The sequence below is a fragment of the Bombina bombina genome, chromosome 3 (genome assembly GCF_027579735.1).
Source record: "Bombina bombina isolate aBomBom1 chromosome 3, aBomBom1.pri, whole genome shotgun sequence".
Lineage (NCBI taxonomy): Eukaryota > Metazoa > Chordata > Amphibia > Anura > Bombinatoridae > Bombina > Bombina bombina.
In genome coordinates this window covers 626188940-626333118 of record NC_069501.1, presented here as the reverse complement: position 1 = coordinate 626333118, position 144179 = coordinate 626188940, and the positions used below count along the sequence as shown (strand labels likewise).

General features: G+C 37.5%; 1 protein-coding gene across 1 annotated transcript; it reads right to left on the bottom strand.

Moving 5' to 3' along the window:
- Positions 1–45020: 45020 nt before the first annotated feature.
- On the bottom strand, positions 45021–125123 carry LOC128651846 (ornithine decarboxylase-like). The gene is made up of 9 exons (XM_053704830.1): positions 125083–125123; positions 115046–115203; positions 91364–91537; positions 91103–91275; positions 68915–69049; positions 67189–67354; positions 62000–62141; positions 53116–53228; positions 45021–46387 (listed from the first exon to the last, which is right to left on the bottom strand). Exons 1-9 carry the CDS (start codon positions 125120–125122, stop codon positions 46103–46105), a joined length of 1386 nt encoding a protein of 461 aa, XP_053560805.1. The 5' UTR covers position 125123; the 3' UTR covers positions 45021–46102.
- Positions 125124–144179: the final 19056 nt, after the last annotated feature.

Below are 144179 nucleotides of genomic sequence, written 5' to 3'. Positions count from 1 at the left end.
GCCAATAGAACATATGGGGAGTGTAAATTACTGCAAGTTTGCGGTAATTTAAACATCACGCCACATGTAATATGGATTTGAGCGCAAAAAAACACGATAGCGCTACACTTGTAATCTGGCCCAAAGTAGGGGGATATTTAAGGGGTTATTTTAGCTTCTTCCTTTTTTTAAATTAAACAGTATTTATTTTTTCAACTAAAGACATATGTCAGCCTGCTGAATTCTTCATATACACTTATGATAATGATAATGTCACTAAGATCTAGTTATAAGAGAACAAAGTAGATTAGTACAACATTTCAATGTTTTTTATAGTAGGTTTGTAACTTTGTGCTTGTCAGTTCAATAAAGCTAGTAGAGTTGGTAGAAACTAGCCAACATACAATATGCACATAGTGTGTAATTATATATATATATATATATATATATATATATATATATATATATATATATATATATATACCTGTATATATACAGTATATATATATATATATATATATATATATATATATATATATATATATATATATATATATATAAAAATATATATATATATATATACTGTATATATACACATCTATTCTTGGGATATTTGAGAAGTAATTCTTATTTAATTATCCACAGTTTTAGAATACCTTGTCATTTTTATTGACCGATTGTATCTGTTAAGTGCTTTGGCAAATCAGTGTGTATTCTTGGCCACAAAAAAAACAAAACAAAAAAACATAAAATGTAATACTAAACCGAGCTAAACAAGCTTATAGTAAAAATATGAAAACATAATATGCAATATGAGGACTGCACACCAAAAATCGACAGCAAGTGCATCTTTATTCACATAAAATAGCAGTACAATAGAGAAGTTTTTATGTTATACAAAATAAATTAACAAGGACAACAACAAATAACAGGAAACCCTGCCTCTCATACCTAATTAATAATTTAAAGGGACACTGAACCCACATTTTTTCTTCCATGATTCAGATAGATAGCATGCAATTTTAAGCAACTTTCTAATTTACTCCTATTATCAATTTTTCTTCATTCTCTTGCTTTCTTTATTTGAAAAGCAAGAATGTAAGTTTAGAAGCCGGACCATTTTTTGTTCACAACCTGGGTTGTGCTTGCTGATTGGTGGCTAAATACACCCACCATTAAACAAGTGCTGTCCAGGGTCTGAACCAAACATTGTCTGGCTCCTTAGCTTAGATGCCTTCTTTTTCAAATAAACGGCTAGATTACGAACGGATCAAAGTTACTAGATCTCGGGTGTTTGAAAAAAAAAAAAGGCACACAAATCCATTTTACATTGACTTACATAGACATACATGAACATACACTCATCTAGCTACATCTAACTACAAATATTATCACATACATACACAAATCGATACATACAAACAATATACAGCACATTACCTACACAAAACATATTTTTATTATGAAATTAACACGATTTAGCTGCTTTTTCACACAAGAACATGACGTCACTCATTTTACGCTCAATACAAGTGTTGGATTTTATTTCTCGGGAAATTTTTCTCGCCAATTGACTTCTATGGGGAAGATGTGCTCGTGCACGCGACCGGCAGATTTACCTAACGCACGCAAAATGCGTAGACTTGAAAACTCGTAATACCAGCGTTACAATTGTGGCACTAACTCATTCTTTCTTGCTTTAGTCCCGCTATGACAAATAGATCAAGTAATTACTATTTCCCTATGGAGTTATGGCTTTTACTTGTGTGAACATCACTACAACATCAAATTCTTAAAGGAAATTACATTACATCAACTACAAATCACCATCACCAATACGAAATCGGTTTTAAAAATTACATCATATTTAAATGGACAGAAAATTATTTTTTACATTTCATTATTCACAAACAGTAGCCAATTGTAAACACGGCTCATTTACATCTATTATATTAACATTTCATTTATTCAACTCATATGCTTGGATGAGCAGCATATCTACATAGGCATTGACTCATACGTGTGCATTAATATTCAAGCAAAAAAACAACATAGAAACAATGAACACATTTACATCATACAACTACATTGGAAGGTTGGTTAACATTGGATTCTCTCTTGTAATCACAAAACATCAATTATGGATTTAGTGTCCCTTTAACATCAAGATTCACTCATAATATACCATTAGGAATTACGTACAATAATAACATATCATTAGAACAGATTACAGCTGTCACTTTTTTGGAAGGAACAACAATGCTATACTGCTTTATATAAATCAGCATATGTGGGAGAGAAACACAATACATACGTATATGTACATAACACGCATCACAACAACAAAGCACACATTTATCTTTTTAATCAGCACGTAAGAAGAATGTTGCAAACTACAACAACAGAACGAAGATTTGCAAACTAGACAGGCAGGTTGCTAATATGATGACGTCATTATAAGCTTTAACCATACAGATTACAGCATTGGGACTGTACCGCCCCCTTTCAGAAGTTTCTCACTCAATACTACAATATTACATATTCGTAAACAAGAGGGTTAGAAGAGCTTCCTTATTATAGCGATTTCAATGGGACGTGTACAATATTGACATTTTGCAAATCACTTATTTATAGAATATTATAGATGTCAGCCGGAAGATCTTCATTATTATTGCGATTACAATGGGACACGTAAAATATTGACATCTCGCCAATCACTTATATATAGAATATTATAGATGTCAGCAGTTAGTTTATCGTTTAGAAACAATATTGCATCAACATTGATTGATCAGATTCTATGCCATGTCTATGCAACACCTAAAAAAACACCTAAAAAAACGCCCACTTTGAAAGCATTCGCACTGCTCACTTACAATCAAGTGTATACAATCAGCAATCATTACGAACACGATACCATTGGACATATTGCACTATAAATTCCCCAAACAACATGGCCAAAGCGTCCCTTGTGATCGACATTGTATCAAATCGCTTTTGTGTTTTTGCATACCTTGTTACTCCTTGTGTGTTTGCTCTGCTGTTTGGCTTTGTGCTGCTTAGCTTGGCAAATATGGATGATCCACAGTTGATGCTGGTGCTGTTGCACGAGTTGTGTTAAACCGAATCAGGTGGACTCAGCGTCTCCAAGAAACACAAAGGGCTCGTCTGGTTAGAGGTCCTCCTGTTCACAGGGTGAGGCCCACCTTGGATAACATGAGCAACTTCGAGGTTTATAACAAGTATAGGCTCAATTGTGAAACAGCTCATTAGCCTTTACAATGTACTTAAACCTCATATGGAGCCACGTAGACGTATGCGGACTGCAATCCCTGGCATGACCAAGATGCTAAGTTGCATACACGTCCTGGCCTCCGGAAGTTTTCAATCCGGAGAGGGGTACATGCATGGGCTGTCTCAGGGTACCTTCTCTGTGGTTTTTAACAACTTTCTTGACGCCATGGTACGAGTCAGTAAGCATTACATAGGATTCCCTCAAAATGATGGCGATTTGTGGCGCCTGAAGAGGGAATTCTATGCAATAGCTCGAATGCCCAATGTCTTGGGAGCAATAGATTGCACCCACATTGCGCTGCGTGCTCCTGAAGATGACCTGCCCTTCCGAAATCGCAAACACTTCCATAGTATCAACATGCAGTTTGTTTGTGACGCACAAATGCGGATTATGCAGGTGTGCACGAATTTTGGCGGGGCTTGTCATGATGCCCGCATACTCAGACAGTCGTCCCTGTGGCGGCAGTTTGAGGGCAGACAGTTTCCCCATGGGTGGCTCGTTGGTGAGTACTTGTGCACAACATGGTTAATTAGTTAGACAATTGCCACTATAATCTTCAAAAACAGTTGTGTTTGTGTAATGTGCAAAATGTACAGCTCTAGGATGCGCTTTGACCATGTAATTGTCTCTTTTAGCAAATGTCTAGTTTTAGCTCCAAACAGATATGTAGCATGTCCTAGCTTAAATGGGCAGTTCTAGGATGCTATTTAACCATTTCTGTCTCTTTTAGCAAATGTCTCGTTTATGCAAAATACGCATATGTAGCATGTCCTAGCTTAAATGTGCAGCTATAGGATGCAATTTAACCATTTAATTGTCTTTCAGCAAATGTCTAGTTTTAGCTCCAAACAGATATGTAGCATGTCCTAGCTTAAATGGGCAGCTCTAGGATGCAATTTAACCATTTCTGTCTCTTTTAGCAAATGGCTCGTTTAGGCGAAATATGCATATGTAGCATGTCCTAGCTTAAATGTACAGCTTTAGGATGTGCTTTAACCATGTAATTGTCTCTTTCAGCAAATGTCTAATTTTAGCTCCAAACAGATATGTAGCATGTCCTAGCTTAAATGGGCAGCTCTAGGATGCGCTTTAACCATGTAATTGTCTATTTCAGCAAATGTATAGTTTTAGCTCCAAACAGATATGTAGCATGTCCTAGCTTAAATGGGCAGCTCTAGGATGCAATTTAACCATTTCTGTCTCTTTTAGCAAATGTCTCATTTATGCAAAATACGCATATTTAGCATGTCCTAGCTTAAATGTGCAGCTATAGGATGCAATTTAACCATTTAATTGTCTGTCAGCAAATGTCTAGTTTTAGCTCCAAACAGATATGTAGCATGTCCTAGCTTAAATGGGCAGCTTTAGGATGTGCTTTAACCATGTAATTGTCTCTTTCAGCAATTGTCTAGTTTTAGCTCCAAACATATATGTAGCATGTCCTAGCTTAAATGGGCAGCTTTAGGATGTGCTTTAACCATGTAATTGTCTCTTTCAGCAAATGTCTAGTTTTAGCTCCAAACAGATATGTAGCATGTCCTAGCTTAAATGGGCAGCTCTAGGATGCAATTTAACCATTTCTGTCTCTTTTAGCAAATGTCTAGTTTATGCGACATAAGCATATGTAGCATGTCCTAGCTTAAATGTGCAGCTCTAGGATGCGCTTTAACCATGTAATTGTCTCTTTCAGCAAATGTCTAGTTTTAGCTCCAAACAGATATGTAGCATGTCCTAGCTTAAATGGGCAGCTCTATGATGCAATTTAACCATTTCTGTCTCTTTTAGCAAATGTCTAGTTTATGCGACATACGCATATGTAGCATGTCCTAGCTTAAATGTGCAGCTTTAGGATGTGCTTTAACCATGTAATTGTCTCTTTCAGCAAATGTCTAGTTTTAGCTCCAAACAGATATGTAGCATGTCCTAGCTTAAATGGGCAGCGCTAGGATGCGCATTAACCATGTAATTGTCTCTTTCAGCAAATGTATAGTTTTAGCTCAAAACAGATATGTAGCATGTCCTAGCTTAAATGTGCAGATATAGGATGCGCTTCAACCATGTTATTGTCTTTCAGCAAATGTCTATTTTAGACGATTTTCGTGTACACAAATGAATTATATTTTAATATAATATTTTTAACGATATTTTTAATATTTGACATTTTGTTATGTTCATTATTTATAGGTGATTCGGGTTACATGAGCCGACCTTGGCTCATTACGCCTATACGTAACCCAACAGACGAGGCCCAGGAGCGCTATAATCGGGTGCACAAGCAGACTAGGGCTGTAGTGGAGAGGATGTTTGGGCTCCTCAAAATGCGGTTTCGATGCCTAGACAGGTCTGGAGGATACAGCCCTAGTAAGGTGGCAAAGATCGTTATAGCCTGCAGCGTCCTGCATAACATTGCTCAGCGGGCTGGGATGCTGCTGGCCATCCAGGCGCCCCGAGACCTCCTCCAAGATGAGGAGGATGATCCTGTTCTAGAGGGGCCATTCCGGGACAAGGGGCTCAATGTCAGAGAAAAGATCATCAACCGCAACTTCAGATGGTAAATACTAGTTATATAGGTTATATAGGAGCATTGCGAATATGTGTGAATTTTAGGGAAATGAGAAGTAGAGAATTGTGCAAACATGTTAGGATTGTTCAACAAATGATTAAAAATTAAATTTTTATATTTTTATTATCATAGGTAATTTAGACATCAGATGATTCTGGCATTGGCTCCTGTAATTTTGTCACCTGATTTTCAAAGACAACATCAGATGGTAAGTATACACTATGGGGGGTAGTTATCAAGCCGTCTACTTTTCTGCCTTCGCCGGCCCAATACGCCCGCCTAAGCTCGCCTACCTTCGCCGCCGCGGACCTTGAATACGTTCGCCTAAGTTATCAAATAAAGCTGTCAAAAAGCCGCGGGGCGATGAGCAGCGGACTGTGAGAGTTATCACTCATCCGATCTCGCTGCTCTTCGGCTTTTTCCCAGCTTTATTGCTAGCCTGTCACTAAGCACTCACACTAAACTACACTGTTCTATCCCTATACCGGCGCCCCCGGAGCCTCCCGCAACTCAATAAAGTTACTAACCCCTAAACCGCCACTCCTAGACCCCGCCACAACTCTTATAAATGTATTAACCCCTAAACCGCCGCTCCTAGACCCTGCCGCAACTCTGATAAATGTATTAACCCCTAAACCGCCGCTCCCGGACAGCGCTGCCACCTACAGTATACCTAGTAACCACTATCCTGCCCCCCCTATACCGTCGCCCTCTATAATAAAATTACTAACCCCTATCCTGCTGATCCCGCACCTCGCCGCAACTAAATAAATAGTTTAACCCCTAAACCGCCGCTCCCTGAACCCGCCGCAACCTATATTAAACCTTTTAACCCCTATCCTGCCCCCCCTACACCGTCGTCACCTATAATAAATTTATTAACCCCTATCCTGCCCCCCACTACACCGCCGCCACTGTAATAAAATTATTAACCCCTAAACCTAAGTCTAACCCTAACGCCCCCCTAACTTAAATATTAATTAAATAAATCTAAATAATATTTCTATTATTAACTAAATTAATCCTATTTAAAACTAAATACTTACCTTTAAAATAAACCCTAATATAGCTACAATATAAATAATAATTATATTGTAGCTATCTTAGGATTTATTTTTATTTTACAGGCAACTTTCAATTTATTTTAACTAGGTACAATAGCTATTAAATAGTTATTAACTATTTAATAGCTTACCTAGCTAAAATAAACTGAAATTTACCTGTAAAATAAATCCTAACCTAAGTTACAATTACACCTAACACTACACTATACTTTAATAAATTATTCCTATTTAAAACTAAATACTTACCTGTAAAATAAACCCTAATATAGCTACAATATAAATAATAATTATATTGTAGCTATCTTAGGATTTATATTTATTTTACAGGTAACTTTGTATTTATTTTAGCTAGTTAGAATAGTTATTAAATAGTTATTAACTATTTAATAACTACCTAGCTAAAAGAAATACAAAATTACCTGTAAAATAAATCCTAACCTAAGTTACAATTAAACCTAATACTACACTATCATTAAAAATTAATTAAATAAACTACCTACAAATAACTACAATTAAATACAATTACATAAACTAACTAAAGTACAAAAAATAAAAAAAGCTAAGTTACAAAAAATAAAAAAATAAGTTACAAACATTTTAAAAATATTACAACAATTTTAAGCTACTTACACCTAATCTAAGCCCCCTAATAAAATAACAAACCCCCCCAAAATAAAAAAATGCCCTACCCTATTCTAAATTAAATAAAGTTCAAAGCTCTTTTACCTTACCAGCCCTTAAAAGGGCCATTTGTGGGGGCATGCCCCAAAAAGTTCAGCTCTTTTGCCTGTAAAAGAAAAATACAACCCCCCCCAACATTAAAACCCACCACCCACATACCCCTAATCTAACCCAAACCCCCCTTACAAAAACCTAACACTAATCCCTTGAAGATCATCCTACCTTGAGTCGTCTTCACTCAGCCGAGCAGCGATGGAACCGAAGTGGACATCCGGAGCGGAAGAAGTTAATCCTCCAAGCGGCGCTGAAGAAATCTTCCATCCGATGAAGTCATCATCCAGGCGGCGCTGAAGAAGTCTTCGATCCGGGCGATGTCATCTTCCAAGAGGCGCTGAAGAGGTCTTCTATCCGGGCGATGTCATCTTCCAAGCCGGGTCTTGAATCTTCCTCCCGCCGACGCGGAACATCCTTCTTCACCGACGGACTACGACAAATGAAGGCTCCTTTAAGGGACGTCATCCAAGATGGCGTCCCCTCAATTCCGATTGGCTGATAGGATTCTATCAGCCAATCGGAATTAAGGTAGGAAAAATCTGATTGGCTGATGAAATCAGCCAATCAGATTCAAGTTCAATCCGATTGGCTTATCCAATCAGCCAATCAGATTGAGCTCGCATTCTATTGGCTGATTGGAACAGCCAGTAGAATGCGAGCTCAATCTGATTGGCTGATTGGATCAGCCAATCGGATTGAACTTGAATCTGATTGGCTGATTCCATCAGCCAATCAGATTTTTCCTACCTTAATTCCGATTGGCTGATAGAATCCTATCAGCCAATCGGAATTGAGGGGACGCCATCTTGGATGACGTCCCTTAAAGGAGCCTTCATTCGTCGTAGTCCGTCGGTGAAGAAGGATGTTCCGCGTCGGCGGGAGGAAGATTCAAGACCCGGCTTGGAAGATGACATCGCCCGGATAGAAGACCTCTTCAGCGCCTCTTGGAAGATGACATCGCCCGGATCGAAGACTTCTTCAGCGCCGCCTGGATGATGACTTTATCGGATGGAAGATTTCTTCAGCGCCGCTTGGAGGATTAACTTCTTCCGCTCCGGATGTCCACTTCGGTTCCATCGCTGCTCGGCTGAGTGAAGACGACTCAAGGTAGGATGATCTTCAGGGGATTAGTGTTAGGTTTTTGTAAGGGGGGTTTGGGTTAGATTAGGGGTATGTGGGTGGTGGGTTTTAATGTTGGGGGGGCTGTATTTTTCTTTAACAGGCAAAAGAGCTGAACTTTTTGGGGCATGCCCCCACAAATGGCCCTTTTAAGGGCTGGTAAGGTAAAAGAACTTTGAACTTTATTTAATTTAGAATAGGGTAGGGCATGTTTTTTTATTTTTGGGGGGTTTGTTATTTTATTAGGGGGCTTAGATTAGGTGTAAGTAGCTTAAAATTGTTGTAATATTTTTAAAATGTTTGTAACTTATTTTTTTATTTTTTGTAACTTAGCTTTTTTTATTTTTTGTACTTTAGTTAGTTTATGTAATTGTATTTAATTGTAGTTATTTGTAGGTAGTTTATTTAATTAATTTAATGATAGTGTAGTATTAGGTTTAATTGTAACTTAGGTTAGGATTTATTTTACAGGTAATTTTGTATTTCTTTTAGCTAGGTAGTTATTAAATAGTTAATAACTATTTAATAACTATTCTAACTAGCTAAAATAAATACAAAGTTACCTGTAAAATAAATATAAATCCTAAGATAGCTACAATATAATTATTATTTATATTGTAGCTATATTAGGGTTTATTTTACAGGTAAGTATTTAGTTTTAAATAGGAATAATTTATTAAAGTATAGTGTAGTGTTAGGTGTAATTGTAACTTAGGTTAGGATTTATTTTACAGATAAATTTCAGTTTATTTTAGCTAGGTAAGCTATTAAATAGTTAATAACTATTTAATAGCTATTGTACCTAGTTAAAATAAATTGAAAGTTGCCTGTAAAATAAAAATAAATCCTAAGATAGCTACAATATAATTATTATTTATATTGTAGCTATATTAGGGTTTATTTTAAAGGTAAGTATTTAGTTTTAAATAGGATTAATTTAGTTAATAATAGAAATATTATTTAGATTTATTTAATTAATATTTAAGTTAGGGGGGGGTTAGGGTTAGACTTAGGTTTAGGGGTTAATAAATTTATTACAGTGGCGGCGGTGTAGTGGGGGCAGGATAGGGGTTAATAAATTTATTATAGGTGGCGACGGTGTAGGGGGGGCAGATTAGGGGTTAATAAGTTTAATATAGGTTGCAGTGGGTTCAGGGAGCGGCGGTTTAGGGGTTAATACATTTATTATAGTTGCGGTGGGCTCCGGGAGCGGCGGTTTAGGGGTCAATATGTATAGAGTAGCTTGCGGTGGGCTCCGGGAGCGGCGGTTTAGGGGGTAATAACTTTATTTAGTTGCGGCGGTGTAGGGGGGACAGATTAGGGGTGTTTAGACTCGGGGTACATGTTAGGGTGTTAGGTGTAGACAGCTCCCATAGAAATCAATGGGATGTCTGGCAGCAGCGAACTTGTACTTTCGCTATGGTCAGACTCCCATTGATTCCTATGGGATCCGCCGCCTCCAGGGGTGGCGGATTGAAAACCAGGTACGCTGGGCCGTAAAAGTGCCGAGTGTACCTGCTAGTCATTTGATAACTAGCAAAAGTAGTGAGATTGTGCCGCATTTGTGTGCGGAACATCTGGAGTGACGTAAGAATCGATCTGTGTCGGACTGAGTCCGGCGGATCGAAGTTTACGTCACAAAATTCTACTTTTGCCGGTCTCGAGCCTTTGATAACTAAGGCGAATCAGCCTCGCCACAAATACGCTGCGGAATTCCAGCGTATTTGAGGTTGACGGCTTGATAACTAGGCCCCATTGTATGAACTGGGGAGGGGGGTTTGCACAATGATACATCATATGGCATACAATGTTAAATATAGTATTTAGTTTACACATTACTAGATTTTTAGATAATCAGAAAGGGATACTCTAGCAATACTATGTGATTCTAATTCATACATCAGTATTTAGGTCTGCACAAGGTATGACTCAGCTTCACACTTGATTGATAGAACATAAAACAATCTGATACACACGCTTAGTAAGGTATTGATAAAAATAGTTTCAGAAATGTTTGGGGGGGGATGCAGAACCAAGTCACACATTTTTATTAATGATTTTATTTACACTTAATCTCCCATTAGGGAGATGACTTCATCTACAGACTGAAAGTGAAGAATTTCAGACTGAAATTGAAGAATCCCATACTGAAAGTGAAGAATCCCATACTGAAAGTGAAGAATCCCATACTGAAAGTGAAGAATTCCATACTGAAAGTGAAGAATACCAATGTGATCATGTCTGTGGCATTGTCTTTCAACTGTGCTGACTTTGAAAAACATACTAACACACATTCAAATGGTAAGTGGCAACAAATCTCTGTAATAAGACTGGGGATGCAGGATGTATCTTATGGGAGACACTTATGGTTCATATTTTTTATAATTTTTAGATGGTATTTCCCAATCCTCTATTTTGAAAATGATGAATATGACACCTAATGAATATAAACTGATATTTCAAAGACCATACATCCAGGTTAGTTTGCACAATGCATGCTATGTACAAATCATAGGAGGAAGAATATTCAAAGAATTCAGAATATATACATGTCCTATTTTAGAATATGTTTATTTTATATACATTACCCCTACTTTGTGCTAGAGAGGACTCAGATTCTGACCAATCAGACAAAGGGATACATTTTATAGTTGACATTTAGGTATATTATTATTTTAATGGACATGAAATATTACATTCAATTATGTCCCTCATACAATCGAATAATTTTATATTTTCAAAATTTGATATGCATTATTTTGTCTAATTGTAAATGCTAATATGTGTAATTAAAATATTGATTAGACATTTTTATGTGATTATTTGCAAGTTATGGAGAGATATAGATTTAAAGTCTGAACCTGTTTTTAATATTAAGACAAACAATACATTTTAGAGCATAGACAGAAGATGAATTTTCAATTATTAGATTTAAGGAATATTTTAAGACATGTGTTCATTAAATAACCTAAATGACTAATGTTTTTAATATGTCTTTTCTTTCTTTTTCAGATTTTCATTTTTGATCAATTCCAAAATCTTTTTTATTTTTTTATTTTTAAATAAATATATTTACATACACTATTTTTCCTTTTTATTTTATTTAAATACATATTATTTGAGACATCTATATCACAGTAAGATAAGAAATACATCCATCTAATATTCTTACATGTAAACAAAATATTAATCACATGACTATTAAAGTATCTATTTTTCAAGCACATGCCTGATATCAAATAGACTCATTTAAATTAATTTATATAATGTAAAAATATCAACACAGCTTAAGCAGATAATGTTAAAGTCAAGTATATTACAAAATTTAACGTGGAGTTAGATACAGCCATCTATGATTTGATTGTGTGATTTATAGATGTTAAAATCATAAAATGTTTCTGACGAGGATATGTAGTATAGATTATACATAACAACTTTGATCATTTCACTTTTAAGAAATGAAAGTGTTGAAACTACACTGTCACTTTAATGTAAGAAGTTAATGTTATATTTACATTCTAATCTCTATAATCTTTCTTAGGTATCCAAAAACATTATTAAAATAAAAATAGGTTATTATGCTTTAATTATTAGCAAGGTAATATATTTGAAGTTATCTTTAAATAAAACGTAAGTTAATTTCACATTTCTACCAAGCTAGTTATTGTTTGCCATATTGATGACTTTTCACTCTAGTGGAGTCATTTGAAGGGTCAGTTAACTACAGATATATCAAAATAGAATTTCTAACAATTATACTCTTTACCTGTTGGATATATATTGCATATCTATAGGTATTTCCATTGCCCTTTATTTTAGTTTATTTATCCAATGTTAACTCCACATATTCATAATGGTTTTGTCCTTAAAGGGACATTAAAAATAACATTTTATTTCATGATTCAGACAGAGAATACAATTTTAAACAACATTCAAATGTAACTCTATTATCTAATTATATTCATTCTTTAGATAACCTTTGTTAAAGAAATAGCAATGCACATGGGTTAGCCAATTACACAAGGCATCTATGTGCAGCCATCAATCAGCAGCACCTGAGCCTATCTAGATATGCTTTTCAGGAAAGAATATCAAGATATAAAAGCTAATGAGATACTATAAATAAATTTTAAACATTGTATTATCCATCTAAATCAGGAAAGTAAATATTCTTGTTTAATGTCCCTTTGAGGTAAAACTGTATAAATACAGCCATTGTAAGATATTTCATTCCCAGTGGGGCATACAAAACATAAGGCAATACAAATATGCTTTATTCTCATGTTATCATAAGTTTGAAAAAAACGAGATGCATAGGTTTATAATCAGCAAAGCATTACTGGGAAATATCTACTTATTTGTGGGTGGGCAACAATGCATATTTACAATGTTTATACAGATGTCTTTAGATAAATTTAAAGCTTGCATATTAGCTAATTAAATGGACATTAATTCAAAAGGTATATATATATTTTTAAACATTAAATTGTACTTATATTATCTAATTTCCTTCATTATTTTGATAGACTTTCCTTTACAACCATATCTAGATATGCTCATGTGACAAGACCAATCCCGCCACTGTGCATTGGAGGAGCCTGGTTGCCCGCCTGCTGCCTTTAGACTATGGCCCCATGTTGAAATGCTTGATATTCCCCTGCAAAGACACGAAAGCCGGGTCATTCGGTACTTGCCCTATTTGAACAGTGATACCCCAGAGAGCTATGCCATGGATCCCATTTGTATAACGAAAGACTATGTGAAAGACTTTGGCTCCATGGCAATTGAACTGTATTTTCTGAGACAGGTTTCCTGGCATCAGCTATTGTTTACTGTAATTAGGTTTAGGTGATACGCTTTCACCTTGTTTAATCACCTCCAGAGTCCAGACTGCTAGGTGCCAGGAAGGAATCCATTGTTTCTTGTGTTTGATTGTTTATTTGTTTACGTAATGTGTTTTTATTGTATCCTGCAAAAGGGCGTCTTTCCTCTATCCATGGAGGTAATTGGATTTCTTCCCAATTATCTCCAGGATGGAGAGGAGGGGAGCGTTTATGCCTGAGTCACTGTGATTGGCTAATGTACTATACTTGTCCCAATCTCCCATCTGGTCCCCTAGGGGAGTGTCCACCAGGTGGGAGACCTGAATAAATACCAGGCATGTAGCCCTCAATAAAAGAGATTCCTGTTTTACCCTCAAGACGGAGCTTGGTCTCGCGTTTGGGGGGGAATTGCTACTTTGAATTAATCGTTTGCCTGTTCCAGGAGAGAAGGATTGCGTGTATTTTCCCCATTCGGGGAATTAACTGGGTTCATGTGTTGCTGTTCCCGTATTCAGGGCATCTTTCATCTGGTATTAACCCTCGATATCCGGGTTATACCATAACAATTGGTGGCAAGCGGCGGGATCATTCCCACAGCCAGAAGGACAGCTACAGGAGACACCATTCTGTGGATTTACAAGTTGGGGGCAACGCATGTCCCAGTACAGCGACCCTAAAAGCAACAGAAAGGAACCAGCAGTGTTATACGAGGAGGAGGACCTGGATGGCCGGGATGCATTAAGGAAAGGCATCTGGTACCAGGCCCTGGATAATGTACAATACCAGCGGGGTGAGAGTCTCCCCAGTGAAGAGCAGTGGTTGCAGAAGCAAGTGGCCCTGCGGATGCCCTTCCTGGGAGAGCAGTCCCTGGTGGAATGGGTGAAGGAACTAGAGCACCGGGTATGGCAGGAGCTATGGCTGGAGGATGCCTACCAGGTGCTCTGGTGGTATATGGCACAGTATATACCCTGGACAGCCGAGCATGACAAGCCAGAGGGAGAGGAGTTTGATGGTCCTGGCTTGTTATGGAGTCCTTTGCAGAGCCTGACTTCGGGAGCCCTGCGCAGACCAAACTTCAGGACATTTTCTACGAGAGGGAGGCTAGGCATGACTGGGACGACCCCCATGAGGTAGAGCAAGACCTGGCTCACCTAGCAACCCTGGAGTGGGAACTGGAGCAGGACTACCAAGATCTCTTCCACTCCATTGGGAAGGCTCAGCAGGACAGCAAGGTGACAGACCCAGATCCAGGCCCATTCAGCTTGGAAGATATTGTGGAGATTTACTGGGAAGGACCCCAGGTGGCCGGTGGAGATGGGACTGAGGTCTCTCCACCGGTCCTGCTGGGAATTGGGAGCCCAGTCTCTATTCCCCAGCGGCAGGCTGAGTTACAGGGGGAAGAGAAAGTTGGTCCTGTCCCCCATCAGCAGAGTGATATGCAGGGAATTGGGAGCCCAGTCTCCATTCCCCAGCAGCAGGCTGAGTTACAGGGGGCAGAGACAGTCGGTCCTGTACCCCAGCAGCAGAGTGACTTACTGGGAGAGGAGAGCCTTGTCCTCCCTCCCCAGAGGCAGAGTGTCCAGCAGGGAATAGAGAGCCCAGTCTTCTTTCCCCAGCAGCAGAACACTGTTTTGGGAGCGGAGACAGTCGGTCTTCCTCCCCAGTGGCTGGAAGTATGTATGGGAGAGGAGCTTGTTACCCCCTCTCCCCAGTGGCAGCTTAACGCACCAGTGGGAGACAGTAAGCCCCACAACCGTGCAGATGGGACCGTGGTCTCTGCACTTACAGCACAGGGGGTAGGGACAGTCGGTCCTGTCCCCCACCATTAGGGCTGTTTAGCCAAAGGGGAGACAGTTGGTCTCCCCCCCACAGCAGCATGGAGCTTTGTCCAAAGGGGAGACGATCGGTCTCCCCCTCCAGCAGCACAGCTATGTATCCAAAGGGGAGACAGTCGGTCTCCCCCTCCAGCAACCAGGCTCCCACCAGGCTACTTCCGTGGTAGTGCTGGCACCAGGGCAGAGTACAGCTGGTCTCTGCCCACCTTGCAACCCACCAATTCAGCGTACCAGTGTAATATACCTATTAGTTTCTAGTATATAGATATACACTGTTGTCAATGATTTGTGTGTTTGCTATTTTATACAACATTTCACTTAATGTTCAAAGTGAGAGGCAACAGATTAATAGCAAGTTGATACAGAAAGGTAGGAGTTGTGAATGTGCACAAAGTTAGCGAACAGTTAATTTGTGCAGGACTCTGGAATTAATGCTAACAGTTCCTTGATATGGAGTATGTGAATCAAAAATTAATCTGCTCTAAGTATGTCCTTTTAAGTTATAGCAGGCACCAATTTATACTCTGAATAAACACAGGATAGAGAGATTATGCTCCTATTATCTCCACAGATTTTAATTTAGGCAGATCGTTATATGTTACTCAAAATCTTTAATTTATATACAATGCAGTTAGACAGTCTCATAAACTTATGCAGAGATAAATATAACGATTGGTTATGATACTTGCGGTTACATCTGCCGAGGCGGAGCCGTTCCCTTTAGATTTGCTTCTTTTAGATGTTTTGAAACAAAGGGGAATATCGTACCTGTTCTCTAACAGTCAAGCGTGTGATGTTGTCGGTTTTACCGTTTGCAGAGAGCTGCTAAGGCCTTAGCGCCTGTCTTCCAGCGGAGGTGAGAGGAGACTGAGCATGTCGGCTCACAATGACGTCACTTCAGGCAGCGTTAGTGAAAGCAGGCAGCGTTACTAAGCTGAGAAATGCGAGCTGATGTTGGAGAAGATTTGGAGGTATACTTAGGCAGAAAGATTCCTTTCAAATGAAAAGTTGGTTTGTAGATTTCCTCAAGATGTAACAAGTAATAAAGATGAAATTCTTTAGAGAATAGAGGTTCAATAAACTTTAGCATCAGAGGACCTGAAATCATTAAATCCCTGACAAACGTTTATAATCAAGCAAGGCAGCATGGGAAAGGTATTCCCTTTATTGAGGTAAATGGAGGTGGAGTTCTCAGGTTAAAGAGACAGTGAATCATGACAGGTCATGACAACCAGTCCCCCACACAGCTGTGGTGAGGCACCTGGACATGGACAAGTTTTTCCCGTACTCAGGTGTAGTAACCATTTATTGTGGGTGGGCTGTACTACTAATTGTGTTTTATGGGTGGGTTGCTGGACTAACCAGGGCACTGACCGGCAGGTTTGGAAAAGGGGAGAGATGTGACGAGACCAATCCCGCCACTGTGCATTGGAGGAGCCTGGTTGCCCGCCTGCTGCCTTTAGACTATGGCCCCATGTTGAAACGCTTGATTTTCCCCTGCAAAGACACAAAAACCGTGTCATTCGGTACTTGCCCTATTTGAACAGTGATACCCCAGATAGCTATGCCATGGAGCCCATTTGTATAACGAAAGATTATGTGAAAGACTTTGGCTCCATGGCAATTGAACTGTATTTTCTGAGACAGGTTTCCTGGCATCAGCTATTGTTTACTGCTATTGTTTGTAATAATTACAAATCTTATTTCATTTGCATGCTCCATCAAAATGATGTAATTCCTAACTTTGGTTCACTATCTCTTTAATGCAACATTGATGTGTGTCCTTGAGCACCAGTAACATATGTTATAATATTTGATTTTAACATGTACACAACATATTATGTTTTACAGAGATTGCTGTAACAATATGTGAGATAGAGGAGGAAGTGGCTCCCTCGGAGTCTGATGGTGCATCAAATATATATAACATGTATCTAACATGTATTATTGTTTACAAATCATACTCTTGACGAAAAATAAAGTCTACAGCTTTGTCCCTTTAAAATATATTCTTCCATTATTTTTTAAAATACCCTACTGCCCCCCTTTATATATCATGCAGCATGAACATATGTTTTTTATTTTTATTAAATTTATGTATGATTTGTAAATAATGACAGACATCATGATCTCACATGCATATTCCATGGAAACCCCCAATAAGCATCTTCTGATTGTACAGACATTTCTATTCATCTGAGTGCATAGATGCAGACCATATCATTATGTCATTATTGTTTATAACTTCAAAACCACTTCTAAGTATACATCAAACATAATCATATTGAAATTAATTAATTTAATTTCATGATGTATGATATGTAAATGTTTTTTCACAATTCTTATGTGTAGACTGTCCATTTCAATCAAACAAACATTAATATTCCTCAGAAATAAAGCATGTATTTCAGAATGTGTCTAGTAATATTGGGATTACATATAAAAAAAAGAAAAATTAAGATCAGATATAGAAGATTATATTCTTAATATTTAATATGAACTGTAGTATCTATTGTGTATATATTCAGAATAGTAATTGTTTGAAGCATCAAGCTTCAAATTAGTCAATTTAAGATTACAAAGGCAATCACCTAAATAGATATGTAAATCAGGGTTTACCTGGTTTCAAAGGCTATGTGTAGTGGCCATTTAAATTTGATCATATTACAAACTCCCATATTATTCAATTGTTGTATTTTCAAAAACAAACCCACGGACATGTGTCTAAAAGAACTCTATTGCATTTCAATCTCAAATGCATACATGCATACAAAAATATTGTCCAAAAGATAAATATATTATCAAATCATAAATATTAGCACATAATGTTGACTTTGAAAAATATGATTTGTAATGTATTTATGAAATGTTACAGGAAAAATAACACTGAACATTTAGAGTTTAAAGGATCAATTGAATCTTCTTATTAACTATATTTGATTCAAATCAATCAATAACTTAAAACATAGTCATTATTGTGACTTTGTCTAAATATTTTAGGAGAACAAGAATCCTGACTTTAAATAATGTTGATTCCTGATTTCTTTCAAGATAATAATATATTTTCATATCATATATATATATATATTTTTGTTATATACTTCAGATGGACCTTCCACTTATGGGCATCAGCCTCCCACCCCTCCCCAGCCAGAACCCACTTCCGGCCCTCCCCAGCGAGAACCCACTCCCACCCCTCCCAAGCCAGAACCCACTCCCGCCCCTACCCAGCCAGAACCCACTCGCGCCCCTCCCCAGCCAGAACACACTCCCGGCCCTCCACAGCCAGAACCCACACCCGGCCCTTCCTACTCCTGTCTTGTCCCTCTCAAAAAAGAGTCCTTGCCCCCCCTCGCCATTCTCCCCATTTTGCCACCCGTCCAGCTCCCCCACCTGCACAGTCACCAACTGCCCAGGCCACTGACTCGCCCCATCCCTCCCGCCATCCCTCCCCCTCAAGACTTTTACCCCAATCCCCACCTTCATTGGCCTGGGTGTCGGATTGTCCTTCCCAGCCACCGATGTAAATATCATTACAAATCCACATTATAACATACTTTCTTAAAGGGACATTATACTGATTTAATTATACATAAATTGAATTTGAATTGAAAATGTTTTTTATAAACATCTTCTTTATTTGATTAATGTAAATGTTTCCGATCTTCATTTTGTTAAATCAACATCTTCATTTTCTAATATCTAAATGATATTGACTAGATGTTGGATATCTATTATGTATATTTGCCAATATATTTTAGTTGGTATAACTGCCATTTTCACAGCGTGTCATAAACCAATGAAATATATTTTTCAAGATTGATAGGATTTTGATTTGTCTTAATATCTTAATGGTTTATCGCTGAAGAACATATTTAATGTGTCAATCTTATATCTAGCATATTTAATTATACTGATTTTTATTGTAATTATTACAATGTCTCTTGGCTCTATTTTTATTATGTTCTGTAATTATTAGTAATTTTTATTTTTGAATTTTGTTTAGGTTGTGACTCAGCATGGTTAACGCTAAAGGCTCTAGCACGCATAGAGCAGACCATGCTGAGTAACACTCAGTTGCTGGGAAGGATCCATGACACCATGCATCTCCAGCTGTGGCTTATTAGCTTGCTTATAGAACGCACAACGCATGAAGCCGCAGCTGGAAATGCACCGGACGATGATGGTGATGCTGATGCCCCATAAGTGGAGGATCCGGAGATGGCCCGAGGGAGCACTACTAACTCCTCCATCCACATGTTGTTCTATGTTTGTTGTTATTTGTTGCCATTTAGCCTTTTTTTGCTTTGTTGTTGTGCCTGTTGCACTATTTCACCTTCTCAGATGGCTCCAATGGGGCTGTGTTGGCCCTTGTCAACTCCCTCCAAGGATTGTGATGCACTATTTCACCTTGTCAGATGTCTCCAATGGGGCTGTGTTGGCCTTTGTTTGCCCTTGTCAACTCCCTCCAAGGACTGTGATGCACTATGGGACCTTGCCAGATGGCTCTAATGGGACCTTGCCAGATGGCTCTAATGGGGCTTTGTTTGCCCTTGTCAACTCCCTCCAAGGACTGTGATGCACTATGGGACCTTGCCAGATGGCTCTAATGGGGCTGTGTTTGCCCTTGTCAACTCCCTCCAAGGACTGTGATGCACTATTTCACCTTGTCAGATGTCTCCAATGGGGCTGTGTTGGCCTTTGTTTGCCCTTGTCAACTCCCTCCAAGGACTGTAATGCACTATGGCACCTTGTCAGATGGCTCCAATGGGGCTGTGTTGGCCTTTGTTTGCCCTTGTCAACTCCCTCCAAGGACCGTGATGCACTATTTCACCTTGTCAGATGTCTCCAATGGGGCTGTGTTGGCCTTTGTTTGCCCTTGTCAACTCCCTCCAAGGACTATGATGCACTATGGCACCTTGTTAGATGGCTCCAATGGGGTTGTTTTGGCCCTTGTCAACTCCCTCCAAGGAATGTGATGCACTATGGCACCTTGTCAGATGGCTCCAATAGGGCTGTGTTTGCCCTTGTCAACTCCCTCCAAGGACTGTGATACACTATTTCACCTTGTCAGATGTCTCCAATGGTGCTGTGTTGGCCTTTGTTTGCCCTTGTCAGCTCCCTCTAAGGACTGTGATGCACTATGGCACCTTGTTAGATGGCTCCAATGGGGCTGTGTTGGCCCTTGTCAACTCCCTCCAAGGACTGTGATGCACTATTTCACCTTGTCAGATGTCTCCAATGGGGCTGTGTTGGCCTTTGTTTGCCCTTGTCAACTCCCTCCAAGGACTGTGATGCACTATGGCACCTTGTTAGATGGCTCCAATGGGGCTGTGTTAGCCCTTGTCAACACCCTCCAAGAACTGTGATGCACTATGGCACCTTGTCAGATGGCTCCAATGGGGCTGTGTTGGCCCTTGTTAACTCCCTCCAAGGACTGTGATGCACTATGGCACCTTGTCAGATGGCTCCAAATGGGGCTGTGTTGGTCCTTGTCAACTCCCTCCAAGGACTGTGATGCACTATGGCACCTTGTCAGATGGCTCCAATGGTGCTGTGTTGGTCTTTGTTTGCCCTTGTCAACTCCCTCCAAGGACTGTGATGCACTATGGGACCTTGTCAGATGGCTCCAATGGGGTTGTTTTGGCCCTTGTCAACTCCCTCCAAGGAATGTGATGCACTATGGCACCTTGTCAGATGGATCCAATGGGGCTGTATTTGCCCTTGTCAACTACCTCCAAGGACTGTGATGCACTATTTCACCTTGTCAGATGTCTCCAATGGGGCTGTGTTGGCCTTTGTTTGCCCTTGTCAACTCCCTCCAAGGACTGTGATGCACTTTTTCACCTTGTCAGATGGCTCCAATGGGGCTGTGTTGGCCTTTGTTTGCCCTTGTCAACTCCCTGCAAGGACTGTGATGCACTATGGGACCTTGTCAGATGGCTCCAATGGGGTTGTTTTGGCCCTTGTCAACTCCCTCCAAGGAATGTGATGCACTATAGCACCTTGTCAGATGGATCCAATGGGGCTATATTTGCCCTTGTCAACTACCTCCAAGGACTGTGATGCACTATGGCACCTTGTTAGATGGCTCCAATGGGGCTGTGTTGGCCCTTGTCAACTCCCTCCAAGGACTGTGTTGCACTATGGCACCTTGTCAGATGACTCCAATGAGGCTGATTTATCAATATGATATTTTTGTAACGTTATCTTATTTCTTTATGTTTTATGACATCATAATAAAATAAATGTTATTAATATATTATTTGTCTTCTTTATTCATGTCATTTATTAAAATCTATACTTTATGTGGTTAATCCTTAAAGGGACATGAAACCAAAAAATGGCCTTTCATGATTCAGATATATAATACAATTTTCAAGAAATATAATATTTACATCTCTTATTTAATTTGCTTCATTTTCTTGATATACTTTGCAGAAAGGTTTATCTTTGCAAGATAATGAGTAGCAGAGAACTGATGTTCTAGATGTTGATTGTTAGTTGTATATATATACTGTATATATATTAGTTGTTGTTGGCTCATCCATGTTTTCATTTATAAACTATTTGTGAATTGATGCACCTTTAACAAATTATCCCAAGATTATTAAACTGAGATAATCAATGTAAATTATGAATTTGATAGAAATAGTATCCTCTCTGTGAACCCTGAACTTAATTGTTTGTATTTCATGTCCCTTTAAGTGATGCTGACTACAATTCTTAAGGAATGGATATGCATTTCTAATGTATTTTTTTCCTTTTTAGACATATAATATGTTTAAAACAGACTATTATTTGAATTTTTAGACATATAATATGTTTAAAACAGACTATTATTTGAATGTTGACAGCACAGCAATTTCACTTATATCTTATTGTAGTAGTCTAACAAAAGAAATCACTGTGTGTAATGCGCATATTTTAGATGATTAATATCTTTCTCTTATTATTGTTTCTCTTTAATTATCCAATGATATATTGCTATAGGTAGGCTGACCATATTTCAACTTGAGTAAGTGACACATATGATAAATACATGTGTCATTATTCTTATTCCAAATAAATCTTTAAACATACCTGAAAACATCCCTGACATATGTATTTCTCATGTGTCCCTTTTTAAAGTGTAAAGATGGACACCATAGCTATAGGTAACATACAATGTATAACCAATCCCGATTTTCATAATGTATCTCGTAGCATTATATTTCTCATTTAAATCTCATTTAAATTTCTCATTTGATCCTATAGGTTTGAAACCATATACAGTGGGGGAAAAAAGTATTTAGTCAGCCACCAATTGTGCAAGTTCTCCCACTTAAGAAGATGAGAGAGGCCTGTAATTTTCATCATAGGTATACCTCAACTATGAGAGACAAAATGTGGAAACAAATCCAGACAATCACATTGTCTGATTTGCAAAGAATTTATTTGCAAATTATGGTGGAAATAAGTATTTGGTCACCTACAAACAAGCAAGATTTCTGGCTCTCACAGACCTGTATCTTCTTCTTTAAGAGGCTCCTCTGTCCTCCACTCATTACCTGTATTAATGGCACCTGTTTGAAATTGTTATCAGTATAAAAGACACCTGTCCACAACCTCAAACAGTCATACTCCAAACTCCACTGTCGAAGGACAACAGAAATAAAATTGTAGACCTGCACCAGGCTGGGAAGACTGAATCTGCAATAAACAAGCAGCTTGATGTGAAGAAATCAACTGTGGGAGCAATAATTAGAAAATGGAAGACATATAAGACCACTGATAATCTCCCTTGATCTGGGGCTCCACACAAGATCTCACCCCGTGGGGTCAAAATGATCACAAGAACGGTGAGCAAACATCCCAGAACCACACGGGGGGACCTAGTGAATGACCTGCAGAGAGCTGGGACCAACGTAACAAAGGCTATCATCAGTAACACACTACGCCGCCAGGGACTCAGATCCTGCAGTGCCAGACGTGTCCCCCTGCTTAAGCCAGTACATGTCCGGGCCCGTCTGAAGTATGCTAGAGAGCATTTGGATTATCCAGAAGTGGATTGGGAGGATATCATATGGTCAAATGAAACCAAAGTAGAACTGTTTGGTAGAAACACAACTTGTCGTGTTTGGAGGAGAGAGAACACCATACCTACTGTGATGCATGGGGGTGGCAACATCATGGTTTGGGGCTGTTTCTCTGCAAAGGGAACAGGATGACTGATCCGTGTACATGAAAGAATGAATGGGGCCATGTATCGTGAGATTTTGAGTGCAAACCTCCTTCCATCAGCAAGGGCATTGAAGATGAAACGTTGCTGGGTCTTTCAGCATGACAATGATCCCAAACACACCGCCCGGGCAACGAAGGAGTGGCTTCGTAAGAAGCATTTCAAGGTCCTGGAGTGGCCTAGCCAGTCTCCAGATCACAACCCCATAGAAAACCTTTGAAGGGAGTTGAAAGTCCGTGTTGCCTAGCGACAGCCCCAAAACATCACTGCTCTAGAGGAGATCTGCATGCAGGAATGGGCCAACATACCAGCAACAGTGTGTGACAACCTTGTGAAGACTTATAGAAAATGTTTGACCTCTGTCATTGCCAACAAAGGATATATAACAAAGTATTGAGATGAACTTTTGATATTGACCAAATACTTATTTTCCACCATAATTTGCAAATAAATTCTTTCCAAATCAGACAATGTGATTGTCTGGATTTGTTTCCACATTTTGTCTCTCATAGTTAAGGTATACCTATGATGAAAATTACAGGCCTCTCTCATCTTCTTAAGTGGGAGAACTTGCACAATTGGTGGCTGACTAAATACTTTTTTTTCCCCACTGTAAGTGTGGTGATGTACAGATTATATACAAAATCCACAAAATTGATTGGTTATATTTTAAACAAGCAAATCATTACTTACAGCTAATGATAAAGATGGTACCGGATTTAAGCCATAGGCATTTTTTGCTGGATTGCCCTAAACGAAAAAAGGGCATAATAGCACTGATTTATGCCAATCTTCAAAATATGAAGGAAGTCAAATTAGAATGTATAAGGATAGATGGAACAAGTTCTCCTCGTTACTCAGCTTAGAATCCAAGATAGAAAAGAGCTTTAGGGAATCCCACTTTAGGCTAATACATTTCGACTATATTACGCCTAGAAGAGCACAAAAATGGAACCCCCAGATAGAAAATGTATGTAAGAAGTGTAAAGAATCTGATCCAGATATCATCCATCTATTAGCAAGTTGTCCAAAAGTGAGACAAATGTGGGGCAAGGTAGAATTCTTATGCTCTATAATTTTGGGGGTAAAGATCAAAATATCTGCAGAAAATATACTCTTTCTAAACAGAGAGCTGGAATGGGGGCCTAGATATAAATTCATTCAATGGGGAATATTGGTGGCTAGATCAATGATCTTTACAAATAACATCCCTTCAATTAATTTAATAAAAGAACGTTTGGCTAGACAAGCCTTGTTGGAGGCTTGGGATACTAAGCTATATAAACATATGGGATCAAAAAACTATAGGAAAAATTGGGGGGATTTGGGCGAGTATTTGGGGGTAGAATTTCTACAGAAAATTAATCAAATTATCCCTAAAGGGGACATTGATATGGGGGGAGAGAGAAGTGGACGATGAAAATCCCCTTTTTTTTTTTTTTCGTGTGTGAGTGGAGATGAGGAATGTGTGGGTATGAACTATGGGTATTTAAATAAAGGTCAGAATTAATAATATGTTAAAATGCTCTAATTAGTTAGTGCGCACACTATTAGAAGTTAAAGCTGAGCTAGGATTGACTCTCCTTTATAATGGAAGAAAGTGAACTATATCTTTTATTACTTCGGCTAAGATAGAGCAGAGCTTACTTGGTATGGATCACATATAAAATAAATATCTTCTTGGACTCTTTGCAAATATCTGCTTAAATTTTGAGGGGCTGATAAGCCCAAAATGGATTAGTCGAGATTCTTTTCTCTCTGCTGGAAATGTCATGTTATATTTCTTTTTTGTCTGTTTCTTTTTCTACTTTACAAATTGAACTGAATTATATTAACGGCTAGATTTAGAGTTGGGCGGTAGCCGTCAAAACCAGCGTTAGAGGCTCCTAACGCTGGTTTTTACCGCCCTCTGGTATTTGGAGTCAGTCAGGAAAGGGTCTAACGCTCACTTTGCAGCCGCGACTTTTCCATACCGCAGATCCCCCTACGCCATTTGCGTATCCTATCTTTTCAATGGGATCTTTCTAACGCCGGTATTTAGAGTCGTGGCTGAAGTGAGCGTTAGAAATCTAACGACAAAACTCCAGCCGCAGAAAAAAAAGAGGAGTTAAGAGCTTTCTGGGCTAACGCCGGTTTATAAAGCTCTTAACTACTGTGCTCTAAAGTACACTAACACCCATAAACTACCCCTAAACCGAGGCCCCCCCACACCGTCGCCACTCTATTAAATTTTTTTAACCCCTAATCTGCCGCTCTGTACACCGCCGCCAGCTACATTATCCCTATGTACCCCTAATCTGCTGCCCCTAACATCGCCGACAACTACATAATATTTATTAACCCCTAATCTGCCCCCCCAACGTCGCCGCTACCTTACCTACACTTATTAACCCCTAATCTGCCGACCGCACCGCACCGCTACTATAATAAATGTATTAACCCCTAATCCGCCTCACTCCCGCCTCAATAACCCTATAATAAATAGTATTAACCCCTAATCTGCCCTCCCTAACATCGCCGACACCTAACTTCAAACATTAACCCCTAATCTGCCGACCGGAGCTCACCGCTATTCTAATAAATTTTTTAACCCCTAAAGCTAAGTCTAACCCTAACACTAACACCCCCCTAAATTAAATATAATTTTTATCTAACGAAATAAATTAACACTTATTAAATAAATTAATCCTATTTAAAACTAAATACTTACCTGTAAAATAAACCCTAATATAGCTACAATATAAATTATAATTATATTGTAGCTATTTTAGGATTAATATTTATTTTACATGCAACTTTGTATTTATTTTATCCAGGTACAATAGCTATTAAATATTTAATAACTATTTAATAGTTACCTAGTTAAAATAATTACAAAATTACCTGTAAAATAAATCCTAACCTAAGTTACAATTAAACCTAACACTACACTATCAATAAATTAATTAAATAAAATACCTACAATTATCTACAATTAAACCTAACACTACACTATCAATAAATTAATTAAATAAAATACCTACAAATAACTACAATTAAATAAACTAACTAAAGTACAAAAAATAAAAAAGAACTAAGTTAAAAAAAATAAAAAAATATTTACAAACATTAGAAAAATATTACAACAATTTTAAACTAATTACACCTACTCTAAGCCCCCTAATAAAATAACAAAGACCCCCAAAATAAAAAAATGCCCTACCCTATTTTAAATTAAAAAAGTTCAAAGCTCTTTTACCTTACCAGCCCTGAAAAGGGCCATTTGCGGGGAATGCCCCAAATAATTCAGCTCTTTTGCCTGTAAAAAAAACATACAATACCCCCCCCAACATTACAACCCACCACCCACATACTCCTAATCTAACCCAAACCCCCCTTAAATAAACCTAACACTAAGCCCCTGAAGATCTTCCTACCTTATCTTCACCATGCCAGGTTCACCGATCCGTCCTCGGAAGTCTTGATCCAAGCCTCCGAAGTGTTGATCCAAGCCCAAGCGGGGGGCTGAAGAGTGACGTCCATCCTCCGGCTGAAGTCTTGATCCAAGCGGGCAGAAGAGGACATCCGGACCGGCAAACATCTTCTTCCAAGCCGCATCTTCTATGTTCTTCAATCCGATGACGACCGGCAGATCTTCAAGACCTCCAGCGCGGATCCATCCATCTTCACCGACGACTTCCCGACGAATGACGGTTCCTTTAAGGGACGTCATCCAAGATGGCGTCACTCGAATTCCGATTGGCTGCGCCTTTGATTGGATGACGAATTTACGCAATCTCGGATGCGCCATGTTGCTTAAGACGTCACATGCCAAGGTGTTAAATCCATCTGATTGGATTACGTTGTCCCGCAATATTTGATTTTGCACGTAACCCACGTTTGCGAATGAGAAGACAAGTTTAAAACCATGATTTTCTTGGATTATGGATTGTGTAAATCATGTACATTGTTGAACCATAGCTGATAAAGAACACAAAAATCTCTTTTGATGACTGTCTCGTTGAAGAAACGAATGAAGGCAATATGTTTTTCAGGCATAATATATTTTGAGGCAAGTGCAAATCCATGAATATACTCCATCTTGTTTAATATGTTTGTCAACAATACTTTCCTTTTTATAAATAATTACTGTGTTGTGTTGAATTTTCTACATATCTAATTCCTAAAGATGCTCTTTTGTGTTTGAATAAAGTAATCAATATGCATTGACCTTTATAATATGATACTTATTCTAGATGTTATGTCCTGATCTTTTTTTCTTAAAGGGACATTATACACTCATTTTTTCTTTGCATATATGTTTTGTAGATGATCTATTTATATAGCCCATAAAGTTTTTTTTTTTTAAAAATGTATAGTTTTGCTTATTTTTAAATAACATTGCTCTGATTTTCAGACTCCTAACCAAGCCCCAAAGTTTGATGTGAATACCGTCAGCTACCTTCTCCAGCTTGCTCCTGTTTGTGTAAAGAATCTTTTCATATGCAAAAGAAGGGCGAGAGGGGAGTGTCTTATTTCCCACTTGCAATGGGCTTTCCAGCTAACTTTTCAACATAGCTAAACTGAGAGTTTCTAAGTAAGTCTTTAAACTGTTTTATCATAGATTTTTATATCAGTATCTGGGCATCTTGTTCTTTTTAGTAGTGTCTATTACATGCAGTTATATGAAAATGAGTGTATACTGTCCCTTTAATGTAAATGCTCAGTATTGTGTCATGTATGACTTCCACTTTGTTAATCTCCAAATATATTACTGTGAGCATATATTTCTAATGTAACTCTTAAAAGGACATGAAACCAGATTCATTCTAAATGAAATGTCTTTCTTAAATAATTCAAACACTATAATGTATCTTTAAGAAAATAGACTTTATTTAACACATCAATAGAAAACAAACTCTCGCTCACTAACTCACTATCTCACACTAACATTACCTAACTCTCACAATAACACTAACTCACTCTCTCACACTAACATTACCTAACTCTCACAATAACACTAACTCACTCTCTCACACTAACACTAATGGGCCTATTTATCAAAGGTCTTGCAGACCTGATCCAACAGTGTTGATCAGGTCCGCAAGACCTTGGTGAATGCAGAGAGCAATACGATCTCCGTATTCAGCATTGTGCCAGCAGCTCTCAAGAGCTGCTGGTGCAACGCCGCCCCCTTCAGACTCGCGGCCTATCGGCCGTCAGCAGGGAGGTGTCAATCAACCCGATCTTACTCGATCGGGTTGAATTGTGGCGATTCCTGTCCGCCTCATCAGAGCAAGCGGACAGGGTTATGGAGAAGTGGTCTTTAGACCGCTGCTTCATAACTGGTGTTTCTGGCGAGTCTGAAGACCCGCCAGAAACACGGGCCCACAAGCTCCCTTCGGAGCTTGATAAATGGGCCACTAACTCTCACAATAAAACTAACTCACTAAATCTCTCTCCTCTCTAATGTCACAAAACCCTCCAGCAACACAGTCAAAGAAGCCATGCTTGTAGCGTGCTTATATACCCTATGTAAATGTTTAATGATGTACCGGTTTGCCAAAGTATGTTCAGGTGTTCTTTGTTTGTATTTAGTATGTGTGCAGTGAGTATTAGGTGTGTGAATTTGCGCATGCTCATATTGAGTTAGTATTTGTGTAATGTGTATAATGCGATGATGTCATAGTGATCGTTTTGCATAACATTGTCCAAAAGTAGTATCTGTAAATTTAAATGGTGATTTGTGATGGTCTCGTATTTGTGAAGTGGTGTAAATGTTTATTTGTACTAATGTTCCGTAATCGTCAATGCGAATGTTTTGTTTGTGTGTGAGTGTGCAATTCTTTTTTCGTGTTGTTTTATTCCATGTTGCAAGATCGGAATGTATTTATGTATTCCTCGTTTAGTGTAAATGTTGTGCATTATTTTATTTTTCTGATTGTGAATGTGTAATGTGTATGTGCTATGTTGCGTGAGCGATTGTTGTTTGTACATTTGATGTGTGTTTTTGTTGTGCATTATGTGGTAAACGTAATATGAGCAGTGTGTATTTTTCGCGAGATCGAGTGTGAGCTGAAAAATCTGTGCTTAGTTCATTTATCATTGATCTCTATGGGAGAATGTTTAACGTGCCCGTAATTACGCTTATTAAATGAACGAGGTAATCGTGTTACCGCGACGCATTACGAGGTTGTTTTCAGACTCGTAATACCTACGTTATAAAAAGATACGCAATGGAAATAACGTACAAGTAACTACCGCACCCCTCATAACACAAAACTCGTAATCTAGCCGAAAGATAGCAAGAGAAAGAAGAAAAATTGATAATAGGAGTAAATTAGAAAGTTGCTTAACATTGCATACTCTATCTGAATTATGAATAAAAAAATGTGGGATAAGTATCCCTTTAAAGACGCACTTGCATTGCACTTTTGATGTGCAGTCCTCATATTACGTGTTATGTTTTCATATTTTTTTACTAAAAGCTTGATTCGCTTGTGGGATTCAGGTGAGAATTTCAGCACCCATATTGAGCTCGATTACAAGTGAAGCGCTATTTAATTTTGCTATACAGACGCTTTTTGCATGTGTCGGGTTGCGCTCATATTATAAGATGAACGAAAAAAGTTTGCGTGTGAGCATAAACCCAACAAGCGCAAAAAAAAATGCGTTAAAAAAATGGACTGTGAAAATTTTAAAAAAGTAACACCCATAGACACACGCGCTAACCCGACTGCATATATTCAAGGGCACTAAACCCGACATGAAATATTAAGATTTCACATTCCAATGTTCTTCACATAGCAGACTATGTTCTATTTACTCTTAAATACATATTTCTATATATATCTGTTTATACCTCTTCCTATAAATCTATTCTTATAGATAAATAGGTATGGATAAGTATTTTACATGAACAGTAACAAACACAAGAATTGGATTCCAGCCTCTGTTTAAAAAGCCCTTTATTCTTTCATTACAGGGTCCATAGGAACAAACAGCTACAATGTTTCAGGCCTACTATAAGCCATTAGCCATGTATGTTAAAGTGAAAGTAAACATTTCTGCACCTCTATGCCGCAAAGCAAAATACAGCTCAAAATAAGTTGAGTTTAATTCATTATTTTGTAAAATATTCTATATTTATCACATAATTGTACCTTTCAATACGCATCACTATATCGCTGTTCCTCCGCCTGCCTCCAAAAAAAAACTTATTCTGAGATGACGAATATCGTATTAACTATTTTTATTGGTCCCTCAGTGGCATCTGAAAATGTTCACTCTACGGCCCCACCTAAAAATTGCGCATGCGTGTCTCTTTGAATTCACTCTGTGTATAGAAGCGCGTTCCTGAGACACGCATGCGCATTGACCTCAACAGGGAAACAGCACATTACTTAGCCGCAGTGGCACTAAGCACCCGTGCGCAATAAATTTTACTTTATGGGAGTGCGCATGGATGAACACGTAAGAGCGGGTGGGACCGCTTTTACGTGTAACATACAAAAGCAGGAAATAAACGGGGAGGGCGGAGGAAGATACGAGACGGTATAAGAGATGAAAGTATAAATATAAAAAATAAGAACGAATTACAAAAAAAAACAACTTAGCGACTAAATATATTGGTATAATTGGAATCCATGGCATTAATACTGTTGGTTACAATTTTCTTTCATTTTAATGACACACAGGTTTGAGCCTTTTGTAAATTTTACCTGTTACAGAAAAAAATCAACCTGCAATATTATATCGCCATCTTGTGGTCCAAATTTAATATGACGTATACATTGTTTTGTAGGAAACTTACATACAATATTGTTAAAAATAAAAATTTCTGTACACACAGCATAAAACATATATTTAAACAAATATTAAAGATGGAAGTATAGCACATATATATATACCTTATCAATATACCAGTCCTACTAAATAAACAAAGTCCAATCAAAGTCCCTGTTTAAATCTCTAGGGTTAGGGATTCCAGCTTATGAATCATGAGCATTTCCCTAGTTTTTAATCAATTATTCCTATCACCCTCTCTTCTCAGGTCAGGTATTTTTCCAATAAATTGGAATCTTAAAGGGACAGTAAAGTCTAAAATAAACTTTCATGTTTCAAATAGGGCATGTAATTTTAAACAACTTTCTAATTGTTTTTTTTTTTTGTATTCTTAGTTGAAAGCTACACCTAGAAGGTTCATATGCTAATTTCTTAGACCTTGAAGGCTGCTTCTAATCTGAATGCATGTTGACAGTTTTTCACCACTAGAGGACGTTAGTTCATGTGTTTCATAAAGATAACATTGAGCTCACGCACGTGAAATTACTTATGAGTGAGCACTGATTGGCAAAAATACAAGTCTGTCAAAAGAACTGAAATAAGAGGGAAGTTTGCAGAGGCTTAGATACAAGGTAATCACAGAGTTAAAATGTGTATTATTATAACTATGTTGGTTATGCAAAACTGGGGAATGGGTAATAAAGGGATTATCTATCTTTTTAAACAACAGAAATTCTGGTGTTGACAGTCCCTTTAATTGACTAATGTTTTGACCTGCAAAGAGGAAGTGAGAGGAAACTGGGGCCTTTTTATCTTTCAGTCTAATATTTGATTTGTGCTCTGTAATGCTTTTTCTGATCTCCCCAGATGTTTCTCCTATGTAAATTAACCCACATAGGCCCTTAATTAGAAAGATAACATATGTGGAGCTACACATCAGGTACTTAGGTATTTTGAACTTTGCTTCCTTTGTTGGGTGATATAATAATTCTCCCTTAATCATAGAACTACAGTTACTGCAGCTAAGACAAGGGTAACATCCAGTATTTCCAAACACAATAGTTTGTTGAATTATGTTCTTTTTTCACTACCAATGAAATAACTAATAAAAGCATCAATTGAGGGATTACAATGCTGCAGTGTATGCCATTTTTTTGGCAATATCAACACTATTTTATAACTCAACTTATTATATTGAACAATAATAAATAATCTTTCTTTGCTTCGTCTCATTGTTTGATTGTTTGTAACATTTATTTATTTATTCGTAACCTCAGTAAGTTGTTCCATAACCAGTTCTTTTGGATACCCCATGGCTAAAAATGTTTTAGACATTTCCTGAAATCTTACATCTATCCTTATTAGTTACTATGCATCTCACTCGCATAAACTGACTTATGGTATAGAATACCATTTTCTTTGTACACAAATTTTAAAAAATTGGATACCAGATTCACTTGCAATTAAGGTAAAATGTAGATCTCATAAAGCTTAATTTAAGTCCTGTACAAACATCATGAGTCTTCTAATGTTGCCCAACCACATACCAAACACGTTGTCTATAAACCTTTACCAGGAGGCACCATAGATTTGAAACAATATATGAGGATAAACAAAATGTTACTCAGACTTCCGGTGGGCGGCGACCCAAGATGGCCACGGATTCTTGAAGCTCTGTTCAGCTTTGGGCAAAATGTGGCTAAATATCTCGCCATCCGCATATACCTTGGCAACTTTTGTGCCTGGGAACCCCCCTGGATTAAGGTACACCACCCCTTGACCACCGAGAAGCAGATTAAGGCTGAAAAGGCCGTTTGGCGCTGTGGCGGGCGTTCCGCGGCCACGCTGCACACTATTTTATCTTATTTCAGCGGCATATTGACCTCCCTCCTGATCCTTTACAATGGATATGCCCTCCGCTAAAGAAACAGGCCCTGACAGCTATATACTGGCTGAAATAAGCGCCATATTCTTGCCTAGGTTGGACAGACTTCTAACGTCCTGCTTGAACCTATGCACAGAGGTTAAGATGCCGGAACAACTTTCCAGACTGCAGAAACCTGTATCCAGTCATCATGTCCTTACCTCACAGATTATGGCAAGCACTGTTGCATCCTGCTTCAGGGGTGCAGACGACGGCCTCATGGACTCAGCTCCATTGCAGCGTGATGGGGTGGTGACAATGACAGAGCTTGAAGCAGCTCCCATATGTCTGAACTTGTTGGAGCCCGGTGCGGATTTCATTCTCTCCCCAGTGCCAGCTCCAGATATAGATCCGGGACTCAGATCGGAAGTGAGAGCCATTTACTTAGCCTTTAACCCTCAGAGATCTTTCTCAGCATACAAGCTGAGGCGGCATTGAACCATGCTGAAATTAACAGCCTATCTACAGGTCCTTCCATAAAGTCTGCAACAGCCACACTCGTTATTACTGCAGTGGATCAGGATACTGGGACACAACAGGACATCAATATGTGGAGACCTTATTGTCGCTGTTCTTCTGGGACATACTATACTCCTCTGAGGTATCATTATTACCGGTTCTTGACCCGAGCTGGAATTGGCTGACTTGTTTGTCCAGATTCACTCTCCCCCCATCATAATATGACCTCCTTTTGATTACCGGATGCCTATTGAAGCTTGGCTTGTACACTCTGCAAGTATAGGTATATCACTTATTTAAACTCTGAAGTTTCAAACTCTTAAGACTCCATACTATAAGAAACCGGGACTGATACTCATTTTAATGTAATAAAATCTGTCACAAACCTGCTACTGTGGATAGATTAGTGGAATATTTTTTAGGTTATATAGGTACCTTCTTTGTGGTTTTATTTTTAACTGGTTATTTAGCTACTCCTGTTTGCCTACAGTCATCACCCCTTCTTTAGTATTTTATTATTATTTCCACCTTTGGCACTGGGTATCGCACTCTTTTGGATGGGGCATTGGGTAGTGTGATTTACATTGCACCGTATTTCAGAAGTTAAATCTGATATTTTATGCAAGCAAAACTAACATGCTACAAATTGTACACCTCTTGCATGGGTCACCACTGGTAACTAAATACATGTATTCATTAACAGAGTATTTATAGCTGAAACTGTAACTGATACTAACGATCTCCATATACTTACTACAGTGCACTACAATTCCCTCTTATACAAAGAATGTATGTTTGTAAAAGAAAACTGTTATTTGACCTGTTATTTTTTTTTTCTCTGAAGTTCTTGTTGTTTTGTGTGTTTTTATTGTGTTTGTTTACTTGTTATTTTGCTTGTTTATAAGAAAAAATTATGAGAAGCACCGGACTACTACTATCTTCAAGACAGTTGTTCTGATTAACACTGAGGATTTGTTACGTACTCATTACTGACCACTCTGTGTATTTGAGGACCTCTTGTGGTCACTAACGGTATTGCTTCTTTATCATACCAGCACAATTTTGAAATTCTGCTAGGCCAGGAGATACATAATATTAGCTATCTCAACTGAAGGAAAAACTGTCTTTTAGTTAACTCTCCTATGCTATAATCCTCACAGGCTTCATTGATATGGTGTATGAATGCAGCCCATGCCTTATATATTTGCATTCTTAATAGCTTCATCTTGAATTTATCTGAAAGCCTAGTAGAACTGAGACACTGTCGACTCTCTCTGTGGTATTACACCCACTCATCCATCATAACCTTATATCACCGTATTTGCTTTGTTGAGAATTCTTATAATATCAGACAGCATCACCATGCCTAAAGCACATGCCATGTCAATTGTGGTATTCTGCAGGTCCTTGCTTTTTCAACTGTAACCTGGCAAGCCTGAAACACAAAATCTTGCTCCTGAGAAAAATATATTTCTAGCTGAAATACCTTTTGAAAATGTTCGTGGATACTGTTGTTTCCCAATGGGGTAGGTTGTATAAGCTCTATGTTAAGAGTCTATGCTAGTCCGTATCTTGATGTATTATGGTACACTGTTAACATAATGATGTATGCGAACCATTTTTGTAACCCTGTGTTTTCTCAATAAAAAGAATTAAAAAACAAACAAACAAAATGTTACTCAAAGTTGTTCATGAAAATCACTATTGGTATTAAAGAGCCATGAAACCCAAATATTGAAACACTTGAAAGTGATGCAGCATAGCTGCAAAAAGCTCACTAGAAAATATCACCTAAACATCTCTATGTAAAACAGAAGGATATTTTACCTCAAAATGTCTTAAGTATTCAAACCCCATTGTGAAGGACTTTAATTAGCAAATCAGTATGCCTGTCCCGGGACCTGCAAGGGAGCGTGCTTCATGCACACTCATGTTATTTCCCTATTCAGTTTAAGGAAGTTTACTGTAAAATATATAGATATTGTCTATGGACTATTTTGAATATTTTACAGTATGTTTACTAGCTTTTAATGATTTTTATTACTTTTTTTTAATGTTTTATATGTAATATTTCAATAACGCGCCTTAAGAATAATGTTTTCATGTGCATTAACCCGCTAAATTTTTCTAATAATTCTATTTGAATTATGCAATATTTGAATTGGAAAAATTTGAATCAATATATTTGTAATAGTATGTCTAATGCTTTCTTTAAATTTAATATCCAAATTATGCAATATTCCAAATAGAAAAATTAATATATTTGTATCTATTATGTATCAATTTACTAAATTCCCTACCACATGAACTATTGAACTTCTGGATTGTGTTTGTTAAATTGAATGTAACATTCAACATTTTGAATGTGGATATTTGATCTAATTGTGAATATTCGAAAATTATTATTATTATCGGTTATTTGTAGAGCGCCAACAGATTCCGCAGCGCTAAGAGAAATTGAAAGTAATATTCAAAAATCGTAAAAAACATTTGATTACCGACATTTGTCCATCCCTAATCATAATATGGTGGCGAATGTGAGTACAACACTAAATGGCCAGTATACACCATGAGAATTTTATATTAAAGGGACACTGAACCCAAATGTTTTCTTTTATGATTCAGATAGAGCATGCAATTTTAAACAACTTACTAATTTACTCCTATTATCAATTTTTCTTCATTCTCTTGCTTTCTTTATTTGAAAAATAAGGCATCTAAGCTATTTTTTGGTTCAGAACAATGGAAAGCACTTGTTTATTGGTAGGTGAATTTACCCACCAATTAGCAAGAACAACACAGTGTGTTCACCAAAAATGGGCCGGCATCTAAACTTACATTCTTGCATTTCAAATAAAGATACCAAGAGAATGAAAAGAATTTGATAATAGTAGTAAATTAGAAAGTTGCTTAAAATTGCATGCTCTATCTGAATCACGATAGAAAAAATGTGGGTTCAGTGTCCCTTTAAATATTTAGTTATGCATAATGATACACTGGTAAACAAAATTAGAGGTAACATTGAAGGGGGGACAAAATACATATGTTGGTTCTTATAATGGAACACTATTTGAACATTACTATTTGAACATTTCTTTAAACAGCCCTTGACATATGTATTTTTCATAAGTCTCCTCCCTTGAAGCGGCAATATGACAACCCTAGTTATTTGTCAAAGTTAGGCTCGTGAAACCTACTATGTGCTCTTTCAGTTTTCAAGACTGGAAAACCCACAGTTTTCAGACTTAAATTACAAGAAAATGGTGCAAAATAAATAAATAAAGTTTAATACCAAGATGTTTTACTATACTTACTTAAAGGGACATTATACGCTTGTATTTTCTTTGCATAAATGTTTTGTAGATGATCTATTTTTTATAGCCCATAAAGGGTTTTTTTTTTTTTTAAATGGATAGTTTTGCTAATTTTTAAATAACATTGCTCTTATTTTCAGATTCCTAACCAAGCCCCAAAGATTGCTTCTTTTTGTGTAAAGGGTCTTTTCATATGCAAAGGAAGGGGGAGTGTCTGTTATTTCCCACTTGCAGTGGGTGTTTTAGTAACCTTTTAAACAGAGCTAAACTGGAAGCTTCTACGTAAGTTTTTAAACAGTTTTATGTGCAGTTATATAACATTTGGTGTATACTGTCCCTTTAATTATTTTGTATTACTATCTCAAAAGTGTTTACTGTTCCTTTAATGAGTTCCCAATGCTTCTTACACCAGCTACATAGTATTACATGCATAGGAAATTATTTTTAATTTTTAATTTAGGTTTTGCAATAGAAATAACTGGTTATGATCAGTAAAACCACCAACCACAATGAAAAGTTAAAGGGGCAGTCTAGTCAAAATTAAACTTTTATGATTCAGATAGGGCATGCAACTTTCCAATTTACTTTTATCATTAAATTTGCTTTGTTCCCTTGGTGGCATTTTTTAAAAGCTAAACCTAGGTAGGCTCAAACTGATTTCTAAACCGTTGAAAACCGCCTCTTAGCTCAGAGCATTTTGAAAGTTTTTCACAGTTAGACAGTACTAGTTCATGTGTGTCATATAGATAACATTGTGCTCACCCCCGGGGAGTTATTTAGGAGTCTGCACTGATTGGTTAAACTGAATATCCATCAAAAGCACTGAGATAAGGGGGCACTCTGCAGAGGCTTAGATACAAGGTAATCACAGAGGTAAAGCAAACATAAATATAACTGTGTTTGTTATGCAAAACTGCAGGAACAGGTAATAAAGGAATTATCTATCTTTGTAAACAATAACAATTAGACTAAAAAAAGTAGACTGTTCTTTTAAGTAATTATGCTTTGACCTTTTACTGAGAGAGACAGATAAGATTAGTATGTTTGTTCTTCCTGTGGACTCAGCCCACTTGAACGGACATGTTCTTGAGTACATTGAGTGGTGATTTAAATTAAAAGATAAACCTAAACAAGGTATTTCCCATACATGAAATACTATGGAGCTGGTATAACCAGTCATTGGAAATACATTTTCTTGTACAGTATCATATTAAAGATGTTTAAATGGTATAATTCAACGTGAGAATTTTCCCTGTATGCACTTATTGATTCTGCTAATCTTCTCTGCAGATGCTGTAGAGCATTGTTTCTCAGCCGGGGTCTTCAAGTACCCCCAACAGGCCAGGTTTTAATTATAGCTGAACCGGTGCACAGCTAAAATAATCAGTTTATGGGTGAGAGCAGGTAAGTAACCATGGTTACTGATCAGCTGATTACTTCACCTGTGCACTGGTTCAGTTATAATGAAAACCTGGCTTGTTGGGGGTACATGAGGACAGTGGTTGAGAAACACTGCTGTAGAGGACATTTCCCTATGTTAATCATTGGGCTGTTAGACACATACACAGTATATTGGAGCAGTCACTATATACCTACACTATTTCTTAAAAGATCATTTAGGTTCTCAGTAAAGTATTCCATCTGACCAAGGTGCCATATCTAAAGTGCATTATGTCACACAAGGAGGTTTGATGGCCCTTCAGGGTCACAGGGGCTTTCTAAAAGGAATGACAAAAGAAAAGGGCAGAATGGAATGCACATAGATTTTAATGGAGGGAAAATTAGCAGTGGCATGGAGACAACACTGCAAGGCATATAACAGAAGTATAGTATCAGGTCCTAAGTGTGATATTATGTTGGATTATAGCCGTGTTCTAAGGAATAATTATGGTGTGAATGACAAAATGAAATACCTATAGACTTAAATAGGATTATAAAAGTGGAATAGTATGTATAGGATATTCCCTTACCCTTTCCTCCCCCCTCTTTCCCCTACTCCCTTAATCATAATTGCTTTATTTTATATGTACACTAACCTAAATTAGAAAATGTGGGTTCCATATTAGTACTATACTGTATTTTTTTATCTAAACCAAACTAATGTATGTACTGTATTATGTATTATTGTTAACGTTTATTAACCCAATAAAAATATTTAAACAAAAAAAAAAGTGGCATGAAAATAAAAGCATTGGGCATATCATATCAATAGTAAGTGCAGTTCTACACAAATACAGCGACCTATAGGTGACATTAAGTGGGGATGTAGCCATGTTATGGAATGACATGGGTGAATGAAATAATGAATCTCCTATAGAATTTAATGCAACAGAGGTATTCAGACAGAAAGCTAAGACATCTCGCATAAATCTTTTACCACTAAGTGCAGTGACATGTTCTAACAGTAAGATTAAGTGGAATTATAGCTATGTTCCATTGAATAGCAAGGGTGAATGCCCATTGATTATGTGGTGGGTTAGTAAACCCATAGATATATCAAATAGATTGCTTGTACAGTTGCTCTCTAGTTACAGTAGCATGTTCTAAGACATTAATAGGTATTACAGTTGTGTTCTGTATAATAACAAGGATAAATTACAGAATGGGATGCCTGTAGACTTAAATGGTATTAAAAATTGAAAGTGCTATAGAAGCAAACCACAAGGCATACCATATACTGTAGTTATTTGACACATGTACAGCCCAAGTGCAATAGCAGGTTATACAAGTGAGATTAAGTGGGATTATTGTTTTGTTTGTGAAAATAATAGAGTGAATGACAGAAGGGAATGTGTGAATAGTTTAAATGGAAGGAATATCATTAAATGAATTTGTATCTGTATTTTTAGAGTAAAAGCACAAAGATTATGTGACATATCAGGGTTCGTTCAGCAAGTCATTTTTTTCTATCATATCAACTTCTATAGGAATATTATTATGTAACTTTAACCCTAGTTATTGTACAGCAGAACACAACATTGGGGTCTATTTAACAAGAGAAGAGCGGACATGATTCGCTGTAGCCAATCGTCCGCCCGACCTCGTTAATGCCGACAGCATACGCTGTCGGCATTTAACATTGCACAAGTATTTCTAGTGAAATGCTTGTGCAATGCCACCCCCTTCTCATCGGCTGCTTGTTAAATTTACCCCTATGATTCCATTTAGAGCACTTCTTTTTCTTTATGCATACTGTATGATTCTACTTAATCTCCCTTAAAAACCACTGCTGTGTATGGGAAGTACCTGTATTTATAAATTATTTGCTATATCTCTGGATTGTGTCTTCATTTGTAATAATGTTCCTACTAAAAGTAATAATGTCAGGCAGTAAAATAATAGTAATTTACTATTTGCTTTCAACTTGTAATAGGCTTACTTCCAGGCGGGCACAAAAGCTTACTTCTGGTGGCGTTAACGAGGGAGCAGGAGTGCAAAATACCGCTCCACTCGTAATCTAGCCCATAAAGGGCTATTAAACGGTAAAAGCTTGCTAGACATAATAATGTATTTAAAGCAAAGATTAGCCTTAGAATAATATGTAGCTGTATTTTTTTACCATTAAATTAGTTGTTTAAATATTAATGATAAAAGTGAAAAAGTTTATTTTTTTCTATTTTTTAATTTTTATTAAAGTGTACAAAGCAGATAGAAAGTGACATATTTGAGATGTAATACATATCAGCAGTTTCTGTCAAGTAAGCAATTAAAGTAACGTTAAGAACCAACCGGTCAAGTCTTAAAGCAATTTAAATAAGCTAAAATGGCACAAGATATGAATGTCTCCATAACAACTCTATTTGTAAGTCATGGCTGTGGAGCAAATAGAAAGAAAAAAATTTAAAGAGGTGGGAACTAGTACAAAAATTGAAAAGGGAGGTGGAAGGTGGAGAGATGTGTATGAAGGGGATGAGGGAGAGACAAGGCAAAAGATCCCACGTTAAACACTCCCAAGAAAATCTTCCTCTTGTCACACAGTGCTGATTAGTTATCAGTTCCTGCATTTTGGTGGGATGTAAAAGTAGATTCCAATACCTTTCTGCTGGGTTCCTAGTGGAATTTGATATCATAAGATAAATTTAGATTTTTTTTTTGTAGTAATCCTCAAGTGTAATATTCCTCAAGTGTTAAAGTGTCCTCCATGTGATCTATCCACCTCCTAATAGTAGGAGTGAGTTGTGACTTCCGTAGCCTAGCTATGAGAGATCTAGCAAAATTTAATACAAGTTGAGCAAGTATAAGGCAATGTTTACTGGGGAATCTAGGTAATAAATTTAATAGTGATAGGGTTGGGTCAAGGTTTATTTTTATACTTGGTCCTAGTAGAATATTAAGATAGTTTTCTGTATAGGACCAAAAGGGTTTAAGTTTTGGACATTCCCACCAAATATGAAGTAGAGACCCCTTCATTTCACAACCCCTCCAGCACAAGTCAGAGGAATTAGGAAAAATGCTTTTAGTGGTGCGGGGGTAAGGAACCAATGTGTTAAAATTTTATAATTGATTTCTAAAAACTTTGTAGATAAGGAAGATTTCCTAGAGTTTCCTAATATATGTTTCCATTCTGGTTCGCTAAGCTCCTACCTACGTCTCTATTCCATCTCACAACATAGTCAGGATATTTTAGGTTCTGAGCATCTAGTAAAAACTTTCTAGCCCAAGACATAGTATGGCAAATTGGTGACTCCAGTAAGTAAAATTTCTCAAAAGGGGTCAAAGGTCTGGTCAGTGATAAAATCAGTGATACTTGAGTTATTTGGTAAATACAACCCCTAGGATACCATGAAGAGCCTGTCTTTAAGTTTGCAATCTGTGGGTAATTTGACTATAGGATCTGTATATCTCAATTTCCAATTATTGAAATTGTATAACGTAAACTCTATGCCCCTGTGTAATTCTGCATTAGGTGACACAGGTGATAGGGGAGTCCTCAACGTATTGATTTTCGGAAAGCTATGAGTGAGAGAGTTCTATAGGTTACATTTGTTTTGATACAATGGATAAGCATGTATCCATGGCATTCAACTTTGTTTTGCAATCCAACATAAGCCCCCTGGTGAAGGGGACTTCAGTATGTGTGAGTCAATAGTCATGATTTCACAGGTCCGTGATGGGGGTCAATCATGGATTCTTTGTAGGCAAACTGAGGAATAGTACGTTTCTAAGTTAAGTAAACCCAGCCCTCCATCTCCCAGGGTTTAATACATTGTTGCTTTATTAACCATGGGTTTCATTTTCCGCCATACATATGAATTTAGTAGAGATTGGGTATGGGTAATAAAACTGGTGGGAAGGCGAATTGGGGCTGCCTGAATCACGTAGAATAGTCTGGGTAGAACATTCATATTTGAGATCTGTAACCATCCCGGCCATGAAAATGGTCGATCTTTCCAAGATTTGGAGGTCTTTTTGGATTTCCCCTATTAATTGAGTGAAATTTAGCTTGAAAAGAGTTTTAGGATTTGGGTTTAGGTAAATTCCTAGGTATTTGAGTGCTTTGTTCTGGGGTTTATATGGGCATAATTTCAACAATTATTAACTGCAAAGTTTAAATATTTTCCAAACTTTCTAAACCATTTTAATACTTCAGGCACAGAGGTGTGCAGAGAAGTCAAGGTGAGGAGAATAACAAAGGATGCAGGAAGTTTTTTTTAACTTTTAACTATTTCTGAATCGTGCATCCTTTGTTATTTATACTGTGGCCGTTTTTTGGAAATGCATAGGCGAGTCCTGTCAGCTGGTCCTGTACAGAACTATCAGAGTTAGAGAAGGGAGTAAGGGAGTGTGACGAAGCCGGTGCACCACGGAGGATGCAGACGGAAGAATCAGTTTGGGATCCTTTGCCTGGAAGCTAATAGGTGAGTAGCTTGAAAGAGGGGCTAGGGACAGAACTTGGTTGCACAACACTACATATAGTTTGCTCTGTTTTGTCTAAACTATTCCTCGGACCGAGCAGTACATCACTCCTGGCAGTTGTATCCCCGCCTACGTACAGGCACCACTGATTATGTGCACCTATTTGGTGATCAGACTCTGGAGTTAACTAAGAGATATAGACTGATACACAGTTTAACGTATTATGGTGACCGAGCCCTCCTCCCTTGTCTACTTCCTGCTTGTGCGCTTCAGCGCACATCACTGATGTAAACATTTTCCTCACTGTTTCCAGTATATAACACATAAGTACCTGATTTTTACCTATGTATGGACTGTGATTTTAGGGTTGCCACCTCAGCCATGTTTTCCTGGACACTTATGAGTTACACATGCTGCAGGGTGTGCAGGGAAGAACATGTATTGTGTTTCTGGACAACATTATTCATATTCCTCCCTGCACACCCTGCAGCATGTGTAACTTATAAGTGTTCTGTATTTTAAGGGACAGGTGGCAACCCTATGTGATTTTGACATTAGATTCCTTGAGAGGTCTGTACATTTGATTTACATATATTATCTCATACATTTCCTGCTGCAGTCCAGAAGTGCACAGAGTCTTTTTTACTAAAGGTGAGGAGAATGTCATCAACATAAAGAAATATTTTGTATTCATTAGGTCCAATATGAAGACCAAATATGTGTGGGTTTTGCCTAATTCTTTGAGCTAGTACCTACATGCTAATAGTGAACAGCAGCGGGGATAGTGGACAGCCCTATCGCGTTCCGTTCCATACGGGGAAACTATCGGATGGCATACTATTGGTTTTTACTTTTTGCTGTAGGGGCATGGAATAGACTTTTAATACAGTGAAGCATAGCCTTCCCTAGGCCAATGTTTTGAAGAGCTGCATATAGGATGTTCCAATTAAGGTGATCAAATGCCTTTTTGGTATCAGTAGAGATAATAAAGTACTCTAGATTCTATAAGTAATGGGTACAGCTATGTTTGAAATAGTTTTCTATTTATCTCTGTCTTTTGTGGAACACAATAAGGGAAATGTATATTAACCAGGCAATAAAGTAAAGTTTTTGTAACTTAGCAAGACCCTGTGGAAACCCACTCAATGTTATTTGTATAGTTTATTTTATTACCTGTTTTATATCTGTCCCTGATTGTTTCGGCAGGACAGTGAGACATGGCGCAGTCCATTACTTTACAGAAACTCCAGGGTATAAATCCCCCCCACATTTTTTAGAGTTATATTACAGGAAAAGGGGATAAAATAAGTAATAAAAGAATATTACAAAGTTTTTTAATTACACATAATTAAACATTTTATATTACAATCTCATAATGTTTAATATTCCTTTAACAAAGACTAATGAATAGATGGGTGAATTCTGTGTAGTGTCTCAAGGCTCCAACAGTTTAAAGGACCACTCAATGCAGTATAATTAAATAATTAACAAGTACATAATAAAAAGACAATGCAATAGCAGTTACTCGGAATAAAGACCCCCTGTATCATGTGACAGAAATTAGCGGATCACAGGCTGGCATACATATACCCTGTGAGCTTGTGCACATGCTCAGTAGTAATTGGTGCCTCAGAAAGTGTGAATATAAAAAGACTGTGCGAAATTTGATAATGGAAGTAAATTGGAAAGTGTCTTAAAACAGCATGCTCTTTCTGAATCATACAAGTTTATTTTGAGTTGAGTGTCCCTTTAATAGCAGATTCTTTCATCCATCTACAGACCCTATCAGTGATTGCTTTTCCAAATTTCAAGCTAATACAAGTAAACCATTTCTTCAATAGTTTTTTTCCAAAATGAACATAGGAAGGGGTGGGGAGGTAGGTCTTGAAGATACTATAAATTCACATGTAAAATATAGTAGTCTTTTTTTTTCTAAGTTAACTGTCCAATGAAATTCAGTGAAATTGAATAATTGATAAATACACAATAAAATAAAAATGCAGTAACACTTACTTTATATTTGAAATTTATCATAAAACTTTATTTTTTACTTTATTGGCCGTTATGTGTTTAAAAAAAGATGTCTACTTAAAAATTCATTGTTTTTAATGTACTAAAAAGGGTTTATATTTCATGCAATAAACAGATAAGATTATACAGAAATGTGTGTTATCCTTTTAGAAAAACATATGCAAAGAAAATAAATAAAAAAAGCAGTACAATTCCAGATACAAACTATAAAAACAATTACATTTTTTGTGATTAACTTATGATTGATCTTGTGATATTCCTTTAGTAGAAACCCCCCAATAGCAAATTAAAATAATTAAAGGGATACTAAACCCACATTTTTTCTTTCATGATTCAGATAGAGCAGGCAATTTTAAGCAATGTTCTAATTTACTTCTATGATCAATTTTTCTTTGTTCTCTTGCTATTTTTATTTGAAAAAGAAGGCATTTAAGCTTAGGAGCCAGAAAATTTTTGGTTTAGACCCTGGACAGCACCTGTTTAATGGTGGGTGCATTTAGCCACCAATCAGCAAGCACATTAGCACAACCCAGGTTGTGAACCAAAAATGGGCCGGCTTCTAAACTTACATTCTTGCTTTCCCGATAAAGATAGCAAGAGAATGAAGACAAATTGATAATATGGGTAAAATAGAAAGTTGCTTAAAATTGCATGCTATCTATCTGAATCATGAAAGAAAAAAATTTGGGTTCAGTGTCCCTTTAAAAAACACAGACGCATATTATACAAATACAAACTAAAAATGGCAGTTTTTGTTTTGGCACTGCAAATGTTAAAAACGTAATGTATATCTAATATCTGAATTATCCATTTTTATTATTCATAAGTAGTTAGGACAATTAATGCATCTTGTTACTGACATATATCTTTGGAAAATAAAGGATATCCACAAGGATGTGATATCCATATAACGGCTTTAGTATCTCATTTTATTATCCAAATATGTCAGGAGATTCTTAAAAATGAACTCTCCATGAATAATTGTATACAAAATTTGAAGATAGAAAAAGTAGGCACATTTATATAATAAAATAAAAATACTGATCAGTAATCATATACAATTGTTAGAATACAGGGCATCTGATGTTGTCACAATAATAGCAAAGAAATAATTAAGCAATTAGCATGTTATTCGGTTAGTGAGCAGGAGGCTAAATGACTCCCTCAGCCTCTGATGTTCCAGTAGTTGCCATAAATCCTTTGTGATCACAGCGTAAACAGGCGGTGGAATGAATCCATTGAAATGAGTGCTAAAGCATATCGAATAGGCCCCTATGTTCTGGAATATGAGCCAGTCTTCAACCTCCAACTCCGGGAGATCCACTTCATTCATCACCTCATCTGTTTCTGCACAACACGGACCCCACAGGATGCTGGAGAAGAATGGCTGGGCACGGTCAATATCCTATGGAGGAAGACAATTTTAGGATAATCCTGTGCATTGAGGCATTTAAAAAAAAAAAAAAGTTAGCGCTGGGTAATTTATTTGTATATGAATATGTTTTGGAATCCAATTTATACTTCTATATTATTGAACTGTAATCTGTACATTAAAGGGACATTAAACACTGAGATGGTAATATAAAATGATAAATCGAATATATAAAAAAATGTTTGCCATATACTTTTATTTTGTCCCCCATTCCTGTAATTCCATTCTGAAATTGTGAGTTTTTCCATTGGCTGCACATTCTAGTGACCTGTTTATAACTGTCTCTAATTGGCAACAGCAGAGGAGGTAACCTAAGTTACAACACGGCAGCTCCCATTCTTTTATAGACACTTAGGGGTAGATTTACCAAGCAGTGGATGCTGCTATCTACCCCTGTACTTTCCGGCTCGCGGAAAATGTAAGTTAAGAAGCAGAGGTCATAAGACCGCTGCTCCTTAACTCATCCTCCACCTCTGAGGTGGTGGACAGCAATCACCCCGATCGGATAGGATCGGATAGGATCAAGTTGATTGACACCCCTGCTAGCGGCCGCGAATGTGCAGGGGTGGCATTGCACAAGCATTTCATTGGTAATTCTACCCCAATAGCTTTACACTTATTTCGTCAATATTTAAGCAGTTAATGAAACTCTAAAAAATACATCTACATGTCATTCTCAGACTAATCTTTTCTTTGCATTTATTTAGTGTTTAACGGCCCTTAAATATATTTTTCCAGTCATGAAAGAAATAAAGATAAGATTCCTTATCTGTAGGAAACATTGCTCTAGAATGCAGTAGTTGTTGTGCATTAATTTTACTGTGAAGAGATGGTTCTAGAACCAGTTGCGTCACTAGGGGGGTGCGGGAGGTGCGGGCCTCACCCAGGTGACACCCTCCAGGGGGTGACACCACCAACATTTTTTAAATTTTATTGAAATTCAAAGAAATACAATGTAGAGATGCATATATTTTTTTATTAGAGGGGCCAGCATTTGTGAACATTAGTGGGATTGGGGAAGTTATAGACACTTAATTTTTTTGCCCCTTGAGCCAGCGCTGCAATTTCCACAAATAGTATTCCCAGCTGCTTTTGCTTGTTTGTACTTTGCTCCTCCTTAGCCCAATTTCACAATGAATGTTGTGGGCGTGCCGTGGGGCTTGCAAAGTTGCGCTGCTAGCCTAAACCTGCCTGCATATCTGTGCTCACTGCTCAATGACGTGTGGAGCAGTGGAGTCACTCACTGCTGTGATGTCTCTCTAAACGGGAACTGGGAAATTATGAGGGGGATGCCTGGCACCTGACCGCATGACTGTCTGACACTGTCTCTAAAGTGAAGGAGCTACGTATGATGCCCACCAGACCGGTACGGTTACGGAACACTAAGTGCACACTGAAGAGGTAGGAGGGGAAGGCGGACAGGGGTCTGGGGGTGGGCAGAGAGCAGAGGTGCTTGGCTATAAGAAGCGGTAGGCACGCGGCCCGGGGCTGTGCACTGACAGACTTGGAACAGAGTCAGAGAGCAGAATTTTCATAGTTTGCGCGCCTAAACCTTTTCTTTAGTGATTTATTTTTAAAATGCTCCATTTATCTTTCATTTGATGCTCTGCTGAGCCAGGGAGCAGCTCTAGGCATGAGCTTTATAATTAATGCAGTGCAGTTTACATATTTTGTGTTTGTGTGTGTGTATGAGTTGTTGTGTGTGTGTGTGTCCGAGTGTTTCTGTGTGTGTGTCTGAGTGTTTTTGTGTGTGTCTGAGTGTTTTGTGTGTGTGTATGTTTTTGTGTGTGTGTTTCCGAGTGTTAGTGTGTGCATCTGAGTGTGTTTTTAAATGTGTCTGACTGTTTGTATGTGTGTGTGCCTGTGTTTTTTGTGTTTGTGTGTGTCTGCTTTCTGGGGGGGGGGGGTGACACCATAACTTACCGCACCGGGTGACACCAACCCTAGTGACGCCACTGTCTAGAACATAACATTTTGGGGAGCTAGCAGATAACCTCAGAGTTAAATATCAGGGCTGCAAGGGGTACTAGTGGGAACCTTATTTTTGTACTACTTATTCCTACATGTATATTTTTAAACCCCCTGTTCCTTCTCTCCTTATATTGTGTAGATTACTAGTCATATAAAGACACACCAGGTGAGGGCAGCTGGTACCTTTTGCGGTATGTGCTACATAATAAAGAGTGGGGCACAATTAACCCTGGGAGGATAACTATAGAGGAAGAACATTTTAGTGTTTTTCCTTCTTTTTATACTTTTTCTCAGCCTCTGTTTCTGGTGATTAAAACAATTAGGAAAAAGCTCTTCCACTGTGAATATAGTTACACACAATGGGGCATATGTATCAAGCTCTGTATGGAGCTTGATGCAGGCTCGCCAGAAACAGCAGTTATGAAGCAGCGGTCACAAAGACCGCTGCTCCATAACCTGTCCGCCTGCTCTAAGCAGGCGGACAGACATCGCCGGAAATCAACCCGATCGAGTATGATCGGGTTGATTGACAGCTCCCTGCTGGCGGCCCATTGGCTGCGAGTCAGCAGGGGGCGGCGTTGCACCAGCAGCTCTTGTGAGCTGCTGGTGCAATGCTGAATATGGCGAGCGTATTGCTCGCCGTATTCAGCGAGGTCTGGCGGACCTGATCCGCAGTGACGGATCAGGTCCGCCAGACCTTAATAACTATGGGCCTTTAGATCAATTTATAACCTATTTGTTTCTCGCACAGAATAAAAACCCTGAGCTACTGGAGCAGAGGATTATGGGTAAGGAAATGCAAATAAGCTATATATGCTTCACTTTTTTGCATTCAAATATCCATTTTAAATATGGATACCCACATACCAGTACAGAAGGGCATATAATCATCCAATGTGTGTCATTAGTTTTGATAAACATAATAATCATATGCCTAGATTATGAGTTTTTGTCGGTAAGGTTGTGCGGGGCTAACAAGCCTTTTTTTCTTACCGCTCACTTAAGCCAACGCTGGTATTACAAGTTCTCTTCAAGCCAGCATTAGCCTCAGAAAAGTGAGCGTTGAGCAAAATTTAGCTCCACATCTACTGTAATACCAGTGTTGCTTACGGTAGTGGTAAACTGGCAAAACGTGCTTGTGCACGATTTCCCCATAGGAAACAATGGGGCTGAGCTGGCTGAAAAAAAATCTAACACCTGCAAAAAAGCAGCGTTCACCTCCTAACGCAGCCCCATTGTTTCCTATGGGGAAATTAATTTTATGTCAGCACCTAACACCCTAACATGAACCCCGAGTTTAAACACCCCTAATCTTACACTTATTAACCCCTAATCTGACGCCCCCTGCTATCGCTGACACCTACATTATATTATTAATCCCTAATCTGCCGCTCCGGACACCGCCGCCACCTACATTATACTTATGAACCCCTAATCTACTGCCCCCAACATCGCCGACACCTACATTATAGTTATTAACCCCTAATCTGCCCCCCCCACGTCGCCGCAACTATATTAAATTTATTAACCCCTAATCTGCCGCCACCAATGTCGCCACCACTATAATACATTTATTAACCCCTAAACCTAAGTCTAACCCTAACACCCCCCTAAATTAAATATAATTTAAATACATCTAAATAAATTTACTACAATTAAATAAATTATTCCTATTTAAAACTAAATACTTATAAAATAAACCCTAAGCTAGCTACAATATAACTAATAGTTACATTGTAGCTATCTTAGGATTTACATTTATTTTACAGGCAACTTTGTATTTATTTTAACTAGGTACAATAGTTATTAAATAGTTATTAACTATTTAATAACTTCCTAGTTAAGATAAAGACAAATTTATCTGTAAAATAAACCCTAACCTAAGTTACAATTACACCTAACACTACACTATCATTAAACTAATTACCTAAACTACCTACAATTAAATTAAATAAACTAAATTACAAAACAAAAAACACTAAATTACAGAAAATAAAAAAAGAATTACAAGAATTTTAAATTAATTACACCTAATCTAATCCCCCTAATAAAATAAAAAAGCCCCCCAAAATAATAAAATTCCCTACCCTATACTAAATTACAAATAGCCCTTAAAAGGGCCTTTTGCGGGGCATTGCCCCAAAGTAATCAGCTCTTTCACCTGTAAAAAAAAAATACAATACCCCCCAACATTAAAACCCACCACCCACACACCCAACCCTACTCTAAAACCCACCCAATCCCCCCTTAAAAAAACCTAACACTACCCCCTTGAAGATCACCCTACCTTGAGACGTCTTCACCCAGCCGGGCACAAGTGGTTCTGCCGGTCTGGATGTCCTCTTCTGGCCGGATAGGATGAAGACTTCGGACCCTCTGGAGGACCACTTGTGCCCGGCTGGGTGAAGACGTCTCAAGGTAGGGTGATCTTCAAGGAGGTAGTGTTAGGTTTTTTTAAGGGGGGATTGGGTGGGTTTTAGAGTAGGGTTGGGTGTGTGGGTGGTGGGTTTTAATGTTGGGGTGGGGGTATTGTATTTTTTTTTTTACAGGTGAAAGAGCTGATTACTTTGGGGCAATGCCCCGCAAAAGGCCCTTTTAAGGGCTATTTGTAATTTAGTATAGGGTATGGAATTTTATTATTCTGGGGGGCTTTTATATTGTGTTAGGGGGATTAGATTAGGTGTAATTAGTTTAAAATTCTTGTAATTCTTTTTTTATTTTCTGTAATTTAGTGTTTGCTTTTTTTCTTCGTTTATTTAATTTAATTGTAATTAATTGTAGGTAGTTTAGGTAATTAGTTTAATGATAGTGTAGTGTTAGGTGTAATTGTAACTTAGGTTAGGGTTTATTTTACAGGTACTTTTGTACTTATTTTAGCTAGGTAGTTATTAAATAGTTAATAACTATTTAATAACTATTGTACCTAGTTAAAATAAATACAAACTTGCCTGTAAAATAAAAATAAACCCTAAGATGGCTACAATGTAATTATTAATTATATTGTAGCTATCTTAGGGTTTATTTTATAGGTAAGTATTTAGTTTTAAATAGGATAAATTTATTTAATTGTAGTAATTTAATTTCGTTTTATTTAAATTATATTTAAGTTAGGGGGGTTAGGGTTAGATTTAGATTTAGGGGTTTATAACTTTAATATAGTAGCAGCGACGTTGGGGTCGGCAGATTAGGGGTGAATAAATGTAGGTAGGTGTCGGCAATGTTAGGGACGGCAGATTAGGGTTTAATAAAATTGAACTACTGTTTGCGAAGCGGGAGTGCGGCGGTTTAGGGGTTAATTTATTTATTAAAGTGGCGGCGATGTCCAGTCGGCAGATTAGGGGTTAAACATTGTAGTTAAGTGTTTCCGGTGTGGGCTTGGTTTAGGGGTTAATAGGTAGTTTTTGGGTGTTAGTGTACTTTTTAGCACTTTAGTTAAGAGTTTTATGTTACGGCGTTAGCCCATAAAACTCTTAACTATTGACTTTTATATGCGGTAGGAGTCTTGCCAGGAGAGGGTCTACCGCACACTTTTTCAGGCGATAATAATACCGGCGTTAGGCAAATCCAATTAGAAAGATAGGATACGCAATTAATGTAAGGGGATTTGCGGTAAGCTAAAATTGCGGAAAATAAGTGAGCAGTACACCCTCTCCTGCCTGACTCGTAATACCAGCGGGCGTTAAAAAGCAGCGTTGGGACCCCTCAATGCTGCTTTTTAAGGCTAACGCAAGACTCGTAATCTAGCCGATAGTTTGTGAGTCAGCAACATATTAAATAACTCTAAATAAATCAACAATTTTGATCTAGAGGTTAAGGAATGAATAAGAAGATATGGGGTTTGTTTGGGTGGGGGGTTGTTTATAGCTGTATATACAGTGAGTGACAGCTGGAAGCTTATTTTGGAGGGGAATGATTTTTGCATATGTATGGGTGTAGTCATTAAGATGCACTTCAAATGTGAGTTTTCATAAAGCTCTTGAAAATATCAAATGCAACATAAACTTTTATATAAATCACTTTGAGAAATGATCATTGTGGGTAAAGTATCCTTTAAGGAACCTATTGTAACATCTTTGTTACTGTCAGCAAAGAAGGGTTAAAAAAATCACTGTCTTATGTGTTACTGGCATGTGCGTTTTAAAACACTGCCCTGGGTATGTTAGTTGCAGCCACTGGGGTAAAAACTATGCTTTGTGCTTCTTGTTTTTTTACTGGTAACCCAAGGCCGTGTGCTACTGGAAACCAAGGGGAGTTAAATAACTTCTGTGTGTTTATGTTACTGGCAGCCAAAATCATTAGTTGTATGGTGGGATCAAATATAGAACTTTAGTGCCATTGTGTGACCCCCGCCTTACACCCATGCTCAGTTGCCCAGTATTTTTTGTATTTTTTTTTAGAACAGCTGGCAACCCTAGCAGTGGAATTTTGTTGCAGTGTGAGGAGCATTTATAGGAAGTCACCTTGGTATGTCATCTTGAGTCCTGGACTCTCAGAATTGATCAGAATGCATCTCCTCAGTTTACAATTTTTGAAAATATTAAACATATATAGAGCACTATAACAATAATAAGAGCTGCTGCAACATTCTGAACTTCAAATACAGATAATGATTTCTATTCTTCCTCTGTAACCTCTCAGAGGATACAAATCCTTATTATGACATCTCGGTCCCAGGTATATTATTATTATTACTGTCTTACTAACTATATCACATTGCAGAAATCACTTACTTTTTCTGGTATGGGAGTCAGTTTCACAGGCATTAAATATTTTTCCAAGAAGGACCCAAAAACTCCATCATTTAGATGATAAGCAAACCTCCTTCTATCTTTTTCATTTACTCCTGTGGAAAATGATATGTTATTATAGCAAATATGTTTATCACTCTGCACAACTGTACATGAGGCTCAAAGGCATGTTTTGGCCTAGACTAACTAGAACGGCACCTAGAACACAAGGATATAGAAGGGGGCAGCACATGCTGAGTCTAACTCTATGGCATGATGCTTATATGCACTTTAAATGTTTTATTTGTTAAATATGTTTTATCCAGGGGTCAAGTCCTACAAAAAAAGTGTGGCAACTCACTAAGACTTCCACCCCCCACAATTAATATTATATCTATACACTAGACATGTGCATGGCGAAAAAATTCGGTTCAGTTCGGTTCGGATCAATTCGTTTTTTTCGAATTTCGGTTCGGATTAGTTTCGGATTTATTCGGATTCGAATAAATTAGGCTGGATTCAATTCGATTCGGTTCGGAAATTCGGAATTTCGGTAAGTGTTAGGTGGGATGTGCTGTGTATTAGACTAGTATTATGTAGTGTATATTAGGTGTAACCCATAGCAGAGTGATATAACCTAATATACTGTACAATACTAGTGTAATCCATGGCCATCCAAATCTACCGAATAAATCCGAATTAATTTGGATTTATTCAGTAGATTCGGCACTATTTTAATTCGGAAATTCGAATCGATCCGAATCCCGAATTTACAGAATTCGGCCGAATTTCCGAATCAATCCGAAAACGAATCGCACATTTCTAATATACACTTTGGTTAATGAAAGCAAATTAAATCTAATGAAAGGTTGAATAGTTGCCTTTGGGCCTGAGAATCCTCCTCTGTCACAGAGTCGCACCCACTTAAGGTGCAATAGTCCTATTTCTGCTGAGGGGAGCTAAATAACCCCAGAGCAAGCCACACAGAATGTAAGCACCATGTGTTACACACACTGGGGGCTAATAACACGACAGTCTTACATTTTCCGTATTGTAGGAATTGTTTATGCCCATTACTAGTGGATCTCACCATCCCTCTAACCAGATAGTGCTCCAGCTCCTCCCACCAGGAGCAGCACTGTTTACTGAAGTGTTTCTGTTCCCTGTCCAGAGGGAACTTAGTTCCTCTTGCAAATATAGTGCAGGAACTCCGTTCCCATGCGTTCCTGCTTGACTTGACCCCTGGTTTTATCTATCTATCTATCTATCTATCTATCTATCTATCTATCTATCTATCTATCTATGTATCTGTTTCTATCAGAGTATCTATCTATCTATCTATCTATCTATCTATCTATCTATCTATCTATCTATCTATCTGCTTGAGTATCTTTAGTAAAACCTCTCCACTTCGATTTACATAAAGGAATTAGAGGGATCTACAGGGAAAATAATAAATGTTCTAATTTAGCAGATCATTTTATTATTGCACAATTGCCGGACTATATCTATGTGTGCAACCACTGCATTGGGGTTAAATACATAAGTAAAGACATGGCAGGTCAATCAAACACATAGTTAAACAGTCATTGTAAAGTAAACATTCCATGTTATAAATCATTAGACAATATACTGTCTTTATTACTGGTTCTATATAGCTATGTGGTTAACTCCTGCAAAGACAAAGAAGGTAATTTAATCAGGAGTGAATATTACACAACCCTACCAATCACTGACTGTGTGCTGATTAGAAGTTGCAAGGTTTGTTACTTTGAGAAGGACTTTACCTATGTATTTAAAAACATACAGCTAGATTACGAGTTGTGCGTTCGTGTTAACGCTGAAAAAATGGCCATTTCAGCGTTAAAACAGCACTGCAGCCATTACAAGTCTTGTCGGTATAGCTGTACCGCAAGCCTTTCAGCCTGTAATGCAACGTCAGTCCCGCACGCGTAAAAATTACGTTTTTTTCATGGGACTTCCATAGCGCTGCCATTACAAGTTTTGCGGTAAGGCTAAAAAGCTTGCGTTGCAGCCTATACCAACAAGATTTGTTTCGCAATCTGAGAGCAGTAGTTAAGAGTTTTATGCAACAAAACTGTTACATAAAACTCATAACTAAACTGCTACAAAGTACACTAACACCCATAAACTACCTATTAACCCTTAAACCAAGGCCCTCCCGCATCGCAAATACTATAATAAAGTTATTAACCCCTAATCTGCCGCTCCTGGCATCGACACCACTAATAAAATTTATTAACCCCTATTCCTCCGCTCCCCGACATCGTCGCCACTATAATAAAGTTATTAACCCCTAAACCGCTGCCCTCCAGCATCGCAAACACAGTGTGCCTAGAAGAATATAGCTGCACCTCACTGACGAGGCCCACAATAGGCCGAAATGTACGTCTGGGGTTTTGCTGTTTCTCTCGTTCAGAGAGGGATTGCTTGGTATTTCGGGGGTGTACAGTTAAGTCAGGATCAGACTGAACAGCCAATAGAATTTCAGAAGCTCTCATCCTATTGGCTGTTTTGAACAGCCAATAGGATTTGAGTAGCTCTCATCCTATTGGCTGATTTGAATTTCCAAAATCTATCTACCTGTCAACCGCCAACCCCCACCGCAATAACTAATAAAATATATTAACCCCTAATCCGCCATTAACCCACATAGCAATATGCCTAATAAATGAATAAACCTCTAATCCGCCATTCACCCACATCGCCTAATAAAACTATTAACCCCATATCCGCCATTAACCCACAACGCAATAAACCTAATAAAACTATTAAACCCCTAATCCACCAAACCCACACAACGCAATAATCCTAATAAATCTATTAACCCCTAATCTGTTCAAATCAGCCAACAGAATTTCAGTAGCTCTCATCCTATTGGCTGATTTGAATTTGAAGAATCAAATCAGTCAATAGGAATGCAAGGGACGCCATATTTAAACGCGTACCTTGAATTCACTATTCAGTTTACAGCGGCGATCGTACAAAGAGGATCCTCCATGTTACATGGCTCCGCGGTTGCCGGTCCTACTCCGCGCTCATCTCTGCTCCGCGCCGGCTTGGTCCTGGATGAAGAAGGAAGATGTCCCCCTTGAAAGAAGATGTCAGCCGCTTGGAAGAAGACTTCACCGCCTGGAACAGGACCTTCTCTGCCATACTTTAGGAACGGTGAGTACCTATTTGGGGGGTTAGACTTAGGCTTTTTTTATTTTTTGGGGTTTTTTTTTTTTTAGATGAGGGATTAATTGGGCACTCTTAAAATAGCTGAATGCCCTTTTAAGGGCAGTAAAAGAGCTGAATGCCATTTTAAGGGCAATGCCCATACAAATGCCCCTTTAGGGGCAATGGGTAGTTTAGGATTTTTTAGTGTTAGGTTTTATATTTTGGTGGGTTTGGTGGGTGGGGGGGGGTTTACTGTTAGAGGGGGGACTTAGTATTTTTTAAGGAAAAGAGCTGTTTTACTTAGGGCAATGCCCTACAAAAGGCCCTTTTAAGGGCTATTGGTAGTTTAGTATTAGATTAGGGGTTGTTTTTATTTTGGGGGGCTTTTTATTTTCATAGGGATTAGGTTTAATTTTTTAATTTTTGATAATTTGGTTTATTATTTTATGTAATGTTAGACATTTTTATTTTTTGTAATCTTAGATTAATTTAATCTTAGTTTTTTTTTTTTTAAGTAATATTAGCTTTTTTATTTAGGAAATTGGGGTTAATTTAGGGGGCTTAGTAATTTAATTTGTTATTTGCATTGTGGGGGTTTGGCGGATTAGGGGTTAATAGTTTTATTAGGATTATTGCGTTGTGTAGGTTTGGCGGATTAGGGGTTAATAGATTTATAAGGTTTGTTGCGATGTGGGTTAATGGCGGATTAGGTGTTAATAGTTTTAATAGATACTTTGAGATGTGGGTTAATGGCAGATTAGGGGTTAACAGTTTTAATAGGGACTTTGCGATGTGGGTGAATGGCGGATTAGGGGTTAATACATTAATTAGGTAGTTTGCGATGTTGGGGTTGGCGAATTTAGGGGTTAATACTTTTATTAGGTAGTTTGCGATGTTGGGGTTGGCAGATTTAGGGGTTGATACTTTTATTAAGTACATCGCAATGTGTGTGAATGGCGGATTAGGGGTTAATAGTTTAATTAGGCATATTGCGTTGTGGGGGTGTTGTCGGTTTCGTGGTTAATACTTTTATTATTAGTTCCGATGTGGTTTTGATGGTGGATATAGGGGTTTTACGTGTCGGGTTTATTTTTGGGAGGCGGGTTAGATTATGGGAGATTTTACATTTTTTTTTATTTTCTTAGGCGCCGGCAGTTTCTAAAGTGCCGTAAGTCACTGGCGACTCTAGAAATTTGTATTTACACTCATTTCTGGACATCACTAGTTTATCCGACTTACAGCACTTTATGAACTGCAGGCGGGGTTTATGTGATACCCCGATGTGCAAAGTGAAATTACGGGCGGCGCGGGTTGCAGCAGTTGCGCTGAAGCTTGCGCCGCATATGTAATCTCGCCCTAGGAGAGTGCTCCCAATCAATCCACTCTACATAAGAAACTTGCAAGGAAATGTGAATCACCTGGCTCACAAAAAAATTCGCGGGGAGGCTCAAATCCACTGAACTAGTGATCGGAATTGCCTTACTAGCCGTATTGGACTCTACCAACTGCCATGAAACGCTGTGTGTTTATTCAGCTTCCAAACTCTCCCAACAAGGATGATGTCATCAGGCTGTGCCGACCAAGGTCCAATGCAGTCAATGACGGTGATAGTTCAGCAGGTCTGGCTAAGGATACCATCCCCATCTTTAAAACTTCAACACTTTATTGAATACAGATTAAAAAGGAAGCCAGGAGGCTCACATACAAAAAGGAGTGAAGTACATGAACCAGCTTACGTGCTTCGGCCAGAAGGACGTAGTCATATTTTGAATGCTTGCTAAATCCCTCTCCACATAGATTTCTATGGAGTACGATACAAAACCCTGTTCTGGCTTTCGCTCAAATGCTAACCCAAAGGTGTACTAAGCCAAGTGTGCTACAGCTGAAGCGGTTAAGAAATAGTTTCAAATAGCAATGTTCAATTGTATGTGTGTATATATACAGTACTGTGCAAAAGTCTTAGGCCACCACCTGCTTGTTGTTTTAGCAAAGTTTTAATGACCATCCATATTTATTTTTCGGTCTCTTTATTAAGATACAAACAGAAAATACAGGAAATATGTACACAAAATATAAATAAACACAATTTTCAGAACAAAATGGCTTCTTCAGGCAAAGTCAGTATTTAGTGTGACCTCCCTTGGCACTAAGCACATCTTGACCTCTTTTGGGGAGACCGTCCTGAAGTTTTCTGAAGTAATCTTCTGGTATATTATACCAGGCTTCTTTCAGCACTTAACAACTAGATTCACTAATTGTATAAAGAAATACAACTGAGTTTATAGTAAAGAATTCCACATCAATTAAATGAATCTTAACTCTCAAAAAAAAAATATTCGTCATATAGTGTAGAGACGTATCCTAATTGTATTAAAAAGTTCCATTATCATTCATACTTTACAGTTTTTATTAGATTAAACTAGGAACCAACATTCATACTGTAGCACAGGCAAGTGAATTTAAAACACTAAAACCTTGTTTAAGGATAATCACCGGTTTGGCTCAAAATAGTCAAAAAATGATAAGTATGAGCCCACTTGTATAGTAACTAAACGTAGACTAAGCCCTTATAATCCGAGGGCTGGATTACTTTTAACCATTAACAGTTAATCTGGTGGGCACCATACATAATTATATATTATTTGAGCGATATAAGTATACGTTTTTAAACAGAGGCTAGCAATTTAAAAACAACAAACAGGAGAGACCCCAGCAGGAGTAGCCGTGTCTCTCCTGTTTGTTGTTTTTAAATTGCTAGCCTCTGTTTAAAAACGTATACTTATATCGCTCAAATAATATATAATTATGTATGGTGCCCACCAGATTAACTGTTAATGGTTAAAAGTAATCCAGCCCTCGGATTATAAGGGCTTAGTCTACGTTTAGTTACTATACAAGTGGGCTCATACTTATCATTTTTTGACTATTTTGAGCCAAACCGGTAATTATCCTTAAACAAGGTTTTAGTGTTTTTAATTCACTTGCCTGTGCTACAGTATGAATGTTGGTTCCTAGTTTAATCTAATAAAAACTGTAAAGTATGAATGATAATGGAATTTTTTAATACAATTAGGATAAGTCTCTACACTATATGACGAATATATTTTTTTTGAGAGTTAATATTCATTTAATTGATGTGGAATTCTTTACTATAAACTCAGTTGTATTTCTTTATACAATTAGTGAATCTAGTTGTTCTGTTCTAATTTAGAATCCACACCAGATGTTGGCTCTAGCGAATAAATATAATTAAGGGATTATTTAAAATCCGAAGGTATAATTATTGTGTTATATACATTAGAACAATATCTGTTACTAATTAACTCTACAAAGATCCCTAACCCTATATGTTCTAAAGTTCTTTCAGCACTTCCCAGACTTCTTCTTTAGATTTAGGGTTTTTTTCTTTTCTTTTTCTATCCAGGTGGTCCCATACTGCCTCTATAATATACAGATCTGAACTCTGTGGAGGTTAGTCCATGACTGTCAGTGTTTTATCAGCTGTTTTTCTCTCCAAATACAGTATGATTTAACTGCATTAGCAGTGTGCTTGGGATCGTTATCCTGCTGACAAATAAAACCATTCCCAATCAGGCGCTCCCTAGAAGGAATGGAATGATGGATTAAAACCTGTCTGTACTTTTCAGCATTCATGATACCATCAATTTGGACAATATCACCAACAGCACTGGCAAAAATGCAGCCCCAAACCAGGACAGACCCTCCACCATATTTCACTGAAGGCCACAAGCACTCATTTTTCCATCTCTCTCTAACTCTTCTTCTCACATATTGGGGCCGAATTATCACGCTCCGAATGGAGCTTGATGCCCCTGTTTCCGTGCAAACCTTCAGGCTTGCCGGAAACAGCAGTTATGAAGAAGTGGTCTAAAGAACGCTGCTCCATAACTTGTCCGCTGCCTCTGAGGCTGTGGTCTTCAATCCGCCTGATCCTATACAATCAGGCTGATTGACACCCCCTGTTAGAGGTCAATTGGCCGCGAATCTGCAGAGGGCGGCATTGCACAAGCAGTTCACAAGAACTGCTTGGTAATGATAAATGCTGACAGTGTATGCTGTAGGCATTTATCGATGTGCGGCGGACATGATACGCTACATCGTATCATGTCCACTCGCACTTTGATAAATTGACCCCATAGTCTTTGGCATTTTGAATGGAATGATGTGATTGAAAGTTGGTCTTACTAGCAAGCTTCCAATGAATTAAACTCATACCACATGTGTATGTAATGCTCAAGCATGTCTTGCACAAACCTGGTGTAATAGACATTATAGCAGTCATTTTGACATAAAATACTAGGACAAATACAGGTGTTAGCAATGACATTAATAAGGGTTCCATTCCATTTAGGTTTACGAGAGCCAGGTTCCCCCTATTGCTCAAGTGTAAGGGAGGTCACACTAAATACTTACCACTTTAGCCTATAAAAGCATTTTTTTCCTGTATTTTCTGGTTGTAGTCTAATAAAAAGACTGAGAAATAATTATATATGGTCATTATACCATTGCTAAAACAACAAATCTAATGGTGGCCTAAGACTTTTGAACAGTACTGTGTATATATATATATATATATATATATATATATATATATATATATATATATATATATATATATATATATGCAGCACAATAACTTGTTAGCTTATTCTATAGCGACTTACTACCAGGGAACAGCCTCTTTTAGTCCAATAATGCTTTCCACAGAGAAGAACTTTCCTGAAGTAAAGCAGTCTGATTCCACCTGACAAGGTCAGTCCAGCCTTGAAATACCAAGTAATCCCTCTCTGAGCAAGGAAAACAACAACACAAGACGATCATGTCAGCCTTCATTGGGCTTTTTCATTGAGGTGCAGCTATATTCCTCTAAGCACATTGGGCCCATCACGATTAGGGAGACTTCCACAGGGTCAAAATACAAATACATACAGAAAGAAAAGCTAGCTCCTAGTCATTCATTGCTGCTCCTTGGTCTACTTGGTTATGCTTTTCAAAATAGGATACCAAGAGAACAAAACAAATTTGATCATAGAAGTAAATTGGAAAGTGGTTTTAAATTGCACGCTCTATCTGAATCATGAAAGTTTAATTTGGACTTTACTGTCCAATTAAAGGGATATGAAACCCCACATTTTTGTTTTGTGATTCAGACAGAGCATGCAATTAAAAAAAAAAAGTTTCCAATTTACCTCTATCATCAAATTTGCTTCATTCCCATGATATTCTGTGTTGAAGAGATACCTAGGTAGGCATCTGTAGCACTACATGGCAGGAAATAGTGCTGCCATCTAGTGCTCTTGGAAATGAATAACATTCTTGAAAAACTGCTGCCAAATAGTGACCCGGAAATGGGCTGGCTCCTAAGCATATGTCTCTGCTTTTCAACAAAAGATTACAAGAAAATGAAAAAAAAATGATAATAGACGTAAATGAGAAAGTTGTTTAAAATTTGCATGCTCTATCTGAATCATGAAAGAAAAAATGTGGGTTTCATGTCCCTTTAACTTCTTCACCTTGAATATAGTTGTAAGAATACAGCTCTATACTCCCTAAATAAAAAAGGACCAACCCTACAATATGCATCTTTATTCTGTTTTGTAAACTGAAAAATGCATAATGCTGCTATTACAATGCACAGCTGTAAGTGATGATGGATGCTCAATCAATGCCGCCTTTTACTCACCTTTCAGCTCCTTCTTTGTAATAATATTGATTGCTTCTGTAAAAGCTGATGCCACATAGTATCTCCCAGGTTCTGCAATGATTTCAAAACCCTCATCACATGGAAAATAGTGATCCAGAGATTCCATAATTACTTCTGCAAACTGATGACAATTATGTAGTTGTATCAATAGGAGGTTTACATTACAAATATGAAATCTAATTATCTATAAAAAAAATACACTTTACTTATTTTTCTTTCTTTCTGTTTCTTCTTTTTTTTCAATTTTCCATTGATTATTTGTGTTTTGATTTTTTTTTAGTTTTTTTGGGGGGTGAATGCAGATTGATTAAAGATTATGATTTAATATTATTTATGATATTTCTTTTTTTATTCATGGTTTTCATTAAGTTGAGTTAAAGGTATATAATACAAAGCTGACAAGAAAATGTCACCTGGGCATCTCTATGTATAAAGGGAAGATATTTTACCTCAACATTTCTTTAGCTCGCCAGAGTAAGTGCACTGTGAACAGTTAGAGCTGCTGCAAAGCTGCAAGTTAAAAAAACAACAACAAAAAACACAATAGCCAATCAGCATCAGTAGTCCTGAGGTCTTGCATTGCTTTGCAGTGATCTCATGAGGTTTCACAGTAAAGTTCCTTAAAGGGACATTAAACACTTTGAGATGGTAATATAAAATGATAAAGAAGCTATTCCCAGGTGGTAACTGGACCTTAGAACAAGCCACTGAGCTACACCTCACTGACGAGGCCCAAAGGAGGCTGAAGCGATCCTCTGGAGTTGCCAATTTCCTTATTCAGAGGAGAATTGCCTGGTATTTCGGGGAGGACTGACCTTGTTAGGCAGAATCAGACTGATATACTTCAGGAAATATTTCCTCTATGAAAAGCACAATTGGGCAATAAGAAGCTACTCCCAGGTGATAAATGGACCGTAGAACAAGCCACTGAGCTGTTGTTCATTCCTGGCTGACTGCTTCTCTTTCTGTTTGTATTTATAATATGATAAATTTATTTATATATATAAACTCTGCAATATACTTTAATTATTTATTTTGTCTCATTTTCCTGTAATTCCTTTCTGAAATTGTCAGCTTTTCAGCTCCTGATGGAGATGGATGTCCAAAATCAGTTACATTCCATACAGCCACTGGCTGCACACTCTAGTGACCGATTTATACTGTAACTGTCCCTTACTGGCCACAGCAGAGAAGGTAACCTAAATTATAACATGGCAGCTCCCAATGTTTTATAGACACTAGTACTTTACATTTGTTTTTATCAATATTAAACAGCTAATTAAACATGACTGTGTCTGCACATGCTAGATACACACTCCCTTGGAAGTCCTGGGACTAAAGTCTCTTTACAGTGGGGTGTACATACTTGGGAAAATTTAACGTAAATATCTTCCTATTTTCATAGAGATGTTCAGGTGATATTTTCTAGTCATCTTTTTTACAGCTATGCTGCATCACCTTCAAGTGCTTCAGCATTTGGGTATCATGGCCCTTTAAGAGGAAAATGTTAAGAGAATACACAGACCTCACAGAGATCTTTCAGCTATGCCCATGAAACACCCCTAGTCAGCCCAGTATCAAAGCTTCCAACTCATTTAACAATATGAAAAACAATTTGTTTTGAGTTTCATATTATAAGTATGAATTTTAAATTTGTTTGACATTTGCAGTGTACAGTATTTTATTACAATGTCTACAGTGTGCATTAAATAGCTATTTTTCTTTGTACTTTCAATAATAATTTATTTTTTTCCATTAAATACATTTTTTACAGAACTATTTTGTTATGAATTTCAATACGATTTAACAATGCGATTTTTTACTGCTTGTTTTTACTTATTTTTAAAACATTTCATATGATTACGATTGTAATTCCACCAGGGGCTTCATAGCACTGGCAAAATATCTTACAGAATCTTGCAAGCCCAGAGATCAATGGATAATATGCACCTAGATTACGAGTTTTGCGTTAACAGGGGTGCGGTGCTAACAAGCAGTTTTCCCTCACCGCTCACTTACAGACAGTGCTGGTATTACGGGTTTTTACAAACCCGGCATTAGCCGCAGAAAAGTGAGCGGAGAGCAAAATTTTGCTCCACATCTCAGCTCAATACCAGCGCTGCTTACGGTAGCGGTGAGCTGGCAAAACGTGCTTGTGCACGATTTTCCCATAGGAATCAATGGGGGAGAAAAAACCTAACACCTGCAAAAAAGCAGCGTTCAGCAATTAATGCAGCCCCATTGATTCCTATGGGGAAATACATTTATGTCTACACCTAACACCCTAACATGAACCCCGCGTCTAAACACCCCTAATCTTACACTTATTAACCCCTAATCTGCCACCCCCGACATTGCCAACACCTACATTATATTATTAACCCCTAATCTGCCGCTCCGGACACCGCCACCACCTACATTATACTTATGAACCCCTAATCTGCTGCCCCCAACATCGCAGACACCTACATTATATTTATTAACCCCTAATCTGCCACCCCCAATGTCGCCGCAACCTAACTACATTTATTAACCCCTAATCTGATGCCCACAACGTCACCGCCACTATATTAAAGTTCTTAACCCCTAAACCTAAGTCTAACCCTAACCCTAACACCCCCTAATTTAAATATAATTTAAATCAATCTAAATAAAATAACTACAATTAACTAAATTATTCCTATTTAAAACTAAATACTTGCCTATAAAATAAACCCTAAGATAGCTACAATATAACTAATAGTTACATTGTAGCTAGTTTAGGGTTTATTTTTATTTTACAGGCAACTTTGTATTCATTTTAACTAGGTAGAATAGTTATTAAATAGTTATTAACTATTTAATAGCTACCTAGTTAAAATAAAGTCAAATTTACCTGTAAAATAAAACCTTACACTACACTATAATTAAATAAATTACCTAAACTAAATACAATTAAATACAATTAAATACAATTATCTAAAGTATGAAAAAAACACTAAATTACAGAAAATAATAAAATAATTACAAGTTTTTTAAACTAATTACACCTAATCTAATCCCCCTAATAAAATAAAAAAAAAACAAAATAATAAAAAGCCCTACCCTATACTAAATTACAAATAGCCCTTAAAAGGACGGGGCATTACCCCAAAGTAATCAGCTCTTTTACCTGTAAAAAAAAGTACAATACCCCCCAACATTAAAACCCACCACCCACACACCCAACCCTACTCTAAAACCCACCCAATACCCCATTAATAAAACCTAACATTAACCCCTTGAAGATCACCCTACCTTGAGAAGTCTTCACCCAACCGGGCCGAAGTCCTCAACGAAGCCGGGCGAAGTGGTCCTCCAGACGGGCAGAAGTCTTCATCCAAGCCGGGCAGAAGTGGTCCTCCAGGCGGGCAGAAGTCTTCATCCAGGCGGCATCTTCTATCTTCATCCATCCGGCGCAGAGCGGCTCCATCTTCAAGACATCCGACGCGGAGCATCCTCTTCAAACGACGTCCAACTGAAGAATGAAGGTTCCTTTAAATGACGTCATCCAAGATGGCGTCCCTTCAATTCCGCTTGGCTGATAGAATTCTATCAGCCAATCGGAATTAAGGTAGAAAAAATCCTATTGGCTGATGCAATCAGCCAATAGGATTGAGCTTGCATTCTATTCAATCCAATCAGCCAATAGAATGCCAGCTCAATCCTATTCAATCCTATTGGATCAGCCAATAGGATTGAACTTCAATGCTGCCTGGATGAAGACTTCTGCCCGTCTGGAGGACCACTTTGCCCGGTTTCGTTGAGGACTTTGGCCCGGTTGGGTGAAGACTTCTCAAGGTAGGGTGATCTTCAAGGGGTTAGTGTTAGGTTTTATTAAGAGGGGAATTGGGTGGGTTTTAGAGTACGGTTGGGTGTGTGGGTGGTGGGTTTTAATGTTGGGGGGAATATAGTACCTTTTTAAGAGGTAAAAGAGCTGATTACTTTGGGGCAATGCCCCGCAAAAGGCCCTTTTAAGGGCTATTTGTAAATTAGTATAGGGTAGGGCTTTTTTATTTTGGGGGGCTTTTTTATTTTATTAGGGGGATTAGATTAGGTGCAATTAGTTTAAAAAATGTGTAATTATTTAATTATTTTCTGTAATTTAGTGTTTGTTTTTTTCCGTACTTTAGATAATTGTATTTAATTGTATTTAGTTTAGGGAATTAATTTAATTATAGTGTAGTGTTAGGTGTAATTGTAACTTAGGTTAGGTTTTATTTTACAGGTAAATTTGACTTTATTTTAACTAGGTAGCTATTAAATAGTTAATAACTATTTAATAACTATTGTACCTAGTTAAAATAAATACAAAGTTGCCTGTAAAATAAAAATAAATCCTAAGCTAGCTACAATGTAACTATTAGTTATATTGTAGCTATCTTAGGGTTTATTTTATAGGTAAGTATTTAGTTTTAAATAGGAATAATTTAGTTAATTGTAGTTATTTTATTTAGATTTATTCAAATTATATTTAAGTTAGGGGGGTTAGGTTAGACTTAGATTTAGGGGTTAATACATTTAATATAGTTGCAGCGACGTTGGGGGAGGCAGATTAGGGGTTAATAAATGTAGATAGGTGGCGGCGATGTTAGGGACAGCAGATTAGGGGTTAATAATATTTAACTAGTGGTTGCGATGCAGGAGTGCGGCGGTTTAGGGGTTAATATATTTTTATAGTGGCGGCGATGTCCGGTTCGGGAGATTAGGGGTTAAAAAAATGTATTTTAGTGTTTGCGATGTGGGGGGCCTCGGTTTAGGGGTTAATAGGTAGTTTATGGGTGTTAGTGTACTTTTTAGCACTTTAGTTAAGAGTTTTATGCTACAGCGTTAGCCCATAAAACTCTTAACTACTGACTTTTAAATGCGGTACCAGTCTTGACAGGAGAGGTTGTACCGCTCACTTTTTGGAAGACTTGTAATACCGGCGTTATGCAAGTCCCACTGAAAAAATAGGATACGCAATTGACGTACGTGGCTTTGTGGTATTTTCGAGTCTGGCCAAAAAAGTGAGCAGTACACCTGTACCTGCAAGACTCGAAATACCAGCGGGCGTTAAAAAGCAGAGTTGGGACCTCTCAACACTGCTTTTTAAGGCTAACGCAAGACTCGTAATCTTTAGGCTCCTAAAAAATGCTAGGAACTCTCACCTGCTCGAATGCTGGCTCAAAATCAGGTCGTCCAGGCAGGCCCCCTCCTATATCAAGAAGTCTCATCTTAAATCCAAGCTTCCGGCCAATATCAATCACCTTCCTGGCATCTGAGATGGTCTTGTCAAATGCATGTGGATTTTTATTTCCAGTACCAACATGAAAGCTACAGAAGATGGAGTTAATTCAAGTAATATTCAAGATCATCTTAAACGGATTTATAATCACAATCCTGATAACAGTATATTAAATAGGATTTATAATCACAATCCTGATAACAGTATATTAAACAGGATTTAAAAACAAAAACCTTCAAAATGTTAAATGGCAGAAGACAAAGGAGACCCTGTTGCTGATGGTCAGAAAAGGGTAAGCACCCCAAGGACTTCTGGATTTGTACGTTATTCTTTTCTAAGTATGTTATTTTAACATTGTAATTTATGGGGGGGGGGTAAGTATTTAGGATTTTTAACAATGAGCTCACATAGGAGAGGTCTTCCAGTGGAGATAAATGTATTGATAGATAAAGATTATCAATGGGTAAATTGTCACCAAATATGCCAGCAGAGGGGTTAACACAAGTATGGCTGCTATATTAGGCACATGATTTAGATGAATTTCTGAACTAGTGACATTTACCCATCACTGAAATATTTTGTTAAAATATTGATTTTGAAGTACATACAATGTAATCCCAAATTGCAGATGGCAAGTCTGTTTGTAGTTGACTGTCATGTGCGGCACTGGCTCTAGGCCTTGTGGGGATTGGTGCAAGGTAAAATGTGTGGCCCAGGGCTGTGGTGGATTGCCCATCAGGCTCATACACAGAGTCTCAGTACTCAGTGACAGCTAAATGTGTCACGTGAGCTCCCTAAACCACATACACTGCTCCATGTGAGAGTAATTGGAGCATTATTGTGTGGGACCAGACAGAGTGCAAAGCCTGGTCAGTGCAATGCACCTTCAGCAACTGCAAGGAGTTTGCCCTTGTTTTGTAACTGTTGGGGAATTTCCTTTTCTGCTATTCATCTTTAACTCACTGGGGCCGAATTATCAAGCTCCAAATGGAGCTTGATGCCCCTCTTTCTGCGCGAGCCTTCAGACTTGCCGGAAACAGCAGTTATGAAGCAGCAGTCTAAAGACCGCTGCTCCATAACTGGTCCGCTGCCTCTGAGGCTGCGGTCTGCAATCCGCACGATCCTATATGATCAGGCTGATTGACACCCCCTGCTAGCGGCCGGTTGGCCGAGAATCTGCAGGGGGCGGCATTGCACAAGTAGTTCTACTACAGCGTATCATATCGGGCAGACATTGATAAATTGGCCCCACTATCTCTGCTTGGCTTTTCTCTTACCTGTTACCATGTATTTTCCAGTGCCCCTTTAGTATTTTATTATATATATATATGTTATTATTTATTATTTTATTATACTCTTTTATATCACTATTCTTTGCTCCCTCCCTTGTTATCCAGCAACAACCAAGAGAAGCTGCTGTTCAAATAAATCATGTGCACCACTGATATCAACCAAGATTATTGGAACAAATTTATTTTACAGTTGCAAAAAAATAAACAAAACACAGAGTTTCCCTAATGCAGCACAAGTATATGTTTTGTACTTCATGCTACAGTAACATTATAATTTACATGTATGTAATTAGATCAGTTTGACAAACTTGACAACTAATTAGAGTTTGGCCAGTGCAGATAATGATTAAATTGTACCTCACACCAATAACATTGACATTTAGTCTCTTTGCTGCCTCCAGAAGGTCTTCACAACTCTGGACAGAGGCTCCAAATTTCTTGCTGAGGCAGCACAAGGATTCAGAGTCATCAGCCTTAATGCGGAGAATCATCCTGCACAAGAGAAGGGACATGTGATGAGGACTTTTATTGAAGATCTCTGAAAATCCTTGTGAGAAGCTACGTGAATATCATATGACATCCTTTCCATTTTTTGTTTGCTTCTCACGTATTTGTCTGCTTAAGTACAAAACAAAACAAAAAACAGGATTTTTTCTTCTAATAGATTTTACAGTTTTAATAAATTATTGGAATAGCCTGGGGGGGGAACAAAACATAACACATCAGCTCTTTTTTAATATTTAACAGATATGTGTCTTAAGTGTCCTAGTGAAAAACAATTACGTGCTCTAATGAATTATCATTAGTGACCCTGCAATTCTATGTTAAACCCCTGAAAAGGCTTTAAATCTACAGATGCACTTTTCTCTTTGTTTTGTGTTGCAGTATATTGTACTTTTGGTGCATGGTCTAAAATATAAAACGTACAAAGAAAGACTCTATGATCTAAATATGTATAGTTTAGAGGATAGAAGGGAAAGAGGTGACGTGATAGAAACCTTCAAATATGAAGGGACCTAATAACGTTGAAGCTGTAAGCATTTTCCACAAAAAAATAAATGCCAAAACAAGGGGTCACAAACTAAAGTTAGAGGGTAGCTGATTCAGAAGAAATTTGAGGAAGCATTTTTTTGCAGAAAGGGTGGTGGATTCATGGAATAAACTTCAATTTGAGGTGGTAAACACAAAGGCCTCTATTTATCAAGCCGTCGACTTTCTATCATTCGACGGCACCAATACGCTCGCCTAAGATCGCGTAACATCGCCGCTGTGGACCTGAATACGTTCGCCAAATTTATCAAGAAAACTGTCAAAAAGCCGCGCACCAAGTATGGTGCGATGAGCAGTGGACTGTTGTTAACTAACAGTCATCGATCTCGCTGCTCTTCGGCTTTTTCCCAGCTTTCTTGCTATACTGTCACTAAGCACCCACACTAAACTAAACTGTTTTTCCCACTAAACCACCGCTCCCGGAGCCCCCCGCAACTAAATAAAGTTATTAACCCCTATACCGCTGCTCCCGGACCCCGCCGCAACTCTAATAAATGTATTAACCGCCGCCACCTACATTATACCTATTAACCCCAAATCTGCCACCCCCTATACCGCCGCAACCTACATAAAGTTATTAACCCCTATCCTGCCGATCCCGGACCCCGCCGCAACTAAATAAATTATTTAACACCTAAACCGCCGCTCCCAGAGTCCACCGCCACCTACGTTATATTTATTAACCCCTAATCTGCCCCCCTACACCGCCGCCACTATAATAAACATATTAACCCCTAAACCTAAGTCTAACCCTAACACCCTCCTAACTGAAATATAATTTAAAATAATCTAAATAAAATTACTACAATTAACTAAATTATTCCTATTTAAAACTAAATACTTACCTGTAAAATAAACCGTAAGATAGCTACAATATAACTAATAGTTACATTGTAGCTAGCTTAGTTTTATTTTTATTTTACAGGCAACTTTGTATTTATTTTAACTAGGTACAATAGTTATTAAATAGTTATTAACTATTTAATAACTACCTAGCTAAAATAAAGACAAAAGTACCTGTAAAATAAAACCTAACCTAAGTTACAATTACACCTAACACTACACTATCATTAAAATAATTAAATAAAATAACTACAATTAAATAAAACTAATTACAATTAAATAAAATTAACTAAAGTACAAAAAAACAAACACTAAATTACAGAAAATAAAAACTAATTACAAGAATTTTAAACTAATTACACCTAATCTAATCCCCCTAATAAAATAAAAAGCCCCCCAAAATAATAAAAAGCGGAGCGGGTCATCTTCAAGCCAGCCGACGCGGAGCATCCTCTTCTTCCAACTCCCGACGAATGAAGGTTCCTTTAAATGACGTCATCCAAGATGGCGTCCCTTGAATTCCGATTGGCTGATAGGATTCTATCAGCCAATCGGAATTAAGGTAAGAAAAATCCTATTAGCTGATGCAATCAGCCAATAGGATTGAGCTTGCATTCTATTGGCTGTTCCAATCAGCCAATAGAATGCGAGCTCAATCCTATTGGCTGATTGGATCAGCCAATAGGATTGAACTTCAATCCTATTGACTGATTGCATCAGCCAATAGGATTTTTCCTACCTTAATTCCGATTGGCTGATAGTATTCTATCAGCCAATCGGAATTCAATGGACGCCATCTTGGATGACGTCATTTAAAGGAACCTTCATTCGTCGGGAGTCGGAAGAAGAGGATGCTCCGCGTCGGCTGGCTTCAAGATTGACCCGCTCCGCTCCAGATGGATGAAGATAGAAGATGTCGCCTGGATGAAGCCTTCTGCCCATCTGGAGGTCCTCTTCTGCCCTGTCAGGGTATAAGAATATCATAAAATAGTATACACATGTATACTAATAAATAATAATATGTCTGTGTACACCAAATAATTTATTTTGTTTATGGGACCCAAAAGGGAAAATGTATGTAAACCAGCCCCCTCTCTCACTCATCAAATAAATTACTTACAGAACAAAGAAATGTTTTCAAAGTAATCTTAGAGGAGACATTTGGTCTATTTAAACAGTCATTTCAAAGAAAATGACAAAAGTTTAAACTGTTGAGATAGGATAGGACCATTGAGTCATTTCAAAGAAGGACAAATTGTCTCAAAAGATAATATTAGCTATATGCTCAGTATATGACATCAGATAGGAGACACTTTTCCTGATTAACATAGCTTTTGAAGCTCACAGCCCTGCTGTGTATGGAAACAATAAAAATGTGACCAAGAAAAAACATGTTTACAACGTAGCCTAGTTGTCTGGCGTAGGTGACATATTTTGTGGAAAAGAAACCATTCACAGTTCAATGCAAATTAGTGCCTGCTGTGTCAAGTATACAAACACTGAACCATGGACTTAAAGATAATTTTTTTTTTATTCTCTCTGTTTTCCAGAAATCTCATGAAAATTATAGGAACAACTGATGTAATGGGATATCTGAATGAATATCTGTAAAATGAATGTATAAATGCTGGGTTTCATATCAATATGATATTTGTGGACCTAAAAAGCAATGATTAATAGGAACATTTTAGATAAATGCTGCAAATAGATTTATACATATTTGACAATTGTTCCTTTTTGGGGGGTTTTTCAGGAAAACAAGATATCTTTAGACATAAAAACAGACATATGGATATTTTATATTTTAACATAAAAATTAATAACCCTATTATTTTTATTTCAGATCTGCATAGACAAGATTCATGCATTCAAGATTTATTAGAATTATGAAATATATTATATTCATGTTGGGATACAGTGCAGTACTGAATATAAAACATGCTGTATTTGTATGAATATATATATCAGGATTTTAAATGCTATTAATTTTGGAATAGTTAGCAATATAAATTACTTTAATGTAATATGATATTAAAAAGAATTTGATGTTTCATGTTAAAATAATCAAGAAATTGACATGATGCTACCCTGTCTGGAATTTAGGTTGTAAGTGATTGATGCAAAAAGTTATGGTCTGATAAATGATCACTTTATAAAAATGTATTAAATTGTTAAAAATGTTAGAAATGGTTAAATGAATCTGTTTGTTTGTCATGTTTTGATGGCCAAAATCCGGTGTTGCAATGCAAGAATTACAGCTAAAAGACGATTGGTTGTTAACAAAGATGCATCTCCCTGACAACATACATTCCCAAAATGAACCAATAAGAAGGGACAAGGTTTTCAAGGGCATTCCCATTTTTCACACCTATGATTAGACAATATGAGTTGTATGCAGGATAGGGGAAGAAACTGGCTGCTGATGATTTTGCTAACTTGACTGAAAACTGTTGCATGGGACTCAGTCAAACTATAAGCAAAGTGGACCATACTTTTTCTTATCAATTGCAATTACACTTATCTTTATATGAGGTGGGACAAACAAGTTTTGAAGCTGACTTATCGATTTGGTTTTCATTTTGGTAAAGTATTAAAAGATTGCTAAAAATATAGGTAAAGATTTAAGATAAGCATTCCTTGTTGCTGTAGTAAATACATTTTAAAGAGCATATGTGTATTTTAAAACTTGTGTTTCATAGTCCTGTATAGTGTTAAACTTGCCTTTTATATGTTAAGTTGTTTATCTTTGCAATATAGATATCTATCTTAGAACTGGTTTTAATTATAAGTAACTCAGAATTTGTTCCAGTTTAAATAAATGGATATTTAAAGTAACTGTTTACATTAAGAATATATGTACTTTTAGTGTCCTAATTAGAATTATATTAGAACCAATTGTAGCTATATAGCTGATTGTACTGTTGAATGCTAGTAGCTAATATCTTGGAATCTCATTGTGTTAAAGGGACATGACACCCACATTTTTTCTTTCATGATTTAGAAAGAGAATGCAATTTTAAACATCTTTCTAATTTACTTATATTATCTAATTTGTTTTATTCTCTTGATATTCGTTGCTGAAAAGCATATCTAGATATGCTCAGCAGCTGCTGATTGGTTGCTGCACATAGAAGCCTTGTGTGATTGGCTCACCATGTGCATTGCTTTTTCTTCAACTAAGGATATCTAAAAAATGAAGCAAAATAAATAATAGAAGTAAATTGTAATGTTGTTTCAATTTCTATTCTCTATCTGAATCATGAAAGAAAGATTTTGGGTTTAGTGGCCCTTTAATTGAATGAAAGGCTATTGTGAATAAGGCTAGTTTTAAAGGTAAACTTTTATGAACTTTGCATAGCATATTTTAATAGTTTTAAACGTGTATAATAGTGACTCATACTCTGGTTCCTACAAATATATTTCAATTTGTTTATAGATATCAACTAATAAAAAAGAATTCAGGAATTTATATTAATTTTATGGTTTTTGGTATATGCATATTTTTGGGTTTAGCTTAAAGGATAATTATTAAATATATATTGTGTTATAACCCAGCCATATACTGACATATTATTTGGAAGCGTTGTGTGAGGTATTATTAATATTTATCACATTGATATAATATATTTGTAATAAATAGAAATTATTATTAAAAAAAAAAAATTCATATTTCGAAATTTAAGGTATAATTTTTTTTTGAAAAATTGAAAAAAATATAAATTTTCTCCTGTTAAGTGTAGTCAGTCCACGGGTCATCCATTACTTATGGGATTATAACTCCTCCCTAACAGGAAGTGCAAGAGGATCACCCAAGCAGAGCTGCCATATAGCTCCTCCCCCCTACGTCATATCCAGTCATTCTCTTGCACCTAACTAATAGATAGGATGTGTGAGAGGAGTGTGGTTATTAAATTTAGTTTTTATTTCTTCAATCAAAAGTTTGTTGTTTTAAACAGCACCGGAGTGTGTTGTTTCTTCTCAGGCAGTATTAGAAGAAGAATCTACCTGAGTTTGTGAATGATCTTAGCGGACGTAACTAAGATCCATTTGCTGTTCTCGGCCATTCTGAGGAGAGAGGTAACTTCAGAACAGGGGACAGCGGGCAGGGTTCACCTGCAAAGAGGTATGTTGCAGTATATTATTTTCTAAGGAATGGAATTGACTGAGAAAATACTGCTAATACCAATATAATGTAAGTACAGCCTTAAATGCAGTAGTAGCAACTGGTATCAGGCTGTTATGTATGTATGTTGGCACTAAAGTATTTCTGGGGAATGGCACTTCACTAAGAAAATACTGTATACATATAAATTATAGCCTTTCTGCAGTGACAGCGACTAGCAACAGGCTTTTATTATCATTTCATATTTTAAAACGTTTACTGGCAGGTTAATCGTTTTTCTCTCTGAGGTACTTGGTGAAAAATTTATGGGCATTATTTTCCACTTGGCTGTCGTTTATTTTGAATAAAATCAGTTTACTGAGCTTCCCCACTGCTGTATTATGAGTGGGAGGGGCCTATTTTGGCGCTTTTACTACGCATTAAAAATTCAGTCACAGTCTTCCTTATTGTCCCTGCATGATCCAGGACGTCTCTACAGAGCTCAGGGGTCTCCAAAACTAGTTTGAGGGAGGTAATCACTCACAGCAGACCTGTGAGACTGTGCTTTGACTGTGATAAAAACGTATATATTTTATCTGTTATTCGTTTTTTGGTATTAAGGGATCCATTTGCTAAAGGGTGCAATCCTTTGCTAAATTAATGCATTTCATGTGAAAAATTGATTGCTATAACTAAACTGGTTCATTGTTATCTCAATGTGACAGTTTTTGTGTGCTTCTTAAAGGCACAGTAACGTTTTTTATATTGCTTGTAAATTCATTTGAAAAGTATTTTCCAAGCTTGCTAGTCTAATTGCTAGTTTGTTTAAACATGTCTGACACAGAGGAATCTCTTTGTGCAATATGTTTAAAGGCCAATGTGGAGCCCAATAGAAATTTATGTACCAATTGCATTGATGCTACTTTAAATAAAAGCCAATCTGTACATGTTAAGAAAAATTCACCAGACAACGAGGGGGAAGTTATGCCGACTAACTTGCCTCATGTGTCAGTACCTGCATCTCCCGCTCAGGAGGTGCGTGATATTGTAACGCCAAGTACATCAGGGCGGCCATTACAAATCACTTTACAAGACATGGCTAATGTTATGACTGAAGTTTTATCTAAATTGCCAGAACTTAGGGGTAAACGAGACCACTCTGGGGTGAGAACAGAGTGCGCTGATAATGCTAGGGCCATGTCTGATACTGCGTCACAATTTGCAGAACACGAAGACGGAGAGCTTCATTCTGTGGGTGACGGATCTGATCCAAATAAACTGGATTCAGACATTTCAAATTTTAAATTTAAGCTTGAGAACCTCCGTGTATTACTAGGGGAGGTGTTAGCGGCTCTGAATGATTGTAACACGGTTGCAATCCCAGAGAAAATATGTAGGTTGGATAAATATTTTGCGGTACCGACGTGTACTGACGTTTTTCCTATACCTAAAAGACTTACTGAAATTGTTAACAAGGAGTGGGATAGACCCGGTGTGCCTTTCTCACCCCCTCCTATATTCAGAAAAATGTTTCCAATAGACGCCACCACACGGGACTTATGGCAAACGGTCCCTAAGGTGGAGGGAGCAGTTTCTACTTTAGCTAAGCGTACCACTATCCCGGTGGAGGATAGCTGTGCTTTTTCAGATCCAATGGATAAAAAGTTAGAGGGTTACCTTAAGAAAATGTTTGTTCATCAAGGTTTTATATTGCCACTTCTTAGGGACTCTTATAGATTCTGTAGAAATGAAGATTTATCTGACAGAGGTCAGGTTAACAAAACTTCTAAATGCTTGCCGGGTCCTTCATTCCATTCCACACCCGTCAGTGGCTCAATGCATGGAGGTAATCGGCTTAATGGTAGCGGCAATGGACATAGTACCATTTGCACGCCTGCATCTCAGACCACTGCAATTGTGCATGCTAAGTCAGTGGAATGGGGATTACTCAGATTTATCCCCTATGCTGAATCTGGATCAAGAGACCAGAAACTCTCTTCTATGGTGGCTCTCTCGGCCACATCTATCCAAGGGGATGCCCTTCAGCAGGCCAGATTGGACGATTGTAACAACAGACGCCAGCCTGCTAGGTTGGGGCGCTGTCTGGAATTCCCTGAAGACTCAGGGATCTTGGACTCAGGAGGAGAGTCTCCTTCCCATAAATATTCTGGAATTAAGAGCAGTTTTCAATGCCCTTCTGGCTTGGCCTCAGTTAGCAACTCTGAGGTTCATCAGGTTTCAGTCGGACAACATCACGACTGTGGCTTACATCAACCATCAGGGAGGGACAAGGAGTTCCCTGGCAATGATGGAAGTCTCAAAGATAATTCACTGGGCAGAGTCTCACTCTTGCCACCTATCAGCGATCCACATCCCAGGCGTGGAGAACTGGGAAGCGGATTATCTAAGTCGCCAGACTTTTCATCCGGGGGAGTGGGAACTTCATCCGGAGGTCTTTGCCCAAATACTTTGGCGTTGGGGCAAACCAGATCTGGATCTCATGGCGTCTCGCCAGAATGCCAAACTTCCTTATTACGGATCCAGGTCCAGAGACCCGGGAGCGGTTCTGATAGATGCTCTGACAGCACCTTGGGTCTTCAACATGGCTTATGTGTTTCCACCCTTCCCGATGCTTCCTCGATTGATTGCCAGGATCAAACAGGAGAGAGCATCAGTGATACTAGTAGCGCCTGCGTGGCCACGCAGGACCTGGTATGCAGACCTAGTGGACATGTCGTCTTGTCCACCATGGTCTCTACCTCTGAGACAGGACCTTCTGGTGCAGGGTCCTTTCAAACATCCAAATCTAATTTCTCTGAGGCTGACTGCATGGAGATTGAACGCTTGATTCTATCAAAGCGTGGATTCTCAGAGTCAGTGATTGATACCTTGATACAGGCTAGGAAGCCTGTTACCAGGAAAATTTACCATAAAATATGGCGCAAATACTTGCATTGGTGCGAATCCAAGAGTTACTCATGGAGTAAGGTTAGGATTCCTAGGATATTGTCTTTTCTACAAGAAGGTTTAGAAAAGGGTTTATCCACTAGTTCGTTAAAGGGACAGATTTCAGCTTTGTCCATCCTTTTATACAAACGTCTGTCAGAAGTTCCAGACGTTCAGGCTTTTTGTCAGGCTTTGGCCAGGATTAAGCCTGTGTTTAAAACTGTTGCTCCGCCATGGAGCTTAAACTTAGTTCTTAACGTTTTACAGGGTGTTCCGTTTGAACCCCTTCATTCCATTGATATCAAGCTGTTATCTTGGAAAGTTCTGTTTTTAATGGCTATTTCCTCGGCTCGAAGAGTCTCTGAGTTATCTGCCTTACATTGTGATTCTCCTTATCTGATTTTCCATTCAGACAAGTTAGTTCTGCGTACTAAACCTGGGTTCTTACCTAAGGTAGTCTCTAACAGGAATATCAATCAAGAGATTGTTGTTCCTTCATTGTGCCCTAATCCTTCCTCAAAGAAGGAACGACTTCTGCACAATCTGGACGTTGTCCGTGCCCTGAAATTTTATTTGCAGGCAACTAAAGATTTTCGACAAACTTCTTCCCTGTTTGTCGTCTATTCTGGACAGAGGAGAGGTCAAAAGGCTTCGGCTACCTCTCTCTCCTTCTGGCTTCGTAGTATAATACGTTTAGCCTATGAGACTGCTGGACAGCAGCCTCCTGAAAGAATTACAGCTCATTCTACCAGAGCTGTGGCTTCCACTTGGGCCTTTAAAAATGAGGCCTCTGTTGAACAGATTTGCAAGGCTGCGACTTGGTCTTCACTTCACACTTTTTCCAAATTTTCCAAATTTGACACTTTTGCTTCTTCGGAGGCTGTTTTTGGGAGAAAGGTTCTTCAGGCAGTGGTTCCTTCCGTATAAAGATCCTGCCTCCCGTCATCCGTGTACTTTTAGCTTTGGTATTGGTATCCCATAAGTAATGGATGACCCGTGGACTGACTACACTTAACAGGAGAAAACAAAATTTATGCTTACCTGATAAATTCCTTTCTCCTGTAGTGTAGTTAGTCCTCCAGTCACCACTGCACCCTATAGTTTCTCCTTTCTCGTTTGGTTTCGGTCGAATGACTGGATATGACGTAGGGGGGAGGAGCTATATGGCAGCTCTGCTTGGGTGATCCTCTTGCACTTCCTGTTAGGGAGGAGTTATAATCCCATAAGTAATGGATGACCCGTGGACTGACTACACTACAGGAGAAAGGAATTTATCAGGTAAGCATAAATTTTGTTTTTCATATTTCAAAATTAATAAAAAGTAATTTTTCATATTTCAAAGTTAATAAAAAATATTATTTTTCATATTTCAAATTTAATATTAATTTTTTTTTTTAATATAATTTTTTTTCTCCCTCTCTCTTATTGGTCAAAATTGTATTAGCATTTTTATCTTATTAAGTACAACACTAAAGTAATGATGTCTTCAGCAAAAAGTAACGCTAGCGTTTCTGTACATGATGAAATTGTGCCCTCCCCAAAATCCTCTATCCATGAAATGGTTCAGGCAAAAACTCTCAAATTAGAAGCCATGAACCACCTCATGACTAGACTTGATATTGGGGACGATGTCTCCATGTATATTAAGGGGTGTAAAGCTAAGGACAAAGGTTTAGTTAGAGATATGTGGTTTGAAGATGGGGAATTATGCCAAATTTTACTGCAACTTAATAAATGCACGGAATTTAGGGGGCGTGATGAATTAAATTTCAAAACTTGGCCGATCCTAATGTATTTGAGCTGTGAGATTCTAGCCAAATGGCAGGACAAGACAGACAATTAGGACGGCTAAGGGTTGAAAATTATTCATTACGAGAATTTAAAGAAGCCTTTATTCTCGGAAAGCTAATAAAAAGGTTTCTGACTTAAATAAATATAATCAGAAATTAGTGGCTGAATTTAAAGCTTTAGAAGAAGAATATGAAAAATGCCAAAATGAAAATAAAACTTTAAAAGCTAGATATCGTGAGGCTGAAAAAGGATATGAACAAGAAATAAATAAATTAAAGAGACAAATCAACAGTAATACGGAACCTTTAAGTAATAACACTAATGCTGAAATGTTTAACTCAATTAAGGACTGGATCAGAAATGAATTTCCAGATACCAGACGGGAGGATAGACAAAAGTACCCACATTATAGCCCTAATTCAGGCCCAGAGATAACTTTTTCCCCTAGGCAATTACCTAACTCTGGAGGACAAGATGATTATTATGCCTCAGAGGAAGAGGGCAGTTACTATAGCGGGTCAGAAAGGGGGGCTAGCTTCTCAGACAGCCCATATAAAAATACATGGGTAAGATTTCAGCATAGTAAAGATAGGACAGATGAAAGGCCCCCTAACTCAAACAATAAGTTCCCAATGAAATCCAGTAATGTACTAAATGAAGTGTATGAGACCCCTACAATAATTAAATTCCTAAAGAATGCAGTACTCCCATTTTCCAAAGGGGGGGCCACTTCCATAATTGACCACTTAGAGGCCTTTGAAAATGCTTTATCTATAATGAATGTTACAAGTGAGCAGTTAAAAATTGAATTTCTACCCTGGGTATTTGAAGGTAAACATCACAAATTCTTTGCTTCACTAAATGATATGAATATTCATTCCTGGAGTGAAACAAAATGACAGTGCAGAAAAGAATTCGGGCAACATCGCACTAAAACTGCAGCGAAAATAGCCGTGTATGGTTTAAAATGTAGTGCAAATCAAAGCCCAATAGAATTCCTTTCCGTACTGAAAAATGCATACAGTATGGCTGAAGATAATCCCATATTTGAATGCTCAGAATTTGTGAATTTATTTTTTGAAGCACTGCTCACACCCATCAAAATTAATTTAGCTAGAGATTTTGATGAGAACCGTTCATTGGAGTGGCTGATCAAAGAGAGTACAAAGTTCTACGCTATTCAGCAGTCCGGTAACAGGGGGTTAAAATGGAATCAAAACCCAAAATTGTGCCAGAAACTAGGGTGTCACCTAGCCCCCTCAATTTGGAGTCTAAAAAGAAAACCTACGCGGAGGTGGCCAGAGGAAACAGGCCATCTCCACAGAGGTTTAACTCTACCCCTCCCCCAACACGGGCTGAGGCACAGAGAGATTATAACCAAAGTGGGAAACATACTCAGGTAAATAATTACCCCCAAAGAGAATACCCCCAAAATAATTGGTATCCCAGCAAGAGTAGACACAATAAATGGCGAAGATATTCTCAGTAACCAAACACCCCAAGTAAATAGTGCTTCCCAAAATACTAATGTTGAACAAGTTGAACCCCAGGGGCAACCACGCCAGGATACAAACAGTGGCCCTGATTCTGAGGGAACCCAATGGTCCAGGAATCACTACTATGGGCCATCAAGAGATAGGCCCAGGGGTAGAGGTAACTTGTACGATCAAGTAGATAAGCTTTATACCCAGTTAAATCAGTTGAGCGAACAATTTGTTAATATGAGTCAACCTTTTACAGCTCAGCAACCAAACAATACTTTTTTTAGGGGTACAGCCAGTGGTCAGCAGTGGGCCACAGGCACAGTCGTAAATACTGCAGTATCACCTGAAAGGGAGGGGAGAGATATACAAAATGTAATGATAAATGTCAATAATGGTACTAATCATGTTCTCTCCCCACAGACCGGAAACAGACAATTTAGCTGTGATGACGAGCAACCTCAGCCAGAAAGCATTAACAAATACCTTCCTTTGCAGTGTTCTCATAACCTTGTTTCCACAGATGCAGTACACAAGAACCCAGTCGACCCTGTCATAGAGGAGACCGGTAGGTATGAAGTTTCCTCTGCATCAGGTAACACGGCGGATTCAGGTAACACGTGGCGAAGCCCACAGATGTATGATAATGCCAATTTTATGTGGGAAATGGTAGAAACTGCAGGGAGATATTATGTATTAGCTGAGCTACAAGATTCAGTCTCCAACCCTATCATGGGATTAATTGATACTGGGTCTCAGGCAACTATTTTATCCCACAGGTACTACACACAGCTAAATGAGCTAACACCCCACAAACCTAAAATAAAAGAATTTGATGGTTCACTAAAAGGTGTTGGGGCAACTCTCTAAAAGTCCACGGTACGGCATGGTTAAAATTTAAACTGGGGAACAGGGTCATAAGACACCCTGTCATTGTAGTGGATCTGCCAACTGATCGTTTAATTATTGGTAGTGATCTCCTGAAGCGATTAAGCACCATAATTGATTGCATAAATATTGTAATTTGGTCACAAGTAAAACGGCCAATTAATTATGAGCAATCTGGTGGTGGAAGAGAAACCAGATGCTGTGGAGATTCATTTCAGGAATAACTCTGTACCTGAAATCACTATTTTACAAATAGATGATCAGACCCCTTTAAGTGGCTCTGATGGTAATACTTTTAAAATTTCACCTGCAAAGATAGCGGATATTTCCTTAGACGGCGATGTATTAACCATATCTCTCCACAAGGGGGATCATAGAATCCCTAAGGGGGGCCACTCTCAATACCTCGCAGGGATTGAGAGAGTTAAAGAGGATCTATTTATCCCTATACAAGTGCATGACCTTGGTTAAACCAAGTATGCTAAATTGAACTTAAAACAGGAAGCTAGCTATATAAGCGAAGGCTTATTAGCGCAGAAAGCTGAACCTAAAGTGATTAAATATCTTTCTCCACAAGACCACTGTGTCCACAGCCTGGATGACAGGTTTGAAACTATAACATCACAGCTAAATGCTTATTATCTGTCTCTATAGGTAATAAGTCAGTGAAGCACCTGTTTTTAGTTTTAAATACTCCCCATAATCAAATATACATTGGCAATGATATCTTACATAGATATGCCATACAAATAGATTTGATTAACTCTTGCCTCTGGAGCAGGTTAAAGGGGGACCTTGAAGTATTTCAGGATGAAAATGCAGCCCTGAAATCAAACCAGCAATTGCCATATGCTGTGAATATGCAGGTGTCTAACGATGTTATAATTCCTGCTGGGGCTTATAAATTTCTTTTACCCTTACAGGTAAAAAGAGGTCAGAAATTAAAAACGTCTGAAACACTAATTTTCCTTTCCCATAGAATACAAAATCTGGGTATAACAATGCCCCACACTCCTTTGGTAAATATTGGAACTATTCCAATACATGTTATTGTGCATAACATGACCCCACAGGATATAACCTTATCCAAGGGGACTACCATAGGATATGCACTGGAATCAAGTTATTACACTTTTGGATTCCAGAATAATATAATTGGGCTATTATTATATGAAGGATACTTAACTGAAGAACAATTAATAGAACAATCCTTTGCATCTATGCCAGAGGGTCTATTTACAATTCAGTCTATTTATCCCTACAGCTCAGAGGAAGGCATCTGTAAAATTGAAGAAGCCTCTCTAGTGTTTGATCAGCCGATCACAGATCAAGAATACCCCAATACCCAGAGTCATGGGGGCAATGTAAATTATAATCAAGGGGATCTCACCTCTAGATTGGAAGAAGCCTATGAAATAGGACAGCCTGAAATATTTCCAGGATTTCAGCAAATAGTCGAAGAGCAAATATCTTTAGCCAATGGCTGTTCCAGCGATGATGAACGCCAACAGCTGCAAGAACTCCTGATGGAATACAAGGATATTTTCGCTAGGGATTCTTATGACTGTGGGACTACAGACTTGCACATTGCAAGAATACAAACAGATCCCAATGCACCACCTGTTTTTGTTAAACAATACAGACTTCCTTTAGCCTCTTATGATTCTCTTGCAGAAATCATAAGGAACCTGGAAGAAAGGGGTATTATACGACAGGTGCACAGCTCTTATAACAATCCTATTCTAGGTGTTCTTAAGCCCAATGGACAATGGCGTTTGTGTGCTGACTTAAGACAGCTAAACAAACGAGTGTACATGTCTGGTTGGCCTGTGCCATATATTGACCAGTGCCTAGCACAAATGCAGGGATCCAAAATATTCACTGCCATTGATTGTGCACAGGGATATTGGACCATAAAGGTACATGAAGAGGACCAATATAAGCTGGCATTCTCATTCCAAAAGGTCCAGTATGCATTTCAGAGACTTCATTTTGGATACATAAATTCTGGACATGAATTTGCTGTATTCATGCAAAAGGCTATGCCCGATGCACTGGAAAGGGGGACCTTATCTTATGTTGATGATGTTTTAATGAAAAGCACAGACTTTGAAAAACACATCGCAGAGCTTAAACACTTACTCAGCCAACTTAAAAGGGCAGGTGTCAAATTATCCCTACAAAAAGCTCTATGGTGCCGCACTTGTGTAAACTTTTTGGGACATGAAGTTACTTCTGAAGGGCTAAATCCTCAGAAGAAAAAGGTGGAAGCTATAGTAAATTCTAAAAACCCAACTAACTTAAAGGAATTGAGTTCATTCCTGTGTATGACAAATTATTCTCGCAAATTCATTGATAACTATGCAGAATTAGCTAAACCACTACTACTTCTTCTAAAGACGGATGTGAAATGGCACTGGAGGGAGACTCAAGAGACAGCCACCAGAGAGCTGAAGAGGAAACTCACTCAAGCACCTTGCTTAGCATACCCTGAAGGTGGTAAACCTTTCTTATTAGAGACAGGTTACATAGATATAAGCATGAGTGCTGTTTTATACCAAAAGCATGATGATTTAAGCAAAACTCTATCCCCAGTAGAAATAAAATTTAGCGATTGCGAAAAAGCCCTCATATCCACTGTATGGGCTCTACAAAATTTCCACAGCTATATACAGGGCAAGAAAATTATTGTAGAAACGGCCCACCAGCCTTTGCTATATTTGCAAAGTGGGAGAATAAGAGATGGGAATTTGTCTAATAGCCGCATAACAGCGTGGACTCTTTCCTTACAAGGCTGGCCCTTAGAAATTCGCTAAACGCAGAATAAAAAGAATCCAGTCACACAGGGGCTTGCTGAGCTCCACGACTGTACTGCTAAAGATCCTGGGGAAGAATTATCATAAGATGATTTCCTGGAGGAACAATTGCTTTCCCCATATAAAATGTACAATGAGATCAATTGTCAAACATTACCTTGGGTATATGTTGATGGCTGTTCTTACCATGCCACTATTGATAATGAGTGCAGATTAGTCGCTGGCATTGGTATAACTTGGGCAAATGGATTCCCAAATATTTCTATAGCTTTCAACATTGGGCCAAGATCCAGTCAAGTTGCAGAACTCACTGCTTTTCTAAAAACCATTGAAATGGCTATTGAACATGGTATTCATGAATTTGTGATCATAACTGACTCAAATTATGTGCGTGATAGCTTTGTTGAACACCTGCCAACTTGGAAAAGAAATGGCATGCAGAAAAGTAACCACAAACCAGTCAAGCATGGCAAGTTGTTCTGCGAGATTGATAATCTGGTGGTATCCAATGATTTAGCCATACACTGGAAAAAGACCAAGGGTCATTCCAGGGTTCTTGGTCCTGATAAGGAAGGCAATGACCTTGCGGATTCATTAGCCAAACAAGGAGCCATAACTGGAGAACTCCTTAATATAGACCACTTAATGGATGCAATTCAGGTAGAAGCCATTACCAGAAAGCAGGCTAAACAACAGAGTGAGCCTAACCTGGTGCAATGGAGTCAGGATTCTCCTAGTGAGGACCTGATCACCAGTCAAAAAGAAGACCCCATTGTAGGCATCTTTTATAAACACATAGAAGATCCTGAAAGCAACCCCATCTCAAAAGATGATTGTATTTCCAAAGAAGATCTTAGAATCTTAATGAAATCCAGAACACAATTCAAGTTACAGGATGGTTTGTTAATTAGAAGCTCCAAAACTGGCATCCAGCAATGGGTAGTACCCACCAAGTTCAGAGGTCTAATGCTTCAACATGCCCATGATGCTCCCACATCTGGTCATCGTGGTGCCAAACTCATGTATGAAATATTGCGTGATTATGCCTTTTGGCCACACATGTTGAAAGATGTTCAAACTTACTGTCAAGGGTGTTTAATCTGTCCACAATTCCAACCCACTGCACTGTTAACAGTGACATGCCTATTCACTAAATGGGTAGAGTGCATCAGTGCACCTAACAATAGTGCTGAAACATGCGCAGCATCGCTCATCAACCACGTGTTTTCCAGATTTGGTTTACCCCAAAGAATCGAATCAGATCGGGGAACCCACTTCACTAGCAAAGTGATGACCAAAATGTGGAAAATACTAGGAGTAAAAAGAAAGCTCCATATTGCTTATAGAGCTGCCTCAAGTGGTGGTGTAGAGCGTTACAACCAGTCCATTGTTAAAATCCTCAAAAAGTTTGTGAGTGAAACAGGTAAAGACTGGGATTTAAAACTACCTCTAATCTTAATGGCATTAAGAGCAACTCCAAGTAGTGCTACCAAGATGTCACCTTTTGAACTGATGACTGGTAGAAGAATGGTTCTACCTCAGCATCTACTGTACCGTACATCAGACCAGAACCTGATAAACGCTGCCAATACACATCAATATGTGGAGAACCTAAAAAAGCACCTGCAATATGCCTTTTGCATTTGCTCAGAGGAACTTAGAGAAAGCCGCAACTTCCACTAAAACCTATTATGATCTCAAAACGTCCAAAAAGGAATATGAAATAAATGATAAAGTTTATCTTTATAACTTTGGAAGAGAACAGGTTAAGGAGAAGAAATTCCTTCCATCGTGGAAAGGTCCTTTTGTCTTTACTGACAAAATATCTCAAGTAGCCTATAAAATAAGGATCCCCAAAAGTGATAATTTCATAGATAAATGGGTCCATATCAATCAGTTGCAAGCATGTCCTCCTAGGTCCCAACTACAAGTCATAGAGGGAGAATGAAGTGTCATATCCCCAAACGCACTAAAGACATACTGTAGTTTAAAGATGCCTAGCTGATAAGCATGAAGGCTAAAAAATGACGGACTCTCTACATAGAGGACTGTCTAAGATGTGTACGGTCAACAGACTCACCAGATACCGCTGACTTTAAGCCAATTCAAACAAATGTGTCCTACATTGAATTGGAAGGGGGAATTATGTCAGGGTATAAGAATATCATAAAATAGTATACACATGTATACTTATAAATAATAATATGTCTGTGTACACCAAATAATTCATTTTGTTTATGGGACCCAAAAGGGAAAATGTATGTAAACCAGCCCCCTCTCTCACTCATCAAATAAATTACTTGCAGAACAAAGAAATGTTTTCAAAGTAATCTTAGAGGTCTATTTAAACAGTCATTTCAAAGAAAATGACAAAAGTTTAAACTGTTGAGATAGGATAGGACCATTGAGTCATTTCAAAGAAGAACAAATTGTCTCAAAAGATAATATTAGCTATATGCTCAGTATATGACATCAGATAGGAGACACTTTTCCTGATTAACATAGCTTTTGAAGCTCACAGCCCTGCTGTGTATGGAAACAATAAAAATGTGACCAAGAAAAAACACGTTTACAACGTAGCCTAGTTGTCTGGCGTAGGTGACATATTTTGTGGAAAAGAAACCATTCACAGTTCAATGCAAATTAGTGCCTGCTGTGTCAAGTATACAAACACTGAACCATGGACTTAAAGATAAAAACATTTTTTTTTATTCTCTCTGTTTTCCAGAAATCTCATGAAAATTATAGGAACAACTGATGTAATGGGATATCTGAATGAATATCTGTAAAATGAATGTATAAATGCTGGGTTTCATATCAATATGATATTTGTGGACCTAAAAAGCAATGATTAATAGGAACATTTTAGATAAATGCTGCAAATAGATTTATACATATTTGACAATTGTTCCTTTTTGGGGGGGTTTTCAGGAAAACAAGATATCTTTAGACATAAAAACATACATATGGATATTTTATATTTTAACATAATAACCCTATTATTTTTATTTCAGATCTGCATAAGAGTCATGCATTCAAGATTTATTAGAATTATGAAATATATTATATTCATGTTGGGATACAGTGCAGTACTGAATATAAAACATGCTGTATTTGTATGAATATATATATCAGGATTTTAAATGCTATTAATTTTGGAATAGTTAGCAATATAAATTACTTTAATGTAATATGATATTAAAAAGAATTTGAGGTTTCATATTAAAATAATCAAGAAATTGACATGATGCTACCCTGTCTGGAATTTAGGTTGTAAGTGATTGATGTAAAAAGTTATGGTCTGATAAATGATCACTTTATAAAAATGTATTAAATTGTTAAAAATGTTTGAATGAATATGTTTGTTTGTCATGCTGCCCCCCGATGGCCAAAATCTGGTGTTGCGATGCAAGAATTACAGCTAAAAAGTTGTTAACAAAGATGCATCTCCCTGACAACATACATTCCCAAAATGAACCAATAAGAAGTGACAAGGTTTTCAAGGGCATCCCATTTTTTACACCTATAATTAGACAATATAAGTTGTATGCAGGATAGGGGAAGAGACTGGCTGCTGATGTTTTTGCTAACTTGACTGAAAACTGTTGCGTGGGACACAGTCAAACTATAAGCAAAGTGGGCCATACTTTTCCTTATCAATTGCAATTACACTTATCTTTATATGAGGTGGGACAAACAAGTTTTGAAGCTGACTTATCAATTTGGTTTTTATTTTGGTAACGTATTAAAAGATTGCTAAAAATATAGGTAAAGATTTAAGATAAGCATTCCTTGTTGCTGTAGTAAATACATTTTAAAGAGCATATGTGTATTTTAAAACTCGTGTTTCATAGTCCTGTATAGTGTTAAACTTGCCTTTTATATGTTAAGTTGTTTATCTTTGCAATATAGATATATATCTTAGAACTGGTTTTAATTATAAGTAACTAAGAATTTGTTCCAGTTGAAATAAATGGATATTTAAAGTAACTGTTTACATTAAGAATATATGTACTTTTAGTGTCCTAATTAGAATTATATTAGAACCAATTGCAGCTATATAGCTGATTGTACTGTTGAATGCTAGTAGCTAATATCTTGGAATCTCATTGTGTTAATTGAATGAAAGGCTATTGTGAATAAGGCTAGTTTTAAAGGTAAACTTTTATGAACTTTGCATAGCATATTTTAATAGTTTTAAACGTGTATAATATTGTCTCATACTCTGGTTCCTACAAATATATTTCAATGTGTTTATAGATATCAACTAATAAAAAAGAATTCAGGAATTTATATTAATTTTATGGTTTTTGGTATATGCATATTTTTGGGTTTAGCTTAAAGGATAATTATAAAATATATATTGTGTTATAACACGGCCATATACTGACAGCCCAGATTGGGATGAAGACTTCTGCCCCTCTGGAGGTCCACTTGTGCCCGGCTGGGTGAAGACGTCTCCAGGTAGGGTGATCTTCAAGGGGTTAGTGTTAGATTTTATTAAGGGGGGATTGGGTGGGTTTTAGAGTAGGGTTGGGTGTGTGGGTGGTGGGTTTTAATGTTGGGGGTGTATTGTATTTATTTTTTACAGGTAAAAGAGCTGATTACTTTGGGGCAATCCCCCGCAAAAGGCCCTTTTAAGGGCTATTTGTAATTTAGTATAGGGTAGGGCTTTTTATTATTTTGGGGGGATTTTTTATTTTATTAGAGGGATTAGATTAGGTGTAATTAGTTTAAAATTCCTGTAATTATTTTTTTATTTTCTGTAATTTAGTGTTTGTTTTTTGTACTTTAGTTAATTTTATTTAATTGTAATTAGTTTTTATTTAATTGTAGTTAATTTATTTAATTATTTTAATGATAGTGTAGTGTTAGGTGTAATTGTAACTTAGGTAAGGTTTTATTTTACAGGTAAATTTGTATTTATTTTAGCTAGGTAGTTCTTAAATAGTTAGTAACTATTTAATAACTATTGTACCTAGTTAAAATAAATACAAAGTTGCCTGTAAAATAAAAATAAACCCTAAGATAGCTACAATGTAGCTATTAGTTATATTGTAGCTATCTTAGGGTTTATTTTACAGGTAAGTATTTTTTTAAATAGGAATAATTTAGTTAATTATAGTAATATTTATTTAGAGTTATTTAAATTATATTTAAGTTAGGGGGGTGTTAGGGTTAGGGTTAGACTTAGACTTAGGTTTAGGGGTTAATATGTTTATTATAGTGGCCGCCGTGTAGGGGGGGGTAGATTAGGGGTTAATAAATATAATGTAGGTGATGGTGGGCTCCGGCAGCAGCAGTTTAGGGGTTAATCAATTTATTTAGTTGTGGCGGGGTCCGGGATCGGCAGGATAGGGGTTAATAACTTTATGTAGGTGGCGGCGGTATAGGAGGCAGCAGATTTGGGGTTAATAGGTATAATGTAGGTTGCGGCGGGTTCTGGGAGTGGCGGCTTAGGGGTTAATACATTTATTAGAGTTGTGGCGGGGGCCGGGAGCGGCAGTTTAGGGGTTAATACGTTTTTTTAGTTGCGGCGGGGTCCGGGAGCGGCAGTTTTGGGGTTAATAAGTATAATGTAGGTGGCGGTAGTGTAGGGGGGCAGATTTGGAGTGTTTAGACTCGGGGTACATGTTAGGGTGTTAGGTGTAGTCATTTCCCATAGGAATCAATGGGATATCGGGCAGCAGCGAACATGAGCTTTCACTGCTGTCAGACTCCCATTGATTCCTATGGCACCTGCCGCCTCCAGGGCGGTGGATTGAAAACCATGTATGCTGGGCCGGAAAAGTGGCGAGCATACCTGATAGTTCATTGATAACTTCCAAAAGTAGTCAGATTGTGCCGAACTTGCGTTCGGAACATCTGTAGTGACGTAAGCATTGATTTGTGTCGGACTGAGTCCAGCGAATAGTATGTTACGTCCCTAAATTCTACTTTTGCCGGTCAGTAGGGTTTGATAACTACGAATCAGGATTGCCACAAATACGCTGTGGAATTCCAGCGTATTTGCGGTTGACAGCTTGATAAATAGATGCCAAAGACTGTAAAGGAATTCAAAAATGCCTGGGACACGCATAAGACTATCCTACGGAAAAAGTAACATGAAATTTGGGTACACTTGATGGGCCTTTTTGGCTCTTATCTACCGTCAAATTCTATGTTTCTATATTTCTACTTTTGTGCATGTAACCCACAGAGTTCACTGAGACAGCAGCTGCGCCACAAGCCTATCATGAAAGGACTTTTCCTTATTAACAAGCTATCCGAATCATTGAAGTTTCATTTAATGATGGGAATCCAGAAAGCCTGAAGCGCTGGGTGGTTCAGAAACCCCCAAAAACATTTTAAAAGGCAATCAATTTCTCACACGTCATCATATATAGATAAAATAATGGTACAGTTTGAATCTGCTGAACGAAAAAGTTAAACGGCCAATCAAAGGAATCAGCAGCAAAAGGGTTAAATGCAGTGGGAGAAAACAGCTACAAACCACTATTGCACAGCAATAAGAAATGTTGCAGCAGTCAAGGGGTTAATTAACATGCAACATTCCGAATGAAATAATGAAACAGGCACAGCTATCCACTATTTTAATTCCTGTAGATTAATTTTCTGAAAAACGTACTCAGCCTCTGGGTGATTTTCTGCCACTTTCACCAGTTCGGATTCACAGTCGAAGGTCATTCTGCATACCCCGCGCCTGGCTGCATGCCTGATGTGTGAGGGCTGCTTGCAAGGGTTGGCATAGACAATATTGGCAGCTGGCACTCCCATGTCCAGTATTGTGTCTATTTCCAACTAGACGGTAAAACAAAGGAAGGTGAAAAGCCTTTCCTAAACCTGCTACTGTGCCCTCTAGAAGGGACATTACTATATGGTATATTACCTTGCTAGCACAGTCAAACCCACAACCCAGGAGGGCCAATATCTGGAGCACTTCTTTGGTACTGTTACACTTCACTGCATAGAATGGTTTCACTCGCGGCATCTTCTGCAGAAAGCGCCAGTGTTGGTGCACCACTACTCCCAGATCTGCTACAAAGAAGGCATTTTTTTCACCCTGTCACAGAAAAAAAAAGAAAATGAACACATTATCCATGTGGTGAAAACTGCGCAAATGGACTATAGAATTGTAGAAATGATTACATTATCATTTTAGTTCATGTAAGAATATCATTATTCATAGTATTATTTTGTGTCTCATTTATACATTAATCCCTTTGTAACATTTTAATTTCAAGCTGATGTATTGGATAATTATATCAAAATCTTTGACAATCTGGAATCTGACTGAAGATATCAAAATATATTTTGTTTGCTATTAAATTAGTACCAAAGGAGATACATACTACTAATAGTATTACTGCTACAGCTACTACTACTTCTAATGATAATAATACTTTTATACTCATAGTAACACTGTCTGCTAAAAATTAATTTAAAAAATTGCATTAAAAAATTATACAGGATCAAAGATATGAGGTCTCAGGTGTTAGAAAAAAAAAGATATGCAAAGGGATTTAACATAGAGATACATACATATACGTCTATATATGTATATGTATGTATATTTAACCCACAACCACAACGTACCATGTACCATGACCGCACTATTATACCCTTCCTCCTTGCTGCTGGCTACCGGAAATAGCGCCATTAAAAATTAAATCCCCAAAGAAAGACCAACAACCTACAGGTTACATGTTTATATGTGTGTACATATGTATTTATGTGTTTTACTGCATATTTATTGCACGTATTTAAAATTCCAATGTTCTTCACATACTTTTCATTGCAGTGGCGTCACTAGGGGGGGGGGCGGGGGGGGCGACCCACACCCGGGTGACACCATAAGGGGGGTGACACCACAGCAGCTGTTACTAACCTGTTAGAAGAATAGTATTATTTGATTTGTAATTTGATTTGTAAGTTTAACTTTTTATTTCTGAATCTGAATAGTAGTGTGGTGTGGCGTTGTTGTTCTTTGTTCAGTGAGTTAATAAATACATAACAGTTGTATTACTTTACTTAATTTACTAATTAACCATGGGGGGGGGGTCCGACTCCGTCCGTCCGTGAGTGACCCAACCACCGCATGTAAACCGCTGTGACGTCAGTGACTGTGTGATCATCAATCTACTCCATTAGACTAGACTCACTCAGTAGAATGATGATCACTCTAGTCGGAGCAGCAGGGGCAGGCTGCAGCCACAGACAGACCGACGGTCACGTTCCAATCCTCAGCAATGTCTGGCTGACACACAGTCACTCACATGCAGCACCACCTGTGGAACGTGACCGGAGATGAACAGGGCACACTGCGCAGGCTAAGTGGGGGGAGCGGAGGAGCAAATAGTCACAACACTAGTGACTGCGCATGCGCAGGACTCAGGAGGAAGACGACGTGACGTCACCTAAAGAGAGAGAGCGGGAGCGGCCGAGAGCGGGACGACGTGCGACACAGGCTGGCAGGCAGGGCAGCAAGCGCCAAGACAGTGAACGAACCGAACGACCGTGAAGTAAGGCAGGTAAGTCACAGTTAAACTGCGGTTGCCCCCTGTTTTCTGATTTATCTTCTCCTCAAAAGCCATATACAGACAGAGACATCTGATCTGAGTCACGAAAACCAAAAGACTTACACAACCTACATCAGCTTATTGTGTTGTCCTTTAGTTACGCTGAATGAAGTGTGTTTGTTTCATGCTATCAGTTACTAGCACTTATAGACATGAAGACATCTCTGGATGAAGAATTATTCTATTTATTTGTTTATTTAAGAAATTATTCGGCACCAGATTTCTTGCTTAGTGTGCACTGCTAAAAAGGCTCGAGCACAATTAACTTCATCCCACAAGCAATTAAATCAGATTATGTTACATCATTTCCCTGAGTGTTAACTGTATAAACAACAACCATTCCAATTTAAAATATTACACCACATTGATTTGTGTTTGCTGAGAGACAGTTTATTATTCAGTAATATAGCTGACTCCTTCACCAACTATGGCAGACTCTGCACCAGCTCGGTGTTATAGACTGCTCATAATTTTCTAATGCATTTATTTGCTGTAATAAATTTTCTTTCTTATTAGCTGTGCCCTAAGGAACAGAGTTAAAAAAATAAACATTGCAGATATTAAAAGGCCACAAATAAAAAAAAAATAATAATCCGTAGAAAAATCAATTCTTTGTATCCAGTAGTGTTGCTCACTCAGTACATTAAAAAAGAAAAGAAAATTAGAAAAACAAATTGTGGCTGTTCTTAGGTTTCTTAGAAAAAATATATAGAACAAAACCCCAAGTGTGCAATTTCCTACATTATCTATTATGATTGAAGTCTAAGAAGAAAATTTTTATTTTTTGTTACCGTGTTTCTAATTGTAAGCAATTCCTGCTCAGAAAAGAAAAAAAGTCTTTAAGTCCTTTCCATATTTTATACTAAAGAAAGTGCTCAGGACAGCAGCGGCTATATAATCATGTATTGCAAGTGCAACACATACATTTTTCACATCTTAATCTGTTTGGTTCTATGTATTAGACTACCACCATGGATATCATTGCACTGAGATTTGAAATATAGATTTCAGAATGACATTCTTACCATCTGCTTTTTTTTTTTCTGTTTAGAGTATTAAAATATTATTTGTTTTTTTTAATCCCTGTATCACTGTTTTCTTTCTTTTCCGTTCCCCCCATTATTTTTCCTTATTATTAATAACCTGTATTTTATATTTCTTTCCTTTTCTGATTATAACTGGTACAAAAAAAAGCCACAAAAAGTCAGAATGATAGTTTATATTTTGTGAATGCTTCTACAGTCGTTAATGATATCCAGGAACATTAACATTTCCTAAAATATTTAGTGAGGCTATCATTAAATACTGTACAAGCAGTCATTCACAAAATATAAACTTTCAGACTTTTTGTTGCCTTTTGTGCTGCAGTCTTTTTTGTGCTGCAAACTTAGGCATACATGCATAGTAAATGCAGCATATGTGACTAGTGAATTTTTGTTTTTTTAACTTGAAATAAATAATGTAAGCAATACAGGCCTGTAATATATTACTGCACTCAGTCGGAACATTCTTAAAATGTCATCAAATATTTTGTGAGGCTAAGTGCAAAATTATTACAGGCCTGTATTGCTCACATTACCAACCTACCTAGCTTCACACAGCTGTCACTTGTATTGTATGAGAAGTAGATGCCTGCAATATTATTATATTACAGCCAGACCTGACTGCAGTGCTTGAGTGATTGCTTGTACATGATCTGTATACATACACAATACCATCTGTGATTTAAAGAGAAATCTACTACACCACTGACACCAGTCTTTTAGGTGTTCCTAAACAGCACAGCAAAGTAACAGCACTAGTTCCTGCATGTGTCAAGTTCTTTCTGCAGACATGCTGCATTTTCTGTGATGACATCTTGGATAAGATCACAGCATGTTCTGAATAGTGTGTGTTGTTTTTTTTTCTCTAAATGCATCTTAAAAGAATATGAGAATGTATTTTGGTAATGAATGTTCTTGTGGTAAATAAAGCAACTTTTAATGCTTTATTTATGCTTGTGGAATTTTGGGAGTTGTCCTTATCAGCCAGTGATCAATTGAGTTGCATACAAGCAAGAGTTTTCTGTTAGTTTCTCCAGCTTTCTTGTTATGCTCGTATGTTTTCTGTTCAATTTATCTTGTGCTTATCCAAGTGGTGAAACCCTGCTTCTCTGGAATGCAATAAAACTGATGTTCCTTTTATATGTGGCCATTGGGCTAATTATCATAATTATGGGTCTATAGTACTGGTTTCAAACGTGTCCTCATGCCACCCTAACAAGCCAGATTTTCAGAATATGTGAACTAGAGCACAGGTGAAATAATAAGCTGATTACAATTATTTTACATGCTCTCACCCAAGGTAATCCTAAAAATCTGGCCTGTAAGGGAGGCCTGAGCACTGAGGATATGTTTTATTAACCAGTGGTCTAGTATATAGGTGTAAACATGATATCACTATTGAATTTGTTTAGACTCCAAGTTTTGGTGAATTCCTAGGAAAACATATATACCATTTCCTTACATCCAAACCCTGACAGGGATATGAAAGTATGACACCCATTTTTTTTTCTTTTAAGGTTCAGGTAAAGTATATAAATTTAAAAAACTTTGCCATGTGCTTCTATTATGTCATTTGCTTTGTTGTCTTCATATTTTCTATTGAATCGCTACTCGCTAGTATACCTAGATAGGCTTAATAGCAGCAATGCACTATTGGGAGCTAGCTGATGATTGGTGGCTGCACATATCCCTCCAGCTCCCAGTAGTGCTTTGTTGCTCCAAAAAATAATAGACCAATGAGTGATTTGGACTTCTCAAGACTATCCTGAAGCCTTGAGAGCTCACCTTGATTCACCTTGGGCTTGGTGCACAAAGCAGTTGACATTTAAGAAGATTGTAGAACATCAATGAAAAAGCCATTTTGTTAGCTTTAATAGGATATATTTGATTATTATTGCAGGAATATTCTATCATGCCACATGGAGTGCATAAATCAAAGAGGCCAAGTGGATGCCAGCAAAGAAAAGCAAAAGAGGCAAGAACTAAATCAATCAAAACACTTGCTGGATCCATGCTTCAGTATGTTAAAAGACCAGATGATGGCCAGGGTTCATCTAAAGACACTGCTTGTGAGTCTCCGATTGATATAGCTGATTCTTCGGATGCCATTGCTAGCATGCATTCTGCAGAAGAGCAAGAAGTGGAAATGGCAGAATCTGAAGTAGAAGAGCAAGGAGCAGAAATGGCAGAATCTGAAGCAGAAGAGAGTGCTGAAAGTGACTCTAGCCATAGCCATGATACTGTAAAAGAAATGATTGCCATTAAGGAGAAAGATTTGCAAATTTTATGTGATGTTTCTTTCTGGGAGATACCAGTTCCAGACCATTTTCGGGTTGAAATCATCAAAAAGGGAAGTGCTTCTTTTCAGAATAAAGATGGTCCTTTCAGTGTTGTGAAAAGGCCAGATGCAAAAGCTGAAATAAAGGGAGCTGTGCGCCAACTTACAAAAGAGTGGTTTTACAAGATGATGCCTAATGGCGAGAAAATTCTGCGATCTTGGATGGTTTACTCACCTGTCAGTGAGAATTTATACTGTTTTTGCTGCCGACTGTTTGCCATTAGTGCTACAGATACCATATCCAAATTTGTGACTGGGTTTCAGAAGTGGTGGAAACTGAACCCGAAAGTAAATAACCAAGAGACATCTGAAGATCACCTACGTTGCCTTGAAAATTGGAAAACTTTGGCAGCAGGACTGAAAATGCACAAAACCATTGATGCCGAAAATATTGCCTTGATGGAAATTGAGAAGAAAAAGTGGAGGGACATCTTGCACAGATTGCTTGACATCACATTGTTTCTTGCCAAACAGAATCTGGCATTCCGTGGCCACAAGGAAGATGAATCTTCATTCAATAAAGGGAACTTTCTTGAGATGGTTGAGATGCTTTCAAAATATGATTCAGTATTGAAAGAGCACCTAATTAGATTAAAGCAGAGCACATGTAAACTTAAAGTATCGGTTTCATATCTTGCACCAAAAACTCAGAATGAGTTTATAAGTGTCCTGGCAAATCATGTGAAGGAGAAGCTTGTCATGGAGATAAAGTCTGCAAAGTACTTTGGGATCATGTTTGACAGCACACCTGACATATCCCATACTGACCAGATGTCAGAAGTGATCAGATATGTAAAAATCAGCAATAGGAAAGTTGAAGTAAAAGAAGTATTTCTAGGATTTTTCCCTTTAAAGGGGAAAAAAGCTGCTGACCTCAGTTCTGAAATTCTCAAAAAAATGGAAAGTGATGGATTGGACATAATGATGTGCCGCGCTCAGGGCTATGATAATGCTGCCACTATGGCTGGAAAACATGGTGGTGTACAGTCAATTCTTAAGGAAAAGAACAAAAAAGCTATTTTTAATGGATGTGTGGACCATTCTCTTAACTTGTGCGGGCAGCACTCTTTTGCTGAAAATGCATCATGTGTGACATTTTTTGGAACTCTTCAGACAATGTTTTCTTTCTTTTCTGCTTCCACCCATCGATGGGATGTATTAATTGACCATACTGGAATGTCAGTGAAAAGGCTATCAACAACACGCTGGAGTGCTCATCATGCTGCAGTTAAGCCAGTAAAAGAAAAATTTGACAAGTTTGTAGAGGCGATTGGAGATCTTTGTGATCCAGATGAAAATTTGGAGACAAGAGGAGCAGCACAAGTTCTTTTGAATGCTCTCTCTGATTTCACTTTTCTGTGCTACCTGTACTTCTGGTCTGATGTACTTCAGGAAGTTAATGATGCACAGCAGTACCTGCAGACTAAGGGCTTAAGTCTCGACAAAGTGGTGACAAAGCTAGAGACGCTAAGACTTTTTCTGTACGAGGAACGTATTCGCCTAGTGGAACATGCAATTGAACAGGCTCTTTTAAAATCTGAGGAATATGGAATTGCAGTAGAGAGAAGAGCCAGGTTCAAGAAGAGGATGCCAGGGGAGCAGGCAAGAGATGCTGGACTCAGTCTGCAAGAAGAAAATAAAAGGGGGATGCTTGAGTGCATTGATCGCTTTCATTCTGAAATCCAAAACAGATCAAGAGCCATCATGGAAGTAGCAGGCATGTTTGAGGCAGTTCAAGCTAAGAGTCTCATATCTGCCACTGAAGAAGAATAAAAGGTGTCCATTCCAAAATTGTCCAATTTCTATGATGAGGTATCTGAGAGTGAGCTTTTCCTTGAAATACCAAGGCTGAGAAGGCACCTGAAAGCAGCACAGATTAATCTGGAAGAAGTCAAAGACTGGGCAACATTAGAAATTTTGACATTTATAGCTAAATGGGACTTCATAGAATCTCTTCCAACCCTGTCACTGAGCCTAAAATTATTTCTGACAATCTGTGTGTCTGTGGCTTCATGTGAGAGGAGCTTTTCAAAGCTTAAGCTTATTAAGAATTATCTGCGATCTACAATGGGGCAGTCAAGGCTTTCTGATCTTTCGATATTATCCATTGAAAGTGAGTTAGCGAAAGACATTGATTTCCATGAAGTGATTAACAATTTCGCTGCTTTGAAGGCCAGGAAAGCAAAGTTCTGATTTAGTTGAGCTGCTCGCTAAATACTTGTGTATTTGTTCCTGTTTTATGTTATTTAATTTATTTCAGAAAAGTTTAATTTTACAAATTGAAGTGTATTTGTTCCTGTTTTATTTTTGTGTTATTTAATTTATTTCAGTAAAGTTTAATTTTACAGTTACACATGGCATGGGAGTGTATTTGTTCCTGTTTTATTTTTGTGTTATTTAATTTATTTCAGTAAAGTTTAATGTTACAGTTACACATGGCATGGGATTGTATTTGTTCCTGTTTTATTTTGTGTTATTTAATTTATTTCAGTAAAGTTTACATTTTGAAAAAACATTTATCTTTTTTTCATGTATTATTTGAAGGTGTATGTCACTACTATTGCTATTACATTCAGTGTTATATGGGAGTTACGATTTAGGAGTAACATTAGAAGAAAAAAAAAATTAAGTGTGGGGTTGGTATCTCATGACACCATGAGATACCGCCCCGGGTGACACCAACCCTAGTGACGCCACTGTTTCATTGTAAATACATATTTCTTTACATATATATATCAAATATATATAGAAATATATATTTAATAATACAAAGTACATTATATTCTATGTGAAGAAAATAGGAATTTAAAATATGCGTTTTGTGCATCGTGTTTCGCTATTTAGATTTTAACACAGTCAAGTTAGTACACATGAAAGCTTAGTAATCTTAAGGCGTGTTATTAAAAATGTACATATAAAATATTTTTAAGAATGATTAAAGGGACAGTCTAGTCAAAAATAAACTTTCATGATTAAGATAGTGCATGTCATTTTAAACAACTTTTTAATTTACTTTTATCATCAATTTTGCTTTGTTCTCTTGGTGTTTTTAATTGAAAGCTAAACCTAGGTAGGCTCATATGCAATTTTTTTAGCCCTTGAAGGCCGCTTCTTATCTGAATGCATTTTGACACAACTAGAGGACGTTAGTTCATGTGTGCCATATAGAAAACATTGCACTCATGCCCGTGGAGTTACCTAAGAGTCAGCACTGATTGGCTTAAATGAAAGTCTGTCAAAAGAACTGATATAAGGGGGCAGTCTGCAAAGGCTTAGATACAAGGCAATCACAGAGGTAAAAAGTGTATTAATATAACTGTGTTGGTTATGCAAAATTAGGGAATAGGTAATAAAGGGATTATCTATCTTTTTTTCTCCAAATAATTATTTTATTGAGGTTTTTAGCAAGAGTTACAATATAAGAATATTTTTGCCACAATTCAATACAAACAGATAAAAGGACAACTTTTGTATCAGAACAATAAAGTAATTTTTTTTTTTGTACCATAACAATAAAAATGTATGATCCTCTCATTATAACAATAAACTACACACACGTCTATCTGTGAGGATTAAAATCAATGGGGTTAGGCTAAGACCATATATAAACGGTATTTGGTGAAAGTATATTCGCCTAGTGTTACAATATAGGTACAACAATACAAACATATTCATAGAATACCACATAAACCAAGACACTATAGGCAAATACCACTGAAACCTCTTTTTATGCATTGATATAAACCTCCTATACTATAGATAGGTCACTCTTGTACCTACATAAGTTATCTATTATCAATGGAGGTACACTAGACTGAGATATAATTTTATAGACCTCCCCAGTAGTAGATAGGCTACTCTTGAATCTATGTAATATACCTTGAATCGCTGGAGGTAGAAGAACTAGAATGCTATACAGTCCCTTTCGGACCATGGCACATAATATATAATCTGATATAATAAGGATTATATCCCAACAATATTGCAAAAAATCACAACAACAATTTATTATGGTATAATTCAAAATAGCGGGCCAAAGCCGCTCTCAAAATAACCCAGACTTACTACTGGGAATGGAGTATTCCCCCCCCTAGAACAATACAGGTAGCCCTCAGTTTACGCCGGGGTTAGGTTCAAGAAGGAATGGTTGTAAATCGAAACCGTTGTAAATTGAAACCCAGTTTATAATGTAAGTCAATGGGAAGTGAGGGGGTTAGGTTCCAGGCCCCTCTCAAAATTGTCATAAGTAACACCTAATACATTATTTTTAAAGCTTTGAAATGAAGACTTTACATGCTAAACAGCATTATAAACTTAATAAAATAATCACACAACATCGAATATATAATTAAACTAAATTAAATGAACAAAATTTTTTTTTAACAGCATTGTAAACCTAATAAAATAATCACACAACACAGACTTTACTTGCATTTTTCTGAAAACAGTTCTTTCTATGCATTCCAATCTGGACTGATTTATAGACAGGAAGATCTTGTTCCTATGAAATCTGCTCAATAGCTCAGGTCTGGTTAAACTGATTAATTTCAGCTTGCTTGGCTTGCATATCTTTGCTGCAACAGAAGCGGACAGCTCCACCTACTGGCTATTTTAATCAATGCACTGCTTCTCAATGTTTTTCAATAGAAGTCACATGACTGGAAAAAAAAGTTTGTTATTCTGAAACGGTGTAAATTGAACCGTTGTAAACCGAAGGCCATCTGTACTGTATATAGTTGTATAATCTTCCCACAAAATATATGGGCTACTCATGAACCCACTCAATAAATCTTGAATGGCTGGAGGCGAAAGAACTAGAGTGATATATGATTACTCATAGACCATGGCACATAATTTATAAGTTGTACTAAAGCGTAATATACAGATACCTAATGAAAACACATGATAAGTGGTAGTGGCCGCTATATAAAGTTTATAACAGACACAAATCTGCCAGGTTTTAAACCCAGTGCTTAAACTGGGATTTTTTTTTTTTTATTAATTTAAGCGAATGATAATACTTATATTATGATTGCTTATGGCGAGAGTGATAGAATGAAAGTAGCAGTGTTACTGAATATATCTTGGCAACCATTGCTAAGTGTGGTCAAAAGGAAGGATGTAATCTAGACGGTGAAAGCTATACTGCAAGGTTGGATGATTCAGGCACATGGCCTCTCCCGGGTTCACCCAAGTTTTGACAACTTCCCTCTCTAATGACTTTAGTTTTAAATTCTAGTTCAGTAAGTCAGAGTAAAATAAACTATATCTAATCTCTTTATCACTAAAATATGGTTTGTGTCCTACTAAATTTAGATATACTTAGTGAAGAGGTATGTTCTTATGGTTGGCAGAGGGCTATATACACAACGTGTCTGAGTTTCTATAACATCTAAGTGAGGCTCTCAAATAAGAGCACACTAACTCCAAAGATATCCACGTTTTATGCAGGGCAAACATATATTATCTAATAAATCATAAGTAATAGAACCCTAGTTTAAGTAAGGTGTTTGAGAGTAGCAACCCAGACACATGAACAAGCATCGAATAAAATAGTCTCCCAATTCTCAATAGTCTCCCAATTCCCAAGTCTCAACACAATTCTATAAAAAAAGAGGGGTATACTGGTGAAAAAGAAAAGACTGCCGCCGCACCTGTTCAGATGTCTTGTATGTCAATTTCGTAGATGTGATCTCCTTAAAATGAATATCATTGGATTCAACAATGCTTCATAAAACCAGACCCATAAGTTAGGACTCTGGTTTTTAAAATGGGTACAATATAATCCATAAAGTAATCTTATGAAATCAGGAGCGCTTAGATTATGCGTCTGAACATGGCGGCTATTAGGACACGCCCCCTATCTTTCTTTTTAAACAACACCAATTCTGGTGTTGACTGTCCCTTTAAACATACTGTAAACTATATAGATATATTCTATAGATTATTTAGAATATTTTATAGTATGTTTTATATTTTTTAATAATTTTTGGGCCTGTTATCATTATCCAATAACCTGTATCCAGACTCACCTGTAATCAACCTATTTAGGGTCAGATTACAAGTTGAGTGAAAAATATTGCTTACTCGAGCACGTTATTTGCGCTCCCCTCAGTAATACCAGTGCACGCTCCTTTACCAATTTTTGGGTTCTTAACAAGTTACTGCATTATATTGTTTATTGTATTGAGGCTGATTTTTATCTCTTCATATTTATATATTTTTAAAATTGTCATTAAATGATTTATCCTATCATGTGATTGTGATATTTACTTCTTTTAATTGTACTCTAGGAATGTGAATCACCTGAGTGTTAGCTTTTCAGCGCCCTCTTCATCACTATTCGTAAAGAAAAAGACAAGTCAGGAACATATAGTAGGAAATCAGATGAAAGTGTTGGAGTAGAAGAATTTAGGGGAGAGAGGGAAGAGAAACAAAAAAAGGAGGGGTTGGGAAAAATGAGGTAATATATTTATTCCCCAAAGACAGCATTTTTTTTCAAACACCCCACACCAGCCTACTTTAAGACATAAAAACTGCTTTGTATAATTATGTTTTTTTATAAAAGCTACATTTTTTATTTAAAACAAACCACACACTTAATTTTGGGGACAATTAGGGCACATTTATAAATCTAATCTCTGGTTAATTTTTGGAGCGCTAATTGCTATAGTGAGTTTGCGGTAGCAATAACCAGCCACTTGTTAGCGCTCCACTTGTAATCTAGCCCTTAGTGATTTTTTTTTACAGCTATTATCTGGAACTCATAATTAACATTAACCATAAATAAAAGATACATTTCATATCACCCAATAACCATTAGAGCACTGGTTTTCAAACCCGTCCTCAAACCACATTTTGAGGATATCTGAACTAGAGCACAGGTGAATCAATCAGCTGAATAGTAAACAGTTATTTTACCTGCTCTCATCCAAGGTAATCCAGACAACCTGACCTGTTGGGGAGGCCTGAGGACAGGTTTAAAAAGAAGTGCATTAGAGTAATTTTGAGGGCCAGTAACTTCCCTTTTTAACTAAGCATCTTTAAAGGGAACCACAACACCTGCTGATATGTTCTAAACTCCTCCCCCTGTGCATTCCTCTCCTCCCCCTGTGCATTCCTCTCCTCCCCCCTCCCACTTCCTTCCCTGCGCGTGCTATTTATAAACATAACAGTGCCTGAAGCCGTTCTTCTTAGACACTGCAGGGATCAATCTGCTTCCTTTAGAAATAGAAGGTGCCGTGTGCATCACGTGACCCACTGTTGTGGAACGTGCGTTGCAATATGGCAGCTTACATTGCAGGTACAAGGCTGCAGAGCAATGTTTAAATGATAAAGCTTTTATCTACAACAGAATGCAGTAAGATGAAGACTGCATACAGAATTGAAGTCAGTATATTTTGCATAATGAGAAAACGTTGGTTTAAAATATTTCAAGCAGGTGTTGTGGTTCCCTTTAATGTATTTATTAATAATTCTCTTTTTCTTCCTTTTTCTTAATTCTCTTTTTCTTACTGATACAAGGCAATCAGGTGTGAAAATATTAGAAAGACAAATTTAAAAAAACAATATCAATTTAAAAATACTGTCAGCAGTGCTCAGTATTCTGGGCTTCCATGTAACAGGCATGTGACATCACAACACTCACCTCTCTCAGTCAATGTTGAGTGTGCCCTTCACTCACTGCCCTGTCGGACCTCTTTCACAAGAGTGTGTAATGAGTATAATTTTGGATTACAATTTCTTGTTGAATTCAGACATTGGGGCCTAGTTATCAAGCCGTCAACCTCAAATACGCTGGAATTCCGCAGCGTATTTGTGTCGAGGCTGATTCGCCTTAGTTATCAAAGGCTCGAGACCGGCAAAAGTAGAATTTTGTGACGTAAGCTTCGATCCGCCGGACTCAGTCCGACACAGATCGATTCTTACGTCACTCCAGATGTTCCGCACACAAGTGCGGCACATTCTCACTACTTTTGCTAGTTATCAAATGACTAGCAGGTACGCTCGGCACTTTCACGACCCAGCGTACCTGGTTTTCAAACCGCCACCCCTGGAGGCGGCGGATCCCATAGGAATCAATGGGAGTCTGACCATAGCGAAAGTACAAGTTCGCTGCTGCCAGACATCCCATTCATTCCTATGGGAGCTGTCTGCACCTAACACCCTAACATGTACCCCGAGTCTAAACACCCCTAATCTGTCCCCCCCCCTACACCGCCGCAACTAAATAAAGTTATTACCCCCTAAACCGCCGCTCCCGGAGCCCACCGCAACTATAATAAATGTATTAACCCCTAAACCGCCGCTCCCTGAACCAGTCGCCACCTATAATAAATTTATTAACCCCTAATCTGCCCCCCCCCTACACCGTCGCCACCTATAATAATTTTATTAACCCCTATCCTGCCCCCCACTACGCCGCCGCCACTGTAATAAAATTATTAACCCCTAAACCTAAGTCTAACCCTAACCCTAACGCCCCCCTAACTTAAATATTAATTAAATAAATCTAAATAATATTTTTATTATTAACTAAATTAATCCTATTTAAAACTAAATACTTACCTATAAAATAAACCCTAATATAGCTACAATGTAATTAATAATTATATTCTAGCTATTTTAGGATTTATTTTTATTTTACAGGCAACTTTCAATTTATTTTAACTAGGTACAATAGCTATTAAATAGTTATTAACTATTTAATAGCTTACCTAGCTAAAATAAACTGAAATTTACCTGTAAAATAAATCCTAACCTAAGTTACAATTACACCTAACACTACACTATACTTTAATAAATTATTCCTATTTAAAACTAAATACTTACCTGTAAAATAAACCCTAAGATAGCTACAATATAATTAATAATTACATTGTAGCTATCTTAGGATTTATATTTATTTTACAGGTAACTTTGTATTTATTTTAGCTATTTAGAATAGTTATTAAATAGTTATTAACTATTTAATAACTACCTAGCTAAAAGAAATACAAAATTACCTGTAAAATAAATCCTAACCTAAGTTACAATTAAACCTAATACTACACTATAATTAAATTAATTCAATAAACTACCTACAACTAACTACAATTAAATACAATTACATAAACTAACTAAAGTACAAAAAAAAAAAAGCTAAGTTACAAAAAATAAAAAAATAAGTTACAAACATGTTAAAAATATTACAACAATTTTAAGCTACTTACACCTAATCTAAGCCCCCTAATAAAATAACAAACCCCCAAAATAAAAAAATGCCCTACCCTATTCTAAATTAAATAAAGTTCAAAGCTCTTTTACCTTACCAGCCCTTAAAAGGGCCATTTGTGGGGGCATGCCCCAAAAAGTACAGCTCTTTTGCCTGTAAAAGAAAAATACAACCCCCCCAACATTAAAACCCACCACCCACATACCCCTAATCTAACCCAAATCCCCCTTACAAAAACCTAACACTAATCTCCTGAAGATCATCCTACCTTGTCTTCACTCAGCCGAGCAGCGATGGAACCCGAAGTGGACATCCGGAGCGGAAGAAGTTAATCCTCCAAGCGGCGCTGAATAAATCTTCCATCCGATGAAGTCATCATCCAGGCGGTGCTGAAGAAAAGTCTTCGATCCGGCCGATGTCATCTTCAAAGAGGCGCTGAAGAGGTCTTCTATCCGGGCGATGTCATCTTCCAAGCCGGGTCTTAAATCTTCCTCCCGTCGACGCGGAACATCCTTCTTCACCGACGGACTACGACGAATGAAGGCTCCTTTAAGGGACGTCATCCAAGATGGCGTCCCCTCAATTCCGATTGGCTGATAGGATTCTATCAGCCAATCGGAATTAAGGTAGGAAAATTCTGATTGGCTGATGGAATCAGCCAATCAGAATCAAGTTCAATCCGATTGGCTGATGGAATCAGCCAATCAGATTGAGCTCGCATTCTATTGGCTGATCGGAACAGCCAATAGAATGATAGCTCAATCTGATTGGCTGATTCCATCAGCCAATCAGATTTTTCCTACCTTAATTCCGATTGGCTGATAGAATCCTATCAGCCAATCGGAATTGAGGGGACGCCATCTTGGATGACGTCCCTTAAAGGAGCCTTCATTCGTCGGTAGTCCGTCGGTGAAGAAGGATGTCCCGCGTCGGCGGGAGGAAGATTCAAGACCCGGCTTGGAAGATGACATCGCCCGGATAGAAGACCTCTTCAGCGCCTCTTGGAAGATGACATCGCCCGGATCGAAGACTTCTTCAGCGCCGCCTGGATGATGACTTCATCGGATGGAAGATTTCTTCAGCGCCGCTTGGAGGATTAACTTCTTCCGCTCCGGATGTCCACTTCGGTTCCATCGCTGCTCGGCTGAGTGAAGACGACTCAAGTTAGGATGATCTTCAGGGGATTAGTGTTAGGTTTTTGTAAGGGGGGTTTGGGTTAGATTAGGGGTATGTGGGTGGTGGGTTTTAATGTTGGGGGGGGTTGTATTTTTCTTTTACAGGCAAAAGAGCAGTTTTCTTTGGGGCAAGCCCCACAAATGGCCCTTTTAAGGGCTGGTAAGGTAAAAGAGCTTTGAACTTTATTTAATTTAGAATAGGGTAGGGCATTTTTTTATTTTGGGGGGTTTGTTATTTTATTAGGGGACTTAGATTAGGTGTAAGTAGCTTAAAATAGTTGTAATATTTTTAAAATGTTTGTAACTTATTTTTTGTAACTTAGCTTTTTTTATTTTTTGTACTTTAGTTAGTTTATGTAATTGTATTTAATTGTAGTTATTTGTAGGTAGTTTATTTAATAAATTTAATGATAGTGTAGTATTAGGTTTAATTGTAACTTAGGTTAGAATTTATTTTACAGGTAATTTTGTATTTCTTTTAGCTAGGTAGTTATTAAATAGTTAATAACTATTTAATAACTATTCTAACTAGCTAAAATAAATACAAAGGTACCTGTAAAATAAATATAAATCCTAAGATAGCTACAATATAATTATTATTTATATTGTAGCTATATTAGGGTTTATTTTATAGGTAAGTATTTAGTTTTAAATAGGAATAATTTATTAAAGTATAGTGTAGTGTTAGGTGTAATTGTAACTTAGGTTAGGATTTATTTTACAGGTAAATTTCAGTTTATTTTAGCTAGGTAAGCTATTAAATAGTTAATAACTATTTAATAGCTATTGTACCTAGTTAAAATAAATTGAAAGTTGCCTGTAAAATAAAAATAAATCCTAAGATAGCTACAATATAATTATTATTTATATTGTAGCTATATTAGGGTTTATTTTAAAGGTAAGTATTTAGTTTTAAATAGGATTAATTTAGTTAATAAGAGTAATATTATTTAGATTTATTTAATTAATATTTAAGTTAGGGGGGCGTTAGGGTTAGGGTTAGACTTAGGTTTAGGGGTTAATAATTTTATTACAGTGGCGGCGGTGTAGTGGGGGGCAGGATAGGGGTTAATAAATGTATTATAGGTGACGACGGTGTAGGGGGGGGCAGGATAGGGGTTAATAGGTTTAATATAGGTTGCGGCGGGTTCAGGGAGCAGCGGTTTAGGGGTTAAACTATTTATTTAGTTGCGGCGAGGTGCGGGATCAGCAGGATAGGGGTTAATAATTTTATTATAGAGGGCGACGGTATGGGGGGGGCAGGATAGTGGTTACTAGGTATACTGTAGGTGGCAGCGGTGTCCGGGAGCGGCGGTTTAGGGGTTAATACATTTATCAGAGTTGCGGCAGGGTCTAGGAGCGGCGGTTTAGGGGTTAATACATTTATAAGAGTTGCGGCAGGGTCTAGGAGCGGCGGTTTAGGGGTTAGTAACTTTATTGAGTTGCGGGAGGCTCCGGGGGCGCCGGTATAGGGATAGAACAGTGTAGTTTAGTGTGGGTGCTTAGTGACAGGCTAGCAATAAAGCTGGGAAAAAGCCGAAGAGCAGCGAGATCGGATGAGTGATAACTCTCACAGTCCGCTGCTCATCGCCCCGCGGCTTTTTGACAGCTTTATTTGATAACTTAGGCGAACGTATTCAAGGTCCGCGGCGGCGAAGGTAGGCGAGCTTAGGCGGGCGTATTGGGCCGGCGAAGGCAGAAAAGTAGACGGCTTGATAACTACCCCCCATAGAGTCTTGTATGTTAGACGCGTCTCTCATCACTCATGTATTGATTTATCATTTAATAAATGTATCTTTTTTTAAAAGACTGTTGTAAGCATCATTCTTTCAATAAGGTAAATGGATTATAAGGAAAAGCCTGACACTGATTTTAGTCACTGACCCAATATTAGAAAAGAGGCTTTTTCACAAGTGACAGTTCTTTTGTGGCTTTTACAATTTAAACACAATTCTTCTAAATACAAGTCACATCATTATTTGCACCGGATCACCATATTTCAAGGTCTTTTATATTGAAACCTTATCATTGCATGCTGAAACCTAACGGCAGTCATTTTTGTTGTAGCTGGGAATACATGTTGCATTTTAACCCCTTAACGACCGAGGACGTGCAGGGTACGTCCTCAAAAAAAAGGCAGTTAATGCCTGAGGACGTACCCTGCACGTCCTCGGTGTGGAAAGCAGCTGGAAGCGATCCTGCTCGCTTCCAGCTGCTTTCCGGTTATTGCAGTGATGCCTCGATATGGAGGCATCCTGCAATAACCCCCCTTGGCCATCCGATGCAGAGAGAGCCACTCTGTGGCCCTCTCTGCACCGGACATCGGTGGCCGGTATCGTTGGTGGGTGGGAGCAAGTCTGGGAGGCGGGTGGGCGGCCATCGATGTACCCAGTGGAGTGGAGGGGGGCGGGATCGGGGGCGGGAGGGGCGGGAGCGCGCACGGGAGCGCGCGCGTGCACGGGGGGGGGGGGGGGGGGCGCGTGCACGGGGCGGGAGCGGGAGGGAACCGCTACACTACAGAAAAATCAAGTTTAAAAAGTACTTGAATTAAAGTGTAAATAACAGCTAATTGATGTGGAAGGGGTGGGGGGTTGATCTTGGGGGGGGGGGGGGGAAGCTACACTGCAGAAAAGGGTTTTTATTTTAAAAAAAAGGCACATTATTCACTAAACTGGGTACTGGCAGACAGCTGCCAGTACCCAAGATGGCGCCCATTAAGGCAGAGGGGGAGGGTTAGAGAGCTCTTTGGTGGGGGATCAGTAAGGCTGGGGGCTAAGGGGGGATCCTACACAGCAGCATATGTAAATATGCTAAAAAAAAAAAAAAAAAAAAACCCAAATATAGCTTTTATTTTAGTACTGGCAGAGTTTCTGCCAGTACTTAAGATGGCGGGGACAATTGGGGGGTGGGGGAGGGAAGAGAGCTGTTTGGGAGGGATCAGGGGGTCTCATGTTTCAGGTGGGAGGCTGAGCTCTACACTAAAGCTAAAATTAACCCTGCAAGCTCCCTACAAGCTACATAATTAACCCCTTCACTGCTAGCCATAATACACGTGTGAAATGCAGCGGCATTTGGCGGCCTTCTAATTACCAAAAAGCAACGCCAAAGCCATATATGTCTGCTATTTCTGAACAAAGGGGATCCCAGAGAAGCATTTACAACCATTTGTGCCATAATTGCACAAGCTGTTTGTAAATGATTTCAGTGAGAAACCTAAAATTGTGAAAAATTTAATGTTTTTTTTAATTTGATCGCATTTGGCGGTGAAATGGTGGCATGAAATATACCAAAATGGGCCTAGATCAATACTTGGGGTTGTCTACTACACTACACTAAATCTAAAATTAACCCTAGAAGCTCCCTACATGCTCCATAATTAACCCCTTCACTGCTGGGCATAATATATGTGTAGTGCGCAGTGGCATTTAGCAGCCTTCTAATTACTAAAAAGCAACGCCAAAGCCATATATGTCTGCTATTTCTGAACAAAGGGGATCCCAGAGAAGAATTTACAACCATTTAAGCCATAATTGCACAAGCTGTTTGTAAATAATTTCAGTGAGAAACATAAAGTTTGTGAAAAAATTTGTAAAAAAGTGAACGATTTTTTGTATTTAATCGCATTTGGCGGTGAAATGGTGACATGAAATATACCAAAATGGGCCTAGATCAATACTTTGGGATGTCTACTAAAAAAAATTATATACATGTCAATGGATATTCAGAGATTCCTGAAAGATATTAGTGTTCTAATGTAACTAGCGCTAATTTTGAAAAATAATGGTTTGGAAATAGCAAAGTGCAACTTGTATTTATGGCCCTATAACTTACAAAAAAAGCAAAGAAGATGTAAACATTGGGTATTTCTAAACTCAGGACAAAATTTAGAAACTATTTAGCACGGGTGTTTTTTGGTGGTTGTAGATGTGTAACAGATTTTGGGGGTCAAAGTTAGAAAAAGTGTGTTTTTTTCAATTTTTTCCTCATATTTTATAATTTTTTTTATAGTAAATTATAAGATATGATGAAAATAATGATATCTTTAGAAAGTCCATTTAATGGCGAGAAAAACGGTATATAATATGTGTGGGTACAGTAAATGAGTAAGATGAAAATTACAGCTAAACACAAACACAGCAAAAATGTAAAAATAGCCTTGGTCCCAAACGGACAGAAAATGGAAAAGTGCTGTGGTCATTAAGGGGTTAAATGAATAGGCTTCAGATACAATTCTCAGAGATTGTGAGGTGATTTTGTTTTAAAGTATATTGGTGTTTGATAGGCGGTTTTCATAAACCCGGCGTTAGCAGGCAATATGTGAGCGTTGAGCAAAATTGAGCTCCATACCGCACACAAATACCAGCGCTGCTTTGAGCTGGTTTTACATGCTTGTGCACAATTTCCCCATAGACATCAATGGGGAGAGCTGGCTGAAAAAAAGCCTAACACCTGCAATAAAGGATCGTAAATCTCCGTAACGCAACCCCATTGATTCCTATGAGGAAAGAAAATTTATGTTTACACCTAACACCCTAACATAAACCCAGGGTCTAACTAAACACGCCTAATTTGCCGCCCCCAATGTTGCCGACACCTACATTACACTTATTAACCCCTAATCTGCCACCCCCGACATCGCTGCCACCTACCTACACTTATTAACCCCTAATCTGCTGCCCCCAATGTTGTCGCTACCTACCTACATTTATTAACCCCTAATCTGCCACCCCTAACATCGTCGCCACCTACATTACAGTTATTAACCCCTAATCTGCCACCCCAACGTCGACACACCTACTTACAGTTATTAACCCCTAAACTGCTGCCCCCAATGTCGTCGCTACCTACCTACACTTATTAACCCCTAATCTGCTGCCCCCAATGTCGCTGCCACTATACTAAAGTTATTAACCCCTAACCCTAAGTCTAACCCTAACCCTAACGTAACCCTGAGCCGTCATTAGCACCAGAGTGAGAAACTCTGTGATGGCTCAGAGCCATGATTAGCACTCAAAGGGTTAAAATAAATCTAAATAAAAATTACTATTATTACCTAAATAATTCCTATTTAGAACTAAATACTTACCTGTAAAATAAACCCTAAGCTAATAGTTACATTGTAGCTATCTTAGGTTTTATTTTTATTTCACAGCAAAGTTTGTATTTATTTTAACTAGGTAGACTAGTTAGTAGATAGTTATTAACTATTTACTAACTACCGTGTTAAAATAAATACAAATTTACCTGTAAAATAAAACCTAACCTGTCTTACACTAACACCTAACCTTACACTACAATAAAATAAATTACATTAACTAAATAAAATTAACTAAATTACAAAAAAACTAACACTAAATTATACAAAATAAAAAATATATTATCAAATATTTAAAGTAATTACACATAATCTAATAGCCCTATCAAAATAAAAATCCCCCCCCAAAAAAATAAAAAACCCTAGCCTAAACTAAACTGCCAATAGCCCTTAAAAGGACCTTTTGCAGGGCATTGCCCCAAAGAAATCAGCTCTTTTACCTGTAAAAAAAAATACAAACAACCCCCCAACAGTAAAACCCACCACCCACACAACCAACCCCCCCAAATAAAATCCTATCTAAAAAACCTAAGCTCCCCATTGCCCTGAAAAGGACATTTGAATGGGCATTGCCCTTAAAAGGGCATTTAGCTCTTTTTCAGCCCAAACCCTAATCTAAAAATAAAACCCACCCAATAAACCCTTAAAAAAAACTAACACTAATGGACATCCATCCTCAACGAAGCCAGGAGTATTCTTCATCCAAGCGCAAGAAGTCTTCATCCAAGCCGGCAGAAGTCTTCATCCAGACGGCATCTTCTATCTTCATGCATCCGGCGCGGAGCATCCTCTTCTTACAAAGGCGACTGAAGAATGAAGGCTCCTTTAAGAGACGTCATCCAAGATGACGTCCCTTGAATTCCCTTGATAGAATCAGCCAATCGGAATTAAAGGTGAAAAAATCCTATCAGCCAATAGGATTGAGCTCGCATTCTATTGGCTGTTCCAATCAGCCAATAGAATGCGATCTCAATCCTATTGGCTGATTGGATCAGCCAATAGGGTTGAAGCTCAATCCTATTGGCTGATTGCACCAGCTAATAGGTTTTTTTCACCTTTAATTCCGATTGGCTGATAGAATTCTATCAGCCAATCAGAATTCAAGGGACACCATTTTGGATGATGTCCCTTAAAGGAACCTTCATTCGTCAGTCGCCATCGTAAGAAGAGGATGCTCCGTGCCGGATGTCTTGAAGATGGAGCCGCTCCGCGCCGGATGGATGAAGATAGAAGATGCCATCTGGATGAAGACTTCGGCCCGACTTCATTGAGAATGGATGTCCGGTCTTCAAAAACTGTAAGTGGATCTTCGGGGGTTAGTGTTAGGTTTTTTAAGGGTTTCTTGGGTGGGTTTTATTTTTAGATTAGGGTTTGGGCTGAAAAAGAGCTAAATACCCTTTTTCAATGCCCATCCAAATGCCCTTTTCAGGGCAATGGGGAGCTTAGGTTTTTTAGATAGGATTTTATTTGGGGGGGTTGGTTGTGTGGGTGGTGGGTTTTACTGTTGGGGGGTTGTTTGTATTTTTTTTTACAGGTAAAAGAGCTGATTTCTTTGGGGCAATGCCCTGCAAAAGGCCCTTTTAAGGGCTATTGGCAGTTTAGTTTAGGCTAAGGGTTTTTTTTTATTTTGGGGGGGCTTTTTTATTTTGATAGGGCTATTAGATTAGGTGTAATTAGTTTAAATATTTGATCATTTCTTTTTTATTTTGTGTAATTTAGTGTTAGTTTTTTTGTGTAATTTAGTTAATTGTATTTAATTAATGTAATTTATTTCATTGTAGTGTAAGGTTAGGTGCTAGTGTAAGACAGGATTTTACAGGTAAATTTGTATTTATTTTAACTAGGTAGTTAGTAAATAGTTAATAACTATCTACTAACTAGTCTACCTAGTTAAAATAAATACAAACTTAGCTGTGAAATAGAAATAAAACCTAAGATAGCTACAATGTAACTATTAGTTATATTGTAGCTAGCTTAGGGTTTATTTTACAGGTAAGTATTTAGATTTAAATAGGAATTATTTAGTTAATGATAGTAATTTTTATTTAGATTATATTAAAGTTAGTGGGTCTTAGGGTTAGGGTTAGACTTAGGGTTAGGTTTAGGGGTTAATAACTTTAGTATTGTGGCGGCTATTTTGGGGGCACCAGATTAGGGGTTAATAACAGTAATATAGGTTGCAGCGATGTTAGGGACAGCAGATTAGGGGTTAATAATATTTAACTAGCGTTTGTGATGCGGGAGTGTGGCGGTTTAGGGGTTAATATGTTTATTATAGTGGCAGCGATGTCCGGAGCGGCAGATTAGGGGTTAATAATTTAATTTTATTATTTGCGATGCGGGAGGGCCTCGGTTTAGGGGTTAATAATTAGTTTATAGGTGTTAGTGTACTTTTTAGCACTTTAGTTATGAGTTTTATGTTACAGCTTTGTAGCGCAAAACTCATAACCACTGACTTTCAGTTTACGGTATGGATCTTGACGATATGGGCTGTACCGCTCACTTTTTGGCCGGAAAGGCAAACTCGTAATACTGGCGCTGTGGAAGTCCCATTGAAAAAGGACTTTTTGAAAGCTGAGGTAGTTACGTTGCGTTACGGCCAAAAAAGTGTACGGTGTAGCTAAACCTGCAAGACTTGTAATACCAGCGGTAGTGAAAAAGAGCCATAAGGCTTCTTTTTCACCCATAACACAAAACTCGTAATCTAGCCGTATGTCAGTTATGATGTCACATGCATGCTTAGAGGAACATTAAAATAAAGCCTCCTGGCCTCCTCTCCCCACATGAGAAGCGTAAGAGTCCCTACCCAGGAGTTTTGGCAGCCAATCTCGACACTCTCATTTAGTAGCGGTGGATTAGCATGAGGTTTGCTGGAGGTCTGCATCAAATCTGCAGTATTGTTTTTATGGTTTTGTATGATATCTTGCATCTGATTGCATCTCACGCTGGGGCTGGGGGGAGAAATCTGAGACAGAAATGCAAGCAATACTACATTCATAATTGGTGGAGATATATATAAACATGAAATTTGATTTGTTTTAAATTGATAAACTTGCTGAACAGCAAATTTAACTTTTTGGAGCATTTTTTTCTCTCTCAAAGTATCATGTCCAAATTCATTACTCACAGATAAAGATTCTCTTGTGATTTTCTGCTTTAGAAACTGTTTAGCAGTTATTCCACTATCCAGGACCGTTACATTCAGCTCTCGCATTCCATTCAGTTTGCTGTAGATATGCAAATTACTTCTGTCTTTGCAGAAACCATTTTTGATTGTTTCATTATCTACAAAAAGACACAAAAAAGAAGATAAGAAATTGGTAAAAATGAACAAGTGACACTGTAAAAAATTCCTGTGATGTTAGTGTGCATATATATGTGTGCGTATGTGTATTTATGTGTATGTATATGTATGCGTATGTGCATGTATACGTAGGTACATGTATTCATAAGTGTATGTATGCGTATCATGTATATGTATGTATGTGTTTATGTATGCATATGTATATGTATGCATGTGTGTGTGTATGTATGTGTATATATGAATACGTGTGTATGTGTGTGTATGAATAGTATGTATGCATATGTGTATATATGTATATGTATGTGTGTATGTATGTGTATGTATGCATATGTGTGTGTATGCATATGTGTGTGTATGTATGTGTATATATGAATACGTGTGTATGTGTAAGTATGCATGTGTATGTATGTGTGTATGTATGTATGTATATGTATGTGTGTATGCATATGTGTATGTATGCATATGTGTGTGTATGTGTATGTATGTGTATATATATGCATACGTGTGTATATATGTGTATGTATGTGTATGTATGCATATATGTGTGTATGTATGTGTATATATGAATACGTGTGTATGTGTAAGTATGCATGTGTATGTATGTGTGTATGTATGTATGTATGTATATGTATGTGTGTATGCATATGTGTATGTATGCATGCATATGTGTGTGTATGTATGTGTATATATATATGCATAAGTGTGTATATATGTGTATGTATGTGTATGTATGCATATGTGTATGTATGCATATGTGTGTGTATGTATGTGTATATATGAATACGTGTGTATGTGTAAGTATGCATGTGTATGTATGTGTGTATGTATGTATGTATATGTATGTGTGTATGCATATGTGTATGTATGCATGCATATGTGTGTGTATGTATGTGTATATATATGCATACGTGTGTATATATGTGTATGTATGTGTATGTATGCATATGTGTATGTATGCATATGTGTGTGTATGTATGTGTATATATGAATACGTGTGTATGTGTAAGTATGCATGTGTATGTATGTGTGTATGTATGTATATGTATGTGTGTATGCATATGTGTATGTATGCATATGTGTGTGTATGTGTATGTATGTGTATATATATGCATACGTGTGTATATATGTGTATGGATGTATGTATGCGTATGTATGTATGTGTATGAATTTGTATGTATGTATGTGTATGTATGCATATGTGTATATATGCAAATGTGTGTAAGTGTATGTGTATGTATGTATGCGTGTATGTATGTATGTGTGTATGTATGTATGTGTATTTATGTGTGTATGTGTATGTATGTATATATGTGTATGTGTACGTATGAGTATGTGTATATATGCATACGTATGTAAGTGTATGTATGTATATGTATGTGTGTATGTATGTATGTATGTATTAATGCGTATGTATGTGTGTATGTTTATTTCCGTCACAGGTATTTTTAGAACAGACTATCAGAGAGCAGTTTTTCAGCACAAAACAAATCAACTTAAAACCTACTCCAATCTTACAACTGGAGTGTAACAAGACAATACACTGAGGGCTAGATTACAAGTGGAGCGCATTTGCCCATTTGCGGGTGCACGATAAATAATCAGCCATTATTTGTGGCTAGTTAATTTTATAAATATTATCCAAATGTCCCCAAAGTACAGTCTAGCATAATTAATTAAAAAATAAAGATAGCAGCATCTTTATTTTTTAATTAACTACTGCACTATACAGTATTTTGGAGCTAAAGTTGGTGGGAGTGAGGTGTTAGAAACAAAATGGCACTGTAAAGTGCCTTTACATTGCGGTCTATGGGAACTGAGTGTTCCCTGAAAATATTTGTATATGCTTATGCCTTATATGCATATATATTTATGTGTTAATATGTGTATATACAAATAATAATACATAAATATATATGTATATAATCATATACATATACATTTAAAATTGCTGCCATCGCTGTACTACTTCCCCCCTTCGCTGCACTGAAGTCCTTATGCCCTCTCTGACGGCATTAGAACGAGGCTCCCATAGGAGCCTATAGAAGCACGCTCTCGTGAGAACAATGCTTCCCAGCAATGCAAACACGAGACTTGTAATACCAGCTCACATTAGGGTGCACTGGTATTACAAAGTGGAGCACAAATATTGCTTTCATGAAAGTGATATTTAGCGCTCCACTTGTAATCTGGCCCTGACTTGGCTAATTTACTAGCCAGCTAAGCTGCCCCAGTAATTAAACAACTGCCTACTATCTGGGTTTTCACAGCCCACAGAAGCTTCTCTAGTCTTCCAGGATTTTCATTAAAAGCTTTATGTAGTACACTTACTTTAACTTTCTTTGAAGACATTGGTGCCAATTTATCAATGTCTGTCCGAAATGATATGCTGTAGCGTATCATGTCCGACAGACATCGCTGAATGCCGACAGGATACGATGTCGTCATTATCATTGCTCAAGCAGTTCACCAGGCCACTAGCAGGGGGTGTCAATCAGCCCGATCGTATAGGACCGCAGCGTCAGAGGCAGCAGATCAGTTATGGACCTGAAGGCTCGCACAGAAACAGGGGCATCAAGCTCCATTCAGAGCTTGATAATTCGGTCCCATAGTAGCCTATCTGCAACAGATAATAACTTTATATGGGTCTTGCCAACAAGACAAAAGCTTGATTTCAGCAGTGGCAATAAGAATCACAACCTGATCACCTTGTTGCTATGTCTGCAATGCTCCTTCCTTTACAGTATCACCTGCTTCTATTAAAGTGAATGTAAACGTTCATGAGTTAGTGCCCGGTTTTTAAAAATACTATGAAAAACAGGGGGACTTTTATTCATCAAACTTTACATTGCAGTGTATTTTTACAAATACTTACCTTTCTTTTCAGTGACGCAGGATCGGCAATCCCCCGCCCACTTCTCATGCTGTACTTACACAGCAATGATGAAACTGGCTTCCTCGAGATGGACACTCTGGGGGGGAAGCCATGATTGTAGGAAGCCGGTTTCATCATTGGTGACGTAAGTCGGGCGGAGGACAATTTGTAAAAATACGCTGCAATGTAAACTTTCATGAATGAAAGTGCCCCTGTTTTTAATAGTATTTAAAAAAAATGGGCACTAATTCATGAAAGTTTACATTCACTTTAAATACTGCCTAACTATAAACTGTCTAATGCATTTATTCCACATAATTCCCCAATACACTTTGCTCTTCCTACTCCTCCATATCTTTATTTATAATGACACCTACAATGAAGTTAAAATTCTTGTGTGCTTCATATATAATTGTTAAGTATTTTTAAAGTATATCCCAACCCTTCTTTCAAGCTTGCATAGCATGTGTTTAAGGGGCCTATTATTAAATCTTTCTATCAAGCCATCAATTTGAAGATGGTACATATTTCCTAAATACTTTATCTTAGGAAATAAGTATTTCTTCTGGTATCCCTATTCTCAAAAATACTTGTACTGTTTCCTTACGCCTAGATTTAGAGTTCTGCGGCCAAAGGGGTGCGTTAGCTACGCGTGCTTTTTTCTGGCCGCACCTTTTAAATGCCGCTGGTATTTAGAGTTCACAGAATGGCTGCGTTAGGCTCCAAAAAAGGAGCGTAGAGCATATTTACCGCAACTTCAACTCTCGATACCAGCGGTGCTTACGGACGCGGCCAGCTTCAAAAACGTGCTCGTGCATGATTCCCCCATAGAAAACAATGGGGCTGTTTGAGCTGAAAAAAAACCTAACACCTGCAAAAAAGCTGCGTTCAGCTCCTAACGCAGCCCCATTGTTTTCTATGGGGAAACACTTCCTACGTCTGCACCTAACACCCTAACATGTACCCCGAGTCTAAACACCCCTAGCCTTACACTTATTAACCCCTAATCTGCCGCTCCCGCTATCGCTGACACCTGCATATTTTTTTAACCCCTAAACGTCGCCTCCACCTGCCTACACTTATTAACCCCTAATCTGCCGAGCAGACCGCACCGCTACTATAATAAAGTTATTAACCCCTAATCCGCCTCACTCCCGCCTCAATAACCCTATAATAAATAGTATTAACCCCTAATCTGCCCTCCCTAACATCGCCGACACCTAACTTCAATTATTAACCCCGAATCTCGCCGCTACTGTAATAAATGGATTAACCCCTAAAGCTAAGTCTAACCCTAACACTAACACCCCCCTAAGTTAAATATAATTTAAATCTAACAAAATAAATTAACTCTTATTAAATAAATAATTCCTATTTAAAGCTAAATACTTACCTGTAAAATAAACCCTAATATAGCTACAATATAAATAATAATTATATTATAGCTATTTTAGGATTTATATTTATTTTACAGGTAACTTTGTATTTATTTTAACCAGGTACAATAGCTATTAAATAGTTAAGAACTATTTAATAGCTAAAATAGTTAAAATAATTACAAAATTACCTGTAAAATAAATCCTAACCTAAGTTACAATTAAACCTAACACTACACTATCAATAAATTAATTACATACAAATACCTACAATTATCTACAATTAAACCTAACACTACACTATCAATAAATTAATTAAACACAATATCTACAAATAAATACAATGAAATAAACTAACTAAAGTACAAAAAATAAAAAAGAACTAAGTTACAAAAAATAAAAAAGAACTAAGTTACAAAAAATAAAAAAATATTTACAAACATTAGAAAAATATTACAACAATTTTAAACTAATTACACCTACTCTAAGCCCCCTAATAAAATAACAAAGAACCCCAAAATAAAAAAATGCCCTACCCTATTCTAAATTAAAAAAGTTCAAAGCTCTTTTACCTTACCAGCCCTGAACAGGGCCCTTTGCGGGGCATGCCCCAAAAGAATTCAGCTCTTTTGCCTGTAAAAAAAACACAATACCCCCCCCAACATTACAACCCACCACCCACATACCCCTAATCTAACCCAAACCCCCCTTAAATAAACCTAACACTAAGCCCCTGAAGATCTTCCTACCTTATCTTCACCTCGCCGGGTATCACACCGATCCGTCCTGGCTCCGATGTCTTGATCCAAGCCCAAGCGGGGGGCTGAAGATGTCCATGATCCGGCTGAAGTCTTCATCCAAGCGGGAGCTGAAGAGGTCCATGATCCGGCTGAAGTCTTCTATCAAGCGGCATCTTCAATCTTCTTTCTTCCGGATCCATGTTCATCCCGCCGACGCAGAACATCCATCTTCACCGACGACTTCCCGACGAATGACGGTTCCTTTAAGGGACGTCATCCAAGATGGCGTCCCTCGAATTCCGATTGGCTGATAGGATTCTATCAGCCAATCGGAATTAAGGTAGGAAAATTCTGATTGGCTGATGGAATCAGCCAATCAGAATCAAGTTCAATCCGATTGGCTGATCCAATCAGCCAATCAGATTGAGCTCGCATTCTATTGGCTGTTCCGATCAGCCAATAGAATGCGAGCTCAATCTGATTGGCTGATCGGATCAGCCAATCGGATTGAACTTGATTCTGATTGGCTGATGGAATCCTATCAGCCAATCGGAATTCGAGGGACGCCATCTTGGATGACGTCCCTTAAAGGAACCGTCATTCGTTGGGAAGTCGTCGGTGAAGATGGATGTTCCGCTTAGAGTAGGTGTAATTAGTTTAAAATTGTTGTAATATTTTTCTAATGTTTGTAAATATTTTTTTATTTTTTGTAACTTAGTTCTTTTTTATTTTTTGTACTTTAGTTAGTTTATTTCATTGTATTTATTTGTAGATATTGTATTTAATTAATTTATTGATAGTGTAGTGTTAGGTTTAATTGTAGATAATTGTGGGTGTTTTATTTAATTAATTTATTGATCGTGTAGTGTTAGGTTTAATTGTAACTTAGGTTAGGATTTATTTTACAGGTAATTTTGTAATTATTTTAACTATTTTAGCTATTAAATAGTTCTTAACTATTTAATAGCTATTGTACCTGGTTAAAATAAATACAAAGTTACCTGTAAAATAAATATAAATCCTAAAATAGCTATAATATAATTATAATTTATATTGTAGCTATATTAGGGTTTATTTTACAGGTAAGTATTTAGCTTTAAATAGGAATCATTTATTTAATAAGAGTTATTTCGTTAGATTTAAATTATATTTAACTTAGGGGGGTGTTAGTGTTAGGGTTAGACTTAGCTTTAGGGGTTAATCCATTTATTACAGTAGCGGTGATATTCGGTCGGCAGATTAGGGGTTAATAATTGAAGTTAGGTGTCGGCGATGTTAGGGAGGGCAGATTAGGGGTTAATACTATTTATTATAGGGTTATTGAGGCGGGAGTGAGGCGGATTAGGGGTTAATAACTTTTTTATAGTAGCGGTGCGGTACGCTCGGCAGATTAGGGGTTAATAAGTGTAGGCAGGTGGAGGCGACGTTGAGGGGGGCAGATTAGGGGTTCATAAATATAATATAGGGGTCGGCGGTGTTAGGGGCAGCAGATTAGGGGTACATAGGGATAATGTAGGTAGCGGCGGTTTACGGAGCGGCAGATTAGGGGTTAATTATTGTAGGTAGCTGGCGGCGACGTTGTGGGGGGCAGGTTAGGGGTTAATAAATATAATATAAGGGTCGGCGGTGTTAGGGGCAGCAGATTAGGGGTACATAAGTATAACGTAGGTGGCGGTCGGCAGATTAGGGGTTAAAAAAATTTAATCGAGTGGCGGCGATGTGGGGGAACCTCGGTTTAGGGGTGCATAGGTAGTTTATGGGTGTTAGTGTACTTTAGAGCACAGTAGTTAAGAGCTTTATAAACCGGCGTTAGCCCAGAAAGCTCTTAACTACTGACTTTTTTCTGTGGCTGTAGTTTTGTCGTTAGATTTCTAACGCTCACTTCAGCCACGACTCTAAATACCGGCGTTAGAAAGATCCCATTGAAAAGATAGGATACGCAAATGACGTAAGGGGATCTGAGGTATGGAAAAGTCGCGGCTGGAAAGTGAGCGTTAGACCCTTTCCTGACTGACTCCAAATACCAGAGGGCGGTAAAAACCAGCGTTAGGAGCCTCTAACGCTGGTTTTCACGGCTACCGCAGAACTCTAAATCTAGGCCTTAATTAGCCTTGTTGACAGATATTGCAGAGAGGTAATTCTTACAGACAGCATTCGGCATAATTTAAAGTCACATTAAACCCAAAATATTTCTTTCATGATTCAGATAGAGAATTCAATTGTAAACAACACTCTCATTTACTTCTATTATCTAATTAGCTTCATTCTTTAGATATCCTTTGTTGAAAATATAGCAATGCACATGGGTGAGCCAATCACACAAGGCATCTGTGTGCAGCCACCAATCAGCAGCTACTGAGCCTATCTAGATATGCTTTTCAGCAAATGATATTAAGAGAATGAAGCAAATTAGATAATAGAAGTAAATTAGAAAGTTGTTTAAAATTGCATGCTCTTTCTAAATCATGAAAGAAAAAAAATTTGGGTTTCATGTCCCTTTAATGTGACCCAAATGTACTGGTTATTATGTTTGTTTACTCATGAATATTTATTTAAATGGTGTAACAGTAATGTTGAATTATTTTATTATATACATATATATTAACTAGTGTTACATAATCTGATAAAAGGTACTTCTAAAGATGCACAGCAAAAAACAAAACAAAACAAAAAAAAAAAACATTTCTAGTGATTCCATCATCAAACTTATACAAAATACAATGTGATCTTTTTTATAGTGGTTACAGCAGGTTATTCCATTCACTTTTTTTTTTTTTTTTTTTTTTAATATTTCACAGACATAAGGGTTGACAAATATACCTAGTATTCTTTTATTCTGATTTTTGATCAAGTGATCAAGTGATAAATTATCCATTTTTTTTCATAAAAGATTGTAACATTTTATAGGTTTGATCATGGTATCATATCTTTCTATAACAATTTTGCACCATATCTCCTTCCTGATCATATTGATAGAAGATTTTGTTTGTATATCCAAAGTTGCTAAATGCTTTTTGTAGTAGTATAATCATACAGATCATTTTGTACTATTTAGATCTTTTTTAGGCATTTTCAAATAGTTAGAGATTTAATAAAGTTTTTTTATCTTTTAAAATGTTTGTAACAAGATAGGAGATCTGGCCCCAGAACTGCTTTATACCCAGACATTGATAATCATTGTTTATAGTTCGGAAGTGTTATTCTCTCAAGTCTGAAATTTAAGGCAGGTTTCTTAAAGAGATAGTAAAGTCAAAATTAAACTTTCCTGATTAATATAGTTTTTAATTTTCTATTCCCAATTTACTTTTATTAACACATTTTCTTCATTCTCTTGGTATCCTTTGTTGAAAATCATACCTAGGTAGTCACTGCTGGGAGCTAAGCTGCTGATTGCTGGCTACACACATTTGCCTTTTGTCATTTGGCTCAGTGTTCAGCTAGCTCCTAGTAGGGCATGTCTACTACTTTAACAAAGGATACCAAGAGAATGAATCAAATTTGATAATATATGTAATTTGTAAAGTTTTTTTAAAATATATGCTCTTTTTAAATCACAAAAGAAAAAAAAAATAGGTTTTATGTTCTTTTAACAACGTATAAGCTCTGAGTTATCATTTCCTCATTGATATAGCTTTTCAGCATATGTTGCCAAGATACTATTAGATATTTTTTTTTCCTGTCATTTATTTACTAACTAGCTGACAGTATATGGGACTTAAAGGGCCATTATACACTCATTTTTTCTTTGCATAAATGTTTTGTAGCTGATCTATTTATAAAGCCCATAAAGTTTTTTTTTTTTTTTTTAAATGTATAATTTTGCTTATTTTTAAAGAACATTGCTCTGATTTTCAGACTCCTAACCAAGCCCCAAAGTTTTATTTGAATACCGTCAGCTAACTAACTCCAGCTTGCTCCTGTTTGTGTAAAGGGTCTTTTCATATGCAAAAGAAGGGGGAGGGGGGAAATGTCTTATTTCCCACTTGCAGTGGGCTTTCCAACTACCTTTTCAACAGAGCTAAACTGAAAGCTTCTAAGTACGTTTTTAAACCATTTTATACTGGATTTTTATATCAGTATCTGTGCATCTTATTCTTTATAGTAGTGTCTATTACATGCACTTATATGAAAATAAGTGTATACTGTCCCTTTAACTTATACATACCTCCTTTATTAACATTACATAATCTAGTTATTATATATTCTTCTACCAGCCGTGATAACCCCTTTTCAGTTTGTTGTATATAATGTTGAATTTGTAAATATGGAAAAAAAGAGGATTGTGTTAATAAAATTTATTTTTTTAATTTTATAGAGATTCTGAATCTACAAATGCTTGTAAATTAGTGATAGCTGTAGAGAGCCAGGCTGAAATAAATGGTAGTTCATCACCCAGTGTAAAATTTGGGTTGTTATAATTGGGATATATTTGGTGAACCTAAAATTATACCATAGAAATATATTGCAATGTCTCCATGCCTAGACAATATACCTATATAACAAATTCTCTTTAATGTCATACGGTATTGTTAAATTGTTGCATGTGGTAAAAAGACAAGAGAAAAAAGATTAACGGCCTCTTGTTCTACATTAAATGAGGTCATCTTTAGTTTTCCTGAGAACCATAGGAAATTATAACGCATTAAAGCAGCCCAGTTATAAACAACTTTTTGATTCTGGGTTACTAACACATTTACACAAAGATGTATAAATGTATGAAACCCATTTACAATCATGTAATAACCCACTTTTCATCCCACCACCACGTTTATTCTGTTTATGTTACAAACATCCTTCATTTTTAAAATTGAATAAACTATAAGATAAATATAAACATTAAACAGAATATTAGAATACAGATTTGATACCTACAGTTTGTGGTCAGCTTTTCCATTGTGAGAGCCATGGTCATCCCTTGCCTGCAGCACAAAATCTACACATGACTTGGGGAGTATTTAAGGAAGGACCCATGAAAATAGACAACCAATCACAAACAGGCTAATTAGTATGCTTTAGGCTCAGCCAGTCTGATCTGTATTAATTCATTGGTGCATTATTTGTATTGTGACGCCAGTGGAGTTACTTGTTGGGCAATGAATGACGTGTATTTCTCTCATGCCTTAAATGTATAAAACAGCTATGTCAAACTGAAATAACATAGGGGACATATTCCAAATATTTTCATTCTTAAAAGGAATCCATTCTGATGGTTGTGATGTTGTGATAAGCATACTAAAATACTCTTTCCCCTTTTCTTATAATATTGTTTTACAGGTTTTAATTTTATAGCCCCAAGCACAGAGAGCGTTTGAGAAATGTAAATGTTTGAACCACTAACTTGCACCCTTCTTTTATACAGAAAAAGAAGCCTCATGTATACTGTAGTCTCTTAAAGGATCAGTAAATATAGTAGATTTGCATAAGCAACTAATGCATGATATAAAGACAATGCAATATCACTTAGGGGTCGATTTATCAAAGACTTGGCCAGCCTTCACCTCCCTACGACTGCAGGTTCTTGCAAGAGAACCTGCAGTCAGTAAATATCAGGCAGCGGTCATCAGACTGCTGCTTCCCTAACCTCTTCACCACCTCTTAGGTGGCAAATTTCAATCTTCCTTGCCTCATCCGACCAGGGAGATTGACAGCTCCTGCCCGCACGTGACTGGCTGTGCGTGGGCAGGGGGCACATTGCACAAATTCAACCTGCCAGAGGCAAGCTGTGGCTTAGAGGGGCGCATATGTACGCCGTAGCTTGATATATCGACCCCTTAGTCTAAACTTTAAATCAGTAGTAGATTTTTTTTGGACAAATTTCAAAAGTTATGTCTATTTCCCCTCCTCCTGTAATATGTGACATCCATCAGCCAATTACAAATGCATATACGTATATTCTGTTAATTCTTGCACATGCTCAGTAGGAGCTGGTGACTCAAAAAGTGTAAATATAAAAATATTGTGCATATTTTGTTAAAGGGACAGTTTACTCAAAAAATGTCTTCCCTTTAATTTGTTCCCAATGATGCACTTTACCTGCTGGAGTGTATTAAATTTTTTACAAGTAGCTCCTTTACCCTTATATCGGCATTTGAAATAGTTGATTTAGCTTGTGGTATCCCCACCTATTCTGAAAGTTTGTGGCCGCAGGTCCAAGCTATAGATAAGCTTTGTAAACACAGCCAGCAGAAGAAATTACACTCCCAGTGGGCTATAGCAGAGATAAGGTAATAAAATGTTGATTTTCCATTGTTCTCTCCAAGTACTGGTGATTGGTTTATAGACAGATATAAGAGAAAGAAGCCTGTATATGTACACAATGTGATACAGTAATGAGATCTGATTATACCTACAAGCTCAACCCATTTTATTAGGTTGTGGCTTCAAAACACAAAATCAGAGCTTTAATATACACAAAAAACCTTGAAAAGCTAATTTTCATACATTTTTTACTCTGTAGTTGGTAAAAAAAAAGCAATTGTAAACACATTAAGGGAAAAACTAATTTTCAGTATACTGTCCCTTTAATGGAAGTAAATTGTAAAGTTGTTTAAAAATGTTGCACTATCTTAATCATGAAAGTTTAAGTTTGACTTGAATGTCCCTTTAAGAATAGTTGTAATCTGCATTCTGTTTTTTGCAAACAAATTCCAGCATGAAAAAGGCTCATAAAAGTCAATTTCTTTATTGAATTTGAAATTATTTTTAGAATTTTTTGTTTGTTTGTTGGAAAAACAAATATTTATGTGCTTTATAAACCTATATTCTGGGCTAGATTACAAGTGGCGTGGTATTTTTTTCTGCGATCACAAAAACACTGCAGGTGGTAAGCCCTTTGCGCTAGTCGAGTTGCGTCCATATTACAAGTTCAATCTAAAATTATTTTGCTCAAGTGCTAACCCGACTAGCGAAAATATCAGAACTTAGAAGCTTGCGTGCGTGTGGATTTATTCCCCCATAGAAATCTATGGATGAAATTAATAAAAAAAAAAAAAGATAAAAAACCCCTAACACCCACTGCGAAAAAAAGAGCATATTCGCATTCCCCATAGTAGTCAAGGGAGGGATAAAAATAAATAAATTACACCTAACACCCATCGCAAAAAAATGAACATATTCGCATTAGTTAATGTCAAATATTTACATTAAATACATAGTTACAAACTTTATTAAATAGGAATATTGCAGAAATATGTTTTTTCCTGTATTTACCTACTTAATGGCAAAAGGATATAATGTTTATATATGTCTCTGCGCACACGCTCCCAATAACCTAATCCCATTCTACACATTCCTTTCAAACATATATGGAGTGCGAGGAAGTCAATTGGAGCATGCGCAACTTCAGGCACTTCTTTTACATAGCACACCTCTAACTCTTGCCAATAGCACACCTGTAGCTCGTTTACATAGCACACCTCTAACTCTTGCCAATAGCACACCTGTAGCTCGTTTACATAGCACACCTCTAACTCTTGCCAATAGCACACCTGTAGCTCGTTTACATAGCACACCTCTAACTCTTGCCAATAGCACACCTGTAGCTCGTTTACATAGCACACCTCTAACTCTTGCCAATAGCACACCTGTAGCTCGTTTACATAGCACACCTCTAACTCTTGCCAATAGCACACCTGTAGCTCGTTTACATAGCACACCTCTAACTCTTGCCAATAGCACACCTGTAGCTCGTTTACATAGCACACCTCTAACTCTTGCCAATAGCACACCTGTAGCTCGTTTACATAGCACACCTCTAACTCTTGCCAATAGCACACCTGTAGCTCGTTTACATAGCACACCTCTAACTCTTGCCAATAGCACACCTGTAGCTTATTTACATAGCACACCTGTAGCTCGTTTACATAGCACACATGTAGCTTATTTACATAGCACACCTGTAGATAGTTTATGCATTTATATAGGGTATATATGCACGCTTTTAACATGTACACGTTGACTGTATTGCTTTTGCGAGTTAGGTACAGGTCTATGCGTTGGTGGTTTCAGAGCGAAAGTGAGAGATAGAGAGATAGTTAGTGTGTTGTCAGTGTAGCGTGTTAGTGAGTTGTAGGTATTGGTTTTTCGTTCAGTGAGGTGTATGTGTTAGTTTAGTTGTCTTGTGTACGTTTGTGGCTGTGTGAGTGTGCGAGTGCTGCAGTGTTTACATTTAATTTTTATTTATTACACATTATTACACTTAGATTATTAAACATATTAGATTTATTTACACGCAAACACATTCACTAAGTACATACACCTAGCATTGTTGTATTACACAGTCATTTTATTTTTAATAAAGGTGGGGGGTTTTCTCTTACATTCAAATATATTTAATTAATTATGATTATAATTGTACTTTAGCTATTGTACTATTAAATATTAATCTACTTGCTTTTGAAAGCTGCTTTTTTGAATGTCAATCATATGTCCAAACTATAGCATAAAAATGCATATATTTATATATAGACGTAACAACTTTATTTATGCCCAATTCTCATTTAAAGATAACTATTTAAAACATGATCGGAAACATTTTTAGAAGATTACGTCTTCTTTTTATTGATGTTGGATCTAATTTTGATTAAGTAAAGTAAGTAAAACTATATAAAATATTAATTTATTAACTTTTTTTTTTTTAAGAATCATACGGCGAGATTACGAGTTTTGCGTTAGGAGCTGCGCGGTTCTAACAAGCAGTTTTTTCTCTCCGCTCACTTACCTACAGCGCTGGTATTACAGCTTTCTCTAAACCCGGCGTTAAAAGACAAGAAGTAAGCGTAGAGCAAAATTTTTCTCCATATCTCACTCCAATACCAGCGCTGCTTAAGTCAGCGGTGAGCTGGTTGTACGTGCTCGTATACGATTTTCCCATAGACATCAATGGGGAGAGCTGGCTGAGAAAAAGTCTAACACCTGCCAAAAAGCAGCGTAAATCTCAGTAATGCAGCCCCATTGATTCCTATGGGGAAACACATTTTATGTTTACACCTAACACCCTAACATGAACTCCGAGTCTAAACACCCCTAATCTTACACTTATTAACCCCTAATCTGCCGTCCCCGACATCGCCGACACCTGCATTATACTTATTAACCCCTAATTTGCCGCTCTGGACACCGGCGCCACCTACATTATACTTATGAACTCCTAATCTGCTGTCCCCCAACCTCGCCGATACCTCCATTATATTTATTAACCCCTAATCTGCCACACCCAATGTCGCCGCAACCTACCAACACTTATTAACCCCTAATCTGCCGCCCCCAACATCGCCGCCACTATATTCAATTTATTAACCCCTAAATCTAAGTCTAACCCTAACACCCCCTAACTTAAATATAATTTAAATAAATCTAAATAAAATTCCTATCATTAACTACATTATTCCTATTTAAAACTAAATACTTACCTAAAAAATAAATCCTAAGATAGCTACAATATAACTAATAGTTACATTGTATCTATCTTAGGGTTTATTTTTATTTTACTGGCAAGTTTGTATTTATTTTAACTTGGTAGAATAGTTAGTAAATAGTTATTAACTATATAATAACTACCTAGCTAAAATAAATACAAATTTACCTGTAAAATAAAACCTAACCTAAGTTACACTAACACCTAACACTACACTACAATTAAATAAATTACCTACATTAAAAAAAATTAAATAAATTAACTTAAATTAGCTAAATCACAACCCCCCCCCCCACTAAATTACAGAAAAAACAATTTACAGATCTTTAAATTAATTACACCTAATCTAATAGTCCTATCAAATAAAAAAAGCCCACCCAAAATAAAAAAAAAATAGCCTAACTTAAACTATCAATAGCCCTTAAAAGGGTCTTTTGCAGGGCATTGCCCCAAAGAAATCAGCTCTTTTACATGTAAAAAAAAATACAACCCCCCCAACACCCACACAACCAACCCCCCAAATAAAATACTAACTAAAAAAAACTAAGCTCCCCATTGCCCTGAAAAGGGCATTTGGATGGGCATTGCCCTTAAAAGGGCATATAGCTCTATTGCGGCCCAAAGTCCCTAACCTAAAAAATAAACCCACCCAATACACCCTTAAATAAATCCTAACACTGACCCCCGAAGATTCACTTACCAGGAGAAGTCTTCATCCAAGCAGCAAGATGTCCTCAATGAAGCCAGCAGACATGGTCCTCCAGACGGGCAGAAGTGGTCCTCCAGATGGGCAGAAGTCTTCATCCAGACGGCATCTTCTATCTTCATCCTTCCGGCATGGAGCATGTCCATCTTCAAGACATCCGACGTGGAGCATCCTCTTCAAACGACGGCTTCTTCATAATGAATATCACTTTAAGTGACATCATCCAAGATGGCGTCCCTTAAATTCCGATTGGCTGATTGAATTCTATCAGCCAATCGGAATTAAGGTAGAAAAAATCCTATTGGCTGATTGTATCAGCCAATAGGATTGAACTTCAATCCTATTGGCTGATTGTATCAGCCAATAGGATTGAGCTTGCATTCTATTGGCTGTTCCAATCAGCCAATGGAATGCAAGGTCAAAACTATTGGCTGATCCAATCAGCCAATAGGATTGTTTCTACCTTAATTCTATCAGCCAATCGGAATCTAAGGGACGCCATCTTGGATGACGTCACTTAAAGTGATATTCATTACGAAGAAGCCATGGTTTGAAGAGGATGCTTCGCGTCGGATATCTTGAAGATGGACCCGCTCCGCGCCAGAAGGATGAAGATAGAAGATGCCGTCTGGATGAAGATTTCTGCCAGTCTGGAGGACCACTTCTGCCGGCTTCGTTAAGGACATCTTGCCGCTTGGATGAAGATTTCTCCCAGTAAGTGAATCTTCGGGGATTAGTGTTAGGATTTATTTAAGGGTGTATTGGGTGGGTTTATTTTTTAGGTTAGGGACTTTGGGCCGCAATAGAGCTAAATGGCCTTTTAAGGGCAATGCCCATCCAAATGCCCTTTTCAGGGCAATGGGGAGCTTAGGTTTTTTTAGTTAGTATTTTATTTGGGGGGTTAGTTGTGTGGGTGGTGGGTTTTACTGTTGGGGGGGTGTTTGTATTTTTTTTTTACAGGTAAAAGAGCTGATTTCTTTGGGGCAATGCCCAGCAAAAGGTCCTTCTAATGGCTATTGATAGTTTAGTTTAGGCTAGGGTTTTTATTTTATTTTGCGTGGGCTTTTTTATTTTGAGAGGGCTATTAGATTAGGTGTAATTAGTTTAAAGATCTGTCATTTGTTTTTTATTTTCTGTAATTTAGTGTTTGTTTGTTTTTGTGATTTAGCTAATTTAATTTAATTTATTTAATTGTAGTGTAATGTTAGGTGTTAGTGTAACTTATGTTAGGTTTTATTTTACAGGTAATTTTGTATTTATTTTAGCTAGGTAGTTATTAAATAATTAATAACTATTTAATAACTATTCTACCTAGTTAAAATAAATACAAACTTGCCTGTAAAATAAAAATAAACCCTAAGATAGATACAATGTAACTATTAGTTATATTTTAGCTAGTTTAGGGTTTATTTTATAGGTAAGTATTTAGTTTTAAAGAGGAATAATTTAGATAATGATAGTAATTTTATTTAGATTTATTTTAATTATATTTAAGTTAGGGGGTGTTAGGGTTAGGGATAGACTTAGGTTTAGGGGTTAATAAATTTAATATAGTGACGGCGACGTTGGGGGCGGCAGATTAGGGGTTAATAAGTATAATGTAGGTGGCGGCAATGTTAGGGGTGGCAGAATAAGGGTTAATAATATTTAACTAGTGTTTGCGAGGCAGGAGTGGCGGCGATGTCCAGAGCGGCAGATTAGGGGTTAAAAATTTTATTATAGTGTTTGCGAGGGCCTCGGTTTAGAGGTTAATAGATAGTTTATGGGTGTTAGTGTACTTTTTAGCACTTTAGTTATGAGTTTTATGCTACGGCGTTGTAGTGTAAAACTCATAACTACTGACTTAGTTAGTGATCTTGAAGGTAGAGGGTGTACCACTCACTTTCTGGCCTCCCAGGACAGACTCGTAATACCAGCGCTATGGAAGTCCCATAGAAAAAAGACTTTACAAAGTTTACGTAAGTCGTTTTGCGCTAAGGCCAAAAAAGTGTGCGGTGCTCCTAAACCTGCAATACTCGTAATATCAGCGGTAGTGAAAAAGCAGCGTAAGGACCTGTTAACACTGCTTTTTCAGCTCACCGCAAAACTCGTAATGTAACCAAAAGTTTTTTATTAAGGTATTCAGCTATACAACATTCACAGCATGACATCATGAATATTTCCTCTACAATATAAGGACAAGCATTTTGTTGAAATTAAAAGAAAAGAAAAAAAAGAGCTTAAACTAGAGGATCGTATAGCGTGTGGAAGTCTATTCTTAGTGCTAATATGGCATACTATAATTCTAGTAAATCACAGTTTTACCAATTGCTGGTCTTGTAATGATACCTTACAATTTTTATTTTATGTGAGTTACTGTAATACCTCTTTGTAATGAAATAGTACCTAATAGAATGATACTTTAAATTGAACTGCTTAATATAATAACAAACTACCTTAACTGAGAGCTACAAATTTTACTGTAGTATATACAACACAAAGATGTATATTTGTATGAAACCCATTTACAATCATGTAATAACCCACTTTTCATCCCACCACCACGTTTATTCTGTTTATGTTACAAACATCCTTCATTTTTAAAATTGAATAAGCTATAAGATAAATATAAACATTAAACAGAATATTAGAATACAGATTTGATACCTACAGTTTGTGGTCAGCTTTTCCATTGTGAGAGCCATGATCATCCCTTGCCTGCAGCACAAAATCTACACATGACTTGGGGAGTATTTAAGGAAGGACCCATGAAAATAGACAACCAATCACAAACAGGCTAATTAGTATGCTTTAGGCTCAGCCAGTCTGATCTGTATTAATTCATTGGTGCATTATTGGTATTGTGACGTCAGTGGAGTTACTTGTTGGGCAATGAATGACGTGTATTTCTCTCATGCCTTAAATGTATAAAACAGCTATGTCAAACTGAAATAACATAGGGGACATATTCCAAATATTTTCATTCTTAAAAGGAATCCATTCTGATGGTTGTGATGTTGTGATAAGCATACTAAAATACTCTTTCCCCTTTTCTTATAATATTGTTTTACAGGTTTTAATTTTATAGCCCCAAGCACAGAGAGCGTTTGAGAAATGTAAATGTTTGAACCACTAACTTACACCCTTCTTTTATACAGAAAAAGAAGCCTCATGTATACTGTAGTCTCTTAAAGGATCAGTAAATATAGTAGATTTGCATAAGCAACTAATGCATGATATAAAGACAATGCAATATCACTTAGGGGTCGATTTATCAAAGACTTGGCCAGCCTTCACCTCCCTACGACTGCAGGTTCTTGCAAGAGAACCTGCAGTCAGTAAATATCAGGCAGCGGTCATCAGACTGCTGCTTCCCTAACCTCTTCACCACCTCTTAGGTGGCAAATTTCAATCTTCCTTGCCTCATCCGACCAGGGAGATTGACAGCTCCTGCCCGCACGTGACTGGCTGTGCGTGGGCAGGGGGCACATTGCACGAATTCAACCTGCCAGAGGCAAGCTGTGGCTTAGAGGGGCGCATATGTACGCCGTAGCTTGATATATAGACCCCTTAGTCTAAACTTTAAATCAGTAGTAGATTTTTTTTGGACAAATTTCAAAAGTTATGTCTATTTCCCCTCCTCCTGTAATATGTGACATCCATCAGCCAATTACAAATGCATATACGTATATTCTGTTAATTCTTGCACATGCTCAGTAGGAGCTGGTGACTCAAAAAGTGTAAATATAAAAATATTGTGCATATTTTGTTAAAGGGACAGTTTACTCAAAAAATGTCTTCCCTTTAATTTGTTCCCAATGATGCACTTTACCTGCTGGAGTGTATTAAATTTTTTACAAGTAGCTCCTTTACCCTTATATCGGCATTTGAAATAGTTGATTTAGCTTGTGGTATCCCCACCTATTCTGAAAGTTTGTGGCCGCAGGTCCAAGCTATAGATAAGCTTTGTAAACACAGCCAGCAGAAGAAATTACACTCCCAGTGGGCTATAGCAGAGATAAGGTAATAAAATGTTGATTTTCCATTGTTCTCTCCAAGTACTGGTGATTGGTTTATAGACAGATATAAGAGAAAGAAGCCTGTATATGTACACAATGTGATACAGTAATGAGATCTGATTATACCTACAAGCTCAACCCATTTTATTAGGTTGTGGCTTCAAAACACAAAATCAGAGCTTTAATATACACAAAAAACCTTGAAAAGCTAATTTTCATACATTTTTTACTCTGTAGTTGGTAAAAAAAAAGCAATTGTAAACACATTAAGGGAAAAACTAATTTTCAGTATACTGTCCCTTTAATGGAAGTAAATTGTAAAGTTGTTTAAAAATGTTGCACTATCTTAATCATGAAAGTTTAAGTTTGACTTGAATGTCCCTTTAAGAATAGTTGTAATCTGCATTCTGTTTTTTGCAAACAAATTCCAGCATGAAAAAGGCTCATAAAAGTCAATTTCTTTATTGAATTTGAAATTATTTTTAGAATTTTTTGTTTGTTTGTTGGAAAAACAAATATTTATGTGCTTTATAAACCTATATTCTGGGCTAGATTACAAGTGGCGTGGTATTTTTTTCTGCGATCACAAAAACACTGCAGGTGGTAAGCCCTTTGCGCTAGTCGAGTTGCGTCCATATTACAAGTTCAATCTAAAATTATTTTGCTCAAGTGCTAACCCGACTAGCGAAAATATCAGAACTTAGAAGCTTGCGTGCGTGTGGATTTATTCCCCCATAGAAATCTATGGATGAAATTAATAAAAAAAAAAAAAAGATAAAAAAACCCTAACACCCACTGCGAAAAAAAGAGCATATTCGCATTCCCCATAGTAGTCAAGGGAGGGATAAAAATAAATAAATTACACCTAACACCCATCGCAAAAAAATGAACATATTCGCATTAGTTAATGTCAAATATTTACATTAAATACATAGTTACAAACTTTATTAAATAGGAATATTGCAGAAATATGTTTTTTCCTGTATTTACCTACTTAATGGCAAAAGGATATAATGTTTATATATGTCTCTGCGCACACGCTCCCAATAACCTAATCCCATTCTACACATTCCTTTCAAACATATATGGAGTGCGAGGAAGTCAATTGGAGCATGCGCAACTTCAGGCACTTCTTTTACATAGCACACCTCTAACTCTTGCCAATAGCACACCTGTAGCTCGTTTACATAGCACACCTCTAACTCTTGCCAATAGCACACCTGTAGCTCGTTTACATAGCACACCTCTAACTCTTGCCAATAGCACACCTGTAGCTCGTTTACATAGCACACCTCTAACTCTTGCCAATAGCACACCTGTAGCTCGTTTCCATAGCACACCTCTAACTCTTGCCAATAGCACACCTGTAGCTCGTTTACATAGCACACCTCTAACTCTTGCCAATAGCACACCTGTAGCTCGTTTACATAGCACACCTCTAACTCTTGCCAATAGCACACCTGTAGCTCGTTTACATAGCACACCTCTAACTCTTGCCAATAGCACACCTGTAGCTCGTTTACATAGCACACCTCTAACTCTTGCCAATAGCACACCTGTAGCTCGTTTACATAGCACACCTCTAACTCTTGCCAATAGCACACCTGTAGCTTATTTACATAGCACACCTGTAGCTCGTTTACATAGCACACATGTAGCTTATTTACATAGCACACCTGTAGATAGTTTATGCATTTATATAGGGTATATATGCACGCTTTTAACATGTACACGTTGACTGTATTGCTTTTGCGAGTTAGGTACAGGTCTATGCGTTGGTGGTTTCAGAGCGAAAGAGAGAGATAGTTAGTGTGTTGTCAGTGTAGCGTGTTAGTGAGTTGTAGGTATTGGTTTTTCGTTCAGAGAGGTGTATGTGTTAGTTTAGTTGTCTTGTGTACGTTTGTGGCTGTGTGAGTGTGCGAGTGCTGCGGTGTTTACATTTAATTTTTATTTATTACACATTATTACACTTAGATTATTAAACATATTAGATTTATTTACACGCAAACACATTCACTAAGTACATACACCTAGCATTGTTGTATTACACAGTCATTTTATTTTTAATAAAGGTGGGGGGTTTTCTCTTACATTCAAATATATTTAATTAATTATGATTATAATTGTACTTTAGCTATTGTACTATTAAATATTAATCTACTTGCTTTTGAAAGCTGCTTTTTTGAATGTCAATCATATGTCCAAACTATAGCATAAAAATGCATATATTTATGTATAGACGTAACAACTTTATTTATGCCCAATTCTCATTTAAAGATAACTATTTAAAACATGATCGGAAACATTTTTAGAAGATTACGTCTTCTTTTTATTGATGTTGGATCTAATTTTGATTAAGTAAAGTAAGTAAAACTATATAAAATATTACTATATAATAGGGGGCTCCCTAAATGATAACAATATATCAGACCTAGTGAGGTATAAAATGGACGATAGATCAATTAAATTAATACTTTAAATCAGTTGTTGTACTAAATATTGCACATAAATAAAAACAATAGGTAATACTTCAATAATTCCAAATATACAAATAAAAAGTCTCTGAGGAGTGGAAATAGAGGGTGATCTTTAGGCAGCAATCTGTAGAGAACCCGGCCTGGATCCTATAGGGATGATCTACAAAACAGAAAGAGACAGATGCGCCACATGGCCCAATATTGTTTGTTCAACACAATAATTATGGTCTAGTCGTGCCAGTATAAACTCACAATTTGGAATGCACTTCAGTTAGTGCAATAGAAGCAGTCTGGGATCAATCACAGTCACCCAGCAGACCGACCTAATTGGTAAAGCATCTCCAGTGATGCAAATCAGGCAGGATGGGATCAATACAGTCACCCAACAGACTATGACAGGGTTCCCACAAGAAGCAAACAGCAAAGGTCCCAATGAAGGCCAAGGTTTGGTCCAAATAATGCACAAGAGCAAGTGTTTTATAAAAAAAGTAATATTTACTATATAAAAACAAGTAAAAACAAGCGACGCGTTTCTCAGCACACAGGCTGTTTCATCAGGCTTACCTGATGAAACAGCCTGTGTGCTGAGAAACGCGTCGCTTGTTTTTACTTGTTTTTATATAGTAAATATTACTTTTTTTATAAAACACTTGCTCTTGTGCATTATTTGGACCAAACCTTGGCCTTCATTGGGACCTTTGCTGTTTGCTTCCTGTGGGAACCCTGTCATAGTCTGTTGGGTGACTGTATTGATCCCATCCTGCCTGATTTGCATCACTGGAGATGCTTTACCAATTAGGTCGGTCTGCTGGGTGACTGTGATTGATCCCAGACTGCTTCTATTGCACTAACTGAAGTGCATTCCAAATTGTGAGTTTATACTGGCACGACTAGACCATAATTATTGTGTTGAACAAACAATATTGGGCCATGTGGCGCATCTGTCTCTTTCTGTTTTATATAAAATATTAATTTATTAACTTTTTTTTTTTTTTTTAAGAATCATACGGCGAGATTACGAGTTTTGCGTTAGGAGCTGCGCGGTTCTAACAAGCAGTTTTTTCTCTCCGCTCACTTACCTACAGCGCTGGTATTACAGCTTTCTCTAAACCCGGCGTTAAAAGACAAGAAGTGAGCGTAGAGCAAAATTTTTCTCCATATCTCACTCCAATACCAGCGCTGCTTAAGTCAGCGGTGAGCTGGTTGTACGTGCTCGTATACGATTTTCCCATAGACATCAATGGGGAGAGCTGGCTGAGAAAAAGTCTAACACCTGCCAAAAAGCAGTGTAAATCTCAGTAATGCAGCCCCATTGATTCCTATGGGGAAACACATTTTATGTTTACACCTAACACCCTAACATGAACTCCGAGTCTAAACACCCCTAATCTTACACTTATTAACCCCTAATCTGCCGTCCCCGACATCGCCGACACCTGCATTATACTTATTAACCCCTAATTTGCCGCTCTGGACACCGGCGCCACCTACATTATACTTATGAACTCCTAATCTGCTGCCCCCAACCTCGCCGATACCTCCATTATATTTATTAACCCCTAATCTGCCACACCCAATGTCGCCGCAACCTACCAACACTTATTAACCCCTAATCTGCCGCCCCCAACATCGCCGCCACTATATTCAATTTATTAACCCATAAATCTAAGTCTAACCCTAACACCCCCTAACTTAAATATAATTTAAATAAATCTAAATAAAATTCCTATCATTAACTACATTATTCCTATTTAAAACTAAATACTTACCTAAAAAATAAATCCTAAGCTAGCTACAATATAACTAATAGTTACATTGTATCTATCTTAGGGTTTATTTTTATTTTACTGGCAAGTTTGTATTTATTTTAACTAGGTAGAATAGTTAGTAAATAGTTATTAACTATATAATAACTACCTAGCTAAAATAAATACAAATTTACCTGTAAAATAAAACCTAACCTAAGTTACACTAACACCTAACACTACACTACAATTAAATAAATTACCTACATTAAAAAAAATTAAATAAATTAACTTAAATTAGCTAAATCACAACCCCCCCCCCACTAAATTACAGAAAAAACAATTTACAGATCTTTAAATTAATTACACCTAATCTAATAGTCCTATCAAATAAAAAAAGCCCACCCAAAATAAAAAAAAACTAGCCTAACTTAAACTATCAATAGCCCTTAAAAGGGTCTTTTGCAGGACATTGCCCCAAAGAAATCAGCTCTTTTACATGTAAAAAAAAATACAACCCCCCCCAACACCCACACAACCAACCCCCTAAATAAAATACTAACTAAAAAAAAACTAAGCTCCCCATTGCCCTGAAAAGGGCATTTGGATGGGCATTGCCCTTAAAAGGGCATATAGCTCTATTGCGGCCCAAAGTCCCTAACCTAAAAAATAAACCCACCTAATACACCCTTAAATAAATCCTAACACTGACCCCCGAAGATTCACTTACCAGGAGAAGTCTTCATCCAAGCAGCAAGATGTCCTCAATGAAGCCAGCAGACATGGTCCTCCAGACGGGCAGAAGTGGTCCTCCAGATGGGCAGAAGTCTTCATCCAGATGGCATCTTCTATCTTCATCCTTCCGGCATGGAGCATGTCCATCTTCAAGACATCCGACGTGGAGCATCCTCTTCAAACGACGGCTTCTTCATAATGAATATCACTTTAAGTGACATCATCCAAGATGGCGTCCCTTAAATTCCGATTGGCTGATTGAATTCTATCAGCCAATCGGAATTAAGGTAGAAAAAATCCTATTGGCTGATTGTATCAGCCAATAGGATTGAACTTCAATCCTATTGGCTGATTGTATCAGCCAATAGGATTGAGCTTGCATTCTATTGGCTGTTCCAATCAGCCAATGGAATGCAAGGTCAAAACTATTGGCTGATCCAATCAGCCAATAGGATTGTTTCTACCTTAATTCTATCAGCCAATCGGAATCTAAGGGACGCCATCTTGGATGACGTCACTTAAAGTGATATTCATTACGAAGAAGCCATGGTTTGAAGAGGATGCTTCGCGTCGGATGTCTTGAAGATGGACCCGCTCCGCGCCAGAAGGATGAAGATAGAAGATGCCGTCTGGATGAAGATTTCTGCCAGTCTGGAGGACCACTTCTGCCGGCTTCGTTAAGGACATCTTGCCGCTTGGATGAAGATTTCTCCCAGTAAGAGAATCTTCGGGGGTTAGTGTTAGGATTTATTTAAGGGTGTATTGGGTGGGTTTATTTTTTAGGTTAGGGACTTTGGGCCGCAATAGAGCTAAATGGCCTTTTAAGGGCAATGCCCATCCAAATGCCCTTTTCAGGGCAATGGGGAGCTTAGGTTTTTTTAGTTAGTATTTTATTTGGGGGGTTAGTTGTGTGGGTGGTGGGTTTTACTGTTGGGGGGGTGTTTGTATTTTTTTTTTACAGGTAAAAGAGCTGATTTCTTTGGGGCAATGCCCAGCAAAAGGTCCTTCTAATGGCTATTGATAGTTTAGTTTAGGCTAGGGTTTTTATTTTATTTTGCGTGGGCTTTTTTATTTTGAGAGGGCTATTAGATTAGGTGTAATTAGTTTAAAGATCTGTCATTTGTTTTTTATTTTCTGTAATTTAGTGTTTGTTTGTTTTTGTGATTTAGCTAATTTAATTTAATTTATTTAATTGTAGTGTAATGTTAGGTGTTAGTGTAACTTATGTTAGGTTTTATTTTACAGGTAATTTTGTATTTATTTTAGCTAGGTAGTTATTAAATAATTAATAACTATTTAATAACTATTCTACCTAGTTAAAATAAATACAAACTTGCCTGTAAAATAAAAATAAACCCTAAGATAGATACAATGTAATTATTAGTTATATTTTAGCTAGTTTAGGGTTTATTTTATAGGTAAGTATTTAGTTTTAAAGAGGAATAATTTAGATAATGATAGTAATTTTATTTAGATTTATTTTAATTATATTTAAGTTAGGGGGTGTTAGGGTTAGGGATAGACTTAGGTTTAGGGGTTAATAAATTTAATATAGTGACGGCGACGTTGGGGGCGGCAGATTAGGGGTTAATAAGTATAATGTAGGTGGCGGCAATGTTAGGGGTGGCAGAATAAGGGTTAATAATATTTAACTAGTGTTTGCGAGGCAGGAGTGGCGGCGATGTCCAGAGCGGCAGATTAGGGGTTAAAAATTTTATTATAGTGTTTGCGAGGGCCTCGGTTTAGAGGTTAATAGATAGTTTATGGGTGTTAGTGTACTTTTTAGCACTTTAGTTATGAGTTTTATGCTACGGCGTTGTAGTGTAAAACTCATAACTACTGACTTAGTTAGTGATCTTGGAGGTAGAGGGTGTACCACTCACTTTCTGGCCTCCCAGGACAGACTCGTAATACCAGCGCTATGGAAGTCCCATAGAAAAAAGACTTTACAAAGTTTACGTAAGTCGTTTTACGCTAAGGCCAAAAAAGTGTGCGGTGCTCCTAAACCTGCAATACTCGTAATATCAGCGGTAGTGAAAAAGCAGCGTAAGGACCTGTTAACACTGCTTTTTCAGCTCACCGCAAAACTCGTAATGTAGCCAAAAGTTTTTTATTAAGGTATTCAGCTATACAACATTCACAGCATGACATCATGAATATTTCCTCTACAATATAAGGACAAGCATTTTGTTGAAATTAAAAGAAAAGAAAAAAAAAAGAGCTTAAACTAGAGGATCGTATAGCGTGTGGAAGTCTATTCTTAGTGCTAATATGGCATACTATAATTCTAGTAAATCACAGTTTTACCAATTGCTGGTCTTGTAATGATACCTTACAATTTTTATTTTATGTGAGTTACTGTAATACCTCTTTGTAATGAAATAGTACCTAATAGAATGATACTTTAAATTGAACTGCTTAATATAATAACAAACTACCTTAACTGAGAGCTACAAATTTTACTGTAGTATATACAACACAAAGATGTATATTTGTATGAAACCCATTTACAATCATGTAATAACCCACTTTTCATCCCACCACCACGTTTATTCTGTTTATGTTACAAACATCCTTCATTTTTAAAATTGAATAAGCTATAAGATAAATATAAACATTAAACAGAATATTAGAATACAGATTTGATACCTACAGTTTGTGGTCAGCTTTTCCATTGTGAGAGCCATGGTCATCCCTTGCCTGCAGCACAAAATCTACACATGACTTGGGGGGTATTTAAGGACCCATGAAAATAGACAACCAATCACAAACAGGCTAATTAGTATGCTTTAGGCTCAGCCAGTCTGATCTGTATTAATTCATTGGTGCATTATTGGTATTGTGACGTCAATGGAGTTACTTGTTGGGCAATGAATGACGTGTATTTCTCTCATGCCTTAAATGTATAAAACAGCTATGTCAAACTGAAATAACATAGGGGACATATTCCAAATATTTTCATTCTTAAAAGGAATCCATTCTGATGGTTGTGATGTTGTGATAAGCATACTAAAATACTCTTTCCCCTTTTCTTATAATATTGTTTTTCAGGTTTTAATTTTATAGCTACAAGCACAGAGAGGGTTTGAGAAATGTAAATGTTTGAACCACTAACTTGCACCCTTCTTTTATACAGAAAAAGAAGCCTCATGTATACTGTAGTCTCTTAAAGGATCAGTAAATATAGTAGATTTGCATAAGCAACTAATGCATGATATAAAGACAATGCAATATCACTTAGGGGTCGATTTATCAAAGACTTGGCCAGCCTTCACCTCCCTACGACTGCAGGTTCTTGCAAGAGAACCTGCAGTCAGTAAATATCAGGCAGCGGTCATCAGACTGCTGCTTCCCTAACCTCTTCACCACCTTTTAGGTGGCAAATTGCAATCTTCCTGGTCTCATCCGACCAGGGAGATTGACAGCTCCTGCCCGCACGTGATTGGCTGTGCGTGGGCAGGGGGCGGCATTGCACAAGAGCCCAAAATTGCGAATTCAGCCTGCCAGAGGCAATCTGCTTTAGGCTCAGCCAGTCTGACCTGTATTAATTCATTGGTGCATTATTGGTATTGTGACGTCAATGGAGTTACTTGTTGGGCAATGAATGACGTGTATTTCTCTCATGCCTTAAATGTATAAAACAGCTATGTCAAACTGAAATAACATAGGGGACATATTCCAAATATTTTCATTCTTAAAAGGAATCCATTCTGATGGTTGTGATGTTGTGATAAGCATACTAAAATACTCTTTCCCCTTTTCTTATAATATTGTTTTTCAGGTTTTAATTTTATAGCCCCAAGCACAGAGAGGGTTTGAGAAATGTAAATGTTTGAACCACTAACTTGCACCCTTCTTTTATACAGAAAAAGAAGCCTCATGTATACTGTAGTCTCTTAAAGGATCAGTAAATATAGTAGATTTGCATAAGCAACTAATGCATGATATAAAGACAATGCAATATCACTTAGGGGTCGATTTATCAAAGACTTGGCCAGCCTTCACCTCCCTACGACTGCAGGTTCTTGCAAGAGAACCTGCAGTCAGTAAATATCAGGCAGCGGTCATCAGACTGCTGCTTCCCTAACCTCTTCACCACCTCTTAGGTGGCAAATTTCAATCTTCCTGGTCTCATCCGACCAGGGAGATTGACAGCTCCTGCCCGCACGTGACTGGCTATGCGTGGGCAGGGGGCGGCATTGCACAAGAGCCCAAAATTGCGAATTCAACCTGCCAGAGGCAAGCTGTGGCTTAGAGGGGCGCATATGTACGCCGTAGCTTGATATATCGACCCCTTAGTCTAAACTTTAAATCAGTAGTAGATTTTTTTTGGAAAAATTTCAAAAGTTATGTCTATTTCCCCTCCTCCTGTAATATGTGACATCCATCAGCCAATTACAAATGCATATACGTATATTCTGTTAATTCTTGCACATGCTCAGTAGGAGCTGGTGACTCAAAAAGTGTAAATACAGGGAGTGCAGAATTATTAGGCAAATGAGTATTTTGACCACATCATCCTCTTTATGCATGTTGTCTTACTCCAAGCTGTATAGGCTCGAAAGCCTACTACCAATTAAGCATATTAGGTGATGTGCATCTCTCTAATGAGAAGGGGTGTGGTCTAATGACATCAACACCCTATATCAGGTGTGCATAATTATTAGGCAACTTCCTTTCCTTTGGCAAAATGGGTCAAAAGAAGGACTTGACAGGCTCAGAAAAGTAAAAAATAGTGAGATATCTTGCAGAGGGATGCAGCACTCTTAAAATTGCAAAGCTTCTGAAGCGTGATCATCGAACAATCAAGCGTTTCATTCAAAATAGTCAACAGGGTCGCAAGAAGCGTGTGGAAAAACCAAGGCGCAAAATAACTGCCCATGAACTGAGAAA

What these genes read in the sequence shown, in the direction of transcription:
- LOC128651846 (XM_053704830.1), bottom strand. Translation starts at nt 125,122, where the DNA reads ATGACCATGGCTCTCACAATGGAAAAGCTGACCACAAACT. An exon ending in GGAAAAGCTGACCACAAACT is followed by an intron (nt 115,204 to 125,082) that starts GTAGGTATCAAA and finishes GTCTTTTTGTAG; the next exon opens with ATAATGAAACAATCAAAAAT. An exon ending in GTCAATGTTATTGGTGTGAG is followed by an intron (nt 67,355 to 68,914) that starts GTACAATTTAAT and finishes CATCTTCTGTAG; the next exon opens with CTTTCATGTTGGTACTGGAA.